Source organism: Panthera uncia, chromosome B4, assembly GCF_023721935.1.
Source record: "Panthera uncia isolate 11264 chromosome B4, Puncia_PCG_1.0, whole genome shotgun sequence".
Classification (NCBI taxonomy): domain Eukaryota; kingdom Metazoa; phylum Chordata; class Mammalia; order Carnivora; family Felidae; genus Panthera; species Panthera uncia.
This window is the reverse complement of record NC_064809.1, coordinates 56539960-56684138: the sequence shown is the minus strand read 5'-3', so window position 1 is coordinate 56684138 and position 144179 is coordinate 56539960. Positions and strand designations below refer to the sequence as shown.

Sequence of the window (144179 nt, the reverse complement as noted above, 5' to 3'; positions counted from 1 at the left end):
TTTTTTTTCCTAGTACTTGCATGACTGAATACATTTAGAATTTATGTTGGTATATAGAGAATATATACATCCTCATTGTTTTTAAAATGGCTACCCAGTTGTTTTTTTTTTTTTCTAGGAATTTAACCTACAGACATATTTGCACATATTTTCAAAGCTAATTAGAAAAATATATTTAGTTTAGTGTTGTTTGGAATGGCAACATATTGAAAACAATCTTTTCATCCTTCAAAAGGAGACTAGTTATATTAAATCACAGTTCAATGGCACACTGGAATAAAATACAGTTGTTTAAAAGAGGTTTTATAAGTACTAATATGGAATCCCAAAATTCTGTGGTCAGGTTGTAAATCAGCCCCAAGATAAAGAATAGTACTAACATCATTTCTGATTAAAAATGAGCCTGGGTGGCTCAGTCAGTTAAGCGTCCAACATTGGATCAGGTCATGATCTCACAGTCTGTGAGTTGGAGCCCCCCATCAGGCCCTGTGCCTACATCTGGGAGCCTGGAGCCTGCTTTAGAGTCTGTGTCTCCCTCTCTCTCTGCTCCTCCCCCGCTCATGCTCTGTCTCAAAAATAAACATTCGAAATATTTTTTAATAATAAAATATTTTTAATAAATATTAAAAAATTAATTTAATAATAAAATAGTTTTTAATAAATAAAAAATTAAATAATATACAGTATAAACAAAGCAAAACACATGTACACATAAATACAAGAAGAAACTAGAGACAATGATAACCTTGAGAAGGAAAACTGGCAGTTTAAGGAACATAGTAGAAGAGAGATTTAATTATTTCTGTATAATTTTTGTTTCATATCTATGTACAGTATCATTTTAAATAAATGCAAAAAAAGGGGAAAAAACAATAGATTTTTAAAACTCAGGTTATTCGGTTTGGGTGGCTGAGCCATTACCATTTAATATAGATTTGTAAGATAATGTCATGTACAGTGTCAAGACCTGCTGATTTTGAAATCAGCAAAACTCATAAACAGAAGTATGAAAATGTGGATCCGTAGCACCCTCTGCTGGTAATGAGTTGAAATTCAAGACACAGAAATCATTAATAAACCTAAATGATTATTATCAAGTACTCAAATAGTATATAGTAAGAATGATAATTTTTATATCACAATTTAAAAAAATCACTGGGAATTTACTAAAGTTAAAAAATTACACATTTTTGGTAGCAGTCCACAATTCTACTGTTTAACTGTTGTCTGAGGGCAGAACTTCACTTTTCATATGGGAATTGAGAAAAAAACAATACTTATTTTTAACAATAGTTATCACCAATGTGCATAAAAGTGAGCATAATTGTACATGTTTATCTTGTCAGTCTGTATAGTTTCCTCATGTTCTCCCCATTCTAATTTCTATGCACTAGGCCATACCCCCAACACACACAAAGTGCTCAATATTTTTCAAATGAATTAATTAGAATTAATTAATTAATTAGAATTAAGAATTCTTTGTGTGTGTTGGGGGTATGGCCTAGTGCATAGAAAAGAGAAGTCCCATAGGGTGCCTGGGTGGCTCAGTCAGTTAAGTGTGGGACTCTTGGTTTAGGCTCAGGTCATGATCTCAAGGTTTATGAGATTGAGCCATGCATCAGGCTCTGCACTGTTAGCCTGGAGCCTGCTTGGGATTCTCTCTCTCTCTCTCTCTCTCTGCCCCCCACCCCAAAATTAATTTAAAAAAAATAGAAGTCGGAGGCATGAGCCCTACTGCACGTCAACTTTTTTTTTTAATGCTTATTTATTTTTGAGAGAAAGAGAGCAGCTGGGGGGAGGTGTAGAGAGAGTAGGAGGCAGTATGTCTACGTGCTGACAGCGGAGAGTCCGATGTGGGACTCAAACTAGCTAACGGGTGAGATCATAACCTGAACCAAAGTGGACACTTAACTGACTGAGCCACCCACGTGCTCCACTGCATGTCTACTTTCAACAGCATGGGTGATGAGATGAGGAGGAACAGCCATAGAGATTGAAAAGGAGCAGCAGAAAGGTAGAAGGCAGAGGATGGAAAATCCAGTGAGTGTGGTGTCCTGGAAGCCAAGTGGGGAAAGGGTTTCAAGAAAGAGAAATGACTAGGAAATTACCTAGGATTATCAGTGAGGGAGGAAGATATTGGTTACTTGACGAGAAATTTCATTATAATGTGTTTCAAATTCTATGGAGCCAGTATTACTTTGATTCCTAAACCAGACAGAGACCCAAAAAAAGAGAACTACAGGTCAATATCCCTGATGAAAATGGATGCAAAAATTCTCAATAAGATACTAGCAAATCGAATTCAACAGCATATATAAAGAATTATGCACCATGATCAAGTGGGATTCATTCCTGGGATGCAGGGCTGGTTCAACATTTGCAAATCAATGTGATACATCACATTAATAAAAGAAAAGATAAGAACCATATGATCCTGTCAATTGATGCAGAAAAAGCCTTTGACAAAATTCAGCATCCTTTCTTTTTCTTTTTTTTTTTTTTTCAGGATCTTTTCTTAATAAAAACCCTCGAGAAAGTCGGGATAGAAGGAACATACTTAAACATCATAAAAGCCATTTATGAAAAGCCCACAGCTAATATCATCCTCAATGGGGAAAAACTGAGAGCTTTTTCCCTGAGATCAGGAACACGACAAGGATGTCCACTCTCACCGCTGTTGTTTAACATAGTGTTGGAAGTGCTAGCATCAGCAATTAGACAAAAAAAGGAAATCAAAGGCATCAAAATTGGCAAAGATGAAGTCAAGCTTTCGCTTTTTGCAAATGACATGATATTATACATGGAAAACCTGATAGACTCCACCAAAAGTCTGCTAGAACTGATACATGAATTCAGCAAAGTCACAGGATACAAAATCAATGTACACAAATCAGTTGCATTCTTATACACTAATAATGAAGCAACAGAAAGACAAAAAAAGAAACTGATCCCATTCACAATTGCACCAAGAAGCATAAAATACCTAGGAATAAATCTAACCAAAGATGTACAAGGTCTGTATGCTGAAAACTATAGAAAGCTTATGAAGGAAATTGAAGAAGATATAAAGAAATGGAAAAACATTCTGTGCTCATGGGTTGGAAGAATAAATATTGTTAAAATGTCAGTACTACCCAAAGCTATCTACACATTCAATGCAAACCCAGTCAAAATTGCACCAGCATTCTTCTCGAAGCTAGAACAAGCAATCCTAAAATTCATATGGAACCACAAAAGGCCCTGAATAGCCAAAGTAATTTTGAAGAAGACCAAAGCAGGAGGCATCACAATCCCAGACATTAGCCTCTACTACAAAGCTGTAATCATCAAGACAGCATGGTATTGGCATAAAAACAGACACATAGACCAATGGAATAGAATAGAAACCCCAGAACTAGACCCACAAAAAGTATGGCCAACTCATCTTTGACAAAGCAGGAAAGAATATCCAATGGAAAAAAGACAGTCTCTTTAACAAATGGTGCTGGGAGAACTGGACAGCAACATGCAGAAGATTGAAACTAGACCACTTTTCTTACACCATTCACAAAAACTAACTCAAAATGGATAAAGGACTTGAATGTGAGACAGGAAACCATCAAAACCTTAGAGGAAAAAGCAGGAAAAGACCTCTCTGACCTCACCCGTAGCAATTTCTTACTTGACACATCCCCAAAGGCAAGGGAATTAAAAGCAAAAATGAACTACTGGGACCTCATGAAGATAAAAAGCTTCTGCACAGCAAGGGAAACAATCAACAAAACTAAAAGGCAACCAACGGAATGGGAAAAGATATTTGCAAATAACGTATCGGACAAAGGGGTAGTACCCAAAATCTATAAAGAGCTCACCAAACTCCACACCCGAAAAACAAATAATCCAGTGAAGAAATGGGCAGAAGACATGAATAGACACTTCTCTAAAGAAGACATCTAGATGGCCAACAGGCACATGAGAAGATGCTCAACATCGCTCCTCATCAGGGAAATACAAATCAAAACCACACTCAGATATCACCTTATGCCAGACAGAGTGGCCCTAATGAACAAATCAGGAGACTATAGATGCTGCAGAGGATGTGGAGAAATGGGAACCCTCTTGCACTGTTGGTGGGAATGCAAACTGGTGCAGCCGCTCTGGAAAACAGTGTGGAGGTTCCTCAAAAAATTAAAAATAGACCTACCCTATGACCCAGCAGTAGCACTGGTGGGAATTTACCCAAGGGATACAGGAGTACTGATGCATAGAGGCTCTTATACCCCAATGTTTATAGCAGCACCTTCAACAATAGCCAAATTTTGGAAAGAGCCTAAATGTCCATCAACTGATGAATGGATAAAGAAATCGTGGTTTATATACACAATGGAGTACTACGTGGCAATGAGAAAAAATGAAATATGGCCCTTTGTAGCAACGTGGATGGAACTGGAGAGTGTTATGCTAAGTGAAATAAGCCATACAAAGAAAGACAGATACCATATGTTTTCACTCTTGTGTGGATCCTGAGAAACTTAACAGGAACCCATGGGGGAGGGGAAGGAAAAAAAAAAAAAAAGAGGTTAGAGTGGGAGAGAGAGCCAAAGCATAAGAGACTGTTAAAAACTGAGAACAAACTGAGGGTTGATGGGGGGGTGGGAGGGAGGGGAGGGTAGGTGATGGGCATTGAAGAGGGCATCTTTTGGGATGAGCACTGGGTGTTGTATGGAAACTAATTTGACAATAAATTTCATATAATAAAAAATTAAAAAAAATAAAAATAAATAAATAAATGAATAATATAGTATAATATAACATAATATGTTTCAAAGTAAATGGCTGGAGAGAAATTAGAGTGTCTAAATATGGACACCACTTTTTTAAAAAGTTTATTTACTTTGAAAGAGAGAGAGGGAGCAAACAGGGAAGGGGCAGAGAGAGAGGGAGGGAGAATACTAAGTAGGCTCTGCACTGTCAACACAAAGCCCAATGTGGGGCTTAAACTCATGAACCATGAGATCATGACCTGAGCCACAATCAAGAGTCAGATGCTCAACCAACTGAACCACCCAGGTGCCCCAAAATCTTACATAGGTAAGCTATCACTGTTTCTTGGGAACTGAACTGTTTCCTCTGAAGCTTTGGATTTGACACTGCATTTGATTTTTTACATAGCAACTGATACGTACCAAGGCAATGATTGATTGGAATCTACCCCAGATTGAAGTATAATCAGTAAATTTTGCTTATATACTTATCACCTATTCCTATTTGACAAGAGTGCCGGATTCATTTAGCTAAAGTGATTCCAAGAAGTAGATGTACATTGATCTCAAGTAATTTCAAGGTGTCTTTTGTTTCTGTGTATGTTAAATACTTCTTACAATTTAAAAAATGATCTATTTTGAAGGTAAAATGAACAAATCTTGAAATTAAAAAGCCAAAATATGTGTAGGAGTGAAAATTATAAATCAAGTATTTGGGAAGTGAAGATTGGAAGCTTGCTTACCTTAAATTCGGAAAAACTTTTAACTCTTCCTGTAAATACTTTTCTTTTTTTAACTCTAAATCAGAATAGCCACATTTGGAACACTTTTTGTTAATAGTTTACATAGTTAGAACCTGGCCTTAAACCTAATGTGAACTTGATTCTGGAAAGCAAATCTTTTCACAACTGCCTGGATGCACAAGAAAACTTTTTAAAAATACACACTGCGAGGTCATTTGTTCACATGGTCACACACCGATGCTTAGATGTCCCAGTATCTAATATGGCCACAGTAGTCTTGATAACCGAAGTCATGTTTTCCCATCTTTAGGAACCGGCACCAGAACAACCATATCCAACAGATGTCAAGCTACTTTGTGCACGAATGAGCGTTCCATTTTGTTTCATACTTGAATGCTATACATCTATTTTGGATTGTATATTGTGTTTGTGTATTTACGCTTTGATTCACAGTAACTTCTCATGTTATGAATTGATTTGCATTGAACACAAACTGTAAATAAAAATAAATAGCTGAAAGAGGAAAAAAATACAGGAGGTAGACTTCATGTTAAATATTCTGATCAAAGAGAGAAAGAAAGAAAGAAAAGAAAGAAAAGAGGGGGCATGCCTGGGTGCATCAGTTGGTTAAGTGTCCGACTCTTGATATCAGCTCAGGTCATGAGCTTTCAGTCGTGGGATCGAGCCCCGTGTCAGGCTGTGCACTGAGTGTGGAGCTTGCTTGGGATTCTTTCTCTCCCTCCCTCTCTGTCCCTTTCCTCCCCTCTCAAAATAAATAAATAAAATAAAATAAGAAATAAAATGGAGATAAGGAAACTTTTGGAGGTAATGTGTGTGTTTATTATCTTGATTATGGTAATAGTATTCATATGTCCAAGTTGTATTCATATGTCCAAGCTCATCAAATGAGTACATGAAATATATGAAGTGTCTGCGTTTCACTATATACCAATAAACAGTAAAACAAAGGGGGAAAAAAGGATTTTGTTGTGAAAGGAAGAAAAGAAATGGATAACACCAGTGGCAGAAGTGAAGTCAAGGGAATTTTGGGTTTTGCTATTTTTTATAGGAGAGAGAACAGTGTATTTGCACATTTGTGGGAATGATCCAATTCAGAGGGGAGAATGAGGCAACAGAAGAGAGACATGAGAATGGTAGCCCCTGTCCCGGAGCATGTGTCAGGGGGTGTGGCCTAGGTCCAGGATAGGGTTCCGGCTTAGCTTGCTGCAGAGGCAGCCCATCCATAGGCCAAGGGAAGGCAGCAGGTATGGGCACAGACACAGATAGATAGATATTGGGGAGACATGGTGAATGTTCTCTTCTGACTGCTTCAATTATCTCAGCAGAGCCAAAAAGGAGGGAGTGTTAGAAGTTTGAGGGGAGACGAGAAGGTATAAAATATAAAATAACCTAGGAGAGAGCATAACAGACTGCATTAGGGAAGCACAGTGAGATTGCTGGACAGCATAAGAGACGACACGAAGACCGGTGGTCCCCAATTTCACGTGAGACCAGCCGGCATGGCTGTGTGTTGTTTAGGTGCATGGGCGCTGGCATAGAACAGGGGTAGCATTGGGTTGTGATTTATCCAACAAGTACGGTGTGACACGTGAGAAGGAGTTAGCAGAGTTGAGAGTGTATGAAAAGCAGTGATTCAACAATGGACTTGGGATTTAACTGGGTAGGGAGAAAACATAGGACCTAAGGATGCAGCAGGAGTAGGATCAGTGGGTAGAAGATCCAGGTAGGGCCAGAGAATGATGAAACTGGGGCACTAGGAGTGAGCTAGAAAGTTAGAAGATGACACCCAAAAAGTAGAGAATGTCAGGGCTGCAGCGATCGGTAATGACGAAGTCAAGGGTACGGCCATGGCAATGAGAGGCTATGGTAGAGGGCTCTAATAACTATGTAAGGCCAAAGCTTATTTTCTTTTTCCAAACAGAGCACTCAGACGGCACCTAGTGACTGAGGTATTTGACATAGGTGATCTGTTTATATATCTGCCTTGGGTACTTCCAAAAAAAGCCCCTTGAGTGGTTCATGTTTCCATATTATGCACTAGAAAATCAAACAGAACACACACCAGTACTTCTTAAATGGAAGAGATATTTCATTCCTTCCAAATGTGCAATCATAAATACTTGAACTAAAGCCCTATTTAAGTTTGCAAGGCAAAAATGCTTTTTTATTTTCCCTGCCTGGCAGTTAAGAATTAGTGTTAGGGTTGTGTTACATAAATATTGCATTCATATTCTTGTTTTTATGTTATACAAAATGGAATCGCTTATTCACCATGACTTTTCCCCCATAAAACTACTCACAAAGTAACTAGCATACAGAGTTGGATAATAAATCACTCTATGCAAAACCTAGGCATTCTGCACACACCTAAATCAACAGATTCAGCTTTGGCATGTTAAACTCTGCCTCCTGTTTCTCAAACAAGAACTATTCTTGAAAATCAGAAACCAGGTGTGAAACTGTTACAAAGATGGAATGTCCTGACCACTATAATATATACAAGCATTGAATAGGTCCTAAAAGGGAGACATCAGTACTTATACAGTAAAACCTTGGTTTGCAAGCATAATTCGTTCCAGAAATGTGCTTGTAATCCAAAGCACTTGTATATCAAAGCAAATTTCAAGAACCTTTGGCTCAGTTGTGATCATATGACATTTGGCATCATGAACTACTCATATTGCAAGACATCGCTTGTTTATCAAGTTAAAATTTATTAGAAATGTTTGCTCATCTTGCAGTATACTCAGAGAACGAGTTACTCACAATCCAAGGTTTTACTGTATCTTTATTAAACTGTTTTCCTCCAATTTGTTTATCCATGATCTACAATATCTTGCTGGGAAACTAAACTGGGCTTAATTTCCTGATATTCAACTAGCGTTTTTTTTTTTTTTTTTCTTTTTAATCAGCAACAACCACAGGATGCTGGGGATTTATTCTTGTCACCAGTCGGGTCAGAAGGTGCTCACAGAACAGACACAGGGGATGACTTGACCTTTGCAGGGACAGGACAAGCCTAAAGTGTATCTGAGGCTCTGCTGAGATCCCCAGGCACCTGCTCCCTTCATGCTTTCCTAAACGCCAGACACAAGTGCATGGAGGGCACTGTGAAAAAAGAAGAAAAAGAAAGCAAAATAACATGTTTGTGAAAAATCACAGTAACATATTTTGTTTTATCCTGGAGTAAGACTACTTGGATCAATCTGTTGATGACTTTTTTTCTTACGAGTGAATCAGTTGGGATGGAAATGTTAATTTATTTGAGCAAAAGACAGCATCACAAAAGACGTTGGTGACAGTATCTATTGTATCTATTGCCTGGGCTTTCTGCCTTTCTTGAAAAATGCCCCACCTGCCAAAACAGGTGGATTTCCTCATAGTCGGCTAGTTGCTTTTAGTAATGAAGGGGGAGATTTCATTCGTGTGGATTATGCTTAATAAAGTCAAATTTAGCCTTTTGCGAACACTTTCAGTTTTTCCTCTTGCTTGTGCTCCCTCCACCCTGCCCTTAAGGGCCTTCTGACTGAATCTGGTGCATTCTCCCTGCGAGAATTAACAAGACCAGGGGCGCCTGGGTGGCGCAGTCGGTTAAGCGTCCGACTTCAGCCAGGTCATGATCTCGCGGTCCGTGAGTTCGAGCCCCGCGTCAGGCTCTGGGCTGATGGCTCGGAGCCTGGAGCCTGTTTCCGATTCTGTGTCTCCCTCTCTCTCTCTGCCCCTCCCCCGTTCGTGCTCTGTCTCTCTCTGTCCCAAAAAATAAATAAAAAACGTTGAAAAAAAAAAAATTTAACAAGACCAGCACCCGGTTAAGAGCACGGACTCAACACCTGGATTGCCCGGGGTCTCCTCTAAACACTGTCTCTTGGTCAAGTGACTTAACCTGATAACAATGGTATCAGAGTGAGGATTATATGAATTGCTATATGTAAAATACATAGAACACTGCTTAGCACCTAGTAGGCATTCTGAGTGTTAGTTATCTCATTGCCAAAAATATCTCAGACACGAGTAGTTTTTCTTAGCTTCTCTATGTCTTAAACATCTTTATCAATTATCTATGGCTAGAAAGCAAGCCTTATTCATCTGAATAAGCATTTTTTAAAGTTGATGAATAAGCATTTTTTAAAGTTTATTTACTTATTTTTGAGAAAGAGAGAGAGCATGGGTGGATGGGTACACGAGAGAGAGAGAGAGAGAGAGAGAGAGAGAGAAAGGGAGGGAGGGAGAAAGACAGAGAGAGAGGGGAGGGGAGACAGGATCTGAAGCGAGCTCTGCAGTGACAGCAGAGAGCCCGACTGAGGGCTTGAACTCACGAACCGTGAGATTGTGTCCTGAGCCAAAGTCATATGCTTAACCTACTGGGTCACCCAGACACCCCACAACAAACATTTATTATCTCACAGTTTCTGAGGGTTAGGATTCTGGGACTGTGTAGCTACGTAGTTTGACTTCCAAGACCCTTCACATGATTATTAGCAAGTCTCAATCCCTCTCCTCATGGGTCTCTCAGTGGGGTTACCTCACAGTTTGGCGGTTGGCTTCCCCCAGAGTGAGCAATCCAAGAGAAAGAGAAGAATCTCTCTCTCTCTCTTTCACACACACACACACACACACACACACACACACACACACTGAGAGGAAGAGAGAGAGAGAGAGAGGTCAAAAATGGTATCAATCTTTTAAACCTAATTTTGGAAGAGATATTCCACCCCTGCCATATTCTATTCATTATAATCAAGTTGCTAAATCTAGCACATACTTAGGGTAAGAGATTTCACAAAGGCAGGAATTACTGGGGATGGCCTACCATACCATTGATTGTGAACAGATTTAGAAAGTGTCCCGGGGCACCTGGGTGGCTCAGTTGGTTAAGTGTCCAACTCTTAGTTTCAGCTCAGGTCACAATCTCACAGTTCATGGGTTTGAGCCCCACATGGGGCTTTGTGCTGACAGTGCAGAGCCTGCTTGGGATTTTGTCTCCCTCCCTCTCTCTGCCCCTCCTGTGCACTCTCTCTCTCTCTCTCTCTCTCTCTCTCAACATAAAGAAAGAAACTTAAAAAAAAGTGTCCCTGGGGCGCCTGGTGGCTCAGTCGGTTGAGCGTCCGACTTCAGCTCAGGTCACGATCTCACACTCTGTGAGTTTGAGCCCCGCGTCGGGCTCTGGGCCCATGGCTCAGAGCCTGGAGCCTGCTTCCGATTCTGTGTCTCCCTCTCTCTCTGCCCCTCCCCCGTTCATGCTCTGTCTCTCTCTGTCTCAAAAATAAATAAACGTTAAAAAAAATTAAAAAAAAAGTGTCCCTAAATTATTTTGCCTATACATATACAAAGAGATTATTTTTACCAATGAGAACCAGTTTCTAATATCTACTGTCTTGATAAACATACAAACACTAGTTTTGCCAATATAAAAACCTTATTTATCGGGGCACCTGGGTAGCTCAGTCGGTTAAACATCCAACTCTTGATTTCTGCTCAGGTCATGATCTCAAGTTCATGAGTTCAAGCCCTGCATCAGGCTCTGCATTGACATGATGGAGCCTGCTTGGGATTCTCTCTCCCCTCTCTCTCTGCCCCTACTTCACTTGTACTGTCTCTGTCTCTGAAAAGAAAAGAAAAGAAAAGAAAAGAAAAAAAAAGAAAAGAGAAAAGAAAAACAAAAAAAAACAAAAACAAAAAAACTTAAAAAAACCAATCCTATTTATCATCCAATTTGCTAATTTGCCAAGACCTGGTTAATGGAGGAGATAGGATAGCAGAGAATCTGGCTTTTTCTGTACAGTGCTGCTGACCACCCTGGAATGCACTAAACAGCACGTCAACTGATCACCCCTGGAGACACAGCTTAAACAAATTGCATGCACATAATATTTTGCCAACTACACTGAAACTTTGAAAAGTAAATTACAGACTTTATAACACCTTCCTGTAAGATTTTCTGTAACTCCTACCAAAGCCCTACATCTATGAAAACCCCTTATTTTAAAAAAATATGGCTACAAGTAAAAGCATAAATAAAGGAAAAAATAAAAAGTAAATGGTACATATTTTTCTAACTTACATGACTCTCAAAATGGAAAATCCAGACAAGTGGAATGTCTATGTTGAATCCCACTGCACAGCAGCTCAAAGCTGAGAAAGTATTTTGTTGACTTAATAAAGCTCCCTTTGGCAGTTCAAAAAGCTGTGGTTGCATTTATGCTTCACAGAGTTGAGGAGTTGGTCTTCCATCAATTCTCAAATACAAGTGAGGAAAAGGGAGGCATCCAAAACTGATAAAATGGGAATGGCATGAAAATAATCTTTAAATTCAAAAACAAAAGTTTTAAGTAAGCAAGAGCTTGTTATACATGCTATAGTCTCATATATATGGAGAGAAAGGGAAAAAGCCTGAGTAATAATCTTTTCTTCAACTTTTATTATTTCCAAAACAAATCTAAAATTGGTAGTACTAACATTGCTGTGTTACCAATGATCATGCTGAAGCACAGAGAGGCTAAGCAACTTGCCCAGGATCACACAGCTAGTAAGTAGCATAGCTGGGATTTGAAACCAGGCAGTCTAGCTCCAGAGTCAGCCCTTTTAGCCACCATGCTCTGCTGCTAAGGAAGAGTGCCACAGAAGAAGTGAAATCAGGGAGCTCTACATGGAAGAAGTAACCTTTAAATATTTCCACAAGAACAAAATCCTGTGTGAGAGTAATTTCTTTACTCTAAAATGGCAGGAAAATGTCTGCATCAACAGAAGTCCCACATCATTAGTGTTTTACACTAGTGTCATAACTGAGAGGGCTTATGGGAAGTTTGGAAAGTCAGTGAAGAGCAAGATAACAGATTACAGTGGGGTGCCTGGGTGGCTCAGTCGGTTAAGCATTTGACTTCATTTCAGGTCGTGATCTCACGGTTTGAGGGTTCAAGCCCCGCATCAGGTTCTGTGATGACAGACAGCTCAGAGCCTGGAGCCTGCTTTGGATTCTGCGTCTCCCTCTCTCTCTCTGCCCCTCCCTCGCTCATGCTCCTTCTCTCTCAAAAATTGAATAAACATTAAAAACATTTTTTAAAAAAGATAGATTACAGCCACTTACCGTGATAGTTCTAAATGTGATATTCTTCTTGAAGGCAGTCCCATTGTCTTAATTAATATAAATTCTTATTTGCATTCTCAGTTTCAGGAGATAAGAACAACTTTCATATCATGTACACATCTGTGTCAGAAATTAAGTAACCAGACTTTCCCAGTACTGAGCAACCTTTTAAAATCAAATGCAACACTGTCAAATAGGCAGTGTTCAAATAGTTCAAATAGAACTTTCTGTGGTGGTGAAAATGTTCTACATTTTGCTCTATTCACTACAGTTGCCATTAGCCACGTGGTTTTGGGACACTTGAAATGTGGGTAGTGTGAGGAACTGAATTTCTTATTTTATTTTAATTAACTTAAATTTCAATTTAAATAGCTACATGTGGGCAGCAAAGATACTTAATTATATGAGTTCAAACTCTTCCCAAACTTCTGGTGTGGTCCCTGAGCATGAGTGGTATATAGACTGGTCAGTTGGGGGTCTCAAGAATTGCAGCTGTGTGGACCAATAGAACAGGCAGGATCTTCTTTGTGACTGGAAGTGGCTGCCATAGCAATTTCCTTCAGTTTGGGAAATATAGAGCTGGAGTGATATACTTGTAACCATACTTAACTCATATTTATTTTTTTTCACTTGGGGAAACATTTTTTAAAGTAAGTAGCATTTTCAGACATTATGATTCCAGGGAAGTGTTAGAAACGAATCCCAAGCCTGGAAAAGATATAGATTCTTAGGGATCTTAGCCGAACTGTGGGTTTTGAGAGAAATTAGATTTCTACACTGTTCTTGAACAGGAGAGGCTACATTTAAAGTGCTATGAAGAAAGTTTCTAGATTTGAATATTAATCTCTTAAAGATAACTGAATTCCAACTTCTGAACTTTCTACAGTAAATTTTAACTGCCTGTTGGCATTGAAAGTCCAACATGGAAAAGCCATACTTAAAGTGTGTGTGTGTGTGTGTGCGTGCACATGCCTGGTTTAATAAACTTTTTTTTTTGAAATGCAATAGCCATATAAATAGAGGACAAATTGGGGGCGCCTGGGTGGCTCATTCGGTTAAGCGGCCGACTTCAGCTCAGGTCATGATCTCAGGGTCTGTGAGTTCGAGCCCCACGTCGGGCTCTGTGCTGACAGCTCAGAGCCTGGAGGCTGTTTCAGATTCTGTGTCTCCCTCTCTCTGACCCTCCCCCATTCATGCTCTGTCTCTCTCTGTCTCAAAAATAAATAAACGTTAAAAAAATTTTTTTAAAAAATAGAGGACAAATTGTACTTTAATCTTGAACTTTAGGGTTTGGAAGAGGTGTTCACTATTGGGAAAAACAGATTATTTACAGGCAACACACTTGGTTGTGAGTGATCAGGCCACACCCAGGATCAGTCTGCATTTGAAGCTATCCTATTCATGCTGATACCACATACAGGTGTAAGCGTTTGGCTCCACTCTGCCTTTCTTTCTTTTTTTTCCTTTAGTTTATTTACTTATTTTGAGAGAGAGGGAGAGAGAGTAAGAGAACAAGGGAAGGGTAGAGAGGGAGGACAGAGAGAATCCCAAGCAGGCTCTGCACTGTCAGCACAGAGCCCGACACAAGGCTCGAACTCATGAACTGTGAGATCATGACCTGAGGTGAAACCAAGAGTCAGACACTTAACTGACTGAGCCACCCAGATGCCCCCCACCCCCCGCTGTGCTTTTCTGAAGGGTCATGGCCATGCATTTACACATGGAAACCTTGATTATTTTGTTATAAATTACTTTTCCTTTGGCTTTCCTTTATAAGTGTGTGTGTTGAAACTATGTGTGTGGGTAGATCATCTCATCTATGAATTTTATTTTAGGATAGTAAATGGAGCATTGTCAAATATTTGCAATAAAAAAGGACACTTTGGGCTTGAAGTCCTGAGAGCCTCTGCTCTGGAGCATGCTGGCCTGCTGCCAGCTGTGCTGGTTCTCATGTCAACCACACCAAGAACGTTGTCATGTTTGGAAACCCTCACTCCCAAGCAGGCACCATTTCCTTGGGGATTTTCATCTACACACAGCTGTTGGTTAATTTTGACCCTCTGTTTCTGCTCAGGGTGCAGGTCCATGGGTGTGTGGGCATTTTCTAATAATATATATATATATCCCCCGCTATCTCCTAAATTTTCTGAAGAGCATCTTGTGGCCAGAAGTGATCATAAATTTCGTTGCCCACATTTGAGCATGTACGTAGTCAAGGATTCACCTGAAGTGACAATGTTTGAAGTTTCAGTAACATATTCCTCACATATTCAGTAACATATTCCTCATATATTCAGTAACATATTCCTCATGCATTCTACGAGTTCAAAGTTTGATAAGCCCTGGTCTGTTCCATATTTGACAGCAATCCTGGTCATCGTTAATAAGAGAGACCTACATAACAGAGACCAGATAAACCTATGAGGAAAAATGGTTAACTATGACTTGATCTTTATTATATCCCAGTCAATATTAACATCATCTTAAACCATTTTTCTCTTTCTCTCTTTTTTCCTTCCTTCCCTCCTTCCTTTCTCTCCTCCTCATCCCCTTCCTTCTTCTCCTCCTTCTTCTCCTCCTCCCCCTTCTTATTTTGGTCTGTGTCAGAATGGATACTTTCCTTCTTTGCTTTCCCAGAGTCCAGTTTGTATCAGACCTGGCCATTGTGCTTCCGCTTTCCATCTTTCACTGACTACAAATACTTCAGTCTTTGCTATACTTCTTTGAATCAGCTTTATTCTTATGCTGGCTCCCTCATCAATGAATTAAATAAATTTTTTAATACATGTTGATTCTATATTTGTATGGGAGTCACGTTGTCAGCTTTTAGCTTTGAAAGTTTGGGAGGTCACTGAGATGTCCAAGTGGACTCACTTGCTAAGACTCGTTAAACTACCTTGGAGTTGTACCTCATGGGCTGCTTAAGTCCAGTCATGTGTCAAAGGAATTTCCCTCTGCTGACTTTCCTCCTATGTTTCCTTCTCTTTTCATTCTGTGTATTTGTTTTCTGTTTTTTTTTTTTTTTTCTTGGCCAAGTCTTCTAATCTTTCCACATCTTGTCTAACTTACATTTGGGGCCATTTATTTTCCCATTACTGGGTCCAGTGAGTAAAGGACAATTGTATGCTGGAAAACGTTCAACAGTTGGTTCTTTGAGGTGGCATAGGGGTTGATTTTTCAGTGTCTACTGATTTCTGTGGTATAAATACTTCCAATATGGCCAATGATAAGCTACCAATGTGATGTCACTGAGGGCAAAGTTAGGAAGAAGTAAGCACAATCCATTCTTGTGAGCCAGTGCAATAAGCTGTAGCACAAAGATGTCATGAACCACTAATCAGGTCTTGGCTTCATTATTGAGAAACATCCTGTACATTCCTGAGTCCTTAGAAAATAGTGGTTGGGCAACATTTTCTTCCACGATATGGTCCAGGAAGTAGTGCATAAATGACTTCCAGGCTGGTCAAGAGAGAACCCTGTGAGTCTGTGACGCACATGGCTGATGATTTATTCTTAATTGTTGGCAGTAATAATTATAATAACTGATCCCTGGTAAGTCTTTATCACCTGATCCCTGGTAAAGTCTCTCATGAAGATGAGGACCAATTTTCTGTTGGTGCAACATGACAGACAGAGAATATGGTCTGCTAGCCTGTTTTATTTCTCTGTTCATCTATTTGTGAGCACAAATCAACTAAGAAAATATTTTGTGCCCACTGGGAAGGAGAACAGCTCTTTGAGACCTGAGCAGAGAGTTTTTATATTTCTGTGATGGATTTTGACCTGTGAATGAGAACTGAAAGTACAAATTCTCTGATGCCTGTATGTCTATTAATGAGGGTAGTCTTTACCTCTTTTTGACAAAAGGTTAAATATTAATAAATTAGATTTAAAACACTAATAAATTAGTTATAATGCCTTCAAAAATGGGATCTGGATCAATTCTTTTTTTTTTTTAATTTTTTTTTTAACGTTTATTTATTTTTGAGACAGAGAGAGACAGAGCGTGAATGCAGGAGGGTCAGAGAGAGAGGGAGACACAGAATCTGAAACAGGCTCCAGGCTCCGAGCTGTCAGCACAGAGCCCGACACGGGGCTTGAACTCACGGACGTGAGATCATGACCTGGGCCGAAGTCGGACGCTCAACCGACTGAGCCACCCAGGCGCCCCTGGATCAATTCCTTAAAATATTCACTTTGCCAAAACTCACCTAGAAGAAATAATGATATGAATAGGCATGTATCTATTAAAGAAATTGAATAAAAAATTAATAACCTTCCAAAACAGAAAAACTACAGGTCCAGATGGGTTCACTGGTGAATTTTAACAAACATTTAATAAATAAATTAAATGAATTCTCTACAATCACTTTTGGAGGATAGCAACGGAGGGAGTACTTCTAACTCATTCTATAAGGCCAGCATTACCCTACTACCAAAACCAGACAAAGACATTACAAGAAACTTCAGACCAATATCTCTTATGAAATAGATGCAAAAATCCTCAACAAAATATTAGCAAATCAAATCCAAAAAAAGTATAAAAAGAATTACATACTACAACCAAGTGGTATTTATCCCAGGTATGCCAGGCTGGGTACAACATTTGAAAATTAATTGATATAATCTATCATATCAATAAACTAAACAAGAGAAACCACATGATCATGTCAATGTACGCATGAAAAATATTTGAAGAAATCTAATACCCATTCATCATCATCATAATCATCATCACCTCTCAGTAAAATAGGAATAGAAGGGAACTTTCTCAACCATCTTACAGATAATATTGTACTTAATGGTGAGAAACTTGAAGCCTTCCCACTAAGGTCAGGTACAAAGCCAGGACGTTGCTTGTCACTACTCTTTTTCCACATTGTACTGGAAGACCTTGATAATACAGTAAGAAAATAAAATAAAAGGTATACAGACTGAGAAAGAAGCTATAAAATTGTCTTTGTTCACAGATGACATGATCATCTTTGTAGAAAATCCAAAAGAATCTACAAAAAGCTCCTGAAACTAATAAGTGATTATAGCAAGGTTTTAGGATGCAAGGTTAATATTAAAAAGTTAATTGCTTTGAACCAACATATACTAAAAATGAACAAGTGGAATTTGAAATTAAAAACATAACATTTATATTAGCACCCAAAATGAAGTACTAAGGTATCAAATTAACAGAATATATGCAAGATATATATAAGGAAAACTACAAAACTCTGATGAATAAAATCAAAGAACTAAAAATAGTAGTCCTCTCTTATCCACAGGGAATACAGTCCAAGTCCCCAGTGGATGTCTGAGACCACAGAAAGTACCAAATCCTACATATACTATGTTTTTTCCTATACATACATACATATGATAAAGCTTATAAATTAGGCACAGTAAAGATTAACAACAATAACTAATAATAAAATAGAAAAATTATAACAATATGCTGTAATAAAAGTTATGTGAATGTACACTCCCTCTCAAAATATCTTATTGTACTATACTTACCCTTCTTCTTGTGATGATGTCAGATGATAACATGCCTATATGATGAGATAAGTGAGATGAATATGGGGCATTGTGATGTAGCATTAGGCCCCTGTTGTGATATTGTGACCTTGTGATGATATGTCAGAAGGAGGATGATCTGTTTCCAGACCACAGTTGATTGCAAGTAACTGAAACTGTGGAAAGCAAAACAGTGGATAAGGGTGGGACTACCATAAATGGAGAGATATTCCATGTTCATCGATAGGAAGACTCATTATTGTTAAAATGTCAGTTCTTCCCAATTTGATTTATTGCCAGTGCAATCCCAATCAAAATCCTAGCAAGTTTTATTTTAGGTATTGACAACTTGATTGTAAAGTTTTATATGAACAGGCAAAGAAACCAGAATGTGCAACATCATCATCATCATCATCATCATCACCTCAATATTGAAAGAGAAGAATAAAGTTAAAAGACTGACACTACCTGACTTTAAGACTGACTGTAAAGCTACAATAATCAAGATAGTGTGATATTGGTGAAAGAAGAGACAAATAGATTAATGAAACAGAATAAAGAACCCATAAATAGTCCCCTCCCCCGCCTCCGGCAAATATTGTCAACTGATCCTTAACAAAGGAGAAAAGACAGTACAATGGAGCAAAAACAGTCTACACAACAAATGCTGGAACAATTGGACATCCACATACAAAAAAGTGAATCCAGACACAGATCTTATACTTTTCACAAAAATTAAGTCAAAATGATACATAGACCTGAATATGAAACATAGAATTACAAAACTCCTGGAAGATAGTTTAGGAGAAAATCTAGATGACCATTTATATTTAGGTATGGTGATGATATATTAAGTACAGCACCAATGCCACAATCCATTAGAGAAATAATCGATAAGCTGGACTCCATTAAGATGAAAATCTTGTGTTCTGTGAAAGACACTATCAAGAGAATGAAAAGGCAAACCAGTCTGGAAGAAAATAGTTGCAAGAGATAATCTGATAAAAGACTATTATCCAAAATATATGAAGAACACTTAAAATTCAACAATAAGAAAATAAACAACTCAATCAAAAGATGGGCTAAAGACCTTACCATACACCTCACCTCAAAATAGACTCCATATGTTATCAGGGAAATGCAAATTAAAATAATAATTAAATAACACTATACACTTATTAGGATGGTCAAAATCCAGAAACTACCACCAAAGTCTGGTAAGGATGTGGAGCAAGCAGAACTCTTATTCACTGCTGGTGAGGAGGTTAAATGGTACAGACCTTTTGGAAGACATTTTGGCAGTTTCTTACAAAACTAAACACACTCTTACCATATGATCAAGCAATCCCTCTCCTTGGTATTTACCCAAAGGAGTTGAAAACTAATGTCTACATAAAAAACAAACAAATCGGGGCACCTGGGTGGCTCAGTCGGTTGAGTGTCCGACTTCGGCCCAGGTCATGATCTCGCGGTCCGTGGGTTCGAGCCCCACATCGGGCTCTGTGCTGACAGCTCGGAGCCTGGAGCCTGTTTCAGATTCTGTGTCTCCCTCTCTCTCTGACCCTCCCCTGTTCATGCACTGTCTCTCTCTGTCTCAAAAATAAACATTAAAAAAAATTAAAAAACAAACAAACAAACAAATCACATGTGGATGTTTATAACATCTTTATTCATGATTGCCCAAACTTGGAAGCAACCAAAATGCCCTTCAGTATGTAAGTGGATAAATAAACTGTGGTACATCTAGATAATAGAATATTTTTCCATGCTGAAAACAAATAAAAAGATATGGAGGAAACTTAAATGCATACTACTAAGCGAAAGAAGACAATGTGAAAAGACGACATACTATATGATTCCAACCATATCACATTTAGGAAAAGGCAAAACTATGGAGATGATTTTCGGGGGTGGGGGCGAGGAAAGGGTGGAGGAGGCAGGAAAAGATGAATGAGCAAAGCACAGAGGATTTTTAGGGCAGTGAACACATTCTGTATGATACTATAATGATGAAAACGTCAGTATTTATTTGCCCAAACCTATAGAATGAGCACCAAGAGTGAATCCTTATTTAAATATGGACTCTGGGTGATCATAATGTGCCATACAATGTGGGTCCATCTTTGGTTTAAAAAAACACATCATCCTTGGTTTAAAAAAATTATGTTGTTGGGGGAGTTTACTCATCTGAGGGGAAGAGGTATATGAGAAATCTCTGTACATTCTTCTCAATTTTATTGTAAACATAAAACTGCTCTAAAAAGATCAGGTCCTTAAAGAATATGAGACTTGTTTTTATTGGTTTACAAGAAATAATAAGTGCTTACATAAATTTAATATCCCTAAGTTTCCTTGAAAATAAAGAAATGGAACTTTCAAGGTAGTGTTCTATAAGTGCCAGTTTAAAAAAACAAAACAAAACAAAACCCCCATAGAAAGTTCTGCTCAGAAGCATTTGATATAAGAAGCCAAATTCAAAATATCATGTGAATCCTTGGACAAATCAGACTAGTTTGATAATTTTGATTTAAAAATAGCAATATCAGGGTGCCTGGGTGGCTCAGTTGGTCAAGCATCCGACTTTGGCTTAGGTCATGATCTCATGGCTTGTGAGTTTGAGCCCTGTGTCAGGTTCTGTGCTGACTGACAGCTCAGAGTCTGGAGCCTGCTTCAGATTCTGTGTTTGTTTCCCTCGTTCTCTGCCCCTCCCCCACTCGTGCTCTGTCTCTGTCTCTCTTTCTCTCAAAATAATAAAATTTTTTTAAAAATTTAAATAAAAAATAAAAATAGCAATATGTCTTTTCCCCAATTTTATCAGTGTGAAGTATAAGTGCATAATTTTTAAAAATAAGATTGAGTTTATTTTTTAAGAAAGAAACTAGTTAATCTGAACTTCCTGAAAGCCTTATAGTATTTACAGATGAGATAAATTAGAAACGTTTAAGAATATTGAAAATATTGGGGTTCCTGCATGACTCAGTTGGTTAATTCTCTGACTCTTGATTTTGGCTCAGGTCATGATCTCGGGGTTTGTGGGATTGAGCCCCACGACAGGCTGTGCATTAGCAGTGCAGAGTCTGCTTGGGATTCTCTCTCTTGCTCTCTCTCTGCCCCTCCCCTGTGCTCTCTCTCAGAATAAATAAATAAACTTAAAAAAAAATACTGAAAATATAAAATAATGTGGTAATGATATTGAGTTATAATTCCAACAAATGTTTTCATATCAACAATTATATTTTCTAATGTGTTGGATTAAATATAATATTCAAAATTCTTAGGTAACAAAACTTTGGACTAATACAAAATTTAGATAATATTATTTGGAAAGTTGGTAATTTGTTTTTTTTTAAATATGCCAATGCATGAGTTAAAAAAATTTTTTTTCATGTTTATTTATTTTGAGAGAGAGCATGCATGCAGGAGATGAGCAGAGAGAGAGAGAGAGAGAGAGAGGGAGACAGACAGAGAGAGAGAGAGAGAGAGAGAGAGAGGAGAGAATCCCAAGTAGCCTCCATGCTGTCAGCCCAGAGCCCAACATGGGGCTTGATCCCATGACTCTGAGATCATGACCTGAACCTAAATCAAGAGTGGGACACTTAACTGGCTGAGCCACCCAGGTGCCCCTGGTAATTTCTAAATAAGATAAAATATTGAAACATTTCCTACCAAATATACCAACATATACTTTTGCATTTTATTTTTATATGAGATAGAGTGGGTATGACTTTGTGTTAATGTGAATGTGCTCAATTTCAGCACTTTATAAAGGTGTAAAAGGAATATGTCTGATGATAGGAGGTCATATTATGTGTGTTCATGAGGTTTGCTGTAGTAACAAAATATTTATTTATGACAAGGCGTTCCACATTACTTAACCTCCTCCCTCCCTGCCCCCACCATCACCTTTCTATAAAGGAACAAGATGGAGTATTAGGATCAGAATGACATTCCTGCCTTACATAATTCTAACACCAGAAAAATATGTATGGCACAATGGTTGTCAGACATTAAACAAGAGAACAGTAATTCCTGAAAGAGAGAAAACAAGTGAATTAAACCCATTGATTAGTTCAGCTTCTTACCTGAAAGTTTTCAGGCTATAGCATAAGGAGGATCTGTCTACTTGGGGTATCAATGAGTTGAAGAGACATTGCTGGGACTACAGGAAAACCAAATCAACTAGAGTTTTCAGGGCAAGAGTCTTGAAGAAAAGAGAATGAGAATGTCACAGAGAGAGGTCTGTGGATCTATAGTGGGTCCCTCCTTTCCTTGGGTGCAGCTCAGCACATGTGTATAAGGAGACTACCCAAGGTTGGGGAAGAAACCACCTGAAAGGAGTAGGCAGAACAAACAAGAGAGTTCCCACAGGGCCTGGAGAAGTTGTCATTTTCACCACCCTGAGTGGAAGACCTTATAATACATTGGACATTGGGTATAATAGTCAGAAGAGTATTGTCTCAGTAGTGGGACAAAATCACCCTTCACTGAAGACTGAACTGATCCCACCAAATAAAATTTAAAAGCAAAACCTAGAAATATAAAACTGGTTCCAATGGACTTAACTGTGTCCCAGAACAAAGCATAGGAATATTGAAACAAAAACAGAATAAGAGGGCCACTTGGGTGGCTCAGTAAGTTAAGCATCCTACTTCGGTTCAGGTCATGATCTCACAGTTTATGAGTTTGAGCCCTGCACTGGGCTTTCTCCTGTAGGCACAAAGCCCACTTTGAATCCTCTATCCCTCTTTCTCTCTGCCCCTCCCCCCACTAGTGTGCTTGTGTGCACACACTCTCTTTCTCTCAAAACTAAATAAACATTAAAGAAGAAGAAGAAGAAAAAGAAGAAGAATATCTCTCACCCAATATGATAAAACTCACAATATATAGTATCCAGTAAATATTTATCAGGCATGCAAATAAATAAGAAAATATGACACAGGCACCTGGGTGGCTCAGTCAGTTAAGCGTCCAACTGATTTCGGCTCAGGTCATGATCTCATGGTTTGTGAGATGGAGCCCTGCGTAGGGCCTTGTGCCGATGGTGTGAAGCCTGCTTGGGATTCTCTGTCTCCACCCCTCCCCTACTCACATTCTCTTTCTCTCCCTCCCTCTCTCTCTCTCTCTCAAAATGAATAAATACACTTAAAAAAAAAAAAAAAAGAAAATATGACCCATAATGAGGGGAATTAGCAAGTATTAGAAATGGATCCAGAAGTGACAGTTTAGAATTCATAGGTGAGTATACTAAAACAGTTATTACAAAGTATATTTGTATTTTAGATTATATCTCATATGCTTGTGAAGGTAGAGGAAAACAGGTGTGTTAAGATATGGAAGTTATAAAAAAGACCCAAATAGAGGCACCGAGGTGACTCAGTTGGCTCAGCATCTGACTCTTGATTTCAGCTCAGGTCATGATCTTGTGGTTCACGAGTTTGTGCCCCACATGGGGCTCTGTGCTGACAGTGTAGAGCCTGTTTGGGATTCTCCTTCTCTCCCTCTCTCTCTGTCCCTCTCCTGCCCATGCTCTCTCTCTGTCTTTCAAAATAAATAAATAAACTTTAAAAAGTAAAAATAAAAAAATAAAATTATAAGACAAATAAAATTATAAGAAAGAAAAATATAATGTCTGAGATGAAATACAGGCTAGATTAATAGCAGATCTGACACTACAAAAAAATACTACACATAAGATATAAAAACTATTGAAAATGACACAAACAAGAAAAGATTGGAAAATTAATGGAGTATCAGTTAGCTGGGGGACAACTTCAAGTGACCTATATTACATAAAATTTGACTTTCTGAAGAATTTAAGAGAGAAAGAATAGAAAAAATTTGAAAAAAAATTTCCAGATTTGATGAAAATTGTAAACCTATAGATCCAAGAAGCTCAAACAACTCCAAGCAAAAGAAACATGAGGAAAACTACATCAAGGCATATCAAAATCAAATTGTTTAAAAATAGTGATAAACACAATGTTAAAGGCAGCAAGACAAAAAGACATTACATATAGAAGGTCAAAAATAAGAATAACAGGAGATTCTCAATGAAAACAATGCAGGCAAGAAGACAATAGGGTAACGTCTATAAAATGTTAAAAGAAAAAAAAAACCTGTCAATCAGAATTCTATATCCAGTGACAATATCTTTAAAAACATAGGCAAAATAAAGACTTTTTCAGACATACAAACCTAAAAGAATTCGTTACCAGCAGACCTGCCGTATAAGAAATGTTAAAAGAAATTCTTTAGGCAGAATTAAAGTAATACTTGGTGGAAAGCTGAATTTACACAGGTAAAGGAATATCACCAGAAATGGTGAATAAATTAGTAATAATTTTTTCTTAATTTAAAAATCATATTAAAAGATAACTGATTGTTTAAAGCCAAAATAACAACATATACAGAAATAGAATGTATGTCAATGATAGCACAAAGGCCAGGAAATTAAAAATGGAAGACTACTTTTGTAAGATTTTTATACCATACATGAAATAGTATAGTACAACTTAAAGATAGACTGTGATTAAAGATGTATACTAAAAATCCTAAAGCAATCAATAAAAAAAAATACTGGGTTCCTGGGTGTCTCAGTCAGTTAAACATCCAACTTTGGCTCAGTTTGTGATCTCACAGTTCATGGGTTCGAGCCCAGCATTAGGCTCTGTGCTGACAGCTTAGCCTGGAGCCTGGAGCCTGCTTCAGATTCTGTGTCTCCTTCTCTCTCTGCCCCTCCCCCACTCACACTTTGTCTCACTCTGTTTCTCAAAAATAATAAATAAATGTAAAAAAAAAAAAAGAAAAGAAAAGCTACCACTAATAAGCAAATATAGGTATCACTAATAAGCAATTATAGGTATCACTAATAAACAATTCTAGGATACAAAATGGAATCATGATAAATATTCATTTAATCCCCCCCCCCCAAAAGCAGCAAAATGAGAGAAAAAGAACTAAGAACAGATGGGACAAATAGAAAATAAATAGCAAGATGGTAGATTTAAACACAACCATATTCATAATCATAATATATAAATGAGCTCATCAACTCACTTAAAGAGCAAATATTATCAGATTGGAGAAAAAGAGAGCCCTAAATGATAGACCAAGGCATAATATCCTAGATATGGAAAAATATGAAGACAAAGGAGAATCCCTAGGCAGGACTAGAGTGTATGTTAAACTTTATTTAACAAATATTTATTGAGGGCTTACTATATATGTCAAAAGGCTAAAAAGGTGGATAAAGTTGAAGAACAGGTTTACTATATGTACCTGAGAAAACTGGAAGGATAGGGGGCTTTGTTTGGAGGATAATGTTTTCATAAAAATTTTAGAGGTATAGTAGTTCTGGGAGATGAGAAAGTCTAGTTCAATTGTGTCAAACATCAGTATGCATATCAGTTGATTCAGGTGCTTTTTCAAATGCAAATGTTGCAGTCTTACCCCTACCCACCCCCCCAGCAGTTCTGATTCAGTAAATCTGGGATGGAGCCTGGGGTGAGCATCTTCAAAAGGAGTCAAGGGTATAACTGTGTCCATGAATGGCTTACTTAGAGTAAAAATAAAGATTTTCTAGATACTTGGGTGTTAGTTCTCATTTGAAGATGGAAGAAAATGACGATTTTAAAAGGAGATGAAAGTTGTGTACCGTATAAGGAAGTCTTCAGGTGTTTTGAAATGGAAGGTCTGAGCAGGCTGTAAATGATATATGTGTTAAGAAGTCATATAAGAGAGTGTCTTGAGCCTAATTTCATGTGTTTTATTTTATTTTATTTTATTTTTAATTTTTAATAATGTTTATCTTTATTTTTGAGACAGAGAGACAGAGCATGAGCGGGGGAGAGGCAGAGAGAGAGAGGGAGACACAGAATCGGAAGCAGACTCCAGGCTCTGAGCTATCAGCACAGAGCTCAACGTGGGGTCGAACTCGTCCATCGTGAGATCATGACCTGAGCTGAAGTCGGATGCTCAACTGACTGAGCCACCCAGGCGCCCCTTGATGTGTTTTAAACAAGATCTTTGGAACTTCCATAAAATGGTTTGGTTAAAGTAGAGAGTATTTGGGCAGTAGTGATTTAGTGAAGGTGCTTTATGGTATAAACATCCTACAGAATAATAAAAAACAAAACAAACATATTAGATGGGAGAAATTGAATGCCATAATAATAACTAATGTTTACTGAGTATTTATTATGTGCTAGGCACATTACTTTACATGTAATAGCTCTTTTGGTCTTCATGAAAACTGCAGGTTTTTTAATTCTCATTTTATAGGTAAGGAAAATAAGGTCAAGATAGATTAATATGTCCAGATGTCACACAGATAATAGTTAAGAGGCTACTGTCCAACCAGGAGATGATGAAGTTTGAAGTAAGGCATTCTAATGAGTGTTAAGAACAAAAGGCAAATTTGAGAAATAGTAAAGAGAAAAGTTTATGGAAATTATAAATGATGAAATTGGTGGAGAGTGAAGGAAAGATAGGATTTGAAGTTGACTGGCAATTGTTCGGGCTACCAGTGAAAGTATACTGTTACTAAGAAACATAGGAAATGCAAGGGGAGCCTACCAAGCATAAAACGTATGGTAGGGGTGTGTGTGTGTGTGTGTGTGTGTGTGTGTGTGTGTGTGTGTGTTTGCTGAGAAAAGGATTTGAGAGTAAATATAAGTTAATTATACATAAGATAAGAATTTCCTACTGAGTTGGAGATGCCTTTGGGTCAAACACATGGGAAAACACATGGGAAATATGAGTAAAGAATTCTTGAAGCAAGTGGCACTGGACTGTAGATGTTATTGAAGCCAAAGAATACTTTCAGTGGTAGTAATAAAATACCTGACCAATAGCAGCAAGGCAATAAAGACATTTAATTATCTCTTAAGACAAATATTTTGAAGGTGGGCAATTCCAGGGTTGGCAAGGTGGCTCAACAGCCCAGGATCTCTCTCTGTCTTGCCATCTTCAATATATTGGTTTTTGATCTTGGGCGTGTCACTCATGGTTGCAGCATGGCTATTGGCAGCTCCCCGAAACATACATTTATAGACAACCTTTAAAATGAAGAAGGGAGGGGCGCCTGGGTGGCTCAGTCGGTTGGGCGTCCGACTTCGGCTCAGGTCATGATCTCACGGTTCATGGGTTCAAGCCCCGCATCGGGCTCTGTGCTGACAGCTCAGAGCCTGGAGCCTGCTTCAGATTCTGTGTCTCCCTCTCTCTCTGACCTTCCCCTGTTCATGCTCTGTCTCTCTCTGTCTCAAAAATAAATAAACATTAACAAAAATTTAAAAAAAATGAAGAAGGGAATGGCACTGACAAGGTCTCCTTGCCTGACTTTTTTGTTGTTTTTCTAATTAGAAGGTATGACCCTTCTTAGAAGCACTTAGATACCTCCCCTTAGGTCTCAGTGATTAGAACTTGATTCCTTGGTCCTCCCTGGCTCAAGAGAGTATGAGAAAATAGGTATAATGAAAAGTAAAATGAGGAGCACCTGGGTGGCTCAGTCAGTTGAGCATCTAACTCTTGATTTTGGCTCAGGTCATGATCACATAGTTTGTGAAATAGAGCCCTGAGTCCAAGTCTGCACTGGCAGGACAGAGCATGCTTGGGATTTTCTCTCTCCCTCTCCCTCTGTCCCTCCCCTGCTTATGTTCAATCTCTCAAAATAAATAAGTAAACTTAAAAAATAATAAAAGTCAAATAAGATTGTCATTACTGCCTTGGATTAATAATCATTCATCCCCCAGGACTAAGCATATTTTGTGCCTCTGCCCGAGGGGGCGGGGGGAGGGGGGAGAATCAGGGTTTTGTTCAAAGAAGAAAAGGAGGAAAATGGTCTTTTGGTAGTTTTGGATGAAGAGTAGATGAACTCACCCACAGAGAGCATTTAAAATTTTTTTAAAATTTATTTATTTTGAAAGAGAGAGAGAGGGAGGGAGAGAAACTGCCAGTGGGGGAGGGGCAGAAAGAGAAGGAGAGAGAAAGAATCTCAAGCAGGCTCCACGCTGGCAGTGCATAGCCTGACATGGGGCTCAAACTCACAAAACCATGAGATCATGACCTAAACTAAAACCAAGAATCGGACACTTAAACATCTGAACCGCTCAGGCGCCCCCCACAGACAGCATTTTCAATGAATGAGAAAAAAATGTTGAGAACAGACGATGAAAACCCAAGAGTGATCAATATGTAAAGAATTATTAAGAGGTAGAAGAGGATATGATGGGATTGAAGAGGAATAGTCTGAAAATGTCCACTCTCAGTTGAGAACCACAGGTCTATAGGGCCAGTCTTCAGGAAAGACTGTAAGAAGACAATACTAGGTGAAATGGATCTTGAAGACTGGATATCATTTGGGCAAGCAAGCTGGAGGGAAAGAAGTTCCAAGTAGTGTTATTTAAAAGCAAGGAGGGAAGATTTCAGATGTGCTTAGGCACACAGCATGTGCTCTAGTCTGGCTCATGTTAAAGCATATGAGTGCAAGTTACATTCTTTTGAGTAGGGGGAAAATCTAATCAGAACTGAGGGCTAGGAAGATTATTGGCCATCTGTGTGTTGGGTGGATTGGGGCAAGGAGAGATTGGAGGCAGGGATAACAATAATCCAGGGGAAAAGCATAATAAATGACTAAAGAAAGTAGGGCAATGAGAAGGGGGACAGAGCAGGAAGGTTATAAGAGATCTTGTGGAGATGGAATTGGGAAGGCCTCGTGATAGTTGGATGTGGGAGGCTCATATCTTTCCCTCCTGCTTTAAAAGCTATCCGTGATGGCATGAACTGTATTCAACTTTGGAGCCTGGATGACTGGAAGGTTGCTGATGGCATCAGCAGAAAGAAGGAAGACAAGACAAGCAGGTTTAAGAGGGAAGATTATGTGCTTGAATTTGGACCAACTGGCTTGAAGTAAAGGTGATGAACCAGATATGGGCCTTTGGAAATAAAGTTCTGGAGATCAGGAAATAGATTAAAATTAGAGGCATAGTTTTGTAAATTATCAGACTAGAAGTAACAGTTGAAATCACCTAGGAACAGAGTATAAAGCAAGGAGATTTAAGGTCAGATTCTGGTGGGATCATTATCTTGTCCACATCTAGAAGGCCTGAGGAAAAAAGAGTCATGATCATAATTGAAAGAAAAGGACATGTCAGTAAGACTGGAGAAAGTCCAGAATAGCACAGTATCATGGAAGGGAAGGTTTTCAAGGAGAGAGTGGTCAGCTTTAAGAGTCAGGGTGGGAGGTGCCCTGAGAGACTGTAGAGAACTAGCAGGAAGATTTACAACATTCTTTCAAGAATTAGCTTATTTTTAAAAATCTGGAAGAGGGGCACCTGGCTGGTTCAGTTGGTAGAGCATACAACTCTCTATCTTGGGGTTGTAGGTTTGAGCCCCACTTGGGTGTAGAGATTATTTAAAAATAAAAATCTTTAAAAAAAAAAAAAAAGAACCTGGAAGAAAGATTCCATAAATTCTCCTCATATTTTTTTAAATTTTTTAAAATTTATGTAAATTCTATGTCACACATGGGGCTGGAACTCATGACCTCAAGATAAAGAGTCACATGTTCCACCAACTGAGCCAGCAAGGCACCCCAGATTTTTTCTTGGCTAATAAGTGATGTGTTTTTAATATTCCCGAATTTCTATTGTTGTACCTTCATTTTATATCCTTCACTTATTAGTCATGGAAAATGAGTAGCTGGTACTTGTTCTAAGGTGATTAGGATTGAAAGATTCATAGGAGATATGTGGGGCATACACAGGAAGCCTCTAATGCTGGGCGCTGTGCATGTATTAACTTGTCTCTCTCTCTTATACTTCCAAATGAACTGCTCCTTTTTTTATATTAGTGATTAGAAAAAAATCAATCTGAGTTTCAGAGAGATTAAATAACCTGTGAAAGTTTGTACATTACAAATCAGTGCAACTGGGTATACAAATTCAGATCTGCATCTAAAGCCGGTGATTTTCCCCAATCTGTGTCATCCCTTTGTTTGATGATTATTTATTAAATAGCTCCTCAGTCTTCTCTTAACTTACTTTGGATATTGCTCTAGGATTAGGCTTGAGTCCGATTTGTTCTTTGAGGGACCTAAATAAAGAATCAAACTAAGGGGCGCCTGGGTGGCGCAGTCGGTTAAGTGTCCGACTTCAGCCAGGTCACGATCTCGCCGTCGGTGAGTTTGAGCCCCGCGTCAGGCTCTGGGCTGATGGCTTGGAGCCTGTTTCCGATTCTGTGTCTCCCTCTCTCTCTGCCCCTCCCCCGTTCATGCTCTGTCTCTCTCTGTCCCAAAAATAAATAAAAAACGTTGAAAAAAAATTAAAAAAAAAGAATCAAACTAAGAAGAAAGTGTGAAGGAGTTGTAAAAACACTAATCTTTTTTTTTCCCCCTTTGGCCAGAAATAGTTTATCCAAAGATTATTGAGGTATTTAGTGGCAGCTGGATGTGAAGGCTGCTACTGCTTCCATGTCCAACAAGAACTCTTTGGATAATTACCTTTTCCTTCCTTGGCTATCACCACTCCTGGGCATAAGGGATCATCCAACTTGGTTTTCCCCTACATTTGATGGGGCAGCCAATGCTCTCTGATAAAGTGAGTCTAATTTTACATGAAGATTAGGTTCTAGAAGATGTACAGTAAGGCTAAAAATAGGTCCAGTGGGTGTAAAATGTCCTGGAAAACTTTATATATTTCCCATAAAGTACAATATAAATGATTTTTGAATATTTAATTTAATTTAATCCTCTTAAATTTACTATTTGCAATTTTAATTTGAATATTTAATTTTTTTGGTGTGTGTGTGTACATGTATGTAATGGGATATATATATATATATATATATATATATATATATATATATATGAAATATAAAAAGATAGAACTTTGTAGTATTTTTCATTTGAGAAATAAAGAGAGGAATGATTTTGTTCCCCTAAATTGGTAGAGTGGAATTTTAGAGTACACTTCCCTCTACTCTTTATGACAGAAAACATCATTGCTTTCTGCTAACTTTTTCCCCAAGTCCCAGGAACTGGGAAAATTTGTGAGTTTCCCTTCCTCTAGATAAGATTTAGTAAGAATCAGAAGAGAAATTCTGCAAGTAGTTGGTATATAATTTTCATAATGATAACAACAATAGACTGTTCAAACAGTGGTGACAAAAAGGAGTTGAGCTCTCTGGGGCTCTGAAATCAATCTCAAAGCTAGTGTGGGTATGTTAGAACTATTTTGTCTCTTCTTCAAGTATAGTTAAAGTCCCTGCCTACAGGTAAAGATATGAAATACATTAAATTTGGAGAATTCAGCTGCCTTTAGTATCTTTTTTTTTTTTAATGTTTATTTTTGAGAGAGAGAGAGAGAGAGAGACAGAGCACAAGTGGGGGAGGGGCAGAGAGAGAGGGAGACACAGAATCCGAAGCAAGCTCCAGGCCTTGAGCTGTCAGCACGGAGCCCGACCCAGGGCTCTAACCCACAAGATGCAAGATCATGACCTGAGACGAAGTCTGATGCTCAACCGACTGAGCCACCCAGGCACCCCTCGTATCTTTTAACTGTGACTTTCTTGAAGTGTAGTGCTGTTGGCAGAGTAACAATCTTGGTTGATGATGACCCTCTTCATTTGAAAAAAAACATTTTGGGTGTCTAGGAGGGAAGCTTTGGGAGAGTTTACATGTAGCAATGCGGGAGAACTGTGGGACCCTCCTCTCAACATTGGAGGGAAATGGGAGGGCAGACATAGCCAGATTGCTCTCATACTCTTCTGGATATGTTCATTCCCTAATTCCTCTTTCACTTCTACCTTCTTTTAAAGCTCTTTATATCACCTTCTCTCTTCCTCTATTGCTAACATCAAAAGAATCCTTAGGTAGTCATTGGATCTAGAAGTCATTGACAGGCATGCTCTAGAATTGACACATTAATTAATTCTGGTCTAATGTCCTATCACGCTTTTTTCCCTTTTCATGCCCTATTTTCTCCTCTTAAATTTACTATTTACAGCTTGATTCTTAAAAGTAGTATGTTTATGGAGATAAAATTCATATATCATACAATTCATCTATTTAAAGTGTATAGTCCACTGGTTTTTAGTGTATTCACAGTTGTGCAATCATTACCACGATCCAATTTTAGAACATTTTAAAATTTATTTATATTTTAAAATGTTTATTTATTAATTTATTTTTAATATTTGTTTCTGAGACAGAGACAGAGCATGAACAGGGGAGGGGCAGAGAGAGAGGGAGACACAGAATCTGAAACAGGCTCCAGGCTCTGAGCTGTCAGCACAGAACCCAATGCAGGGCTCGAACCCACAAACTGTGAGATCATGACCTGAGCCGAAGTCGGATGCTTATCCGACTAAGCCACCCAGGTGCCCCTAAGTGTTTATTTTTGAGAGAAAGATGTAAAGAGAGAGAGAGAGAGAGAGAGCTAGTGAGGGAGGGGCAGAGAGAGAGGGAGACAGAATCTAAAGCAGGCTCCATGCTCTGAGCTGTCAGCACAGAGCCCCACATGGGGTTTGAACTCACGAACCAGTGAGATCATGACCTGAGTTTAAGTCAAGTGCCACCTAACTGCCCCTAATTTTAGAACATTTTAATCACCCCAAGAAGAAATTCTGTACCCATTAGCCATCACTCCCCATTACCATTGGGAACAACCATCCATTTTCTAGACATTTCAGAAAAATGGAAATCATACAATATATGGTTATTTTTGACTGTCTTATTTCATGTCTTATAGTGTTTTCAAGGTTAATTCATGCCCTATGCAAGCATGAATCAGTAATTCATTTATTAACGAACGATATTTCATTGTGTAAATCAGTGCATGAACATTTTGCTACCTGGATTAATGTTTGTTTTCTGTTTCCCACGCTAAAATATGAATTCTATGAGCATGAGAACATTTTTGTTGTTTACTACTTTATGCCTAGTATTTTGCCCAGCATCTGACATGTAATAAGAGATCAATAAATTTGTTGAATGATTGAATCATGCATTCACCTAACCAACATTTGTTAAGCAGCCCCTACACACATTTTTGTTCAACACTGGGATCTGTCTTTACAAATCTCCTAATCTAATGAAGTACTATCTGTGCAAACACATAATTAAAAGAAAATTGAATTTAATAAAGGCTATGGATAAAGCACAGTGCACAGGTTCAAGTTTGCTTGAGAGACTCTGCAAAGACTTCCTAGCAAAGGTTTCATTTGAGATTGACAAAAATAGGACATTGCCATATTGACGGAGAGAACACCTCAACCAGAAGGGCCATTAAGCAAAGGCCAGGAGCCTGACCTGAGCCGCTGGGCATGGAAAAGTAGCAGTGCTGTATCTTTTGTGCTGCGGAGAGGGTCCCACAGAGGATGAACTGGGCCAGCAGGCAAGGCTCACATCAGAAAGAATTCTATATGCTCCCAGGATTAAGGATTATTCTTCCAGATACACAAGAAACTGGCAAAAAAAAAAAAAAAAAAAAAAAATGGTTGTATCTGAGGGTGGGCCGTGGGACTAAAAATCAAGGATAGGAGAAGCCGAGGTTGGTAAACTTTTAAAAACCAGACACATGCTCTTTACATTAAAAACATACGTTTAAAATTTTCTGCTTTCGATGACGGGAATCCACCGTAGAATTCTGAACAGGACTTTCGGGAAAGTTACTTCGGGGATGGTGGGAAGTGAGGCGGGCGCGCAGCCAGCTCAGAGGGAGTGACAATCACGATCTATTCATTTCGTCCTTCTCCTTGGCATCCCCACACGCGGATGCACACTCACAGGCACTAACCGAGCGAGGGGTAACATGTGGAAACGTGTCTGCAACACTGGCACCTCTCAGGAGTGAGGGACGAGGGCGGCTGGGGAGGGCGCTGGGTCTTACTCGCGGTGCTGGGAGTGACTCTACCCTCTGGGGGCGGTCTGGGGGAAACACAGCCTCGAGACTCTTCCTGCTGATGCAATCTGCTAGAGAGAGAGCCGGCGAGCTCCGCTGCGGGCGGACCAGTCAGCAATCTCGCCCGCCACGTGTGGCCGCCGCCGCGCCGGCCCGGTGCCCAGCCATTCATTCCCGCAGCCGCCGCCGCGCGCCCCGGTCGCCCGCGCCCGCGCAGCCCCAGAGCGCCTGGGACGCCCCGGGCTTGCCCTGCGCGCCGTTCCAGCGCTCTTCACGGCCCGCCGAACCATGAAGGTAACTGCTTACGATTCTGCCTGTGTTTTGCAAAAACGTGGGCATGGATTGAGGCTGCGATCCCGCAGAAGCACAGTTGGCAGAAAGGGGGCGGAAGAAAGACGAGCGTGGTTCATTTCCACGCAGACGTTTCGAGTACCTTCTTTGTCAGTGGTGGTTGGTCGACTGAAGTCTGATGCTCAGACCTTCCTTTTCTTTTCGAACTTCCTTCCTTTTCTTTTCGAACTTGCTCACAGGATGTCCCTCCTCAGGCTTTTTCACAGCCGCGTTTGTGAACGGAGGTGGAAGACTGCTCGCCGCTCCCTCCCCTACCTGTTTTGAAGTTTGGGAAGGAAGAGGAAGCTTTTTTCAATCGTTAAGATGCATAGGAGGTGGGGGGTTTGGGGCACGAGGTCTTGGGGTGTCTCTGGCTGTAAACAGGGGTTTCCTGGTGGGTGTATGCAATGAAGGAGGGAGGTGCAGAAGCGGGGCACGAGGGTGGGAGAAGGGGGGAAAACCGTCTCATCGCTGTTAAAAAGCTGAAGGCTAGTCTTTGGCTGGTGGAAATTAAAGCTTCTGCGAGTTACAGATCTTAGAAGCCTAAGGGCATTCTTTTATTAAACTGAGTGAGCGCCTTAATGGTTTTAATTCTTATGCTAATCAAGGGTAATTAGCCTAGCTGCCTATTACTTCTGATGGTTTAGGTGTAGAAAAGAACACTGGTTAAGTGTTTTCCTGGTGTCTTATACGTTGGAAAACTTCCTTGAGGTTAAAAACAGAAGAGCAGCTTTTTAAAAGAGTGTAAAAGATGGGCACATAGCCCTGCCATCTGAATATCTTGAAAGAGCTGTGCGACCTGAACTTTTAGGAGAAAGAAACCCACCTTTGAGCATTTTGAAGGAGGAAGATTGAAGTTACGGTTCTCAACTGCACTTACCCACAACCCGCCCCAATCTACAATTCCACTCTCAAGAAATAATATGTAAATGGTGCCTGTTTGGCCAAAAATTTCTACTGAGATTAAATAGGAACTGAGTGGAAACACTGTTCGGTGTTAAAAGGAGATCAGGCAAATGTGCCACAGTGACAAGATTTAGCAACCTTTTGCTTCCATAGTCAGATACTCTATTTCTGCGGTGCTCATTCCTGTCTCATTTCAACTGAAAAATACACTTTGATCACGTATGGGGTTAGGGATTAAAAGGTGAAAATTATGAGAATAAACACTCTTGCTTTTCTAGCTTTTCCCTGTCCTATGTGGAGCTGTCGTCTATTATGAATTTTTGTAAATTCATGGATATTCTAACATGAGTCCCCAAACTCCTACCTGTCCCTTTTACAAGGTAGTTTTATAACACAGGACACTAGAAGATATCCTCAAGTAGTCTCATATCTGTTTTTCTGATATCTTACTGAAATTGGGAAAGAAAAGATTGCTTTCTAGGCATGAGGTTCCTTCCGGTTTGTTTTTGTTATTTCAAAAATTTTTCACCGAAGTTTTGCTGTCATGATTATTATTATTATTATTATTATTTTTTACTGTTATTTGCCCATGGCACCAAGATAGGCTCTGTCTTTGGCACATTTTCCAGACAGGGCTCCCTTGCCTGGGAGCTTCTATTTTAAGATGGACACATGCAGCATGGGCAACCAAATAATGAAACTAGCATATACATTGAATAGGATGTGTCTAAGAATTGTAAGTACATATTATGATTTGCTGAACTAAGGTGGTGATTTAAGGAGCCACATATCTAAAGGGAAAGAGAGACAAGAGAAGTCATAGTCAGGGATGTGTGGGTAAGTGAAGGAAGTGAGAGGGTAGAGAGGGCTGTTTTGTGTGTGTGCAGGGGGCAGGTCCTGGGGCCTGGAAGGCAGAAGGGTTTACTTTTCAAATTCAGATGTGGCCCCTCAGTCAGAGCTCAGGGATGCGTAACCAGTTAAGCAGGCCTAACAAAAGGGCATTGGTAGCAACTGGTGGTGAGAAAAAAGGGAAAAGGGAGGGGAAAAAAAAAGACAATAATTTGTTTTCGTTAATATTTCATTTAGTGACTTTCCATCACTTCATTTCATTTTAGAACTACAGGGAGAAAGGAAGGAAAATTAAGAAAATTTTCCATTTGTATGGAGGAATTTCTCTTGCTCAATCAGCTCATTGAACTGGGGAAGGTCTAATTATTTGAAGTGGGTTTAAAACCTTATGAAAAAAAGTTGAAAACAGTCATTTGATTATTACAGAGATTTGTGCTGAGACTGAAAACAAGTTAGGAGCTGTGTATTTCCCCCATTGTGCTCATGAGTTTAGATTTTATCCCTCCGTTCAAGTCAGGACTTTTAGATCTGTAGGGAAGAAAAAATAATTTTTCCTCTACACCTTCTTAGGTTGTAAAACACAGATTAACAGGAGAAAAACAAAAAAAGTTTAATCCCATGTGTACTTCCTGTATACATGTGAGATATCCAGGAAAAGTGAGTAACTCCACAAAATGGCCCAAGCTACCACCTTAAAATATCATCCTCAGCTAAAGACCAAGGAAAGATGTTGGGGTGCAGTGAGAGCGGGGGAGCCAGGTTGGGAAATTTTCAGGCAGAGCACAGTAAACAAGAGTAAGATTGCAGATTTAAATCAGTACTTTCTCCATTGGTAAGTTTTTAGAGATTTAGTTATCCTTTTCTTCAGAGAAGAGACACCCTGTACAGGGGAGGAGAGACTCCCTGAAAAATGGAGATTTCCCTCATAAATATGAATTTCTTTCAGAAAAGGGCAACTTCCACTCTGTTTTCTGAAATTGTCCTATGTCTGACACCTCTCAAAAATAACTGGTCCAAAGTAATTGTTATGCCAGAGGCATATTTTTAGCATGGTATATTCCACTTCCCTTGAGTTCTTTATTTCTAATATCAGGTTGTAAACCAGTGAACAGTTGGATAGTAGTGTTATTAACCTGAGAGGTCTGGGCTTATGAGTAGACTATTTCTGTGCATAAATGAAGAGTTGTTTCTAAACTCTGGCCAGCTTGAGTGTTGGGTTGGTTATATCTTTTGGGGTTTCAAATTGTCTGCTTCTTTGAATGGCCTCTTCTCCGTGGGTGTAGGAAGATGGAAATTAAGAGCTTTCTCTTTTTTTCCTTTAGGCTTGGCAACAGCAACTCCTGTAAATAACAGATGCCACCCTGGGGAAACCCAGTGGAATGTTCATCCTTATGCCTAAGGGGATTTTGTTACCATATAATGGAGAGAATCTAGGACCTTCCATGATAGACATCATTATTTCAGTCATCCTCTGCTTTCTAAATGATACTAACATTCTTTCTGAGCACTGGAGGAAACTGGCTGCTCTGCTCACTTTACAGTTGTAAGTGTGGGCAGTCTTTGTGTTGTAACTTTATCCCCTCAACAGCTGTCCAAATGCTCTAAGCATTTAATATAACATATGGTAAACATTCCAACTGATAGGCTTTCCTGAGCCTCTGTAGCCCATTTGGTAATACATGTCATGGCCGTTCAACTAACGCCTCTGAAATTGGATTCTGTATAAATCAACTGAGACACAAATGTGAGGTGCAACTCAGATTTTTAAAATACTTCCAAATTAAGCATTTGGGATGCTCGGATTTATAAATACTACTTTGTCGATATTTGCAATCTTTATAAGATCTAGTCTGAGTCACACCATCAATGGTGAATGCAAAGCCAAAGCAGAATCAAGAACCCCAGCGTTCAAGTGCCAATTGCACCTATGCTTCTAATTAGTTCTCTTAAGTCCACAAGCTGCATAATATTACCTCTGCAAAATGAGCATTTATATGTTAAAAATAACTTAGAGGGGCGCCTGGGTGGCTCAGTCGGTTAAGCGTCCGACTTCGGCTCAGGTCATGATCTGGCGGTATGTGAGTTCCAGCCCCGCGTCGGGCTCTGTGCTGACTGCTCAGAGCCTGGAGCCTGTTTCAGATTCTGTGTCTCCCTCTCTCTCTGACCCTCTCCCGTTCATGCTCTGTCTCTCTCTGTCTTAAAAATAAATAAATTTAGAAAAAAAAATTAAAAAAAAATTAAAAAAAAAATAACTTAGAAATTAGATCACCTTATTAATGCAGCATAGCCCATCACATGAACATTTTTTTTCTCTTGTCATATTGGCTGTGCCTTTTTTTGTGAGAAAAGCTATTTTACACAACACTTCTTTTGTGTTCGGTGGCTAATGGGAGAAAGAAAATCTTAAAGAGATATTCAAGGTGCAAACATATAGAAAAAAGTTGAAAAGAGGGAACAGAGAAGACAAGCTAAGAAAAAACAAAAGAGGAAATTATATTACCACAAACAGTATTCCAGAGAAGTTGTACTGAAAAACACATGATTCTTTGTAATTGAAAAAGTGTAAAATACTTGTGAAATTCAGCTAGTTCCCTTAACACTTGTCTTAGAGTTCATCTGAAAATAATTGATTTCTTAGTTCTTTGTTGTGATATGTAGGTCTAAATATCTGATCGATTGCATTTATAGTCTACCCTAGTCTGAGAAATGTTTTTCCTATTTTAACTGTAAATGGCTATTTGCCTTAGGAAGCCCTAACCAGCCTAGGATGTAATTAGAGCATTCAAATTCTGACTCCTTGTATGTCTAGACAGAAGGGACCACCTGTTGGGGTGTTCTATGCCAAACATTGCCATAGATATCTCTTACGTGACCAACAAAGGTCTCAACAGAGTTTGGGCATGAGGCCAAGGATGTATTTGCACAGGATGATTGCCCAGCAGTTGTTACCATTCGACCACTACATTAAAGGGCGATTTTGCCTAGTACATTTTACTTCATTTTAACTGATTCAGATTCAAAGTTATATTGTTTTGATTTTAGTACTAGATGTTCAAGCATCTGAAATCACAATAAATGTTAGTTTGAGCTTCGAAGATAAAAAGTAGAGTTAAAATGGAGCTATAAAGTTTACAATGGAAGCAGAATGCATTCCTCACGGATTCCATGGTTTTCAGTGCTGTGAATGTTATATATACTTGCAAGGTGAGTGTTGGTGTTTATAGAAGAAATACATTCAAGCTTGAGGAAGGACTTCGTTGCTTAACTAAGATGATGCTTTATATTTCTGAATGCCATATAAATTACATGACATTGAATTGTAACCTCAAAACATTTGTATAAGGAAAGCATTGCAGCTATTATTAACCCTGTTTTAAGGACAAGGAAAATAAAGATCAGAATACTGGTAGTGTTTAAGGTCACAAATTGCAAAGCATAATGAGAAATTAGAGTCCAATGAGCTATCCATTTTACCAGTCATTCTAGCCTCTTTTGGGTCTGATAGCATGTTGTAAATCTTATGGAAAGTACAAACAATCTCTCTAGCAAAATTTACAAACATACTTAGCAATAAAATTGTGTGTCTCAGTTATTTGTTAGTAAAACCAAGATGAGAGACTGATGGGAAATACTGAAATGATCTAGTTATTTAGAGCAGTAGAGAGCTATTGGCTCTTGCCTCTGCAATCAGCTGAGGTGTGAAAATATATAAAAGATCCACACTGTCCTTTGACTGTTGAAAAGTCCCAAGTAATCACCTGCCTTTAGCTCAAACAGAAAGGCAGTTTCCTTATTTTTTATCAGGATGTGAGTTATCAGTTTCTTCTTTATGTTTTATCTCATAAAGATCTAAGGTGTATAGTGTAGGAGAGGAATAAAAACTTTTCTAGTACCTTCTTAGGTTCTGTTGTTGGGGCCGTGCAAATTAGACTGACAAAAGAGAGATTAACAAGAGAAAAAGAAGTTGATTAGCTCATGTAGCATACATGCACAAGAGAGAAATTCAGTGATGAGTAACTCAAAGTTGTGGTCAGAATTTGGGCTTACATAGCATCTTAACAAAGAACGATAAATTTGTAGAAAAATAACAAAGAAAAAGGCACAGGTTTTAGGTTTTCAAGTGCAACAGACTGGGCAGATAAATACATTTGGGGAAACTAATGGGGTAAGGTTTGTGTACGTCCATCTCACTGCTGACTGTCTTAATGCTGTGAAACTTCCTTAGGAGAGGGGATTTCTCAGAAGTGTCTGCTTTTAGTCAGAGAAGGGAATCTCCAGGAAGGCGTCTTTCTCCATCTCATGGATCTCCATTGCCTTTAGCTCAAAGTAATCCTTATGTCGGGGCACCTGGGTGGCTCAGTTGGTCTGCCTTCGGCTCAGGTCATGGTCTCACGGTTCATGAGTTCGAGCCCCACATCAGGCTTGCTGCTGTTAGCCTATTAGTCCAAAGCCCACTTTGGATCCTCTGTCCCTTTCTCTCTACCCCTCCCTTGATTGTGCTCTCCCCAAAACAAAAGCAATCCTTATATCAAAGTGACATATTTTGGGGTGGCACATTTTGATCCCTTATACTATTCATAGACTAGAACTTGATTTACAGAATCTGCACCCTAATATCTTTGATCTCAATGTAGTTTTGAAGGGTGTGCATGGCTGTTTTGTGAAGCAGGGTTAATACACAATTTTTTACTAGAGCTTAATAGTTGGGGTGCCTTGTTTTCCCATTTCTTAGCTATAAATTCCCCACTACAGTGCCTGTCAAAGGGGCAGGCATACAAGGCCATGTCCTACCTGGTGACCGCACCCTAGCCACAGATGATTGTAGCAAGGGTGGATATTTGACCCAATTTCAACCATCGTTTACTTCTTTCTTATTCTCTTGTCCCCCGTGTTCAACGAGATATCGTACCCTGCGGATTCTCTTTTCTCCATATCTATATGCTTTCTCTTTCCCATTGCTAATGTACTGATTTATGCTCTCATTACTTCTTACTTGAATTTTTCTCAGAAGTCTCTCAACTGGTCTCAAGCTTAATTTTCCTAAGGCACTATTTTGATCATATCATTTCTTCACTCAAAATACCTCTATGACTTCCCCATTGTCTACTGAATTTAGCTTAGTGCATAAGGTCTTTTTCTAATCTGTTCTTTCTATAACTTTTCTATCTGTGCACTCCTCCAGTCATAATGGGTAGGTTTGCTCTACCTCAGAATGAGGTCTTATATTTCCACATATTCCCTCCTAACCTCTTTGTCTCCATTTATGCCTCTCCCTGTCTATGCCCTCTGGCACACCCCTCACTATGTGGCTCACTCCCCAGGCACGTTTTGAGAAGAACATTGACTACTTTTAAAGGGAAATGAATATGGGTGGAAGGTGGTGGAAGGAAATAGTAGGGTTACATTTTGAAGTCAGGATATAAGATACTGATCATATCCTATAGTCTCTCTGCGTTCACCTTTCCTCTCCTCTGGCATGAACATCCTACCATCATTGGTGCTTGGTAGATTAGTTGAGCTAAATCATCTACCTGTTTTAGGCTTCATAGATCAGATCAATTAATCATGTTTTATACCTCTTCGTGTTGTGTACCTTTTCAAACAGCAGTTACATCTTAACATCTGGATTTGTTCGGAGTCAAAGCTTTAGTTGACTCCCAAAAGACAAAGGTTTATAAAGACATAGAGAACAGTAAATATTTACATGTTTTAATGCCTAATTGACAGACTCATTTTATTTATTTATTTTTAAATGTTTATTTTTGAGAGACAGAGAGAGAGAGAGCATAAACGGGGGAGGGGTAGAGAGAGACATAGAGGATCCCAAGACTCTGCGTTGACAGCAGAGAGCCAAACGTGGGGCTCGAACGCACAAACCATGAGATCATGACCCGAACCAAAGTCCAACACTCAACTGACTGAGCCACCCAGGTGCCTGGCCAAACTCATTTTATATAGCTGTTATTTTCTGATTGACTTTTTTTTACAGAATGTCAGTGGTGAAACTATGTAGATTGCAAATAAACTGTAAGCATAAACAATTTAAATGTTTCTGGGAAAATTCATAGCAATATGAACTGAATACCATGAAATTCCTAAAAAATAAACCCAGTAATGCCAGTCTGCTAAATCACTACTGTTTTCATATTTAGGCAGGTTGTAAAGGGAAGCTCCCCTGTCATATCCCAAGGAACTGACTTAGAATATTGAACAAAGTCATGTGTCTGGGAATGCTAACCAATTCCAATACTGTTTAACATGTTTTTTTGTTGTTGTTGCGAACAATGCAGTTTTTAAGCAAACTAATTAATGCATACACTGACAAACAAATCCAACAAAAGAGGCACTTAGAGGCAGTGTTCATTGAATACTGGAATTTTGAAAGAAAAAATCTATTAGGTCATTTTAAGCATTTACTTCTGCCAAAGAAGGATTGTCCTTTCAAGTTTATTTTTCTAGCTTTCAATTCTATTCCACTTAAATATCTCAACAACTAAGACTCTTCAATTCTTCTGTGGGCAGTTCTGCCACGTAGTAGTCACTGTTTAAAGTTTTCTGATAATTAACTTCTTTTTCCTTTCAGTTATATACATCAACCATTTTTGCTTGGCTATGCTTATCATTTGCCATGAGTCTATATGCTTTTTAAAAAATATATAACATTATGTATGTCTTCATGACTTGGTTACAAAGTACAGCGTTGTTAACTAAACTGGCATTTTCTTTTGCAGTAACATTAGAGCGAATATTCTACTAGTAATGTCAGTAATTCAGTGAATATATAGATAAAGGATGTCAATGAGGTTTGTGCGTCTTTAATAATTTCATGCATGAGTCTTAACATTAACGTCATCCCTGCTGGTAAACCAGGCACCTTCCTTCCTCTTAACCAATGTTACGAGAACATTATTTACAGTAACCCATCAGCCCGCCACTTGACTTAAAAGGACAACACTTTGAAGCTGGGAATGAGGAGTCATTAGCAGCCATATGAACTTAACTACATAATAGCAGATAGATTTAATGGTTCAACATCATTGTTAAGACTTAGCTTAATTGGAAGTGTCTTGTATTTACTTGTAAATGTGTGAAATGATGTATGAACAAGAGTATTTATTGCAGCATTGTTTGTAAAGACAAAAGATTGAAACACACCCATATATTCATCAGGTGTTAAAAAGAATGAGGTAAAAAAAAATCAGTAGAGGGAAGAATGAGTAAGCTCTTTCTATAGATAAGAGGAAAATCTCCATGAGCCTTTTCACTGTACATGTTTATGTAGTGTTTGATTTTTGACACATGAATTTATTATGTTCACAATTGAAATGAAAAAGGAAATGGAAATGCTGTAGAGTGAAATTAACTTGACTCTAAAGCTATTGTCAAGAAAATCTGAAATACTGGGTAGTTTAGCACAATTTGGTTAAGACCCAGGATATATACCTTGACAAAATATCTAAACGGTTGTATTTAATTTTTACTAACTGAAAATGATCTATTGAGAAGGCAAGTTAAACACAATGTGGACACCAAACTTTACAGTAATTGTTATATTAAGAGTATACAAACTCTTCTTCAAACCTAAAATGTATATATTACAATAATGACCGGCAAACAATGATTAATTCGGGTTTCATTTAATTAAACACTTATGTAGCTCTTACTAAGGCTATCAGGCTTTGTATTAGGTAATAGGCAAATGGAAATAGTTCAAGCATTATCCTCACTCTTGAGAAATAACCACTCGGGGAGAGAAATGTATAAAAAGCAAATGCAGTAAAGTATAACAGTTGCCACAATAGAAGTCTGCACAAGGTACAGGGGAGCATAACAAAGATTAGTCAGAGAAATCAGAAAAGGCTTTATAGTGGAGGTGAAGGTTGAGCAGAACCATGAAAGAAAGCCAGGTGACCAAGGGAGTAAGAGCATCTTAGGCATATACATGTTGTGCTTTTATCCAACCTCAGATTCTGGACCTAGATTCCCTTACCATAGAAGACCATGAAGAAAAGCATATCTGGCTTTCCTTCCAGAACACTGGTAAACACAGACAGCCCCCAGTATCCAGCAAACTCCAGAGAATGAACTATGGGAACTCACAGCATTGGCAACCTGACAAATGTGTTAAATGGGCCCTATTATACTTTTTTTCATGAAGCCCTCATTCACCTTCACTCTCTCTGTGTTTTCTGTCTTGACTCAACCCTCACTAGAACCTCCCACCCAAATTTGTCCATAATACCCTTTGCAACTCAGTATTAGCACATCCCCCTTCACCTTCACTAAATATATATTGATCCTTCTGGCCTTAGGTGAGGTCATTTCCCTACCTTCCACTGGTGCACCTTCTCAGAATTGGAAGGGGCTGATCTCCTTCACTATGTCCAATGCAGTTTCCTGTGAAATCCCTCTGCTAATCATGCCATCAGTCTGTGTACCCTCTCTCCTCCTGTAATGATCATTGAAAGACCTCCTGGTTACTTTGCCCCCATTATCCCCTGAAGATTTTAGCACTTGGCTCCCAATTCTCTCTTCCAACCCAAGTCTTGTTTTCCTGTATTATTTCAAGGTACATGGGTGGCTCATTTCCCTTTTTGGTATCTCAGTCACTTTAATTTCTCATCTCCATTAACTTGCTATATTTCCCAGATGCAACGCACACCTATGGCTATACCCTGGACTTTTGAATGACATTAAATTACAAGTCCTTGGGTTATTTTTGGTCCAAGATATATCTGATATTTGTACAGCTCTCTCCATTTTAACTTCCTTGTGTCCAGTTCAAGTCACTGTCTTCTCTTCACTAAATATACAGTAAAACCTTGGTTGCGACCATACCTCATTCTGGAAACATGCTTATAATCCAAAGTACTTGTATATCAAAGCAAATTTCAAGAACTTTTGGCTCAGTTGTGATCATGTGACACTGGCATCACGTACTACTCCTATTGCAAGACATCGCTCATTTATCAAGTTAAAATGTATTAGAAATATTTGCTCATCTTGCGGAACACTCGCAGAATGAGTTACAATCCAAGGTTTTACTGTGTGTGTATGTTTCTTGCTCACGTCTTGCTCACCTCCACCTCCTACCCCTAATCTGTTCTCCATAGAGCAAAGTAATTATATCATCCATCTGCTTAAAAAAATTCGTGAACCCCTTTCAGTTATGCTTTGAATAAAACCCAAAGTCCCTACCATAGAAGTCCCAGAGGGATCTAGTTCCTCTCACCTTTGCAACCATACCTTGTTACCCCTTAGCCCCCAAACTTTTTCTTCAGGGCTTTTGTACTTGGGAATCCCTCTGCCTGGAAGGGATTGTCTTCCTACTCCTGATCTAGCCAGCGTCTTATCACCCTGCCAGCCTCAGACTGCATGTTGTTACCTCACAAAGACTCTCATGACCCCCTGTGATTCCCAGGCTTTCGGAGCACTAACTGCAATGTGTAATTGTTTATTGGTGTGATTATCATTGTGGTTTTGGGACTGATGTCTGACTCTCCCACTAGATCATACATTTCTTAATGGCAGGCAACATACTGCTTTTTACTACCATGCAACCGTACGTATTCTAATACCTGGCCTGTTATAGATGGTTGATGAGTGTGGTAGGCTCAATAATGGCTCCTCGATGATGTTCATGACCTAATTGTCAGAAACTGTATTATAAAGGAGATTTTGCAGATGTGATTAAGTTACAGATCTTGAGATAGGGAGATTTTCCTTGATTATCTGGGTGGGCCATTGTAATCACAAGGGTCTTTACAAGAGGGAGCAGGATGGTCATGGTCAGAAGAAGATGTGATAATGGAAGCAGAGGGGAGTGTGTGTGTGAGAGAGAGAGAGAGAGAATTAGATTTGCACATGCTTCACTGCTTGCTTTGAAGATGGAGGAGGAAGTGGCCATGAACCAAAGACTGTTAAGCGGCTTCTATGACTTCTAGAAGCTGGAAAAGGCAAGTAAGCAAATTCTCATCCTAGCACCTCCAGAAGGAATGCATTCAGTGTGAACACATTGCCTTAAGACTTGTGACTTCCAAATCTGTAAGATAATAAATTTCTGTTATTTTAAGCCACAAAATTTGCACTAATTTGTTACAGCAGCATTAGGAAATGAATACCAAAATGATTTTGGTACCTGGAAACAGGGTGCTTCTGTAACAAATACCTAAAAATGTAGAAGAGGCTTTGAATTGAGCATTGGCCAGAGAGAATGGAAGAACTCTGAGGACCATAATAGACAAAGCAGAGATTGTCTTGAAATGAATGGACTGCTGGTTAGAATATGGAAACCAAAAGTGCTGCTGGTGAGGACTTAGAAGGAAGTGAGGAATAGGATACAGAAAATGTATAGAATCTTACAGAATATTTAAAAAGTCACAAACTATTGGTAGAAACAGGGATGTTAAAAGCACTACCAATGAGGGCTCAGGAAACATTGAAGAACGTGTTCATGGAAACCTGAGGAAAGGTCATCCTTGTTAAATATGGAAGAAAGCTTAATGGAATTGTGTATTATAGTTATGTGGAAAGCAGAACTTGTAGGTGATGAAGTTGGGTATGTAGTTGAGATTTCCAAGCCAAATACTGGTTTCCAAACAAAATACTTACCTCCTTTCCATTTCCCTCAGGATGATTACCTCAGATACTGTAATGCATTTATTGGACAAATGTTCGTAGAGTACCCACTATGTAAATATCAGGCACTGCTAAAGATCTTGAGGCCATAAGGATGAAGAGTTGGCAAAGTCACTGCCCTCCTGGCCATTGCAGGGAAAGGTCATGTAACATGGTAGTTATGAGCACAAACCGGGGCCAGACTGTAGATGTTTTGAGTCCTGGCTTTGCTTATGATCGACCTCTGGCAAGTTATTTGTGCCTAAGTTTTCTTATTTAAAAAAAAAAAAAAAATTGTGGGGGGGCGCCTGTGTGGCTCGGTCGGTTAAGCGTCCGACTTCAGCTCAGGTCATGATCTCACAGTCCGTGAGTTTGAGCCCCGCGTCGGGCTCTGTGCTGACAGCTCAGAGCCTGGAGCCTGTTTCAGACTCTGTATCTCCCTCTCTCTCTGCTCCTCCCCTGTTCATGCTCTGTCTCTTTCTGTCTCAAAAAAAATTAATTAATTAAAAAAAAATTGTGGTAATAATAGTACCTTACCTCATAGAGATGCTGTGAGGATTACATAAAATAACAAGTGTAAAGCATTTGTAACAGCACATGATCCAAAATAAGTCCTATATAAATAGTAAGTAATATCATAATTTACTCTCATATACTGGTACCAAATATTTCAATTAGTGGTGTAATAGGAAGAAAATAAAATGAAATGATGTTATAGTGACAGAGTTGAGGGGAAGCCAGACTCATTCATACTGGCTGGTCAGGGAAATCTTCAGAGAGAAGGTGAACTTTGAGCCACGACCTGAGCACTGCATACACAGGAAAACACTATAGGGTGATTTGAAAATGAGCATCCCATGCAGAGGGAGGAACAAATGAGATTTCCTGGGGTTTAGTGAGCCAGGGAGAAAGTTATAGGAATGAAAACTCCTTTAAATGGTGCTGAAGAGCACCATTTACATTTTACATTTTACATTTTATTCTAGTGCAGTGAATGCCCCTGGGCAGGGGTAGGGAGAAGGGAATGGAGGGTGGAGGGTTGGGTGAGTGTTGAGCCACAGAAAGATCACATTTTTAAGAGTCATTGGTGAGTCAAGTAGTGTACTATGGTCACATTTTTTTCTTGCACAACATTTGCTTTTCCTGCAGTTATTGCATTATTTTCTTCCATTTATTTACTTTACTATGTATTTATTATGATTCTTCCTGCCTGCCCAGTAGGGTTCCGAACAAAATTTTGCATAGGTCAAATGTCAGTTCCTCTTTTTCTCAACTCTTTTTCCCACTACCCTCCTTATTCTTACCCCAGTCTGTCCTGGTATCTTTCTAAGACTTCCCCTTAACCTCTTTTACCCTCTGTGTTAGGTCTCCAGACTTTTGGATCGTATGGCTTCCTCTTTCTTGGTTTACTTCCTTGTTTGTGTGGAGAATTATGCTCCAATAGTTGTCAAATAAAGAGCACAGGAGAGGTCAGTGTTTTGATCCTTGCATGCCTCAAAATGCTTTTGTTCTACTATCACTACATTGGTATTTGATTGTGAATAACTTTCTAGTTTAAAAATGATTTTCCATAAAATTTTAAAATAATTGCCTTATTGTTTACTAGTGTCCTGTGTCACTAATGAGAACACCAAGGGCACTCTTAAATTTTTTTTTAACTTTTTTTTTAAATTTATTTTTGAGACAGAGAGAGACAGAGCATGAACGAGGGAGGGTCATAGAGAGAGGGAGACACAGAATCTGAAACAGGCTCCAGGCTCTGAGCTGTCAGCACAGAGCCTGACGTGGGCTCAAACTCACAGACTGCAAGATCATGACCTGAGCCGAAGTCGGACGCTTAACCGACTGAGCCACCCAGGTACCCCAACACCAAGGGCACTCTTAGTTAAATACACTTTTTTATGTAACCTATTTTTTGTTCTTCCATGAAGTATACAAGATCTCTTTTTATTGCTTGTGTTTAGAAACTCTATGATGACATGAGTCCTTATCCATCCTAGGAAGTTTTCTGGTCATATGTCTTTGATAGTTTCTTCCCCTCTTCTTTCCCTGTTTTCTTCTTCTTAGACTTATATTAGTTTCATGTTAGACCCCTGTAACTGATCTTCTCATTTTTAAATTTTTTCTCTCCTTGTATCCATTTTTTTGGGTTAGGGGATGATTTTTATCAATGTTTTTCTTCTAACCTTTTTCTTGAAATTCTAAAATTTTAGCCTTCTTATTTCTAAGAGCTTTTAAAATTCTCTATTCCTATTGTTTCGTGAATAAAAGAATCTTCCCTGTATTTCTGAGGAAGTTAATTAAAAAAAAATTTTTTTAATGTTCATTTATTTTGGGGAGAGAGAGAGACAGGCAGACTGCAAGTGAGGGAGGGGCAGAGAGAGAGGGAGACACAGAATCTGAAGCAGGCTCCAGGCACTGAACTGTCACCACAGATTGAACCCACGAACTGCGAGATCATGACCTGAGCCAAAGTCGGCCACTTAACAGACTGAGCCACCCAGGAGGCCCTCTGAGGAAGTTAATTAAAACCTATATTTTTGAGAAAATTAATTAAAATATTTTCTTTTGCTCTCTTCATCGCCCCTCCCTAACACCCATTTTTGTTTCTGGTGTTTTTTTTTTTTTGGTGGAGGAATTTACCTTTCTTTTTGTATTTATTTATTTAAAAAAAATTTTTTTTTTAACGTTTATTTATTTTTGAGACAGAGAGAGACACAGCATGAACGGGGGAGGGGCAGAGAGAGAGGGAGACACAGAATCGGAAGCAGGCTCCAGGCTCTGAGCCATCAGCCCAGAGCCCGGCGCGGGGCTCGAACTCGCGGACCGCGAAATCGTGACCTGAGCTGAAGTCGGACGCTTAACCGACTGAGCCACCCAGGCGCCCCGGAATTTACCTTTCATGTTAGTAGGCTTTCTTGAAATATCTGGTGACTTGTAGCAATCTATCTAGGCATTAAGAAGCCTATAGAGAAGTTCTGCCTGGCTCCTTCTCTGGGTGTTTCGGTTATATGACCACATGGAAGTGACTAGGCTGTTTCACTGGAGCACTCCCAGATAATCTTAACTCTAGGTATGTTCTCAGGATATTATGTAGTTTTTGCAAGAAGAATCATCCAATTTGCAAAGGACTTCCTGCCAGTGTTCTACAGGCCCACCAGGGGTAGGGGACTACGAATTTCATCATTAAGTGGGTTTTCACTTAATCCTCTAAAAACAGTGTTTAGATTCCCTCAGACCTGGATCTTTTGTGCTCATTTCTTCCATTTCCTGCTGGAATCTGGAAGGGGTAGTTACACTGTGGTGCTAGGTGGGTGTAGAGACACAGAGGTAGGCGTGTGTGAACCTTCTATGGGTGAGACAGGATGTCAAATGAGACGGTGGCCTCCACTGAGGCTCTAGTGCTAAGCACAGAGGGAAAAGTACCTCCATGTTCCAAACAGACATGTTTGGTGTACCCAAAGAACTTTCTGAACAACAGCAAAACCAATTCTGCAACCTTGAACTTCTTAACTTATCTCTAATTTATATTTAAGAGAAGGCTAGAGATTGAGCAGGCAAGGCAGAAGAGGCAAATTTGGGGAGAAAAAATTATTGGCCAAGCAAGGTGTGTTTGCCATTTCCCCTTCTTTATTTACCCCAGAGGAGGGAGGGGGTGATATTCTCATCTCTCCAACAGAATACTTACCAAACACTCTGTGAGGAGATTTGTGGGTTCCTTTGCCTTAAGGGTCTGGAGTGGAGCCTAGAGGCTCTTGAGAGCACTTGATGTCTGTTCCCTGGCCTATTGGTGTGGTATATACTGAGATTTGACTCCTGAAACAGTCAAGGCTGGCTGATACTGCCTGTGGTGGGAGAGTCAAGAAAGGGTGTTTGTCAACACCATGAGCTATGTGGACTTTGAGGAAAGGTGCCATATTGGAATCACCTAGACGGAACCCTGCCCAAGAAGGCTGCTTGCTGGGGCAAGGAGAGCCCAGCTATTGGAGGCTCTGTAGGGCATAATGCCAGAGCCAGAGCTGAAGGAGCATCATTAGTGAGGCAGAGCATGTATCTTTGCAGTAGGGAGCTGCAGGGCAGAGGCCTTCTTTGGTGGTGGGGGTAAGGGAAGAAGGGTATGTGAAGAATCCATAAATGCTCTGTGATGCACATATATATATATATATATATATATACGCGCACACACACGCACCACATCTTTATCCATAATTTGGCTATTGTTGATAGTCCTGCTATAAATATTAGGATGTTTTGAAGAGTTCAGGCCAGTTTTTTTGTAGGGTGTCCCACATTCTAGAGTTTGCTTGTTATTGCTTTATTAGATTGAGATTGAACCTCCTGGTAAGAGGTAAGAATACCACCAAGGTAAGATTGTATACTCCTCATTGCCTCACATCAGGAGACACACAGCGTTTGTTGGTACCTCCATTAGTCATGTTAAATTTGGTTATTTGGTGAAAGTGATGCCCAGCATCTCTCTCCCTTGTAAAGGGGCATTCCCCTCCTCCCCTTTTAATTAACATGTAATTAGTGCATGATACTTTGAGACTGTGTAAATACCCCAGTCTGCAACAACTTTTCATTTGATGACCTTAGTATCCTGTAACTGGTCTAATTCTATCATTCTCAGCATCAATCAGCTGATTCTGGTATAAAGAAAAGGTTTCCCTTTCTCTCCCTTCTCTCTCATTATAATTTGTTATTGTTATTTTCTTACAAGTTATTAAGAATTATTCACAATATTTTCAATAAATTGATGGCAATTTATGGTCTTCTCCATCTAGAAAAGAGGAAATGAGAAAGTAAGTTACCAATACACTTGCTTGAAATTGTCTAGTGCTCGAATCATGCCATCATACAGACTAAAAAGCTACCTGTGAAAAATCAACTTGGATTTTGTTTGTTTTGCAATAAGATCTGACAGCAGCTGAGTAAAAATTAAACAAATTGATCAGGATCGTCACTGATTACAGAAATAGATGGGGACTGCCCACACTACTTTCTACTGTAGTATTCATTAAGTGCCCCCATGTAGTCTGAAGGCCTGGGTTCTAGTGTCAGCTCTGCCTCATTCTGGGCCTTTTATTCTGGTCAAGGCAGCCTTCCTGATACCCACTTTGGGTATCTCTAAAGTGAACATAAGAAATATACTTGAATCCTTCATGTCTCCTTCCCTCAAAGACAGCTCCTCTCTTCTGCATCTCCATGGTTAATCAAGGCCTCTCAGTCTATTCCCATGCAGAAGAGAGTTAATGAAGCAGGCCTGAGAATGCCAGTCTTGGAAACGTCTGTTTGCAGGGTTGGCCCTTGGCTGTTGTCTAGGAACTTGGATTTTGAGAGCGTTCCCACAATTCCCCGATACTATTTGTACAAACAATGTGGTTTTTACTGAACATCTACTTTCCTTCCAGGAGTGTGAAATTTTGGTATGTGCTAGGTAGAAGGTGCTTACATGACCAGCCCCCAGTAAAGACCTTGAGCACCGAGTCTCAAATGTGTTTCCCTGGGAGACAGCACTTCACATGTGTTTGTGGTAGAGCCCCTCCCTAAGGAATGCAGTGAAAACCTCAAGACAAGGGAAGGCAACCTGGCTATGTGCGTGTGCACATTTGTCATGACTCCGTAACATAGAGCGCCTCTTCAGATTGTATGTTACCGTAGACTGGAGACAAAGGAGCCAAAACTGTACGAAAGGCCACCAACCCCTGTTGCACTTAGGGCTCAGCCTTTTGGGGTCTTTGCCCACTGAGCCCGTACTGGCACGAATAAAGCTGCTTCATGGAAAGAAAAGCCTCAGTGTCCCCACCCTCTTTGTGTGAGTCGCTGCTGCCCATTGTCTCAACTTGTTGCTGGAGGAATGAGGAGTGTTCTGTGTGATTCCCCTGGAAGAGGACTCTTGGACGGTTGTGCCTGGCTTCCTCTGAAATTTGTCCCACATGCCTTTACCCTTTGCTGATTTTTGCCCTGTGTCCTTTTTTATCCTGTAATAATTCATAGCCGTGAGCACTGGATCCTGTGAGTCATCTTAGCAAATCATCAAACCTCTTCCAATTTTCGCATCTCTAAAATAGGGTTTATAATAATAATAATAATATCTACCTTATAGTGTTGTGAGGATAAAATGTGTGTGGAACTAAGGGCCTGATGAAGGGTGCATCTGATAGAGGGTGGTTGTTATTATGGAGTATGTTCACTGTTCCCATAGAGCACATCTTGTGTTCATGTGTGTATGCTCATATCTTTTCGTCAGGTAGCACTATTATATCTATTCAAGTAAATTAACTCTCAAATCTTTGATGACTCATCTGATGGGAACGCCAGGTTCACATGCCAGTTTATAAGGGCCCCTGGTTCTTTCACTAAAACGTACATGTGTGTTCACCACCTAACAACTATCAAATAAGTAATTTGGGACTTGTTTTGTCGTCTGAATGTGTCCTCCCCAAAATCACAAGTTGAATCTTAACCCCCCAAGGGAATGGCATTAGGAGGTGGGGCCTCTGGGAGGTGACTAATCCTTCAGGACTGGGATTACTGCTGTATCAAAGAGGCTCTAGACCGATCCCTTGCCCCTTTGTCATGTGAGGACAATGAGGAGTCTGTAACTCAAAAGAGGGCCCTCCCCAGCCATGCTGGCACTGCGATTCTGGATTTCCAGATTCTAGAACTGTGAGAAGGAAATTTCTGTCGTTTATAAGCTTCCCAGTCTGCGGTATTCTGTTATAGTAGTCCGAATGGACTAAGACAATTTTCCCTTTTTTCTTCTTTTCTTTTATTCATGCTTTCCTTTGTCGTGTGCCTGGTAATCTGTAAACGCAAACTATATATTCTAATGGCAGAAAGTTACAGAAGTGAGGAAGGGGCATGGAGTGGATTTAGAGAGGAACTTTGAAGTTTCTCAAGTTGTGACTAGTGGGAACTATTAAAAGAAAATGTTCCAAGGATACATCATAAATCCACGTCCTCTACAAACTTCTTACAAAGTTTGTCCGTCGGCTGCCTTGAGATGGAGGGAATGCTGCTGAATGTCTCATTAAATAATACAAAGGTCTCCAAGGTATTTGATATCTCTTAGGATCAAGAAAGCAAAGCACTGAGGATGCCTCCTGACTGGTATGTAACATGCCTCAACACCACAAGCACCACACTATCAAAGCTGACTTTCAGGAAGAGTACAAATCAGGCTCATTAAAGGCAGAATCCCAGAGGATATTGACTTTTGGCTCTGTGGCGCCAGATTTAGAGCAGTCTCACATTCAGAGTCCTGTATCCTGGAGAACTGTCCATTCGTGCTATTTACATATGTAAAACATGATGGGGCGAGACTGGAGGCTTTGGATCCAAATTGGCTGTCCCTCCCTTGTCTGCCATCTGGGCAGTGCACTTTCTGCAGACTGCAGAATTGCTACCGCTCCCTGTCTGCTCCTGTTTTCTGTTCAGGCCCCAAGAAGCTGGAATAACTCCCCAGAGGGCATCCATCTTCCAGTTCCTCTTGCTCCAACCCATTCTATACATTCTTGGGAGACTGATATCACCCGTAGCCTTTTTTTTTTTTTTAATTTATTTTGAGAGAGAGTGTGTGTGCATGTGTGTGTGCCCAAGTGTGGAAAAGGCAGAAAGAGAGGGAGAGAATCCCAAGCATGCTCCTCACTATCAGCACAGAGCCCGACGTGGGGCTGGAACTTACAAGCCGTGAGATCATGACCTGAGCAGATAGCAAGAGTCAGATGCTTAATCGACTAAGCCACCAGGTGCCCTACCTGTAACTTCTTGAATCAAGTGCCTTAAAAATGTTCCCCATTGCCCATAGAATAAACTAGTGGCATACATATTCCTTAATAATCCTTGCCCTGCCTCCCCAAATCATTTCTCGTTAGTCTTCTTTATCTTATACTTCCCCCAACTTCCTGTGACTAAACCTTACTTACTTTTTACTGCTATCTGCTTTAAAGAGTTGTATGGTGATGATGAATTGCAATTTAGACCTGTTATAGGATATTTTATTTGATCTGACATCATTTATGACCAATAGGCTATTTTTCTGATGATTTGAAGTAGCTGGAATCACCACGGCAGAAAACACCATGTAAACATAAAACACACAGGTATGCTAACACTTTTAAAACTGTCTTGTTTTATGGCAGAAGATAGACTGGTTGAGAGAAATGCAGTTATTTGTTGAGCCTATTTTTACCCAGTAGGTGATTGCATTATTTTAAAGTCATAAGATCTGCTTTTATTTTGTAAATGAATCCCATTCAAATGCCCAAAGCGAATTGCTATTTAAAAGCCATTTGTAGGGACTCCTGGGTGGCTCAGTGAGTTAGGCCGTCCCACTTCACCTCAGGTCTTGACCTCCTGAGTTTGAGTCCCTGGTTAGTCTCTGTGCTGACAGCTCAGAGCCTGGAGCCTGCTTCAGATTCTGTGTCTCCCTCTCTCTGCTCAGTCCCCATTTGGACTCTGTTTCTTTCTCTCTCTCAAAAATAAAGAAAACATTAAGAAAAAATAAAAGCCATCTGTGGCAAAACTTTAGCATATCAGAGACCCTATGATACATCTGTTTTGTAAATTGAGACTGTCATCTATTGGGCTTACTTACAGTGGGAAAAAATGTTTGCCACCATCATTGGTGAGAAAGAGCTTCCATACCATTTTTTTTTTTTAAGTAGAGAAATAAGCTAACCAGACTTTTTGAGGAAGCAAGTTTTAACTCACTTGAGGACTGCACCAAATCCAAAGAGTAAAGGATCTCCAGCAGAAAATTGCTCCAGTAATCTGAGGAAAGGCTAAAAAACACTGTGGACCTCCTAGTACAATGGTAGAAGTTCTGGCCACGTGGAGTGGTCTAAGGCCATGTGTTCCTTAGATGCTTAGGGAGCGTCTAAGGCCAAACCACCTTTTCTCAGCCAGGCAGCAGTATTCTAAGGAAGCCACGCAGCAAGGTTCGGTTTTAGAGAAGTGAAGTATCTGTAGATCCTTTCTTCACTCTAAAATGATAAATAATTCCAGTTTCACAGATGCCAAAATTTCTCTAAATACCTTCAGATTCAATGTGAATCTTCACTGTAATAATTATAACCAGCATAAATTGAGAATTCACTGGGTGCCAGCATGGGCTTTTGTGAATGTCTCATTTGGTCCTCATGAAAACTCTGTTACTTAAAGCATTTCACAAATGGGGAAAGTGAGATACAGAGAGATGTGATAACTAGATTAAGCTTGCAAAACTATGAAGTCTGGCAATGTCACTCTACAGTCTATGTGCTTCACTGCTGTATTATAGGGTCTCTTTAGAACCTTGATAACCTTATATTAAAACAAAGAAATGACTGTGACATATTCTGTTCAATGGTTTACAAAATGCTCTCACTTACGTATTTCATTTTTACCTCTATAGGGAAGGTAGCTGAACTTCAGAGATATTAATGTGAGGTTTAGAGACATTAGCTGATATGTCAAGGTCACATATGAACTACAATGAGCTAGAGCTTGAAACAAAATCTTGTAATGGACTCAGAACTCATGTCTTAATAAGATTCAGAAAAAAGTTCCAAAGGGACTATCCAGAAATTAGAGGACATAAGCAAAATACCTTGTAAGTAGATGAAGGCGGTTTTAGTGCGTAAGCTTCAATATATCGATGACACAGAGCTTGAACAAGTGAGCACATTGAAAATCTATTTTTGATTCTTTTATGCCTGACACAATACAGTTTATACAGGTGTCTGTTTTCTTGCTCTCTTGCTCTCCCTCTTTCCCCATTTGTGTGTGTGTGTGAGTGAGAGAGAGAGAGAGAGAGAAACATATCAGCTCGTCTATCAATTTTTTTCTTACCGTAATAAGTTTAGCCAACATCCATCATATTAATTTTTACCTTACACAAAAACATGGTGGATTTATACATTCCAAAAATTTATTCAGAAAATATTTTTTGAGGTTCGTACGTTAGCCTGGATGTGTACTAAGGCCCAGAAATCCAAAAGAAAATGAAGTCACTGCCCGACAGGCAGAGACTGCTGTACAAACAAGCAAGGCAGTAATCAAGTGTCATAACTGCTCTAGTAAACGTAAGGCTAATCCCGTGTCTCCAGCCTGCAGAACTTACACCCCTAGGGATGCAAGATGACTTTCCGCAGCAGTACACGGGACACATGAGTGTTAGGAAGTCAACCAAATTCAAGGCTCCTAACCTTTCTGTAAGTCTTTCCTAAGCCCTGCCAAGGAGGAAGCATCTTGCCAGTTCTCTTTGCCACCTCCCGGTACAAAACGGCCCTTCTCCTGCTCTACAAAAGAAAAGCTTCTCTTTCATTCACTCCAAATTGTCCAGCAAGCCACCAGAGCATAAAGAAATGGATGGCTGGGATTATCACGTCAGCAAAACCTTCTCTAATCAAGTCACCATAAACCCACTGCCAGGCTTCATGTCTGTGTCACTGCTGTTTCTCCCCACTAGGGGTGAAGGGTGGCATCAGAAACCGGAAGTTTGGTGTGTGTTGCCATAGTCCACATTCAGACTATGTTAAAGATGGAAGCAGCAGGAGCAATGACACATTTTGTTTAAAGATCTTGCCTCTTCCATCCCCGAATCATCAGGGCGGGAGAGAAACACTGATGAGGGGCGGGTCCTTGTTTCATCCGGGTGAGGGACACATGGAATGCTTCCCTGCCTTATCTCTCCATATTAAAATCAGAGTATTTGAAGTTTATAAGAAGACCAGGAATGACAAACACGAGGCTTGCCCCTTCTCACCAGGAGAAAGCTTGGTAGACTCACTCTTCCCATCTGTGTCTCTGTTGTGTACTTGGCATCTTCTCAAAGAGAGGGGTTCAGTGTCCTGTTTACTTCTGATAGGGAATGACATGTCTTAGAGCAAGAGGGACATATCCAGAGAAAGTAGGATTTTATACTTTCTTGAGCATGTATTACACTCACAGGAAAGGCATTTTCATTAACATTTTCCAAAAGGCTACTCTCTTCCAAAATTCCACATTTTCCTTTATGTTTATCTTTTGCTCAGTGTCAAGCACCAACCACTTCTCATGTCTTTCCTATTTACCACACAATTAAAACTAGTTTATCTTAGTGGTAATATATTGTGGATTTTACTGTAAATAATGCACTTAACAATCACGAATAAAACTTAATACATCCGGGTTGTGGCCCAGTGCCTTTTCTTTTTGCGGTTAATTTCCTCCAAGTAGATTAACCTGGAATCTTACCAACTTATCTTAGCAACTCCTTAGGTACTAGTGTAAAACAAAATGTTCTCCAACGCAATCAGGATGCAATACTCTGGATTAAAACAAAAACAAAAACAAGGCTCATTTAGTTAGGATTAATTTCTCCCTCCCAGAAGTTGATATATGCTTCTATTTTGGTAAAAAGCAAAATTAGAAACTTACTTGTTTCCAGACATGAAATGAAATTTCTAGTCTAGATTCTATCTGGAATCTTGTCTGTTTCTCTGTCCTGTCGCTTCTCTGTAGAGTACTGCTGGGTGACCTAGAGGTTGGGCGTGCTGAGAGTTTCTTCTGTGGACCAAGGGAAATGGGAAGTGCAAATGAGGGGGAGGGGAAGGTCAGGAAGTGAGAGATTAAAGAAAGAATCCTGAGAGGCAGGTCCACAATGTGCAGAACCCCCGCACACAGACTGAACTCAGGAATCTGCCCTTGGAGCCCCATGGTTTCCAAGCTGTGTGCCCCAGAGACCCCTGGGGTGTCCGAAGCATTGATTGTGTGTGCGTGTTCTTTAATATGCAGAAAAAATTACTCGTATTTAACTTGCAGGGGTCGACATGGGCACCCTCTGCTCAGTCTGTGCACCAGATGATCGTGCTGTCATAAACTTTCCTTGGGGAGAGGGAGTGCGGCCACTGCCCCAAGGGGCCACCTGCATTTGCCCTCTTTCAGCAGGTTGTGATTGTGGCAATTTATGCGAGCCTGGTTAAGGAGATTTACAGATTACGCCAGCCAGTGTTAATTGATAATCCTTGCAAAAGGGACAACAGGCCTTAAAAGATTTCTGCAAACAAAACAAACACAAACAAAAAATTTAAAATCATAGAATCAGAATAAAGAAAATATTGGTAATATAAACACAAGGATATAACAAAAATAAGACAACTAATATTTTGTCAACGCTTATTACAAGCTCTCCATTATCCATATTCCAAGATAAAAATATCAATGATTTAATCAGAACTGACAAGCGATGGGCCACAATATTTTGATATCATCAAGAAGACTTTACAAGGCATTTATGTCTGCTATCATTAATGATTACTTGGGTCTTGTGTATATTGGGGCCTTTAGTCAAGGATGGTATAAGAAAACAACCATAATTCATCAGATATTTTCAAAAAATATGAATTTTTAATGATTATCTCATCTTTTTTTTTTTAACGTTTATTTTTGAGAGAAAGAGATAGAACGTGAGGGGGAGAGAGGGAACAAGAGAGAGGGAGACACAGAATTTGGAAGCAGGCTCCAGGCTCTGAGCTGTCAGCACAGAGCCCAACGCAGGGCTTGAACTCACAGACTGTGAGATCATGACCTGGGCTGAAGTCGGACGCTTAACTGACTGAACCACCCAGGTGCCCTGATTATCTCATCTTTTTTACTCCTATTTGTGTGTATGAGTTATTATGTATTAGATTATTTTCATGATAACTAAATAAACATGTTAGGCTTGCATGCTGCTTTGGTTAAACATATATATTTCTATATAACCAACCCACCCAAAACTTTGTGGCTTAAAACAGCAAGGTACTATTGTCTCTCATGGTCTGTAGGTTGTCTGGACTCAGCAGGGTAGTTTTTTTTTTTTTTTTTTTAAATTTTTTTTTTAATGTTTATTTATTTTTGAGAGATACAGAGACAGAATGGGAGTGGGTTAGGGGCAGAGAGAGAGGGAGACACAGAATCTGAAGCAGGCTCCAGGCTCTGAGCTGTCAGCACAGAGCCCAATGTGGGTCTCGAACTCACAAGCCGCAAGATCATGACCTGAGCCAAAGTTGGACGCTTCACCGACTGAGCCACCCATGCGCCCCTCAGCAGGGTAGTTTTAACGTGGGGTTTCTCCTGGGGTTTCAGTCAGTCTTCTGGGAGCTGTACAGTGTGGATGTACAAGATAGACACTCACAGTTGATACTGGATGTCGGCAGGGAGTTCATCTGGGTTGTTGACAAGTGAGCCTGCACATGGCCTCTCCATGGGCTTTGGGCTTTCTACAGCATGGTGTCTGGGTTCCAAATGGGGGAGACCCCATGCCTTCCAAGAGGAAGGAAGCAGGAGCTTCTGGGCCTGTTAAAGTATGCCCCTAAAATTGGAACAGTGTTACTTATACATTTGTGCCATATTCTATTGGTCAAAATAGTCACAGGGCCTACCCAGATTCAAAAGCGCGGGGAAAATAAACCACCTCGTGATGGGGTTGGAACAGAAGAGCACATTATGGCCATCATTGAAAAATACAGTCGGCCACATATGCTAAAACTTCCTTATGGGGCGTATAGTCAAAAAATTTGAATCCACTGGAAGGACTCAGAATGGTAGGTAAGATCACATACCTTGTCACAGTGACTTGATCTATAGCCTCGATCTTGGGGAATTTAGCTAACATCTCTGACAATGGAGAAGATAGGATCTGTGGGGTGCGGTGGGGCCACTTTCGAGTATTAGATAAGAAGATGTGCACCAAAGTACCCACGGTATCATAACTGGCTGGATCGGTAGCAGATATTCTTATGGTTTTGAGTTGGGGAGGGGCTGGTGTAGACACTTTATAGAGCAAGCACTCTGATGACAGCTTGGGGATGTATCAGAGGAGAAGGTGGAAGATCAAGGATGGGGCCAAGGAGACCAACAGGGGGACTGTCACCAGGTAAGGAGCATCGAGGAAGGAGCGACGCAGGCGGAGAAACGTGCATACAGAAGTCCTAGTGTGAATTGGTGACATACTGAATGGGGTGAGAAAGGAAAGGGAACATCTAGAGGTGTGCTTTTGTGATTGATCTTTTGTACATGGTAAGCAAATTTTGCTAAGAATCCGTCCCCATAAAATCATCAAGTCCTAATGGAGCATTGTGTGAAAGTCCTTTTATTTTGTAAATCAATTCATTTTATTGGTAAAAATATTATTGCTCAAGATAGAAAACATGACATTAAAGGTGTTATGATCATTTAGTTTGCAATAAAGTTAGTTAACTGTTACGAGTTGAATTGAGTCCCCCCCAAAAAGATATGTTGAAATCCTGAACTCCAGTACCTGTGAATGTGATCTTATTTGAAGACGGGGGACTTTGCAGATGTAATCAAGTTAGAATGAGGTGAAACTGAATTAAGAGGGGCCTTAGTCCAATATGAATTGTGTCTTTAGGAGGAAAATAGAGACACCTGTAATCACCCCCTTCGGAGACTCTGTAAGCCAAGGGACACCTGGGGTTACCAGCAGCTGGAAGAGAGGCGAAGGATTTTTCACTGCAGGGTTTTTTTGTTTGTTTGTTTTGTTTTTAATGTTTATTTATTTATTTTTGAGAGTGTGAGAGCACAAGCAGGGGAGGGGTAGAGAGACAGAGAGAGAGAGAGAGAGAGAGAGAGAGAGAGAGAGAGAGAGACATAATCTGAAGCAGGCTCCAGCCTCTGAGCTGTCAGCACGGAGCCCGATGCGGGGCTTGAACTCACAAACTGTGAGTCATGACCTGAGCCAAACAACTGAGCTGCCCAGGCGTCCCTCCACTGCAGGTTTAGCATGTGTCGCCCATACCTAGCCTCTAGAACTGCAAGACAGTTTCTGTGGTTTTAAGCCAGCCAGTTTATGATACTTTGTTACAACAGCCCTAGGAAACAGATATAGTAACTATATATGTACTACAAAGAATTATTCATTTTATTTGATTAAAGGGGTTTGGCATTGAATAAGCCCAACTAATTCTTTTGTCAAGATTTCTTTCTGGTTCACTGAACCAGTTCTCTGGTTTCCAGAGACCGGAGATGGGGCTTTCTCAGGGCGCCTCATCTGTCTGTGCCTTTCCAAAGGCAAGCAGAAAGCATGTAAATAATAGGTATGCAGTTTGTTTTATGAGCCAAACAGCCTTATTTCTAAACTGTTTATTAAAAAAAGAGAAACACTTGAAAAGCTAACTAGATATTTTTAAGGTTTTCGCCCATATAATACTGTTCTGATCATTAATATAGATAATCCAAGGGCAACTACTTAAAGTGAAGAACAATCATTTTTTTAAACTTAAAAAATAAAAACGTAACAATAGCTAACATTTATTGAGCAAGATGCTAAGTGCTGCTGAGTCCTTTGTACATATCTTCATGCTGAATCTCGTCACTGCTTTAATTTTTACTCTGATTTTATTTTTTAATGTTTATTTTATTTTTGAGAGAAAGAGAGAACATGGGAGAGGGACAGAGAGAGAATCCCAAGCAGTCCCTGCACTGTCAGAGCAGAGCCTGATGCGGGGCTTGAACCCTGAATCGTGAGATCATGACCTGAGCCAAAATTAAGAGTCAGGTGCTCAACTGACTGAGCCACCCAGGTGCCGCCCTACTCTGATTTTAAAGGTGAAACTCAAAACAGGCTAGTAATTTGCTAAAGGTCATAGAGCTAATAAGTGATAGAGCCAGGATACCAACCTTCTGCTATGACCAAACATATGACAATGCCCAAACCTGCACTGAGACCAGAGCCACATGGCGTATTAAGATATAAATAAAAATTAGGCAAAATTAAAAATTCATTTCCTTAGGTACACTAACCACATTTGGATGCTCAGTAGTCTCATGTGGCCTGGTGCAGGTACAGAACATTTCCATCCTTGTAGAAAGTTCTATTGGAAAGCACTGGTCCAATCCCTTAATAGAATACATTGAAAACCCCTGTTGTGACTGGTTAAGGGAAGAGAAGGAACAGGAAAGAGGAAAAGGAAAGAGAAAGATTTAGGGTGAGGGAGAGCCTTTTGGTGAAGAAAGAAACCTACATCTAGGGGTAGAGTGGGTTTCTGAGGACATTTTTAGTCTGTTATCTTGTGAACTTTAGCAGTGAAAATTCTGAAGCATGTTAAATATATACTTTTTAAAAATCAGAGAGTTAAAATTTAATGGGTAGTTAAATCTTAGCCTTGTGCCTGGCATTGGGTGAGGGGGAACAAACAGGCACAATTTACCATCACAGAAATTAGAGCAGCATGAATCAAATAATTCCAATAAAGTATGGCAGTTATTTTGAAACGGAAAGAATTCTATGAAAAAAAAAATATCAGAGGGGCCTATGGCAGCCTTGATAGGGTTCAGGGGTGTCTCCCTGAGGACGGAGTGCCCCATAAACTGATAAAGGGGGATGAGAGAGCCAGCCAATGGCAGGGGCGTGTTTCAGGCAGACGGCCAGCTGTGAGAAGGCCTGATGCCCAAAAGAAGGACTGAAATAGTTAAATGTGTGGCTGGAGAGAGGGAGAGTAGGGAACAGACAGCCAGAGAGTCAGGGGCAGGGTTCAGAATTTGGGATGGGTGGGAGAGCTGGCTAAAATATCTTGTCACAGGGGCGCCCGGGTGGTTCAGTCGGTTGAGCCTCTGATTTCAGTTCAGGTCATGATCTCGAGGTTCTTGAGTTTGATCCCCAGATCGGGTTTGCTGCTGTCAGCCCAGAGCCCGCTTCGGATCCTCTCTCCCCCTCTCTCTCTTCCCCTCCCTCATTCACACACACACACTCTCTCTCTCTCTTTCTTAAAAATAAATAAATTAAATAAATAAATAAATAAATATTTTGTCACCAGGATGTTGTAAAGTTTGAGAATTTTATTGGCCTAGAAGAGATATGTTCAGATTTGCATTTTGAGACGATTTCTCTGGTTGCCATGCTAAGAATGGCTTAAGGGGAAGCAAGGCTGAAGATATAGAGGCTACTTGGAAGCTATTTGGTACCAGGATGGCAATAATATGGCTGGAGAAATGGCGACTGTCAGGATATTTGGAGGTAGAATGTATAGACGTTGGTGATCAGTTGGCTGTGCTTGAAGGATGACCCTGATGTTTCTTGGTAGGGCAGCTGCATGGAGTAGGGGTCAGTAGCCTACAGCCCGCAGGCCAAATCCGCTGTGTCCTGTTTTTGAAAATGCAGTTTTATGGGAACCCAGCCTTGACTGTTCTTTTACATATTATCTGTGGCTGCTTTTGCCACACATTGACAGATCGGAGTAATTTAGCAAAGACCACATGGTCCTCAAAACATAAAATATTTACTATCTGGCCCTTTAAGAGAATGTTTGCCAAAGGAGATAAATGATCATTACTTTCATTTATTGAGGAATTAGCACTTACCAGACAAGGTCTTAAGTAATTTACATATGGTACATGTTACGATGGTCCATCCCATTTGGCAAACATGAAGTGTTGCCGTTGCCCCATTTTATTTACAGAGGCACAGATGTGACATTCTCATTCACTCCGGTAGCTTCAGTGACCACCTGCGTGCCACTGACTCCTCAGATGTCTACTTCTAAACCAGACCTCTCGTTTGAGCCTCAGACAGGCATATATCTAACAGCCAGTCTCAGAGACCAAAAACTCAGCATGCCCCAAACCAGACTCCTGCTGGTTCATCTTTCAGTGTTCCATTTTTCTTAGCGAATATCACCAACAAGAAGAGCAAGCCAGAAACCAAGGAGCCCTTCTTGTCACCTGTCTCTCCCTATTCTTTCTCTTGTCCACTCTGTATAAAGATTGCAGAAATCTGGCTGCTTCTCTCCGGCTGTATCACCCACCACCTGCCAGATCCAACTTATTAATAGGTCATCACTTATGTGGGTTCTATAATAGCTTTCTCATAAATCCATTTCTTCAGCCACACCCTCCTCCAGTCTCCAAACTGCAGCCATAGTGCACTTCAGTCCTGTCAACCTCCACCCCTGTTCCCTATCTAATCCTGCCCTTTGGATGGTTTTTCTTGTTCTTAGGATTCCATGAGTTCTTTCACTGTGTTTTTATGTTGTTTCATTGTTTTTGAGTTACTGTCCAGATAACAGGAGTGCAAAATAATTCTTGTCAATGCACATGCAAATAAGTTCTGAAGGTCAGGATTCAATTAATGTATCTCCCCTATTGTGGAAGAAGCTGGTTTTATGTCCATTTGCAAATTCATGTCACTATTCCTGACCCAGAAGTGTGTCTGTTCTTTGAACAAGTTTTAACATCTGCCTGGTAACTTCATTATAGTTACATGGACTATAATATAAATTCATTTTCTATGTATATGACAGTCATACTTTTACCTTTATCAGGGAAATTATCCTTTAACTCTCTTTAAAAGGCACTACGTGGTTGGCTGTCTGCCAGCCCTCCCAGTCTCACCCTCGACCAAGTTCCCTGCTTGTCTCCACTCCAGCCCTGTCTCTCTTGTCTTTTGTAAGTGCCACATTTCTTCCCTTCTCAGAGATGTTTTTTTCCTGGAACTCACTTTCATCCCAGATGTTTTTCATTCTCTCTTATAGTAAATATTTTTATCCCCTAGGTCTCTAGTTAAGGGTCCCTTGCTGGAAAGCCCTTCCGGACATTTCTGGTAAAACACAGGTAGCACTTGTTACTTTTGCTTTTTTACATTTGTAGGATTAGTTGCTGCTTTTTAACACAAGTACCATTTTTCTATGTGGCTAAAGGCAATGCATGATAATGCGATGGAAGTATGCTCACAATACATCCCCAGCACCTAGCCCAGTTCCTTCACGAATGTTACATACACAATAATAAGTATTTTAGACAGATTTTTGGTGTAAGTACTCACTGCTCAGGAGAGAGGTGGACTGAAAAAAATACATATTTGGGAGCCATCAGCATATAGGTTCAGCCACAAAAATGCACAGGAAGCAAACCATTGGGTTAAATGAAATGAAGGCTGTTAGAGGAGCCTTGTTCAGGTGGAATAATAGGACAGGAGTCAAATTGTAGCCACTTGAAGTGGGAGGAAATAGAAGCAGTTAATACAGATTGCCCTTGCACAAATGTTGGCTCTGACAAACCAAAAGGTATAGGTAGCACTGTGATAATTCTTGCAGTATATGTTCTCTTGATGGAAAAGGGAGGGTTTGGGGGCGCCTGGGAGGCTCAGTCCATTAAGTGTCCGACTTCAGCTCAGGTCATGATCTCACGTTCATGATTTTGAGCCCCACGTCGGGCTCTGTGCTTACAGCTCAGAGCCTGGAGTCTGATTCAGATTCTGTGTCTACCTCGCTCTCTGCCCCTCCCCCACTCATGCCCTCTCTGTCTCAAAAATAAATTTTTTAAAAAAGGGAGGGTTTACAAGTAACACTTAAAATAGCCAGAAAATTGGAGCTGTGTAATATCTATCTTTAAAACAATAACAGACTTTTAATGCATGTCTGGTGTAGTCATTTTTTTTTTTAATTTTTTTTAAAATTTATTTATATTTGAGACACAGACAGAGCATGAACAGAGGAAGGGCCAGAGAGAGAGGGACACACAGAATCTGAAACAGGCTCCAGGCTCTGAGCTGTCAGCACAGAGCCTGATGCGGGGCTTGAACTCATGGAGTGCGAGATCATGACCTGAGCCGAAGTCGGACGCTCAAACGACTGAGCCATCCAGGCATCCCTGGTGTAGTCATTTAAACCAAGCTTTTTTTTCCTTAAAGTTCATTTATTTATTTATTTTGAGAGAGAGCACGCAAGTGAGCATGAACAGAACAGGAGCAGAGAGAGAGAGAGAGAGAGAGAGAGAGAGAGAACCCCAAGCAGGTCCCACACTGTCATGCAGAGCCAGGTGTGGGGCTTGAACTCATCAGCCGTGAGATCATGACCTAAGCTGAAGTTGGATGCTTAACCGACTAGCCACCCAGGCGCCCCTAAACCAAGCTTTTGAATGCAAACTGTTAATAGTTCTTCACCTAAGAGTTTCTTATTTTTAGGCAAGGGGACAAGGTTGGAAAATGGCAGCACTAGAGTTTACTTAGTCTATACTTTTTTAAAAATTTTATTTTAAAATTCGATTTTAAATTTCTTCAGGGACTCTGGTTTCCAGCCACATGTGACCTGCCTGGGCTGGAACTTGTCGCTCCACCCAAACCTAAGGAGCTGTTCTATGCCTTTTCTGAAGGGAAGGGAGAAGTGAATGCTGTTTTCTGAGTTGAAAAGATTAGAGCTATATTGTCTTTAGGACTCTGAAATAAATTCTAAAACCAGACCAGATTTAACCGCTCTTACCCAGAATAAACCGTTCTCCCCCCTTTCCAAGAACGAATGAGCTACTTCCTATTAATTTAAAAGCCCAGAAAGGCTCATAACTGAAGCTGACGTCGCCCTGGGAGAACACGTAGAGAAGGCAGTAGCTTCCTTTTTCTTTTCAAAGGTTGCTTTATCAGCTTCCTTAAATATTGCTTCCACGGGTTTACAGCAGCGAACGGTCAGCTCGATTGGGGCTCTTTATTTTGCCTACAACACTGAATGGCTGGGCGGATGCAATAGCGTCGAGGTCTTCCGGCAGAAAGAGCTCTTAGAGGGCGTGAGCCTGGTAACCCTGCAGCACCCCACAACAAATCCCACTTGAGGAGGTGGTGCAAAGAAATCTAAACCCCAGATTCACGTTCTCGCTCATGCGTTTGCACGTGGGGATCGGTGGCAGAAGAGAGCCAGTGCGCAACTGCCAATCCCGGACTGCAGACTCGGGGGCAGAAGCTTTTAGCTTTTCTGTCCACGGAAACTCTTCCCCTAATGTAAATTAATTTCCCCAAGTTTGCCTTCGCCCTGGCCGAGGGGCGTGTCCGGGCCGGTAACCCTGGGGTGGCTCGGTAAATGCTCCTGAAGTGCCTGCCTTTGGAAAGGCGCTCGCTCGTGGCGCGCACGCTCGTGCCCCAGCCGGAGACCAAGTGGCGGAAACTAGGGCTTTGGTTTTACCCACGGAAAAGAGAGAGGGACCAGACGGTTGGAGGCTCCACCCCCGGGGATGCTGGAGGGGCTGCGTTGTTCCCTGCGCCTGGCCCTGGCGCTGGGCCCCAGGCGGCGGCAGCCCGCGCCGCGCAGTCGGTGCGCCGGGACTTGGTCACGCCGCCGGCTTTCGCGTCCAGCCGCGCGCTGCGTGCGGCCACAGCTCTCCGCAGCCCCGCGCCCCCGGGGACTCCCCATGGCCAGCCCAACCCGCGCCGCTGCGGCCTTCGCCCGCCAGGTACCCGAACCCAGACGTTTGCGGAAGGGGGGCGGATTGCACCGGCGTCTCCGAAGCCTGCCGGCCTGGTCGGGCGCATCGCTGTCGTTTCCTGCACTATCCTGCTTTGCCGCACACTGCCGTTCCGTCTCCACCCAGGCGTTTCCTCTCTCCCCAATCCTAACCGAAATCTAGAGCCCCAGCCAGCGAACTCCGCCTTGCAGAGGCCCCCGCCGGCCAGGTCTAATGCCCAGCCGCTGACGTGCTCCGGAGCGCGGCGTGGACAGCCACCGGGGACGTGAGGGTCGCCATGGAAGCTTCTTTGGGGGAGGAGGGGGAAGCGGAATTTCTGGGCTGCCAGAACTGACAACCACATCCTGCGTTCCTTTGCCACCCCAAAATATTTTGACCGCAGCCTTCTGCCTTCTTGGATTCCCCCCCCCCCCCCCCCGACTTTTTTTTTCCCCTCTCCATCTCTTATGTAGCTATTTAGCAGATTGGGGGGAGGGGGGTTGTTTGTTTTGTTTTTAAGGTATGCACCTTTCCCCAACTCGTCCCTCAACCATTGTGCCCTTAAGTATCTTTTGAATTACCCCCTAATTTCCTGAGGTTTTGTCCTTAACCTGTGAGGTTTGGTGTCCGTGCGCCCGCATTGCAGGACCCTGCCCGTGGAGAAAATGGTTCATTCTCGTCCTCATCCCTTTTCCAGCCTTGCTATTGTGCGCCAGTGATTGACAAGACCACGAGGCTGAGCTCGCCCAGGAGATTTTTCTATAAATGGCTTAAAACCCTGGTCTAGACTATTCGCTCCGATGTAAGGGGGACAATCACCTTCTTGTTCTTTGCTGGTGAACCCTGGCTCTGTAGGGCGAACCTGGAATTTAACCAGTCTGCCCTAAGCTAGCGGTGGAGGACGAAAACAGCTGCGTCCTCCTGAAAGGTTGAAAGTGAAGGGCAGCGCTCCCAGGACGCTCTCCTTTGGGGCTGGTGCCCGGGTGCTAGATCTTCCTCCTGTTTGCTTGGGTACCTGAGCGGAGCACGCGGTGTGATGGTGAGTGATACTGATTACCCCAGGCCACAGTTTACCCACCTGGTTTTACTTAATGAATTTAATTCTTCTTTAAGGACTGCAGTAACGGATGCTCCCCAGAATGTACCGGAGCAGCGGGATCAAAAGAGATGGTGGGGACTTTCAAGGTAAGGTTATTTGCTCAAGGTTAAGTCCTACAACAATTAACTGAATAAATCTATTTCTTGTTGAGATTTGGGGCAATTTCACGGTGTGGATTTTACAGTAGTTTAGATATGCTGCCATGCATTTTAGATTCCACTGGGGGGGGGGTCATTTGGGGAGCAGTAATATCTTCATATCTAAAATTACCTAGCAGTTAATTACTTATTTCATGAATCATAACTTTTTCTTGAAAAACAACTAATTTGTAAATATTCATCTAGATAGAGGTTTATCTGATTGTCTAAGTATAACCTTTCACTATGCTTGTGGAAAAAGTTACACTTGTCATTTTTCTCTTTAAACCAACACCTAACATTTTACAGTAAATGTGTTGTATTTTCCTACCTACTCTCTGAATTATGGGGTTTGTATATTAAATAATCTCATAACTTCCCAGGCAAATAGTGAGGAGCAAATGAGGAACAATCTTGTAAAAGCACTTTGAAAATCATAAAAATACAAATATAAGGTGTATTATTATTTTCTTTATAAATTATCATCTCCACTGCACCCCACCAACCATGGAGGTTTTTGCTTCCTCTCTTTATGTCTCCTGCCTATTTCAGTCACTCACTGTCAATTGTCATCCATAGCACAGAGTGTCCTCATGATCTCACATCCTGGCAGGGTTCAGAGAGGGAGTGGAAACTTGACTCATCAATTTAACACGCACCCAGCTCTTACTGTGTGTTAGGCATTGGAAATCTGAAGATAAATTCAAGATAAGGTCTCTGCTGTCAGGATTTAAAAAAAAAAAAATAGAATATCGTAATTTCTTTACAAAAATAAGCTTGTGAATTTTATGTGTCCATAATGCTCCTGGTCCTTTAAAGATCATATCCTCTGTAACCTTATAGCTGATCTAATCTACTCTGCTAATCTATTAAGACTAAGTTCTAATACATTTGGAGACTTAAATATATTGAGATATTGGGTCCTAGGAAAAATGAGATAAAACAGACTCCTATTTGATAATCTCTCAGAGTCCTTTTATATAGTAGGTAAATTCCTCAAAGGGTATATAGATGAATGTGATTTTTTTCCTCAAAATTTCTTTATATTTTTATACATAGAGAATTTTTGCCAAGTTAAAATTAATTCATAATGTAAATCTGTTTGCTGAATTTAGATTTCTATATATTATGTTTTAGTTAAGGGAGAGGTGTGCTGACATTCTACATTTGTATTTATATATTAAAACATGGGTTGTTAATGGTGGTTGTATTCACAGTGCATATGTGATGAGGCAAATGAAAAATGAAATTGATAATTTTGGGAGAAAAAATGGTGGGTTTTATAAGACCATTTTTGCTTTTGACAAAAAGCAAAAATATTTTTCTATCTCTTTTTTATTTACTCCATTTGTATTTTTAAATTGCCTTTTGGATTTCTCATAGGGAGTTTTCATATTGTATCTCCTCCCCTCATTTTGATGCAGTCATTTTATTTATTTTTTATTTTTTTAATGTGAAATTATTGTCAAATTGGTTTCCATACAACACCCTGTGCTCATCCCAAAGGGGGGCCCTCTTCAATGCCCATCACCCATCCTCCCCACTCTCCCACCCCCGATCAACCCTCAGTTTGTTCTCAGGTTTTTTTTTTTGTTTTTTTTTTTAACGTTTATTTATTTTTGAGACAGAGAGAGACAGAGCATGAACGGGGGAGGGGCAGAGAGAGAGGGAGACACAGAATCGGAAGCAGGCTCCAGGCTCTGAGCCATCAGCCCAGAGCCCGACGCGGGGCTCGAACTCGCGGACCGTGAGATTGTGACCTGAGCTGAAGTCGGAGGCTTAACCGACTGAGCCACCCAGGTGCCCCTGTTCTCAGTTTTAAAGTGAGGATCCAGTTTCCCAACAAAGCCCAGAAATAAGGTGCCTTATTACAGAAGCTTTCTATGGACTCCAGAGTAATCTTTGTTTCAAAGAAATCCGCTGTTTCTTCCACTTTCCCCTGCTTTATTCATCTCCACAGAATGTGACACTCGAAATCTGTAATTCTGCTCTTTGTACCTTTCTATTAGGTTTTAAAAGAGGGTCTCTAAAAGATCATGAACATAGCACCTAAAACTTTCGAAGTAGAGTAAGAAAAGTGCACTTTTTGTAGAACAAAGTTGTACAATTTCTGATACACTTGTAAGGCTGAGATAGCTCTTAAACATTACGTGTTGTGTCCAATGCAGAGAACAGCTCCAATACTGAGCAATGAAGGAGAGATGTTGCTAGAATGCTGGCTAATACAGCCCTCAGGTGCAACCAGGTTGCATTTGCCTCTTATGGGCTTCCCCATTTCAGAGCAAATACTTACCCAAGCGTGGCTTTGAGTTAGGAACTCATTGTTTTTTTAATACGCTTTGTTTTTGTCAATATTTGCCATTTCACAGTCCAGTCCTTTTGGCCTTGCCTTTCAAATTCTTCCTCAGGCATAATATGGCCTGAAGTCATCAGAGAACATGGAGCATTGGAAAGGGACAGATTAATTATGCAGGAGAGAGTATCACTTAAATATTGTTCTTTTTTATCCATCTTTGGAAAGTAAATGTAGAAAGTTTCTAAAGAACACTGATAAAAACTGTTTGCAAAATTTCTTTTATGCCAAAAATTTTTTCACCACCTTAGACTTGATTTCATATCTACTCAAAACCAGTCACAAACTTCAGCTAATATTGTTTACTTTAGAATTTCATTCAGTGTCCAATTAGGATATTTAATATTCTTAGGTAATTTCTCTTGGAGCTCAGGTTAAAAGCTGTTAGTTTTAGTTTCCAGAATTGCAGAAAATTTTTTAAAGAAAGGAAAATAGACTTCTTGATGAAATTCTGAAAGCACTAAGTTGTGCATTACTTTGAAAAACTGTATGTTGGGCAATCCTTTACAAATTAGAAAGTTAGAGGGTTGCTGTTCTTATCATTAATAAATCACATCTTATAGGGGCGCCTGGGTGGCTCAGTCGGTTAAGTGTCCGACTTCGGCTCAGGTCATGATCTCGTGGTTCATGGGTTCGAGCATTGCATCGGGCTCCGTGCTGACAGCTCAGAGCCTGGAGCCCCCTTCAGATTCTGTCTCCCTCTCTCTATATACCTCCTCCACTCACACTCTGTTTCTCTCTCTCTCTCTCTCTCTCTCTCTCTCTCAAAAATATTTTTTAAAAATCACATCTTATAAAAGGATGTAGCGGCCTATGAAAATAAGGCTTATAATTTAATCATTTGTATTCAGTTTCCAGAAACTTAATTAGTAGTATCAAGTTATAATTACAGGAGCACTAAGTCGAGCATAAAACCACCTATTCTATATCTTTGCCATTAACTAGCTTGATCTCACAGGGCCAGTGGATCACTATGGGTGGTCCTAGAGATATTTTAAGGAGAGTTCAGAAAAGTAAAAATTATATACTATGCCATGCTCATTCTTTTTTTTTTTTTTTTTTTTAAGAGAGAGATAGAGCATGAGCAGGGGAGGGACAGAGAGAGGGAGACACCAAACTGGAAGTGGGCTCCAGGCTCCACATTGTCAGCACAGAGCCTGATGCGGGGCTCAAACTCACAAACTGTGAGATCGTGACCTGAGCTGAAGTCCAAGGTTTAACCACTGAGCCACCCAGGAGCCCCTAGGTTATGATAATTCTTAAAGTTGGTTCTTTAAGGATCTGTAGTAACAAAAAAGGTCTTTTAGTAAGATTTTTATAAAATCTACAGCAGTCTGTTGTGTTGAAATATACTAAACCATGAAGATCAATCCATATTTAGTGAAATTTACAACAGAATTATTAGTACATATTTGATGTGTATAGTAGTTACTGTGCTAAATGAGAGTCGAACATAATCCAAAGCAATGACTGCCTTTTCCAAATGTTCAAATTGGCTAAAAGATTTTATAGAGCCAAACCAAACATTTTGGGAGCTGGGATGTCTATCTGTGTAGAGGGATTGTGTGAGCAACTGCTAGGCAGTTTGAAAAGCTGAGGATACCCCCAGACTGCTGGGCCAGATGGGGTGCTACAGTTTCCATACTTCCTGCTGGAGTAAAAGAGAAGAGAGTTTGGATAAACTGGCCGCACCACATGTCCAGTGTTACAGATGGAGGAAATGATGGGAAGAAAAAGAGGTAAAGGTGGGAAGACATCTGTAGCCAGGTTTTAGTCCTTCCTGTTAAACTATGGCATATAAACAAGAATGCTTAAGGGCTGGTCAGTTTTCAGGCACTGAGGAGACCCCAAATACAGCCCCCCTGTGTTCCTTGTTAACAGATTGTGTTTGCAGTTCTCCGACCAGCCCTGCTAGGCTCCCTTGGAACTTGATAGATCAGTGTGATACATTTCTGACCAGTAAGGCATATGGAAATTCCTGGAGAAATGTTGCTTTTGTGATCAAAAGGAAGAGACTTGTCTCCTCTTATCCTTTTCCTCCCCTATCTTTGGACCTTGATGAGATCATTAAAGCTGAAGCTACAGCTATAAGCAGCTCTTCTTTGACCCTGAGGAGAAGGCTAAGAAAATCACAGGGCCTTGAGATGATGGGGTTCTGTCGGACCTGGCTCTTTCAGACTTAACGTGAGAAAACCAACTCCTGTTTGTGTTTTACTTACTTGCAGCTGAATGCATTCCTAAATGATAAGTAAAAGGTTAATGCAGGACATTAGTGAGAGGTAGAACTGAAAAAACAAGTTAGTGCCATACTTGGGATACTTAATTTTGCAGCTAAAATATTTGGCCTTAAATCTATAGCCATTTAGGTATTCAGTGCACATTGAAAATTATGATCAAGCATGCGATTATGTTCAGAGAGATTATAAGGAAGAGATACAGAATATTTGCTACTGAGGGGGTAGTAGAAATTGAGGAATCAGACTTCTTAAAGAGATTCTTGAAATTACAAGTGTCTCTATTACTGATAGGGGGAACCGAGGGTTGGGAGAATGTTGTGAGAATGATAAATTACCTCGAAAGGAATGAAGATGTAAAGAAAATACAGGAAAAAATAAACAATGAATTTGTTAATGGAGGTCCTGTCTGGAAAGTGGGAATGTGGTGGCCAGGGTGCTAGTTGGGAATTTGACACTTTTCATTTTTCTTCCCTTTACAGTAGAAATTTAAAGTAGTAAACACGTATTACTCTTACTAAGTGAATTAAGGCTTAAGAAGTAAGGAAGTAGTGGGGCGCCTGGGTGGCGCAGTCGGTTAAGCGTCCGACTTCAGCCAGGTCACGATCTCGCGGTCCGTGAGTTTGAGCCCCGCGTCAGGCTCTGGGCTGATGGCTCGGAGCCTGGAGCCTGTTTCCGATTCTGTGTCTCCCTCTCTCTCTGCCCCTCCCCCGTTCATGCTCTGTCTCTCTCTGTCCCAAAAATAAATAAAAAACGTTGAAAAAAAATTAAAAAAAAAAAAAGAAGTAAGGAAGTAGAACATAATAATATATCAGAAATAGGGACCAACTTTTGGAGGAAATAGGTGTTCCATTTTAGATACGTTCAGTGTGAGATAACCAAGGTCCTGGGATTACAAAATAATGTACAGATTTTGATAAGAATTCACAAATGAGACTTGAATCTCTGAAGTGGTTCTCAGCCCTTCCAGTCTTAGCAGCCAGTGTTGGGAACCCTCACTCCTCAGGTTGCTGAAATCTGTGTGTGTGTGTGTGTGTGTGTGTGTGTGTGTGTGTGTGTGTATACATATACACACACATATATGTACACACTCACACACATATATACATACATATGTTCATACATGTATATATACACTTATATATGCATACATATATATACATACATATTTATACATATATATAAATATATATACATATATATAAATATGTATATATGTATAATATTTATTTTTGAATAAGAGAGCGAGAGAGAATTCCAAGCACGCTTTGTACTGTTGGCACAGAGCCTGACTTGGGCCTAGAACTCATGAACCGTGAGATCATGACCTGAGCTGAAATCAAAAGTCGGACGCTCAGCCAACTGAGCCACCTAAGTGCCACCTAAGATTGCTGAAATCTTCAAGGGAGACGGTGTGGTATGGTTCTGAGCCCAGAGTGCACAGTTAGAATCACTTGGGTAAGTTCAAACAAAGAACACTTCCCCTGCTCTATCCCAAAGATTCTGTTTCAGTTCTGGAATGGAGTGTGGGTTAGTGTTTTTAAAAAGCTCCGTAGTTGAATTCAATGTGTATCCGGGATTGAGGATCCCTGATGCAGAGGAGGAAATGTAGAGGCTTAAAGAAAAAACTCAGTGTTACCCGGATTCTTGTGTTTTACCACTGCCAAACTATCTTTCTCCCCCTTCCTGTTTTGCTCCTTCATACTTTTGGAACAAGAAATAAAAGCATGGAAGCCATGTGTCTAGTATTATCCCTGATGGCTACTTCAGATTGCCCAGAATAAAGAGGTAAACTGGGGTTACTTTAATTGCTAGCAGCCTCTATGGTGAGGATTCTTCGGGATATAAGGAAGATGGCGTACAGTCTTACCTGCACAGAGCCAGAACCCATGCAGAATTGGAATGTTAGTCAGTGTACCGTGAAGTAACTAGTTCTCTCGGCTCACCCCTTCCCCCACTCCAGCAGCCACAGTGCCTCCATGACGTCCTCTGCCACTCCATTTCCCCTACATTTCCTGAATTCCTGCCGCACTGAGTCTTCCCTGTTCCTTGAATATGCCAAGTCTGGTTCCTACCACAGAATCTTGGCCCTTGCTTCCTCTTACTCAAATATTTTGCCTCTGGATATCTACATGGCCTGCTTCCTTCTTCATTCAAGTCTTTGCTTAAAGGATACCTCATCAGGAAGGTCATTCTCAACGCTGCTACCAAAAATAAGCATTTTCTTCCCCCACTCTGTCCTTTTAAGCAGCTTTCATTTTCTTCATAGCACTAATCACCTGCTGACCTCTCTTCACTTATTTCTTTATACTGTTTTTCCTGCTCTAAGACAACAGGATTTTACTTGTTTTATTCCCTGAGATTCCTTTGGGCCTGTAGCAATACAGGTACACAGTAGCTCAACAGATATTAGGCTGAATGAATGCGTAATACTTGCTCACAGTGGCTACTGCCTGTCCATGGCTGACTGTGAGCTTGCCTGAGAAGGAGGGGCTGGGCCACAGGCATCTTTGCATCTGTTGTGCTTGCTTATTTATTTTTGAGAGAGAGAGCAACACAAGCCTGGGAGAGACAGAGAGTGAGGGGGACAGAGGATCCGAAGCGGGCTCTGTGCTGACAGCAGAGAGCCTGACGTGGGGCTTGAACTCGCAAGCTGTGAGATCATGACCTGAGCAGAGTCGGCTGCTCAACACCTGAGCCACCCAGGTGCCCCTCTCTTGTGCTTATTTAGTGTAGTGCCTGAACCATTGTGCTGATTCAGTCAGTGTTCACTGAGTGAATAAAAAAGGCAAAATACTAAGAATAATAAAGCATATAAGGAAGAAAGAGGAACCATGGGAAAGAGAAATAAAAACAACCCTACAGTTGTTTGATATGAGGCCATAGTCTTGTTTTTAAATATTATGTAGATTGTTATTGATATAAAGTATATATTCCATTGCTTATATTGATTTCATGGCAGGTGGGGTTGTTTGTTGGAGAGCTTAGAAATCCTGTAAGGTGTAAGGATCATGTGTAGTTGATATCTTATTGATTAGCTCATTAGACTTGTTTAGCTAATGATAGAAATAACTTGGAATGTGATCTTTATTTTACTTTTGAAGAACCATGCAAAGCACTGGTTCTGTCACTTGGGGTGGGGGAAGCTAAGGTCTGCTGTCTTTACAATGTTGAAGATGTACCCTGAACTTAGCAAGTAGGAAAATCTCTCTCCTACTCACACTCCCATCTCCATTTGTACCTATTCTCCTCTTTCTGTTTTGGGTCTTACTACCCTCTCCTGTTATTAAGAAATTTTTATATGTAGTTTAAATTTTTTTTTTTTTTACATTTTTATTTATTTTTGAGAGACAGAGACAGAGCACAAGTGGGGGAGGGGCAGAGAGAGAATGAGACACAGATCCGAAGCAGGCTCCAGGCTCTGAGCTGTCAGCACAGAGCCTGGTACGGGGCTCGAACTCACAAACTGTGAGATCATGACCTGAGCCGAAGTCGAACGCTTAACCAACTGAGCCACCCAGGCGCCCTTATATGTAGTTTTAATAGGTGAAAATTTGCATTGTTTGTGTTACTATATTGATATGGTTAAAGATTTTTCTTAGTCTAGGACTAAGAAAAGCCACTAAAAAGCTAACTTAAGCAAAGTCATATGTGCTTCATTGTTCAAGAACACTGTGACACCGTTCATGTAATGAAAAGTTTGTGAGAATTTTACTCACTTTAAATCCTGACCATCTTCTGTGAATAAGTCTGACATTCATCAGGGAGTACATCTGAAGTCAGCTAGATGTTATTTTCATTTATTTAAGAAAATTTGTACTGTATTGAGTGTGAAGCACTGAGTTAGGGCTGGAGATTTAACTGGGATGTCTACTCAGAGTTCTTGTCTAAACAGTCTAGAGGGACTGACAAACTTTTTTTGCCCCCCAAAGTTTTATTTACTTATTTTGGGAGAGAATGGGAGAGGGAGAGAGAATCCCAATCAGTCTTTGAATTGTCAGCACAGAGCCTAATGAGGGACTCAGTCTCAGGAACTGTGAGATCATGACCTGAGTCCAAATCAAGAGTTGGGTGCTCAACTGACTGAGCCACCCAGGTGCCCCACTGGCAAACTTTTTTAATGGGTCAGATAATAAATATTTAGGTTTGAGGACCATAAGGTGTCTGTCACTGTTAGTGGACTATGCCATCATTGAAGGTAAAAGGACAGTGTGATTGTGTTGCAATAAAACTTTATTTACAAAGAGGCCAGAAGGCTGAATTTAGCCTGTAGGTGAAATTTGTCCAACATTCTACCTGGTCTAGAGGATAAAGGGAGAGAAATGGGATTCAAGGATCCAAACAATTTAGCTCGATTGTATCTCTTTAAATAAATTCTTTTTTTTTTTTTTTTTTTTTTTTTTTGCACTTAGTAAAGGATTTTAAGTTAATTTACTTGATTAAATGGTGGTAGAAGAAAGTCCATCACCACCACCCCCCAATTTGGCATTTTGTTGGCACCTTCCAAAGTAGCATTCATCACAAGACTAACCTGAAAATTACAATAATGTGTTGTCTTTAGTGCCTTAGGCTTCACTGTAATGTGTGAGCTTTGTGGTTATTTTAGAATAACATTCAGCCTGAATGTTATTCTAAAAATAAAACTGATGATCATTCATAGTCTATCAAATGACTAAGACATGTGTAAGACAGTGAATTAATCAGAAGCAACTGGATCATTTTATTTTATTTTATTTTTTTAACATTTATTCATTATTTTGAGAGACAGAGAGACAGCACAGTCAGGGGAGGGGCAGAGAGAGGGGGAGACACAGAATCCGAAGCAGGCTCCAGGCTCCAAGCTGTCAGCACAGAGCCTGATGCGGGGCTTGAACTCATGAAATACGAGATCATGACCTGAGCCGAAGTCGGACGCCCAACCGACTGAGCCACCCAGGCGCCCCACAACTGGATCATTTTAAATATAAGAATAAGAGGGGTGCCTCAGTCGGAAGAGCATGTGACTCTTGATCTTGGGGTTGTGAGTTCGAGCCCCATGTTGGGTGTAGAGATTACTTAAAAGAATAAATAAATTAAAACTTAAAAAAAAATTTAAAAAATATAAGGATAAGAGCTGATGATCTAAAGGGAAGTTCTATACTTGATTTTGGGAGCAGTGTGTACATTTATGTATTAAGCGAATTTGACCTTTAGGAAGTCAAATCTGTCCCTCGTTTAATATTGTCTTTTAATTGGTCAAAAAGCTCCTTCCCCTGTGGTTTTTGTCAGCAGTCTTCAGCCCTTGCGAAGTTAGCGATGGGACTGCGATTCGGGACTGCGATTCGGGCACGGATGTATTTGGCCATTTGTAATCGGCAAGCTGGCTATGTGCAGATTTAGTAAAATGCTGCTGTGTGAACTTGTTACCTATTACTCCTAATTTATCCTTCTTTCAATAAGAGGTCCTTTGTTCACTGTTTCAGCACAGAATAGAGGATTTATATCTTGGTGTTCATTCTCTACATCTCTGTTTTCAAAGAGGAAAACATTTGCTTCCCTCTGCTCATTTCTTCTATAATGCACCCAGGGGGTTTTGAAGGCTTATGCCAAGAATTCTTGGAGGGAGTTGGAGTACAACCATCGCCAAGAGGTTCAGTTCTTAATGACTTTAATTTTAGTTTAACAAATTGTCATGAGTGTTGCTGTTTTTGTCGTAGAAGACACCCCTTACCTCTTTCCCGAATGCTCAGTATGGTGAGAGTGAAGAAGGGACGTGTTCTCGACTTTTTCCATCCTTTTACACCATCTGCTCTTTTGTCCTCATTTCTAAATATCATTGAATTTGGTTCTGATACTTATTAGGCAGTGTATTGTGCAGAGATTTCAAACAACAAGCCAAATTCTGAATGCAGGCATGATTTATTTGGCTCACATAGTATTGTTAAATTTCTGAGTTAGTTGCCAGCACTTAAATGTCAAATGATTTCACTTTTTAGTGGCCAGTGACTTAAATTTCATTTGTCTTTTGATTTTCTGTATCATCATGCCAGTGGATATTCAATAACTTTTCTTTAATGGTGCTGATTTTTCTTCCCTAGGCTAAAGATCTAATAATCACACCAGCCACCGTTTTAAAGGAAAAACCAGACCCAGCGACTCTGGTTTTTGGAAGTATTTTCACGGATCACATGTTGACCGTGGAGTGGTCCTCAGAGTTTGGATGGGATAAACCACATATCAAGCCGCTTCAGAACCTATCATTGCATCCTGGCTCATCAGCTTTCCACTATGCAGTGGAAGTAAGTACATGGGAATCAACGAGGGTGACTTATTAGATCTTCACTGTGAGTACACGGAAGCTCTTCTTGCTCAAATAGCTTGTGGGCAGTATAGGCTTTATCATATTTACTCAAGGAAGTCATAAATGTCTTTAAAGCTTTCCCAATAGGCAGTTAAATTGAAGGTAAGTCTTAAGGACCAATTTTTCAGATAATTTGGAATTTTCCATAATGTCAATGAAGAAATTATTTACAGCAAATACAAGGACAGTAGGTAAGAGAATTAGCAATAAAAAATCTGGTACTGTTACTGTTTTACTAAGTCATTTCTAAGATCTTTTAATGACTGAGAAGGTGTTATTGAGTATAATATAATGGTTACATTTTAATGCTAACTGCATGTTTTTATGACCGGCATTAATGTGTAGTTATATGTGTTAAGAGACATGTAATTAAATGTCATTCTTCAGGCATGAGTAGAATAATTGTAAGCATAAAATATTAAATATTTGGAGAATGCTTTCTCTGGTCCTTGTTAGGATACACTCTTAGATTCACAATAGACTCCTCATTCCCTTGACCCTCATTTTGTTTTACTCATTTTTACTGTGTTGGACATCTTTCCCAGAATATTAGAATCCTGGAAATAAGCAGTGGCCTACCTATTAAGGGACTAAAAGATGGTAGTAGTAGATATTTATAACAATAATGATAAAATTAGTTTTGTTTATTAAATTCCAGTAATGTGCTCTGAACCTTATATGGGTCATCTCATTTAACAGCGAGAAAACATAGTTAAATATTCAGGTCAGTCATCTGGCTCCGATTCGGTCTCTGTTGTTCCATAGGGAACGCTTTGACTTGGGAAGCTTATTTAAAATCACTTTGTGCTTCCAATTTCTTTACCTATAAAATTGAAGTAGTGATAATACCTACTTCATAGTGCTATTATAAGGTTAAGGTAAGGTAATTTGTTTAAGCATACACACTCATGCCTGGTGCAGAAGGAGAGCCCAGTCCTTACCTACTATTTTTAACCCTTAAATCAGCATTATCACCTATTGTAGAAGCAGGTTCAGAAAAGTTAAGTTTCTTGGCCAAGGTTACACAGTATTAAGGGAAAAGACAGGGTACAAATGCTGACTTCTGCTTTCTGTGATATCACTCCTAAATGCATACACTAAAATTATGAAGAGGCCTGTCCAATTAACTTATTCAAAATTATAAATTTGAACAATTTGGAAACCTGTTCAATGCCCAGTGTATCCACTAGATGTTGAACTTGAGGGTCTTCAGTTTCCATTCCCATCTCTGTGTCTGAACTGTATTAGCTTGGATGAATTCTTTGATTATTTGAACACTCCAAGCCTCCATTTCTTCAAGTATAAAATAAATAAGAATGGTAGCTGCCCTTCCCTGTGTCATAGGGCATCTAAATAGATTTCCAACAAGTTTTCAAATGCCAGTGGCTATCAGAATATTTTTTAGCTTTCAAAAATCACAGTAATCCCTTCTCATGTACTTCCCATAGGCCACTGGTTCTCAAAGTGTGGTCCCTAGAGCAACAGCATTAATGTGGCCTGGGAGTTTGGTAGAAATCAGAAACTCTGAGGGTGGACATGTACTGTGTTTGAGACCACTGCCTTCAGATTTGCCATATTCCTTTCAAATTTTTAAGCATTCCCTTTATTTGCTCTTTATTATGACCTCTGTCATGTATGTATGGGTCTGCTTCTGGATCTCATTTTTCATTGCACTGTCTTATCTATTCTATTCTGTTCTTTTGTTTTGTTTGTCTGTCTGCATAAATGCCACACTGTCTTGATGTCTGCCTGGGAAAAGTCCTTCTATTTTGCCTTTCAAGAGTGTCTTGGATGTTCTTGGCCCTTTGCTTTTCCATATAACTTTTTTTTTTAATTAATTTATTTATTTTTGAGAGGCAGAGAGAGAGACCAAGAGTGAATGGGGGAGGGGCAGAGAGAGAGGGAGACACAGAATCCAAAGCAGGCTCCAGGCTCTGAGCTGTCAGCACAGAGCCTGAGTGGGGCTCGAACCCATGAACTATGAGATCATGACCTGAGCTGAAGTCAGATGCTCAACCGACTGAGCCACCCAGGCGCCCCTTCCCTATAACTTTTAAATTTAGTTTATCAAGTCAATCAACTTTTATAGCTTAGTTTGTTAAAAAGAAAATAAAACTCCCTGACATGATGTTCATTTGGGTTACACTGGATATAGAAATTGATTTGGGAGAATCAACATCTTTATAATATTCAGTCTTTGGATCCATGAGTGTGAGATTGCTTTCTGCATTTAGTTAGGTCTCTAATGACTTGATAAAGTTTTATATTGTCTTTATGGGTCTTTGCTTCTTTTGGGCACGCCCCCCCCCCCCATAGTCCTCTCTTAATTCTATCATAAATAGTGTTTTTATTTTCTAACTGCTGCTGTTACATAAGAATATAATTTTGTATTTGGTTACCTCATCTAAGGAAATACATTTCAAAAGAATATGTTGATTTGTGCTGGTTTTCTACATATTTATTCTTACCTTTGTTTCATGATCTATGAGAGTATGTATTTATTTATTTATTTATGAGAGACAGAGCACAAGTCGGGGAGGGGCAGAGAGAGAATGAGACACAGAATCCAAAGCAGGCTCTAGGCTCTGAGCTGTCAGCACAGAGCCCGGCACGGGGCTTGAACCCACAGACCATGAGATCATGACCTGAGCCAAAGTCGGATGCTTAACCGACTGAGCCACCCAAGCACTCCTTTTTTCTATTCAGTCTAATGCTTTTTATTTATTTTTGCTTTATTGTAGTTGCATATAATTGCATAGTATTGAATTAAAGTAGTTACAGTGGGCAATTTGTGATGTCCCCACTCTGAAAAGAAAAGCTTTGGATTTTATCAATATGATGTTTGGTTCAAGTTCATTGTAGATATTTTTTTTTTTAATTTTTTTAGTTCATTTATTTATTTTGAGAGAGAGTGTGGGAGGGTCAGAGAGAGACAGAGAGAATCCCAAGCAGGCTCTGCACCATCAGCACAGAGCCTGATGTGGGGCTTGAACTCACAAACTGTAAGATCATGACCTGAGCTGAAACCAAGTCAGACACTTAACCAACTGAGCCACCCAGGCACCCACATTATAGATATTCTTTATCACTTAACAAAGTTTCCTTCTTAGTTACTTGGGAGGCTTTTTTTAAAGAGTCTCAAATGAGGGGTGCATGGGTGGTTCAGTAGGTTAAGCATCCCACTTTGGCTCAGGTCATGATCTCATAGTTCTGTGGTTTTGAGTCTGAGCTATCAGCTCAGAGCCTAGAGCCTGCTTTGGATTTGGTGTCTCCCTCTCTCTGCCCCTCCCCTGCTCATGCTCTGTCTCTCTCTCAAAAATAAATAAATGTTAAAAAGAAAATTAAAAAATAAAAGCCTCAAATGAATGTTTAATTTTGTCAGATACATTTACTATATCTAATGAGATGATTATATAGTTTTTTTTTCTACCTAAGCTATTAATATAATGAATCTCATGTTTTCTTATGTTACATCAACTTCTGTTCCTGGGATAAATCCAACTTTTTCATGCTATGTTATCCTTTTGTATATTTTACATCTGTTACTTTTAATGAGATTATCATATAATCTTTATATATATTTGAACCTATATCAGGTGCAAACAATTTTAATTTTTAAGTTTATTTATTTTGAGATAGAAAGTGCAAGCAGGAGAGGGGCAGAGAGAGAGAGAGAGAGAGAGAGAGAGAGAGAGAATCCCAAGCAGGCTCTGCACCCTCAGTGCAGAGCCCGATGTGGAGCTCGAATGCCCGAACCGTGAGATCATGACCTGAGCTGAAATCCAGAGTCGGATACTTAACCAACTGAGCCACCCAGGCACCTCAGGTGCATACAATTTTTAAATTGTAAGGTAAATGGAATCCTGTGACATTACCTTTGAATTAAAGTTTATTTTGTTCTGCATTGACTAATGTAACCTCACCAGCTTTACTTAAAAAAAAATTTTTTTTTCACATTTATTTATTTTTAATAGAGAGAGACAGAGCACAAGTTGGAGAGGGGCAGAGAGGAGACACGGAATCTGAAGCAGGCTCCAGGCTCTGAGCTGTCAGCACAGAGCCTGACGCAGGGCTCGAACTCACAAACTGGGATCATGACCTGAGCCGAAGTCGGACACTTAACCGACTGAGCCACCAGGTGCCCTAGACCACCAGCTTTACTTTATTTATTTAATTAAAAAAAATTTTTTTTAATGTTTTTTATTTATTTTTGAGACAGAGAGAGACAGAGTATGAGCAGGAGAGGGGCAGAGAGAGAGGGAGACACAGAATGGAAGCAGGCTCCAGGCTCTGAGCTGTCAGCACAGAGCCCGACCCAGGGCTCGAACTCACAAACCAAGAGATCATGACCTGAGCCAAAGTTGGATACTTAACTGACTGAGCCACCCAGGCGCCTCCACCAACTTTAGCCAGAATTTGTATGACATAATTCTTTTTATGTCTTTTTGTCTCATGTGTGTTTCAGATGTTATCAGCTGAGACCAATCTGACAACTTTATCTTTTAACTGAAGCTTTAGTCCTATTACATTTAATAAGTTACTCACATATTTGTACCTAAATCTCATCTAGTGCTTTTACATTGTGCTGCATGATGTAGACTTCTTTTCTCTTGTAAGCTCTAAGGCTATAAGCTTCTAAAGGCCCAACTATCATTCAGTTCGAATTTTCTAATTTCCATAATTTTTCTTCCTTGACTCATACTTTAGTAAATGAGTTTCTTCTTTTCAAAATGTTGACATTTTGTGGCTGTATTTCTGATACTGGTTTCTGATGTAAGGTTGGGAAATATGTGAAAAGAACATGCATTCTGCAGGTGGTGTGTGCAGGGCTCTGTGTATCCACTAGGCTAGTTTATTTTTCCTGTTTTTCAAATCTTCCATATCTTTACCGAATTTCAGCCTGTTTGTTCTGTCAGTTATTTAGAGAACCAGTGTTAAAATTTCCCAGTAAAATTATTGATTTTTCTCTTTTCTGTGTGTATCAGTATACACCTACTCTTTAAATTATTATTAAGTATAATTTATTGTCAAATTGGTTTCCATACAACACCCAGTGCTCATCCTAACAGGTGCCCTCCTCAATGCCCGTCACCCACTTTCCCCTCTCCCCCACCCCCATCAACCCTCAGTTCTCAGTATTTAAGAGCCTCTTATGGTTAGTATGCACCTACTTCAAAGGTTTTTAACATCCTTGCCCAGTGGTTTGTCTGGGGCTCCATTTTGAGAAAGGTGCCATGGCCCTAACACAGGATGGTCTTGAGCTGCTTGGGTTCTATGATTTGGGAGACTAAACCAACCCTGGTCACATCTAGATTATTTACTATCCAGAGTTTGAATGAGCCCGATTAAATGAAAGGATGCATGGGTGTTTAGGGCAGCAGGGTACCATGGGTTCTTTGCCTCCATTTTTATTGTCTGGGTAGTTTGCCATGTTTTGTGATTGGAGATGTTTTCTTCCCACCTACATTGAGGTGTTATTTAGTAATATGGCTCCTAGGTAGGGGATACCTTTGACTTCCTACCAGATTTTTGGTACTCAAAGAGTTCTTTTTCTTTTTTTTCTTTTTTTTTTTTTTTTTTTTTCCTTAAAGAAGTTCTTTTTAGCCCAGCTACTCTAACCAGCCTGTCAACTGCTGGCTTTTTCTAGATTTAGAGATCTTTGGTCTAAGTCAACAACTTTACATGATGAAGAAGATGAGCGCCAATGGAAAAGTCAGTCTTTTAAACACAGATTATTTTCATTAATGATTCCCTAAGATTTATTTCTCTTTTATCTTTAGTTATTCGAAGGACTGAAGGCATTTCGAGGAGTAGATAATAAAATTCGACTCTTTCGGCCAAACCTCAACATGGATAGAATGTACCGATCTGCTGTGAGGGCCACTTTGCCGGTATGTGAGTGGATTTAGGAGTTTCTTGTATGTTTCTTTCTTTTAATGTAATGGGTCATTGTGAATTTACCATGGAACAAATCATTTCTGAATGTAGTTGACCCTTGAGCAATGCAGGGGTCAGGGGAACTGGCCCCCACATGGTTGAAAATCTGTTTGTAACTTTGACTCTCCAAAAACTTGACCAAGAGCCTACTGTTGACTGGAAACCTTACCAAAACATAAACACTTGATTAACACATATTTTTTATGTTGTGTGTATTATATACTTAATTCTTGTAATAAAGTAAGCTAGAGAAAAGGAAATGTTACTAAGAAAATCATAAGGAAGAGAAAATACATTTACAGTACTGAATTATATTTATTAAAAAAAAATCAATCTACATGCAAGTGCACCCGTGCGATTTAAACCCATGTTTTTCAAGAGTCAACTGTACTTAGATTGATATACAGTACAAACATGTGAACACTGAAGTTACTTCTGATCTACTTTGTAATCAGTGAGGTAAAAATTAGCAATTCCAGAGCCTATTTTTTGTGAGTGTCTGTGGGGGATTAATATGTATGTAGGAGATAATAGGATAAGGACGAAAAATGTACCTCAAACTAAAATAAATAAAATTTGAAGACCTTATGAATTTATAATATGTGAAATGGAAAATATGGTGTGCCACACAGATATTTTGGGAGTATCTTGCCTAATTGCTTTGGGCAATAGCAAGTTTGCAGTGACTTATTTTGATATTTTACCCCAAGCTTTATTATTTTTTTTAAATGATATCAAAATGGTTTGTCATAGCCATTGGTTCCTGTCTAGAACATTGTTTGTTAAAGAGCAGAATTCATTATACAGTGGGTTGGATTTAGATTATAAGGCTCATATCAAGGTAGGAGGTGTCTTAGATTACTTCCCTTGCCTGAGACGTGACCAGGCTGCCTTTCTGAGCTGAAGAAGTTGTTTTCTTCTTTTACATATTCTGTGTATCTAACTTTCAGGAACCTAGCCCAAGCTGTACTTTTGAAGAAGCCCAAGTAACTACTCCTTTTTAGCCAGGTTCTTCCTTTTCCTTCCTACTTTTGTAACCCATGCTTCACCTACCTCCTTCAGAGGCCATAATATAGTACCAGAAGGGAAATTACAGTGAATTCTTTGAACTTGTTTAATTCTTGTGCCATTACAAATTACCAGGAAATACTTTAAAGTGGGGACAGGAGGAAAGGGACGTAACATCTCTTGGACCTCAGCTCTACCACAAACTGTGTCTGATGGTTTTACATTCTTTGCCTGTTGAATCATAACAGTAAGCCATTTCCAAGAAGGTGTATGTTGTACATTTTAGTAGCACCTTTGTACTAGAAGAAAATTCGAGCCCTAAGAGGTTAAATGACTTGCCGTAAGTCACAGAGTAAAGGGACATGGCAAGAAACTGGGTGCAAGTCTATTTAATTCCTGGTCAAGTTCTCTTTCCACTAAATCTTATCGCTAGACAACAGTACCAGAGATGCCTACAGGTGATGCAGGGTGATGCTATGTCCTATATGATGGACAATCCTGATTTCTATAATACTGTGCTATGATTCCTGGTTCTAAGTTCCCATTTAAATAGCCAGTTCTTGATGTCATGAGTTTTGTTCACATGCGTGTTTCTGACTCATTTCAGTCTTGGATGACCCATCACATACATCTCTGACAGTATGTTTCTCTGTCCTGTTGAGCGAGTAGAAATTACTTATTTTACATACTGTCACCTATCTAGTACATGAAAACCTTTTTCTCCTTAGAAATAAACTGCCCTTTGCCTTTGCCCATTTTCCTGTTGGGTCATCTGTGTCTTTCTTACTGATTTTCAGAATATCTTAACATATTCAAGTTATGATCCTTGGTTAGTTATGTGTTATGAATAACTTTACCCAATTTGTTGCTTCTTACATCTTCTAAAGAACAGAAATCATTAAGTTTTAAATAGCCAAATTTTACCCATTTTTTTCCTTTATGATTTGTGCTTTATGTCTCTGATTTAGGAATTCTTGTCTACCTTTAGGAGACACAGGTATTTTAAAATGTTTACTCCATAAAAGTCTTAATGTCTTATCGTATTTAAGTATATAATCCAACTCTAGTTGATATTAGCTACAGTAAGAGGTAGGGATCCAACATTTTATCTCCTCCATATGGATAATCCATCATGCCATCACAATTTTGGTGGAAAAAAAAAACACAGAAAAAAAATTCTTGTCTGGTTTTATTATTACTGCTTTTTTTTTTTTTTTTTTTTTTTTTAAACAGTCTAAAGCTTTCGTGAGGATCATTTCTTATTGCTCCAGTGGAAGACAATCCCATTATTCATTATGCTTTACGTTCCTTCAGGTATTTGACAAGGAAGAACTTTTAGAGTGCATTCAACAGCTTGTGAAACTGGATCAAGAATGGGTCCCCTATTCAACAACTGCTAGTCTCTATATTCGTCCTACATTCATTGGAACTGAGGTACAAACCAACTCCTGTTTTGGGGTACTTTGGTAGACAAGTTATCATTGTTTATTCTTGTGTGAAACTTCTAGCATATAGTTTGAAAGGGCCGCCAGCAACATCATAAATGACTCCTTTCTCCTGATTATCAAGATTAGGTGTTGGCAAACATTTCTTTAAAGGACCGGATGGTAAATATATGAGGCTTTGTGGGCCATTTGGTTTCTGTCACAACTACTTGATTCCACCATTGTGGCACAGAAGCAGCAGCCACAGTTACCAATGTAGATGAGCAATGAGCAAGGCTGTTTGTCTTCCTTTAATCAAGATTAACCAAATACTGATTTCCTCAATATTTTTCTGAGTTTCCTCAGAGGCATTCCTCAGTGTAATGTCTCGTCTTGGCAGTAGTTCTCCAAGGTCAAAGTGGTAATGGTTTTGAAATTTGGAGAAGGAAGAGCTGCTGCTTCTTATTTTCATTTTCCTGAAGTCTTGGGATTACTAAGGATTGGGAGTGGAAGGCCCTCTTCCCTCACAGGAAATGTTGAAAATAAAGTTCACAATGGGAGGGTTAGAACTTGAGAGTAGTAGCTTTAAACAGCATGGCTGTAAGATCTGCTGGTGAGCCACACTCTACTGGCTGAGGCCCTTGCAAAAGGACATGCCTGGAAAGGCTAAGGCCATTTGTGTGGGTTGAGTATGTTCTATAAAGACCCTCTCACTTGTCTCCTTCCTCTTAGAGTGAGTGATACGAAGGGATAATTGATGGGTGGGGGAGATTGAGTGTGGGTAGCATATGGAGATCTTTAGGAATAGAGAGGAAACATAACGCTTTTACTATAGTCTAGCCATTCTGTTCTCTACTAAGTAATTGTAAGCTTACCAAGTTCTCTACTATGCCATCTGGATGCAAGAAGTAGGGAAATAGAAGGCCATAGAATAAATACCTAAATGGTCTTTTGACACCCTCTTGATGCCTTTGAAAGACTATTAAGAATCTAGATAATGAACTTCATGAACTGTAGTCTCCCTAGCAAACTTGAAAGAATTGGGACAATTTAAAAAATGATCTGCTCCTTATGTCTCTGGCATTTTAATATTAATGAACTTTTAATCTATTTTACATTTTTATTTATATAATTTTATTTTTTTATTTTTTTATATTATGTAACTTTAGGATAGGAAGAAGCAATTTTTAATGTTTGTTGAAACATTTTTACTAATCTGGAAGCACTGTCTTCCTGTTATCCCGAAGTAGTTTCCCACTGTAAGATCTAATTCTTCTATTCTGAGTTTGTTGAGAATTTTTGTCACGAATGGATGTTGGATTTTGTTGAATGATTTTTCTATATGTCTTGACATGATTGTGATCTTGTTCTTCATTCTATAATTATAGTGTATTCATTTTTTGGTTTTAAAACAACCTTGCATTCCTGGACTAAATCCTACTTGGTTATGGTGAATAATTAGTATTATATCTTGTATTCAGTTTGCAAGTATTTTGTTAAGAATGTATGTCAATGCTCCTAAAAGGTATTGGTCTGTAGTTTTCTAGCGTAATTAGTTCTGTGATTTAGCAAATTGTTTAGAGTCCCGGAATCCTATAATCTAGAGTTAGACCACCTTTTAAATCTGATTTTATAGTCTAGCCTGTTGTCGCAATAATCCCCTCTATTGGCAGTCTTCAACTTTTTGTATTTGAATTACCCAAGTATTTTTTAAAATATATGTGTTGACTCCCATCCCCAGAGATTTTCATTGAGTAAATCAGAATGGTAATTCTGATGCCTGCTCATATTTAAGACTCTTGGTGACAAAAGCCATGCCAAGTAGTTCTCTTCCACTCTGCCAGCTTACATATTTGATCATGCCTTGGGCCTCAGAGTCAAGAATTTTTAAAAATCTGCTTTATAAGCAATAGGGTAAGAATTGAAGGAAATAATTGATATCATTTGATGTGTCAACATTATTTATATTTGGTTGGTATATTTATATCAACTAGAATTTTTCTAATTAATGGTGTAGGCAGAAAAAAAATCACCTATAATTCAGAAATGAGCATAATACAAATAATGTTCAATAAAACATGGATTTAGGCATTTGTACTCTACACAGATGTTATATAATCTAGTCTGGTAATTATCATGCACTGTCTTTTCATGGTGGTTGCATTAATAAGTGAAGTATTGGCTGGAGTATTGGCTTAGTCTCAATGACTTCTGGTTCACTGGGATTACTTCATCAGGGATGACTAACTTTTGCTGCCCTTTTTACGTTACTTGGTTTTGTGAGGGTTCTGTCTTGTCACTGGCTTCACAGAATAATTGTGGGCTCAACCTCCATATCAGTTATCTGATGTTTTGGTCTTATCTACTGTGGCTGAAATCCATTTTTTTTTTTCATGTTCTTTACATGAGTAGATTAACTGATTAAGGCAGTCTTCGATCAAAGAGGTATTTTGATTTCTTTGAATGAGCAAATATATGTTGGGGTCATTTATTAAGTGATATCACCCCCTAGTCGATCTCTATTCCCAGGTATGATATTCCCTTATGTGTATAGAATATTCAGTGTTGAACAACAAATTTATTTGTATTGAGCTCCAGCCCAGATCCAAATAATCTAAATCTGTGGAGCCAGGATCAGAGACTCTGCATTTAAACAAACTCTCCAGGGATTTCTTAACTACTTTCAAGAGTATCACCATCTCAAACCTTGTGAAAGAATTAAGCGTATGTCTAGCAGTCTTGAATGCTTTATTTGCTCCAGGGATTGTAAACTGGCACCAGGTAGAAATATTTATATCTTTGAAAGCTCAGTGTCATCCCAAGGGCAGGGTGTTGTTATCACTTTCAGGGGCCATGATATAACATTCAAATATTAATCATTCCTTCTCATGCCTAGTACAATTTGGTAGCTGCCATGTACTGAGACAGTGACTCTAATACCAACTTCTGAATTTCATTATATTTGCAATATGATGCTTCTTTACATGTTTTATAATTAACTGACCCTTCATTTTTACCAATTTTCATAGGTAATACCTATGTATGAATGTATTTGTACAGTTTGTCATATGTCTTCTGGCCTTTGATAATAATTGGATCCATTATTAAAATCCTTTTAGGTCTAAGATTGTAATAAACAGGAAAGTATTTTATTGGAACATTTATAATCAGCTAGTAGTATGTAACCAGTGAGTAGAGATTGCCGATAAAAAAATACCAGGCTGCCAGTGGGTAGAAATTAAAAAAATATTTTTTTTCTATAAGGTTCATATTATTAAACAAAATACTAAACATGAATACATAAACCTTTTGTAACAGGCTTAAATTAGAGAGTAAAATCATTCATGTTACCAAAAGATTTTTCAGGGGTGCCTGGGTAGCTCAGGTGGTTGAGTGTCCAATTCTCAATCTCAGCTCAGGTCTTGATCTCGGGGTCGTGAGTTGAAGCCCATCATTGGGCTCCATGCTGCACCTGAAGCCTACTGTACTTATTTATTTCTTAAGTGTTTGATTGTTTATATATTTACAGAGGGAGAATGTGACCAGGGGAGGGGCAGAGAGAGAATCCCACGCAGGTTCCACACTGTCAGCACAGAGCCCAGTGCAGGGCTCGATCTCACCAACCATGAGATCATGACCTCAGCGGAAATCAAGTCAGACACTCAACCAACTGAACCACCTAGGTGTCCCCTGAAGCCTACTTAAAAAAAAAAAAAAATTTCAGCATCCCTTTAATATCTTCTGAGTATTTGTAGGTAATTAAAGAGAAGCTAAAAGCTGTAGAATGCTTCAGACCACAGCTGATTATGTGTCAATTAGAATTTAAGATAAAATCTGAAATTGTAATATTTAAATAAAGAACATTTACATGAACAGTTTCTAAATTTTCACTTTACCAGACAAGAAGCAAAAATTATATGACTGTCAGGTTCAGTACCGGATACTGAACATTACATCTAAAAAAGCTGAGTTTCGCTGATTTTAACATGTTTTATCAAACTTCACTCTCTTTGGTAGCTCCAGGCAGGTGCAGCTATATGAACGTACAAACAGACACAGGCTTTATTTTGTCAGTGATTCTAAGTGTACAGGTGATTTGACCATCGTCTGTAGCAAAATACGCACAGCCATGAACTCTGGAATCCTCTTGTATGGTCATGGCTCTCAGCCTTTCACTTTCCAGTTTCTCTCAGTGCCATCTCATCTCACTGGAGGCAGCACTGCATAATAGCAGGGCTGAGAAGCAGTGTCACAGGAAGGGTCGGGTCTGATGGTTAAGAGTCAGCTCACCCAGCCCCTTTGACGAGGTCCCAGGCTGACTGCCACAGATGTGTAAGCTACCAGTAGATTGGACTTTTTTTCAGCTGTACTCCAAGATCGACTGACCTTCGCTCATGTGGAGGTTGATGAATTCCTCATATTCAGTTAACTCCTACTTCTGCATTCAGAGTGCCCCTAAATAAATTTGTGCGCTTGAGCTCAACTAGAGAGGCAGTCTGCTTTTGGTCAATTCCAGCCTCAGATGCACAGAATACAATCTGAACAGTGCAGAGCATTTTCAGTCACTTCACATAAAACACTCTCCCCGTTCACATCTTCTGGAAATCTGTCAGTATGACATTCTCATTAGAGCTCACATTTACAAAACTCCTGCTGCCAAATGGTCCACTCCTTGATTTCTGGTTCACTGCGTAGGGAGCTTAAGGACATAAATTTCGTAGACATGTCTTTCTTTTCCTTTTATCACCTTGTAAAATCTTCATATCACCCATATAATGTAACCTATAATCATAACAGTTCCCATGAAAATAATTCCCTTTATTCACTGCCTTTATTTATGCTTATACATCTTATATCTTCCCATCTTTTCTCTTCATTCTGTAGCCTCTATAGATGAAAGAATCTGAACAGATTTGACAACTAGTTACAGCAGCAATTAGTGATCGTTAACTTGGGTTTTGTCTACACTTTAATTTTTGTAATGTTTATTTATTTTTGAGAGAAGGAGGGGCGAGCGAGCAAGCGGGGGATAGGCAGAGAGAGACAGAGTCACAGAATCTGATGCAGGCTCCAGGCTCTGAGCTCCAGGCTCTGTGTCACAGAGCATGACACAGGGGTTCGAACTCATGGACCATGAGATAGTGACCTGAGCCGAAGTTGGTCGCTCAATTGACTGAGCCACCCAGGCGTCCCAACAATTTAATTTTTTTTTTAATGTTTATTTATTTTTGAGAGCAAGAATTCCAAGCAGGCTCTGTGCTGTCAGCACAGAGCTGGACACAGGGTTCGATCTCCTGAACCATGAGATCAGGCCTGAGCCGAAACCAAGAGTTCAACATGTTCAACTGACTGAGCCACCCAGGTGCTCCTCGTCCACACTTTTAATGTGCTCTTTTGCGATCCTATTTGAGATATTTATTCACTACACTGGTTACAAACAGTATTAAATTCTCATTTGCATAACTTAACAAGTTTCGCATTAATGGCCCCGTCTAAGTATCTTCAAATTTTGGTTGGTTTTCCGAGATCCAGCTTATTTGCATTGATTGCAGCTTGTGATGATCAGCTTGTTCTCATCAGTCTACTCATACCAGTGGACAGCCCCTTCCACTGCATCATTATCACAGGGGATGCTTCTTGTGGTCATCTTCATTTCTACCCTTGGAGTGTGGTGCAGCCAGTTAATAATTCTACCTCTCAGTTCAGGGCACCTTCCCATCATGGGCGCTGAGGTCTTTCTCTTGGTTTCTTGATTCCCTTCCATCTTCATTCCCCAGTCTCATCTCATCTCCTTCTCCCCCATTGGAAATCATTATCATGTATTGAATGAATATTCTTTTGGTTTGTATGTGTTTTTAAGTATTTCTCATTACTTTGTATGCCTGGCATTTTCGTTTATGTAAATGGTTTTGTTCTACAGATCTCATTGTGTTTCTTAACATTTTCCCAAGGCACATTGTTTTTCATTTCTGTCCAGGTTACTGTGTGTATATCCAGTCCATCACTTCTTTCATTCTTTCATTCTTTCGTTCTTTCAACAATTTTTTTGATGATTAATTTTTATTTCTGAGGAGTATAGTGTGCATGTGAGTTGGCGAGGGGCAGAGAGGGAGACACAGAATCCGAAGCAGGGTCCAGGCTCTGAGCTGTCAGCACAGAGCCCGACACGGGGCTTGAACCCACAGACCGTGAGATCATGACCTGAGCCAACGTCGGACGCTTAACTGACTGAGCCACCCAGGTGCCCCTCCAGTCCATCACTTCTAACCGCTGCAGCGTTGTTCCTGCCAGACACCTGCCACACCTGTCCCAGTTGTCTTACTAGGATTCCATTTCCCTGTTGCCTTATATGGTCCTGCACTGAGCAGTTTGAAAATGTACAACCAAGGGAATTCTTTAAAGAGTGTTTCCCAACCAGATGCCCTTGGCCCATCTTACTTTCCCAATCTAGGAAGGTTCTGCTTTTCAGGAAAGTCCTGGTTTTCTTTGATGAAATACAGTCATTGGTCTGACACTGTCACTGTCCCCTGGCATTATGAAGCTCTCCTAAGTGTCAGCCATAGTGCTTGCTGCCTCCATTGTGCTGAAACAACCCTGTGTGTAGGAGCTTATGGTGTCATTTTAGAGATAAGGAAACCGAGGCTCAAAGACATGAAATAAGAACCCCTGTGCTCTTAGCCTCTCTGTCGTGGGGTTGGGTCTAGGGATATAGTGCTGAGCAAAAGCCACAGTTTTGCTCTCAAGGAACTCAGTGTCTAGGGCAGGAGTCCCTAATAAAACCCATGAAATGAACGTGTACTGATAGGTAGAGGTCAGTGCTGTGAAGAAATGTGGTGTGGCTCAATCACAGTGGTTAGTGTGGAAATAACAGACGGGGCTACTCAGATCTTTCCCATATTGTTCTGTTATCAGTCAACCTTTGTGTCTATTTCCTTCCTTTCTCTGAGCTAACTGCTTTTTTGCTCCCAATTATATTTGACATAATCACTCCAGGTTTTATAATATGTTATATATTATGCATTACATAACACATAATCACACAATGCACACATGTGTTATATAACACACATATACACATATTCAGTTACAATACTTCCAAATTTAGGAATATCAGTTTTCACATGCCAACTTGCCAATCTATTTCTGGGATTTTATTTTTTTTTAAAGGAATTTTTAAAAATAATTTTTAAATTTTTAAAAATGTTTATTTATTTTAGAGAGAGAGAGAGAGCAGGGGAGGGCAGAGAGAGAGGGAGACACAGAATCTGAAGCAGGCTCCAGGCTCTGAGCTGTGAGTGCAAAGCCCGATGAGGGGCTCAAACTCACAAACCATGAGATCATGATCTGAACTGAAATCGGACGCTCAACTGACTGAGCCATCCAGGTGTCACCCCCCAATTTTTTTTTTAATTCAGGTATAACTATCAGATATAGAACATAATGACCCAATACTTGCATATATTGCAAATTGATCACCACAATAAGTCTAGTTAACTTCCATCACCATACATAGTTACAAAATACTTTTTCTTATGATGAGAACTTGAAAGATTTACTCTTTTAGGAACTTTCAAATGTTCGCGATATGGTATTATTAACTGTAGTCGCCATGCTGTAAGTTACCTCCCCAGGACTTACTTACTATGTATCTGGAAGTTTGTACATTTTGATCCCCTTCACCCATTTCTTCTACCCCCTGCCTCTGGCAACCACCAATCTGTTCTCTGTATCTATGAGCTCGTTTTGTGTGTGTTTTCATTTTTGTTTTAGGTTCCAAGCATAAGTGAGATCATCCAGTAGTCTGACTTATTTCACTTAGCATGATGTCCTCAAGTTCCATCCATGTTGTTGCAAGGCTGGATTCCTTCTTTTTTTCATGGCTGGGTAATACTCCGTTGTATATGTATACCACATCTTTATTCATCCATCAGTGGATACTTAGGTTGTTTTTGTGTCTTGGCTGTTATAAATAATGTGCAGAAAGCACAGAGGTACATATATCTTTTTGAGTTCATGTTTTCATTTTTTTTTTGGATAAGTACTCAGAAGTGGAATCAGTGGATCGTATGGTATTTCAATTTTTAATGTTTCTGGGAATCTCCATACTGTTTCCATGGTGACTGTACCACTTTACATTCCCTCCAACAGTGCACAAGGGTATTTTTCTGGGATTTTAAAGGTGAGATTGGGGGAGGGAAAAACATCTGGTAACAAACTCAGTACGAAAGGTAAACAAAGATAAAGAAGCTTCCTTCCCACTATCATTCTGATCCAGAGTTCCACAGTTTTCCTCCTTCCACAATTCCTGTTGTCAGCTTTTCTTAGATTCTTCTAGTGGTACATATTCATACCTCTGCCTGCCTACATGTGTTTGTCATTGAAACATACATTGTGTGTTTCTTTTTACAAAACTAGAAGTAATTTTTTTTTGCTTTGTATTTTTTACTTTAAATAACAGAATAAGTGTAACACAAATTCAGAATGGTTTCTTTTGCTTCCTTCTACATTGAGCAGGGTTTGGAAAGACAAGAAACTGCTTTAGCTGTATATAAATTAACTGTGAGTTTAATTGCATACCTTGGTTATGGTCACTTGGCACACATTGTTTAAAAAAAAAGATTTAAATTACTCCTACTTCACTTTATTTTAAAGGGAGTGATAGAAGGAATTGGAATAGACTCAAAAGCTAGAATTCAGGGCATTTATACTTGAGCTTAGTCTGTGAGTAGAACTTAACACTCTTAAAATGTCTTCCTATAGTCTGTAAACATTTATATTTACATTTTTCCCCTGGGTTTTGTTTTGTTAAAAAAAATAGAGGAGAAAATAGAAAATATTTTAATAGTCCACAATTCTCACTCCCAAGTGGTCAGAAATGAGGAAGAATACAATATTTATTAAGACTAACCTTATGCTACACAATGTGCCTCATAATTTTATAGATACTATGATACTTACACCTCACAAGAGCCCTATGGATTAACTATTACTATCTCCATTTGGTAGAAGATGGAATAGAGATACAGAAAGGGAGATGTCTTGCTAAATAACTTATAAATGATAGAACAGAACAGAAATTAGAACACCAAAATGATTACCTTCCAAATTTATCACCTCTTGCCTCTCTCTTCCCATAGATATGGTGAGAGCAAAAAACTTCAAATTGCTAAGATTGCAAGGATTTTCAAAATCTTCAAAAATTTTCAAAATGTTTTGATCACAAACCTATATTTGCACTTTGGTTGCATTTTAGAAGACTTAAAACACTCATAAATGGAGAGAGATGAAAGATGTTAAAGAATATTAATCCAATTCAAAATGCATTTGTTGAGCCTTAGCTATGTGTAAGATATCTTCTCAAAATTCCTCTTGGGAGAACAGAAAAAAAAAAAATAGGAAAATATTCCATCTACCTCACCCCTAGCCTGCTACAGAGAGCTTTAAGTGTTTAATCTGCTTTCATACAATGCTATTAATCATAACATACTTTTGATAATCCAAAACTAGAGGTAATTCTTTGTGCAAGTTTTGCCAAAACTCAAAGATTTTTACACACGTTCTCACACACACATAGAGTTTAAAGAGAATTAGAATGAAAATCTGTGCACATAATGCCCAGTGAAGATTAGAACATGACAGTACAACTGGGGTCAGAACATGACGAGTACAGTTGAAACCCTGTGTGTACCCTTCTCTGTTGATTCCCCTTCCCTCCCCAGAGTCAAGTAACCATGTGGCATGTACTTAATTCTTTATTCTCTCCTCCTTTTTACCTCCTGCCCCCAAATATGGGGTTGTTTTACTATAGATGGACATCTGGGTTGTTTCTGACTTTTGACTATTATAGATAAAGCTGCTGTGCACATCCTTATACACATCTTAGGGTGAACATTTGTACCACTTTTCTTTGGTATTTACCTAAGAGTTAGATGTGTTTTTGCTTTACTAGATACTGCCAAATGGTGTTCCAAAATGCTTATACCAGTTTATTCTCCCACCAGCAATGTATGAAAATTCTATTTGCTTCTTATCCTTGCTAACACTGGTAGTGTCTTGTTAATTTTACCCATTCTGATATATGTAGTCTTATCTCCTTGTGGTTTTAATTTTTATTTCTCTGAGATAGATTACATTGAGTACCTTTTTATATTTATTGGCTATTAGAAATCCTTTTTGGAAGTATCTTTGCAAATCTTTTGCCATTAAAAAAATTGATTTGTCTTTTTAATTTTTTTAGAGTCTTTATATGTTCTAGATATAAATTCTTTGTCAGAGGTACATTTGTTTCATAAGTAAGTTTCCATTCTGTGACACAATTCTTTGTCAGATAAAGTATTACAAATAGTGTTCCAATCTGTGTCTTGCTTTTGTGTCTGTGTTTTGCTTTTTCACACTCTTACTGGTTTTATTTATTTATTTATTTATTTATTTATTTTTAAGTTTATTTATCTTGAGGCAGGAAGCAGTGTGAGAGGGGCAGAGAGAGAGGGAGAAAGAATCCCAAGCAGGCTCAGCACTGATTACATGGAGCTCGTTCCCATGAACTGTGAGATCATGACCTGAGCCAAAACCAAGAGTCAGACTCTCAACTGACTGAGCCACCCAGGCACCCCACTTACTGGTATCTTTTAGAAAACAGAAGTACTTATTTTTAATGTAATTAAATTATTTTTTCAGTATGTTTTGTGGCTTTTATGTGTTTTAAAGAAATTCTTCCTTACTCCAAGGTCATACTTGTGCTTTTCCATTTAAATGAAATCCATTTGGAAGTGAACTTTTTGTGAAGGACTCCATTTTATTTTTCTCCATATGGATGACAAGTTATTCCATTACTATTTATTGAGTGGTCTGTCTTTTCTTGCCTGATTTACAATGCCAGCTGTTGATGTGTTAAGTTTCCCATAGATGAAGTTTGTTTGGCTCCTCAGCTGTACCTTCTCTCTCTCTCTCTCTCTCTCTCTCTCTCTCCCTCTCTCCCCCTCTCCCCCTCTCCCTCTCCCCTTGTTTGTTTCTCTCTCATTTCTACATAAATGGCAGCCATACTATGAACACTCTGGTTTGTATTCTTGTTTTTGTATTCACTATTTGTCTTAGAGATTCTTCCACATTAGTACATATGGATCTACCTCTATTTTATCCACTTTCTTAGCTGCAAGGCATTCCATCGTACATATATATTACTTAATTGAATACAGGATGCCATAAATTATATGTCACCCTGTTATTTATGCACTGAAATGGAAAACATTGCTAAACTATGATGCAGTACCTTCCTGAGTCATGAATTAATCATACCAGCCTTTTATTTATTTTTTAAATGTGTGTTTTCAGAGAACATCTGCAATTCTTCCGGCCATCAGTTGTGCTGCTTGGCTTATGATAGGCATTTTTTTATTTTTGCATATATCTTAATAACAAAAGCTAACACAGATTTATCTTCATATGGATGTCTTCCTACTGCGGGTCCCATGAGAAGACTGGTTGTTGCTTTGTAGGAAAATATTGAATTGCAGGTGTTTGATATTAATACAGATATTTGTTTCACTAATATCAAATACATGCCCTGCGTGTATTTGCACCTTTCTCTGCGATAATTTTTCTTTCAGGGCCAAGTCATACCATAACTTTTTAAAGACATTTTAAATGACAATTAACACATATGACATCACCAATGCCCATAAGCCATTGGAAGTACCATCAGTATGAACAGCTAATTCCAAGTCTGGTAATGCCGGCTTTACCATGAGTATACTGAGCCAAAAGCAATTGTAAAATGCCGAGCCTGGATTTCAGACATGTTAATGTGAGGAAAAATTAACATCTTAGGATCTATGAAATATGGCAGAATAATTTATGCAGCTAGTGTCCTGTTGATCAGGACAAACATAAGACTATTATTAGTAAATTGAATAAAATGAGATAGTTAAATTTGGGAATCTTAAGAGTGCAGGCTTTCTTCAAGGAATTTATGCTGTAGACATATCCCCTAGTTCACATGAAGGCATATCTTCAAGGATATTTATTGTAGCTCACAAAATTTTCTGACAGAGTGGATGTGAATATGAGAGGAGAAAGGTCAAATTTTCCTTTGGGTCAGAGCAACTGGGTAGTGACCATTTGTTGGGATGGGGAAGAGTGAGGGAAAAGGTTTTTCATGCATATTTGTTGGAGGTGATGATGGTTAGAATCTAGAGTTCAGGTTTGGACATGGTAACTTAAGCTCAAGTTACCAAGTGGTAGGTAGATCTACAAGTCTGAAATTCAGGGGAGTGTTTGGAATTTAAGTCATACATTCTAGTGTTTAACATAAAACGCCTTTAAAGTTAAGGGTTGGAATGAAGTTATTAAGAGAAGAAATGTAGACACTGATGAAAAGAAGGTGAGGACTAAGTCCTGGGCAAGCCACAGCATTTAGAAGAAAGGGAGATAAAAAGGAATCAGCTAAGAAGTCTGAGAAGTAGCAGCCTGCTAGGTAGAAAGAAAAACAAGAGGGCTTGGTGAACTGGAAGGCAAGTGAAGGACATGGAAGCAGTGATCAGTTCTGGCAAATCCTGCCCACGGGACCAGAGAAGTGAGGTCCAAGGACTGATTCTTGGATTTGGCAACACAAAGGTCCTTGCTGAAATGGATGTCCTGGAGGGGGACATGTGGTAAAGGGAATGTGTTTGTTTTAGATGGGAGATACAATGGCATATTTCTAAGCTGATGGAATTATCCAGAGAAAAGGGAAAATTGATTGTTAAAATATTCAGAAGATTTCCCAAGCTCTACCTTTGTCATGGTTCTACTTCTGAGGGTGACAGTACTGACAGGCAGTGATACGTGACCATATAAAGGTGACAGAGGTAGAGTACATCCGTTTCTTTGCTCCACTGTGTCACAGAATGCCCCACAAGACTTGTACATAGTCCCCTTCATAACCTCCTCTCCCTTGTTCTCTCTCGAATCCATGACATTCAGCCTTTCAGCCCCCTGAACCCCCACTGAAATATGCTTGTCAAGATCACCAAGGACCTCCATTTGCCATATCTAATAGTCCATTCTTGGGGCTCCCTTCAGTGTAACATCCTTTCCCGTGCACCAGCCAACTCAGGATCCTCTTTCTCATTTGGTCAGCTGGGTTTGGACTTGCCTATTTGGGGAGCATCTCAGGGTAGTTGTCAGCTCCCTGTGTTGGTCTAAACTGTCTCTCTATTCCGGGCCCATTGTGTGCTTGGCCCAGACAATAGAACCAAATTGGATGGAATCACAAAGTCAAAGTCTGAGTGCTTGAGGCTAGGTCAGTGAGGAGACCTTGGTTTTGAGGCCATTCTTGGTACAAGGAAAATGTACGTGTAGCATTTTCCTATCCTCTGGAGAAGGGGCCAGCAAACTTTGCCTGTGAAGCCAGATAGCTTCTTGTCTCTGCCTTTGTAGCACAAAAACTTCAGTAGGCAGCACATAAATGCATGAATGCATGTATTCCAATAAAACTTTTTAGAAAACAGGAAGCAGCCTGAAGTTTGACAACCCCCCCCTCCCCCCGCATCAAGTCATTTCACAAAGGGAAATGAAGTGTGGTTTTTCTAAAGAGGGACTCATTCTGGCTCCTCCTGGGTACTTCTCTATTGAATTTTCTGGACCATTTGTTTAATAATCCATGCTGAAATTTCTCTTTAGGATTGATTTTGAATATAACCAAGCTGTATTCCCCAAGATATTGGTATAATGATCCTTTTTCCTAAGTGTTCATTCACCACAATTCCAACATTGAGCATTGAATGTAGTTCCATGGTCCCATCTATAGTCATCTTAATGTCACCTTCATGCCCTGCGTGTTGGTACATATTGAATTTATTTACCAGTTATAAATGATTATTTATAAAAGCAATAACAATCGCTATTTGTTGGATGCTTGAACAAAATGAGGTTATGGGTGCTTTCCACAGGTTATCTAATTCTTACACTGACCCTGTGAGCAGGAACTATCATTGTGTTTAACTTTAGACATGACAGGTAGGTGTTCTTTTGGTTGTTTTCTCCTTATCTTTAGGTTTTTTTTTTAAACTGTGTGTTTTTTAAAGTTTAAGATCTTTTTTTTTAATGTTTATTTTTGAGAGAGAGAGAGAGACAGAGCACAAGCAGGGGAGGGGCAGAGAGAGAGGGAGACACAGAATCCAAAGCAGGTTCCAGGCTCTGAGCTGTCAGCACAGAGCCCGACGTGGGGCTCGAACTCACAGACCGTGAGATCATGACCTGAGCTGAAGTCCAACGCTCAACTGACTGAGCCGCCCGGGCACCCCAAAGTTTAAGATCATTCTTATTTAAAAACTAAAAAAAGAATGAAGTGCTAACCTTCTTTTTGTCAAGTGTTCAATATATATTGTCTTTCTATTTGACCAGGACTGATATCCTCTACCCATTTTAGAGCAAGCCTCAGAAAAATTCTGGACTTTAGCTTCTTCCCATGGTATTCTTTGAATGTCTACATATAAATTCTGTTAGTTTAGAGGCCAGCACTAAAGGAAATCAGGGGACAAAGGAACAATTTCTCTGTGGTGTCAGCGTAACATACAAGGATTAGCATCAGATTTTTTTTTAATCAAAATAATTCAAATATGGCAAATAAGTCCCCTAGGTTGTTTTCACAACCCCTTTCTATAAACAACATCTTATTAATATGGAGAGTCATTGAACAAAAACGTAGTGAACCTGGTATAACAATGTACAATGCTCTGTGTAGGGGACAAAGATGGTCTTCATGGGGTGTACAGATTTGTAAGAGGTAGGGAATTAAAGAAGCATTTGTAAGAAGGTGTGATGGACATTTTATCTAAATGTACGGAAGTACACGGTGCTGTAATAGCATGTAACACAAGCACCTAACCTTGTGAAGAAGGCTCATTTTCTGAAATCACAGTAAAAATTGAGATTGAAGGATTTATATTACTTCAGAAAGAGAGGGCATGTCTTAGTCTGCTGTGGCCGCCATATCAGAATCCCACAGACTAGGCATCTCAAATACCAGAATTTATTTCCTCACAGTTTTGGAGGCTGGAAGTTCAAGATCAAAGTGCCAGCAGGGTTGGTTTCTGGTAAGGTCTCCCCATAGACGTCCACTTCACTGTGTCCTCCCAGAGCCTTCTGTGTGTGCAGAGGGAGTGGAGAGCTCATGCTCTAATGTCTCTTCGTCTCATAAGGGCACTAGTCCTGTTGGATTAGGGCCTAATCTTTTGACCTCATTTGACCTTAATTACCTCCTTAAAAACTTTAGCTCAAAAAGTAGTCACACTGAGGGTTAGGGCTTCAATATATAAGTGTTGGGGGCAGACACATTTCAGTCCATAACAGGGGAGCAGAGAGCATTCTGGGTAGGTAGAATAGTTCAGGAAACCATGTAGAGGCAGAAAAGTGAGGAACTGAAAGGGGCCAGTGTGGTTTGAGCATGGGGTGCCTAGAGTGTGAGGGCCCTGCTGAAGGCTGAGGTGAAAGGAAGTGAGGCCCCAGTTTGAACCCTCTCTAGGGTAAGAAATCTTGGGTCCTTCACTTATTGTTTTAAGTTTCAACACTACAAAAAGAGCTCTGGACTAAGAGCAGAAGATCTAGAGCTTAATAACTGACCTTGGGCAAATCATTTGTTTGGAGCCTATGTAAAAATCAGGAATTATAACCCTTAACTTTTAGGACTGTTTGATCATATAAGGTAAAACCTGTGAAATGTCTTAGAAACCAAAAACTGTGTAATTACTGAGGTGTTTTTTGTTTTGTTTTTTTTAATCTTTCACCAGACCAACTAGTTTTTCCTGCCAAAAGGTCATGAATTTGTGACTCACATGCTCAAAGCTTTGCATGAACCACTGGCCCTCTCTGTATCTCTTATAGAACCCCTCAATCCAATATTCTTTACCATTTTCCCCTCTAAAATAAATTAGGATCCTTTGGGGATTAAAAAAAGTCATGCCACTCTGTTTGAAAAATGTCCCTGTTATTCCCAATTATCTTATTTCTTCTGTCCCGTATTTGTCTTGCTTAACCAGAATTTTTCAGGGTGCCTGGGTGGCTCAGTCAGTTAAGCATCCAACTTCAGCTCAGGTCATGATCTCACACTTCGTGGGTTTGAGCCCCGCAGGCTCTGTGCTGACAGCTCAGAGCCTGGAGCCTGCTTCAGATTCTAGGTCTACCTCTCCCTACCCCTACCCCACCCACGATCTATCTCTCAAAAATAAATGAATGTTAAACAACAACAACAATTTTTCTGAAGTTTCCACACTGCTACTGTGTTTCTCTGCCTTCCACGCCACAAGGACTAATAGTACCTTTCTCAGCTCTCAAAGCACTTCCTGCCATCATTCACATAACCTCTGAAATCCTGTCTTTTTATGCACTAATTTTCTGACTGACTCAGAAGTGGTAATTTTCACTGGAACGTGTCACTTTATTTTCCATCACACCCGAGTGTCTTGTTATTTTGTGCAAAATAATACATGCATTGAATACCTTTATGTGTTTGTGAGGTATAATATAAAGTAAGATGAGTATTTTTGGTACACATCAGAATATCAAGCTAAGTCAGTGTGGTCCCTTGAGAAGTTACATACTTTACCTCTATGAGATTTTATATTCTCCATTTCCCCTGGTCTTTTTTTTTTAAAGCCATTTTTCAATTCCTTATATATTAAAATAATCCAGGAAACTAGCAAAAAGAATTTAAAAAAACCAACAATGTTCATAAGGAAATGAAACTTAATGAAACTGATTTACATTACTTATCAGATGTGGTCTTTCATAACTTCTCTTTATTTGTGTGGTTTTTGCTTTATTTGAATAGAAGACTGACCTTGTCATCATAGAAGTGTGTTTACTGCCATTTAATTAATATTATAAAAGAACTTACTCTTAATTGCAGCAATAGCACAGAATTTAAATTGCTTTCCAGGATAGAAGGGAGAATTCAGAGAAAACAAATAAAGGTTCCTGAGGGTAGAAGCAAACCCAGTCCCAAAGCTCCCTTCCTGATGCAGTTAACTTTTATTTATTTTCACCCTTGAAGCAGTGTGACCATTTGCAGTAAAGTCGCAGAGTTCTTTTCATGAGAAGACGATCGATATAAGTAATCATTTAAGGATGAGGGTGACTAAGCTGTGCTCAACACTAGTACTTGAAGTACTTGTAAAAAACATGAATTGACTTTGCTTAAATTTCAGAAAATAAAATGTTAGTACACATAACCACATTTTCTCAACATTGGAAAATTCTAGTCTATAATTTACCTGCTTGCTAAGAATAAAAGTGTTCCTTAAAGGTTTATTGATTTTTTTTTTTTCCCCCAGAAATAGATTTAACTCATAGGATTATTCCATTTCCATCTGTGCTCTCTATACCACCACCTAGTGGAATAAATGCAAGTTTACCCATCATTTCAAGTCAGGGGAAGGAAATGAGGAAGATGAAAATTAACTCACACCAGTATTTCCGTGATAAGGAGTTATTGCTTTTAGTATAACGCAGGTTGCGAAAAATACATGAGTTTAGAGTGAAAAAAGCCCATTCATGTGTTCTCTAATAAAATGCTTATCTGTTTGCCCACAAATAAGCCATTTCATTCAGAAACGTAGAAGATAGATAAATGACTGAAGATGCGTCCTGCAGATTGTATTTCTAAGTTCTGTTGGGGAGCTTCTCTTCATTACTCAATACGAGGGTTCATTAAAAAAATATATTAATCTTCACAGTTCCTCTGAGATGAAAATATCATTGCATTTACTTAACTGATAGGTAAATGAAAGTGTGGAGATAAGATAGTCAGTTTTTATCCAAGCTGAGAAGAAAGGCAGGTTTGTATTATTATTCTGAACTTTTCTGTCCCAAACATTGAAATAAAAAAGGCAAATGAAGTTTTAAGGCTCTTCACTCTTTATTGGTAGGTGAGTCCTGCTCAGCCCCAACTAAGAACAAATCCAAACAGGTAAAAAACCAAAACCTGTTGTTGCTTGCTGACTCTGGTCATCCAAGCCTTTCTTGGTCTCATGTTCACATGGAGTGCAAATGGAATCATGTTCCCGTTTTCTGAGGGTTGCATGCCTTTTAGATGGCATCAGTGTGCACATATAGAGACACATTTTTTTAATGTCTGTGACTATTTTACCTACCTGATTTTTAAAAAAAAAATTTTTTTAATGTTTTATTTATTTCTGAGACAGAGAGAGACAGAGCATGAGCAAGGGAGGGGTAGAGAGAGAGGGAGACACAGAATCTGAAGCAGGCTCCAGGCTCTGAGCTGTCAGCACAGAGCCCGATGCGGGGCTCGAACTCACGGACTGTGAGATCATGACCTGAGCCGAAGTCGGATGCTCAACCGACTGAGCCACCCAGGCGCCCCTTTACCTACCTGATTTTTGATGACCTGGCCATAAGTAGTGAGTGAGGGGCCTTGGGCCAGTAGGTAATAGAAGGGAGATGTAATGAAATTCAGAAGAAAATACCCCCAAATCCACTTTTAGCTAGTTCATCAAAACAAAAGCCACAAAATCAGCTTTTTTGTGTGGAATTGAGTCTCTTCTTATTCTGTCCATGACAGACTCTTACCACCGTCTAGTCAGACCAGAGTCTAGTGAAGACTGGACACAAGTGTTTTATATCCCAAGACTGTAATAATCCTGGACTTGTTTTCTTATTTCCAGTGGTCTTGAATTGCATAGAATAGCCCAGTAGCCTTTTTTTTTTTTTTTTTTGCCTTTATAATACATAGCCCTTAAGGCTTTCAGTCTTTCAGTTTTCCTCCTTAGTAAACAACTGACAGTAATTACTTATGAAAACTGTTTTATGCTGGAGATATTTATATGGTTTTGCATTGCTAGCTTATGATTTTCCAGTGTTTGTGGGAAAGACCATTTTCTATCTTTGTCATTCACGTTATAAATTCCTGAATCCTTCACTCTCTGGCTTTTAGGGGGATATTTATCTCCTCTGGTATCTTTGTCTCTAAGGAGGCTACACTCTTGCTGTCTGCTTCCTGTGATAGTTGTAGAAATGGCACACTCACCTGTGCCCGCCACCTGCTGGAGGCCCTGGCATGTCCTGAAGTAGCAGTAGTCAGTGAACATAGAAGGGGAAACTAAAAAAGCAAATATTACATTTCCTGTCCACAGACTAAAGTCATGTCTGGGTTCTTCCCTTTTTCATTTCCCAATCAGTGCAACATTGCAAGGTGTTATATAGCTAGTTGTCAAAAAGGTACCTCTCCTCTTAAAACCCTACTCACGCACCAAAAAAAAAAAAAAAAAAAAAAAAAATTGACAAATTGGCTTTTTTCCCTAAAATCCTGACTCAGAAGGCAAAGCAACATGAAACTTCAGCACTCCATTCTTTGTGTTTTCTTCTTAAAAGACCATCTGGCTTTGTGTAACTCAACTTTAGAAGGAACAGCTCCTGTGCCTAGACAGCCCCTCTGGGAGGTAGTTACAGATCTATTCTAGACTTTACGACTGTTGTCTACATTTAAATTAACAGTCATGTGTACTTTTATTTTATTTTAGCCTTCCCTTGGAGTCAAGAAGCCTACCAAAGCCCTGCTCTTTGTAATCTTGAGCCCAGTGGGACCTTATTTTTCAAGTGGAACCTTTAAGCCTGTGTCCCTGTGGGCCAATCCAAAGTATGTCAGAGCCTGGAAAGGTGGGACTGGGGACTGCAAAATGGGAGGGTAAGTAAATCTGTGTCTCTATCTAAAGGAAAGAGCCCCTCACTACCACTGAGTTATGTTCATCCCACATCAATCCAAGTACATATATTAATATTCAAGTTGAAATGCTCTTTTTTGCTTTGTGTTTACTCTCCAGTATTGAATTGTGCTAGTTTAAAGGATAAACCCGTGACCCTTTGTAAGGGAGAACCAAAGGCAAGAACTGGAAGAAGGGACTAGAACAGGAACAGTATGCATGCTCTGAACGAACTGTCCCTGGAGGCTGTGTCTCTGGCTGCAGGCGGACAGGTGGCCTTAAAGAGCATCTGGTGCTGGGGCAGAGGCTCTCAGTTGGCTCCAAGGAGTCCTGTCTGGGGAAGGTGCCCGCTTCACTCAAGTGCTGTCTTCATTGCTACAGATTGTAGCCCTACCTGCTGCCAGCTGGCCGAGGGACAGCCCTGCTTTGGCTCTGTCAGGCCGGTCTCATTGGCCATATGTAGCTGGCTGGAAATAAAAGAGCATTTAAAAAGTGTTAGACAATTTCAGGGGTGGACTTGGCCGTGACATGAGAATGCCCCCCTGGGTGAACAAGAATAGCCGGATTAACCAGTGTGGGCTCTTCCTTTGTGTGCGTCAAGTGCTGATGTGTATCACAGACACAGGCAGCAGCAGTCCTGGGAGGCCACTCGGTGGCAACTTCTGGGCTGTGGGAAAACATGTAGATTCTGGGAGCCCTGGGAGCGTTCAGTGACATGCTGCTGGGATGTGAGAGAGGTGTTGACAGCTGGCTTTGAACCCTCTATAGTCTTTCTGTATTTTTATTTTTAAGAGAGAGCATGAGTGGGGGCGGAGCACAGGGAGAGAGAGAATCCTAAGCAAGCTCCACACCCGGGCAGAGCCCGACTCAGGGCTTGACCCCATGAACCTGGGGTCATAAACTGAGCGAAAATCAAGTTGGATGCTTAACTGACTGAGCCACCCAGGTGCCCGTTTTTTTCTTTCCTACAAAAAAAAAAAAAAAAAAAAATTCTCTCTCTCTGTCTCTCTCTCTCAAAAATAAATAAATATTATAAAAATAATAATAAAAGAGAAATGGCAAGTGGGAGGCAGTAACTTACATCTGTCTGTTGTTTCCAAGAGGTTCTAAAGCTCCTATGCTCTCCACCCGGAGAAGTGCAAGGAAAACACAGGATTTTGCATTTAGTATTAACCTATTTGGTTGGCAGACATTTGGCAGCAGCCTTAGATTTATATGTTATTGCTTCTTCTCTAAGCCAATTAATTCAATAATTACCTTCCAAGATTTTTAGGACCTCTATAGTTAACTGGAATTTATTAAATTGCTGTGGATTCTCCTAAGCTGAAGGACTTTCTGCTTCCTAAGTGAATCTGAGGAAAAGAGAGAAGGATTTTTTAACTTCTAAGATTACTCCACCTGTTTTGAAGCCACCAGCGATAGTAATATTATTTTATATCTAAATATACATAAGTGAGGGAAGTAATACAATGGCACACAGCTGCGGGAGAGTTGTAGCACAGTGCTCACCTGTGGTTAGTGTGGAAATCAGCTGTACCAACTACTACTCTCTGGGTCCCCTGACTAGAGATTCTGGTTTGTTTGGTCTGCTCTGTAGCCTCGCATCAGAATATATTAATGTGTAGCCAAAGTTGAGAAGCCCTGAGCTAGAAGAAGGTCCTCCATCGTAGGAATGTCTTATTCCTAATTTCTTAGTTTCTTAACCTGGAAAGAATGGGGCCTGCTGCCTTCCTTCTACTCTATCTTAATTTTTCCTCTTTCTTTTTTGTTGTCTTGTACTCTCATTTGGCACTTAACTACAAGCTTTGAAGTCAGCTAGACCTGGCTTAACCTAACTGCCTTGGGATGTTACTTAACTGCTTTAAGCTTCACTTTCCTCATTTATAAAGTTAGGACAGTGATACCCACCTTACCTGTGAGAATTACTTGGGATAATATAAAGTGCCTACTACCATGTGGTCAACCTATAGAAAGCTCCCAATTAATGTGTTATAACCTAGCAGTTAACAACATGGGCTTGGTAGTCAGAGATATGGGAGTCATATGCTTGTAATCTGTGTGATCTTACATAATTAAGTACCCTCTTCCTCTAAGTCCTCAAAAGTATAATCAAGTCTAGTGTTGTTGTAAGATGATTCAGTGAAATAATGGGCTTAAGTACCTAGTTCCCTGCCTGGCAGGTACTAAGCATCCTGTCAATAGACAATAGTTGATATTCTGAGGCTTGCTTTCTTGTTTCATCTCCTGGACCGTGTCTTTTTTTTTTTTTTTTTTTTTTTTAACGTTTATTTATTTTTGAGACAGAGAGAGACAGAGCATGAATGGAGGAGGGTCAGAGAGAGGGAGACACAGAATCTGAAACAGGCTCCAGGCTCTGAGCTGTCAGCACAGAGCCTGACTCGGGGCTCGAACTCACGGACCGCGAAATCATGACCTGAGCTGAAGTCGGCCGCTTAACCGACTGAGACACCCAGGCGCCCCTCCTGGACCCTGTCTTAAGAGCAATCTGTTGGATTTCACACAAGAGAATTTACTCTTTTGGAGAGATATATTTAATATCTCTTCTCCTAGATATTTATTCCACTTAAAAATTTTCTGTGTAGACAGTTTTCCAACTTTTTCATTTTTCTCTTTTTCCAAAGACATGTGTTTCTTTTCTGAATATTGGCAGCACATGAGAGGGAATCCAAATATATTATCAAAGTATTCATGACCCGTGGATATTAATAATACAGTTTACACCTGAGGGAGAATTTTGGGGAAAAACACTACCTATATAAGATAGTAATCAGTCAATCAGTCAATCAAATAAGCACCAAACAAGTAAAACCCCCTTTTCTTTCAGTATACTGAAACACTTGAGGTTTTTAAATTCTCTTTCTTGCCCAAGTAGCTTCATGATGCCAAAGAATCATGGTTTTAGTTCAACCAACACCCTCAAAAGTGTGTGTGTGTGTGTGTGTGGGTGTGTGTTTAGAAGGTTCTTGGAAAGGCTAGTTATTCATGCTGTGAAAATTCTGTTAATGTTAATAAAGAGCATTTTATGAGAGAAATCAATTATTTTTAGATTTGGAAAATCTCACTGGTTGTGTCTATGAACTAGAGAGAAGTTAATTAAAATAGAAGTCATTTTTTAAAAAAAAAAACTTAATTTCATTAGGATATAAGAGGCTCACATAAACTGTTTCTTAGTTTTTATTGTTACTGTTTCATTTTGTTCTGCATAACTCTATGCAGTATACAAAGAAAGTATTTGCACTTGCCAGAAGAATTTAAGGCAAAAATTTCAACTGACTTGCTTAAGTTCACACATAGCCAAATAGTAGAAGTACAAGAGCTGTATGTAAGCCTCCTGGCCCCAAACCTGTGCTCTTTCTATTGGACTCCCCTCTGAAGCCTTGTTTGTTGTTATTAAAAAGTATTCGTAACTTTAACTCCACTTATTGCTTATTTACCACTAATTCTGAATATGGATGGCCTAAATTTTATGCTCATTAAATAAAATCCTCCTATGTATAAGTGTGGTATCATCTCCAGGTGCACCAATAAATTTACATTTTATTATCTGCATTTTGAAGGTCTTTTAATGAATCTTGTATTACTTTGATGTGAGTAAACCTCATGACTCAGGTTGCTATACCTATATAGTATAATGCCCATTTTTCATCGTTTTTCTAGGATGTTTTAGTTATTAGTCAATACTCTTTGAGTTGCAAGTGAGAAAACCAACTCAAGGTGTGCCTGGCTGGCTCAGTCCAGTGTCTGCATTAATAGGAATGAGTGAATAAGAAGGGCTTATGTGAGCAGCCTAGGTTACATGTCCATCCATTAATTCAGTTGTGCAGGGTGAGGTACTGTGACTGTCACCCCAAGCAGAATGACTTGGCTCCAAAGGAAGGGCCAAAGAGAATATTAATGGGAAGGCAAGCCGTGTAGTTGAAAATGGCAGATAGCCGCCATGAATATGGTTCTTGTGTTTAAATTATACTTCCTTTTTTTTTAATGTTTGTTTATTTTTGAGAGAGAGAGACAGAGCATGAGTGGGGGAGGGGCAGAGAGAGAGGGAGACACAGAATCTGAAGCAGGCTCCAGGCTCCGAGCTGTCAGCACAGAGCCTGGTGCGGGGCTCAAACTCACAAACCGTGAGATCATGACCTGAGCCAAAGTCAGACACCTAACCGACTGAGCCATCCAGGCGCCCCTAACTTATACTTCTAATTAGACATTTTGATCTTGACCAGATATAAAAGAGATAATTTAAAAGGCCTAGGTGGGTATTTTGTGGGAGATGACATTCATGCTTTGTAGTCGTTATTGTTGTATGTTTGGTTGTTTCTGCTTGTTTGTTTGGGAGCAGCATAATCGAAGGATGGGTTTAGGGTTTATTTCCAAGCCCTGCTTGTCATATGGTAGTGCTTTCCCAACTTGTTTGCTAATGTCCTGTGAAAGCCCAGGAAAGTGAATTAAACAACCAGGGGCTTAGGGAGGCAAGCAAACATCACATTTATTTGAGGACTCTTATGTTTTATTGAAAACATTCATCCATATTTTGTAATATACTCCATAATTTTCTTATTTAAGTTTAATAAAAGATAATACATTTAAAATACTAAACTAAACTGCTATCCTAGGAAGATGTGCTGTCTTCCTTTGATTTTGAATAAATAGTGCAGGGTGAGAAAAATGGGCTTTTGGAATACTTTTGGCTAAAATCAGGGTTTTTAACATTTTGTCCCACCCTTTGGAGAATTTAGGCATTGGGCATTAGCTGTTCCTTGGGTACATTGAAAGGTCTCAACTAAGAGCACAGCTTGGTGCTCTACTACTTAACGTTATTTGATACAAGTTTGGCTAACTCATAGTACTGGTGTGAGATTTAAATGAAATAATTCATGGACAATTGCTTGGAATGTGAAAAATACTTTTAATTGTTACCATTAACTTAGCTATTTACCTCTTTTCATTATCTCTACTTTTCAAGTTTGTATTTTGCTGTGTTCTTTCTCAAATGAGTGCAATTAGATCATTTAGCTTCTCTAATGAGTTTCCTTTAACGTTAGGCAGTTAACTAGAGAATATATGTGCATACATACATGTGTGTGTGTGCGCGCACACATAAAGGAGATGTGCATTGATCACATGCACATGCAGATTGGTACCAAAGATGAGGGAGTGGTATATTCATTATCAATACATTTTCTCTTTCTTAAAAGGAATTATGGCTCATCCCTTTTTGCCCAATGTGAAGCAGTGGAAAACAGCTGTCAGCAGGTTCTGTGGCTGTATGGAGAGGATAATCAGATAACTGAAGTTGGAACCATGAATCTTTTTCTTTACTGGATAAATGAAGATGGAGGTAATTCACTCAGATTTCAGCTCTTTGTTCTTTGTCAGTCATATTCAATAGGCCTGGAAGGAAAAGAACTAGGACCTTGGAACAAGGAATAAGTAGCACAAGTCCAAAGGCTAAGGACCACTGTGCTTTGTTGTTCAAGTAGAAATGAGTTTAAATTTACAGAATTTATAAAGGTTTTGGTTTCGGTTTTTGGCTCTAGATGTGCTTATCATTGAGATGCCAACTTAAGGAATTTAAATCCCCATGATTTGAAGATTCGTAGCCTTATCCCCTCTGCCATCTTCGTAACAGCTTTTCTATCTGAAATCCCCTGCATTTGGAGATAGGTCTCAGATCAATTCACCATATACTATATGTATAAAATGTAATAACAGGCATCGTCTACTGATTCTACTGATATGAGATTTAGTGTATTCTCTTGCTAGAAGTCTTTTAACAACTGATGCCTTTCTACATATTTCGATAATATATCAGGAGCCTTCCAGATTTACTCTGGAGCTCAATTTGATTAAAACACACTATTTTTATGGACAAATTTGTCCCTTTTAGGATTGTACTTAGATTCTGGTTCATTCAAGACTGTTAATAGGTATCTACTATAAAAACCAGTTATTTCTATATATCTAAATATCCTAAATGCTCATCTTTCTTTTCTATTTTTTTTTAATTAGTTGGCAGAAACCATATAGGTTTAGTGAAGCATTGGCAATGTCGATGGTATTGGATTAAATGGCCAATCATGGGGAAAAATACAGATAAATGCATTTATTTCCGAATTTTAATAGTCACAAAAAATTTTAACTATCTTTTTAGGCTTGTTTATGTTCTTATGCTGTTCATTTCACAGTACTGAGTATAGAGACTAGAAAAAGTTCCCAAACACTTATAAAGTCTGAGTGTTCATTTCAATTAAAATTTTAAGTAAAATTTTTATTTTGAAGTAGCTACAGTAACTTCTCTTGCTCTTTTGTTTTTTGGCTACTAATGTTGGAAAATGGTGATTCACATGTGGCTGACTTCAGAGCTATGCACTAATTTGAGCATTAGTTGTAGAAACTAGTAAGATGAGCCTTATATTCCAGTCAGAGGTAGAATAAATAGAAGGTGTGGTGAGTACACCTTGTCCTGGGGTTGACCATTGGTAATCCTTGGCATCTGAAAAGCCAGATACAGGTCATGCTGATTCTTCCATTCCTGTTGTTTATACTTGGCACTATTTAAAAATACAATTTATACTGGAATATTCGTGATTTCCAAATTTGAGTCATTGCCTATGACTACCTCAAAAGCTATGCTTGAAAGATGACAGCCAATGTTGCACTCTGCATTTAGGAGATAATAGGTTGATTCAACTCATTCTTTGCATCGCCTGCCCACTCCAACGCACTTGCCCCCCCACCCCCCCAAAAAAACCACACAACTCTAAACAAAAACAGTTACATCATACAGAAGTGGTACCATCATTATTTATGGATGGGAGATGTCAAGATTTAAGTACAGTTTGAATCAGAGCTCCATGATTTAACCAAGAACACAAGAAACTTGTCCTGGTGAAAAATTACTTCTTATCCAAACAATAATCATGAACCATTTCCGCCATGGCTTTTAAAGGTCAGAACGGAAATGAGTGAATTTGTCTTCTGACTCTTACAAAATATACAAGACCTTAAGAGTTGCTATTCACATTATGGTTGCCTGAGATAGCTTTAGTCCATCTTGAGGGTGTTCACCTAACATATCAAATAAAATTTGAAGTAAGGGGACAAGAGATGGAATAAATGTTTGGACAGTACCATGAGAGAAGTCAGTAGAATGTAAGGAATAACCTTTAGGCTAAAAACAAAAGAAGACGTCGAAAGAACTCTACTGTAACTTCACCATGTGGCTTTAGGAAAATACAAAGAATAATGAGTTGAAAATCAACAAAATACTGATTTTCACAAACTTTGCCTATTGGAGGTATGAGTAGAACTCTTTTAGTAAAAACCTACCTTCTTTCTATGAGCCCCCACACTCACTGCCCCTTTGGGACATGATGGCTGCTGCAGAAAGGTATATAAAATAGATAATCTGTGTTCACAGCACACTGCTGTGCACAATAACTATCTGTGGCAGTTGGCCTATAACCCATGTGGTTTTGGCTCTAGTAACAGCAACCCTGGTGTTAAGATCACACAGCAGCGATTCTCTGTTTTACTGTGTTGGTGAGTAATTTAACATGCACATTTGCTATTCACTGTTGGGACAAACAGTTTTATCTCGCACTGGACTTTGGAACTATCCTGAGAATAAGACCCAGTTGTGTGGTTGAGTTTAGAGTTAGTCTGGGAGAATGATCATGACAGTGAATGTTGATGTGGCTCAGTCTGCTCAGGCCCCATAAGCCTTCTCAGACATCAGGCATTTACAGACTTTGGAACATTCTTCCCTGGGATGTGGGTGTGGCTTGCTCTGTCACTGCTTTCAAGTCTTTGCCCACTTACCCCATTCTCAGTTAAGGCTTTCCTCGAGCATCATAATAAATTGCAAACTCCCTCCCCCCTGACCCCTAGCATTCCTCATTATCTTCCCTCTTTTTTTTTTTTCCTTTTTTTCTCCATAGTCTAACATACTATTTAACATAATAATTGTTCTCTACCTGTCAGAAAGTAAACAGGAATTATATCAGTTTTGTTCACTGCTTTATTCATAGTGCATAGATAAGCCAACTGCACACAGTGCCTACCTCGATAATGTATATTTGTTGAGTAGATAATAATTGTGTGTGCTTGGGCACTCATACAAACCCACATTCCCAGTTTTTATTAGAGATTGACTTTGGGATGTCACAGATGACTCCTGCCGTTATTGCTTCTAAATTCTTCAACTCCTAAAAATGATTTCTTTGTCAAAAACAAGTTGTGTTTGTAGGCTCTGTTTTCCTCATGTTGGGCAATCTGGAGCTAGTTCTGGCTCTTGTAAGCATGTTTGTGGTTGCAGAGGAAAATGAATATTTCTCACCCAAATGTTGTCATGTCATCATCTCTGTCTGGCAACCCGAGAAACAGATGTTCTGTGTCTTGACCTTAGGCTAGTGGTTACAGTTTTGGGTGTTAAGTATATTTCACAGAACTACACTTGCACATGCGAGGCCGCTGTTTTTATTTAACTTGATGTAGCCTTAGAGCTCAGCAAGCTTTAGGGAAGGTCCAGTTTGGAGGCACTGGAAGTATGTTTGTCTATATGTGTGGGGTATGTGTGTGCACATACACACACACACACACACACACACACACACACACACACACAGAAATCCCTACATTTATGTATCCAGCCAGCTAGCTATTGCAAAGCACAGGTTTATTTTGAGATCAACACTTCTAAACATGACAAAGAGTAGCCCTAAGAACATTGCCAAGAACAAATTTTCTTCTTTCCAGAAAGCGGTTTTCAGCAGATGATTTTTAGAAACAAACTTCAAAAAAATCATACTGCTGTCTCCTAGCAAAGAAGATTATTCATTTATTTATTTTTTTTATTCAGAAACACTTATTACATACCACCCTAGGCCAGGCACAATGCCAAGTTTTAGGGACACAGGAATGCATATAGAGTTTTGGTCTTCCAGACAGCTTGCTTTCTGGGGATGTCTGATGTAACCACAGTGGAGCAAGTGAACCCAGACCACAGTATATGAAAAGAAAGGACAGTGGTCTCAGTGTGGGGCCACTTAAGTTGTGATCCTGACTGTCCCCCAGTGTCACCAATCTTCAAGTCATTTATGTTTACAGAGCCTCTGTTTTTTTGTTTTTTGTTTTTCTGTAAAATAAGGATTGTATGAGGTGACTTTTGAAGTTCTTCTTCAGAAGGTTCGAGCCCCACGTTGGGTGTAGAGATTAAAAATAAAATCTTTAAAGAAAATAAAAATAAAAAATAAAATGGTTGGGAGGGAGCTTAAAGATACCAGTGTGATTTCTATAGTTTTTGCTACCTGGTGATCCTTTGAAGCATACCTGGAATATTTCTCTGCAAACACATAAGTAACACATCTGCTACAAGGTTCAGCATCTTTATAAAGTGATTTAAGGTTTAAGTTTCTTACTAGATTTAGATTTTTGGGTGCCAGACGTGGGGAGGAGAAGGGAATGTTGGGTACCAGAGATTTTTTGTAAGGAGAGCTTGTGTGGTTGTCGGATCACACAGACCATTATAGACAGATCACCATGCCAGCCCTCGTGTCAGTTAGGAATGCATGTGATCACTCTCAAAGATGACCAGTGTCTCACCTTGGCTCTCTGTGAATCACCCATGGAGTTTTGTTTTGGGTTTTGGATTTCTTTTTCTCTTCTTTTTTCTTTATTAGCCACATACATACTCGAGCCCATCCTGAGTCCATTAACATTTGGATCTCAAAGGGTGAAGTCAATATCTCCATATTTGATGTGGATATGCCTCCAGGTTTGAAAATCACTATAAGTAGACTTGTCTATGAAGGGTAGTCTGGAAGCAGTGACCAACCTAAATAAGCATACACACTTCTTGAGGATGGGTTTTCCTCCACAGTATTCTTACATGCTTTGGTAATGACCAGTGTTCCTGAGTAAGATCTATCTACATGATTCTAATTAGTAGCCAGTGTTAATCCTCTAAGGTAAATTTTAGCTTCAGAACTTTCCTCTTAGTATTTGTTAGTAGAACATCATCTCAGTTTTTCCTAGTTAAGGATAAATTGAAGATGATTAGATGAGTGACCTGCTTCCTTCTCCTTCTCCTTCTTCCTCTCCTTCTTTGTCTCCTTCTTCCTCTCCTCTTCCTCCTCTTCTTCTTCTTCCTCCTCTTCCTCTTCTTCTTCTTTTATTTTTTTAATGAAGATCTACCTGAAGTGTGAATCAATTTGGGAAGGTAGACAAGGCAGAACAGTAACATCATCTTCATGTTTATTACTAGCAAAGTTGCCAGAAACAGTTTTTAAAAAATGGTTGTTGATATAAGGCTAATGTAGTTAAAGTTTGAAAATATTCCAATTTCTACTTGACAGAAGAAGAACTGGCAACTCCTCCGCTAGATGGCATCATTCTTCCAGGAGTGACGAGGCAGAGCATTCTGGACCTGGCACGCAAGTGGGTGGGTGCCTTTCACGTGAACCACTTTAGAAGCATGAAACAGAAAGTCATCAAAATGAGCCCGGCTTCGTTCCATCCAGTGTTCTCTAATCTTTAAATCTTAACTTGAGTGGAAAGAACTCTTCTAGAAGGACTGTCTCACTAAGGCCAATATAGAAGTATTGTTTATAGGAAGGGCAGAGAGAAAACAGTTTGGCAAGTTATCCTAGTGAAGCAGTATTCTAGTGCTAATCACAAGCTCTGTAGCAGGTGTCTCCTGCCAACTCACCTGGTTTTTATACTTCATGTGCTTCCATTTCACCAGTCCTGAACTTTTCCAATCTCAGTGTGTTGTTTCCCATTCCAATAATTTGTAGTTCTTCCCTTCCTCTGTTTATTCCAGTGTAACCATGCTAGTCACAGAAATTAAAGAATTTTACTGACATAAATGTTTACTAACATAACTTTATTAGGTTGGCTGCCTTTTTTCTCCCTCCTTCCTGCCCCCTGTCCTCCCAAATTCACATACATGCTTATTTTAAAGTCAAAACACTCAAGCAAATGTAGTTGTTTTCAGTAGAGTTTCTGATCTGTGTGACACAGGCAAGCATGTTAAACCATTTGGTATTGAAATGACATTTATAACATACTCAAGATGAATATTCAATGAGTTGGTTATCTGGCAAAGGTTCTTGGATGGAACTTTTGACCCATGTGTTAAAACGGTCTCCACGGGACATGAAAAGACTTTGAGCATACTGTGGTCAAACAGTATTAATAGGACAAATGTTTAGAAACGCACATATTACCTAGGAGAGTACTAGCATACTTTCTCTGGAAAAAGCTTTGGAAATAAAGGAAATGTGCTATAAATAATTCTACAAAACCCTGAAGTAGACAAGACCCAACTGCCACATGCTGGCTGGCACATTGGGCATGACATTTACAAACTGTTGGTATAATTTCAAACAGCTTGCCCTGTCCTAAATATGTTTGCAGTTGGAAAGATGTATTTTCGAAGCTCAGTAATTTTTGTTTTATTAAAGAAAAAAATCAACCAAGTACAGAAGGTTTGATGACAAGTTGCAAGTGGAAATGCTTTCCCACACTAATGATTTGCTAGCATGAAATTAGTTATTATGGAGGAAGTTTTTCCTTGACTCCTTAGCTGTAATTTATTTTAAAAGCTATTTTAAAACAGTGAGACATAAATGCCAAGAGGCATGTGGGGGGTTACCATTACTTGCCAGACAGGGGAAATTGTCCAAAGATAAGTAAGGGTGAGCAGAGGAAAAACAATTCTGTTTATTTACAAGAGATTTTTTTTTTTTTTTTTCCAGAACACAGAGCTCATCTCATTTTCAGTTAACTTGGCTGATTTTCTGGAATTTATTTATTTATTTATTTACCTTTGAACAACATAATTGAAATTCCAGACTGAGATAAACTGAAACTTGCAAAGAGCCATATTTCTGTTGTAGACATATTTTCCTACTCTCCCAAATCATACTTACAGCATGATGCCTTCTTCTAATATTTTGAATCTTGCCAAGGGCTCTGAATTTCGTTTTTATCTATTGTGGATCTGTAAGTTTTAAAAAATACTCTTCTTAAAAAAAATTAAGGTCAACAAAGGATGGATAAATATTTTTTTAATAAGTTTGAGACAAACTTTGAACCTTAACCACTAACATAAAAGAATGAGAATTAATACAGATTAAAGAATGAGTTTCAAAAGATCATTTATTTAAGCAGATAGTTTAAAAGCATCAGCTTTTTTTCCCCCAATTTCCTATCTTTGAGCAAATAAAATGTTGAAATAGTTCAGCAGAGTCGATGAGGTTATGCCAGTAATTCTGTGATGAAACTCAACCCAATAAGATACTAAAGAGGAGCAAGGGGATTTCTGCTGTAAAGACAACTGAATCAGTGAATTGAGGAAAAAAAGGAATATCCCATGCAATTTCTCAAAGTCCAAATATACTTTCAGTGTTTTAAAATAATGAAATAGTTCAGGTAGTTAAACTCAGTCTATGTTTTCACTCCATAGAAGACCTAGTAGAGAGTGGAGGAAATTTAGAGCCAGTCAGATCACACCTGAGTTCAAATTCAGTTTCTGCTGTTTACTAGCTATGTGGATTTAGACATGTCGCTTAGCCTCCCTTTGAACCTTAATTTCTTCATCCGTATAATGGGGATGATAATACCCACCTTAAAAATGAGAGTAGGAGGCATGCAATGGGTGCTGAATAAATCATTATTAATATTATCTAAGAATATGTTCTCTTTTGTGGTAAATAGGGTTCAAGACACTGTTAACATAGAACACACATTAAGTAGCATGGGAAGTGCCTTATCTTGTGAGACTTTAGGCATGGCAACAAATAAAAGGCCAAAAAAGCTGGCATGCATTAAAATATACCCCGTATTTTATAGTGATGGTGTTACGTTATACTCTGATCGTCTTACTCTGATCATCTCGTTTAGCGATGCTGTGACCTTGGAGTAGATTGCTTAACACCTCAGCATGTTTACCAGTAAGGTAGTGGTGCTCTCTTCAGCTTTCCCTCAGAGGATGATTCTCACATGATTTGAATTCAGAGTGTCAGGTTGAAAGGTTAAGTACGACAGGGCTTTTTTTGCATGCCTTTTCCTTGCAAATGTTAATATTTCTATTTTTTATATTCCATACAGGGTGAATTTAAGGTGTCAGAGAGGTACCTCACCATGGGTGATTTGACAACAGCCCTGGAGGGGAACCGAGTGAGAGAGATGTTTGGCTCGGGTACAGCCTGCGTTGTTTGCCCAGTTTCTGATATACTGTACAAGGGTGAGGTAAGAGACAATCTCTTCACCTCCTGTCATTTCCAAGCATTTGCCTATAATTTATTTAATTCTTTAAATGTGTAAATGAAATGGTAGTTGGACCCAAGATGCAAAGGATTTTTTTCTTTAATAACTTGGCAGTTTGTCCCAATGAACCTGTATTACCAAATTACTTACTCTCATCTTTCCAGCAATTTTGTGCAAGCTCCAGTGTGGGAGGGAGTCAGTTTTGTCCTTGGAAATGTATCACATCTGTTTTATGTCAATTTAGGGATTGGAGATGTGCCAATAAGCGTCCGTTCTTATTTCTTCCTTTTAGCTTGCTAAGAAGGTTCTACAGGTAATTAGATTTCCGTTTCTGGTTTCCAAAAGTACTCCCAAACTATTAGAGTAGTAATGGCAAACAGTTATGGAAAATTCATTTGAATGATTAACTCCTACGTTTATTATTATTATTGCTTCTGTTGTTGTTATTACTATTTAAACCACTTTATGAAAAATTTTCATTTGGCTAAGTTGGTACATCAACTAAAATCCTCCAAAAAGAATTCAATCATTTAGTTGGAAGAAGTGTTCTCCTCCCAGTGAATTAGTCTGATTTTATATGTGGTATATTTCCACTCTTTGTTAGTTTTGTTGTTGGTGGTAGTGGTTTTTTTTTGTTTTTGTTTTTTTGCTTTGCCCTTTATCACAAAGCTTGGATATTTAACATCGTCGTCTAACTTTATAGCTTAAAGGCATGTGGGTATTATTCTTAGGATGTGAATTGGCTTGACTTAATCATATTAAATACAAACTTGATTGGTTTTTAAATTGAAAATAGATAAATAAAATAATTATTTTTCCTCCATTATTTTCCTTTTCTGATTTTAATGGTGGCTACTTCATTGCTTGAGATTTTCGAACTTGCTTGTAAGGAGTGGCTTTTAACATGATTCCATCTACAGATTGATTGTTTCAAGGGAGAATTATTTTACTATGTATCAATACTTTTACTGAGTATAAAGCTACTGTTTTGTGTTTCATTATTGTAGTATCTAGGTAAATGCATTATTGGTCCACTTTTTTAATGAACTAAAGTTGTCATGAAGTCACATTTTTTAAGTACAATCATTTCACCTCTAGAAATAAGTTTATAAAGCTCAACGTTTTGATATTGGTCTTGTCTCACAGGGCATGCAGAGCTAAAGGTACATCTAATTACCCTATTATCCTAAAGAGCATAAGAAGAAAAGAGTGACAGCATGGGCTATCTACTAAAATCAGACTATCAAAAGCCTGCAAGCCAGCCAGGCAGGAATGGACATGACTCAAGTGTAAATTAGGGGCAGGAAATCTCTCAGCCCCCAGTGTAATGATGCTGTCCAGCACTGTGGAGGTTTGACTTGGAACAGACATAGGTTTAGAAGCCTATTTTGTGAAGGCATAGACTTGCTTTCATATACGTCCCTGCAATGACTTGCTTTAATTTGTGGCAAAAGGTTTTCGAGTTCTCATTCCCTGCCAGAAGAATTAGGTAAGGAGGCCAATCATTCATCCTATAGATTCTCAGAATCCTGAAAGAGGTAGGATTCTTTATGTTTGGCCACTGTTTTAGGTATCCCTAGCTCTTTGGTCTCTTTGGTTCCTCATATCAGCCTGAAGACCAACATATAAACCAGTTGTGCCTTAAAATCAGTTGGTAGGCAAGAAACAAACTATCATCGGCTACTTTGTTTTTATTCAAATTCAGAATAGAAAAAGAGTCTTTGGCATAAGGGGTTGGCATACGTGATCAGGTTATCATAGTACCATTCCTTATTTCATTGGGATTGTCTTAATACAGTAGAATTGCTGAGTGTCTTGCTTATTGCATACATGGATATCCTCCAATTATCATGCCTGTGATATTCTTTCATAGACTGTACACATCCCAACTATGGAGAATGGTCCTAAACTTGCAAGTCGGATCTTGGAAAAATTGACTGATATTCAGGTAAGGGCTTCTTTTTTAAAAAAAAGGTCATCTTATTTCAGATGATTTCAATCAGAACTAAAACCAAATCATATTTCAGTGGAGAGAAGAGAGTAAACACTGCCATTTGGGGTTAACAAATTAAATTTGTAGAATAAAGCACAAAAGAAAAATATTACCTGTGATTCCAACACTGAAATATAACCACTGTTAATTTTTGATATCTCAAAAATATTTTCTGTTAATATACTTCTTGAAGTATTTTTCTAACAAAATAGTCATATGTGATTTGTTATCTGCTTTTTTTTCATCTAGCAAATCATTTGCTTTTTCGTATCAATAAATTTCTCCATTCCATGTATAAAATTTAATTGAATTCTGTGATATTGATGTACTATAACTTTTAAAGAATCATTATTATTGAACATTTATGTTGTTGGCAGTTTTTTTTTTGTTTGTTTTTGTTTTTTTTTACCTGTTACAAACAGTGCAATCTTTGATTATTTCCTTAGGATAAGTTCCTGAGATTGTAACTGTTGGGTCAAAAACAGTGCATACCTATTTTTTTTCTACTGCTAACCTTGTTCTGCCTGTTTTTTCCTGAGCAGCAGTTTACAGTGGTGTCTCATCAGACAGTTAAGCATATCTCTAGGCAGGCTTATCAAGTACCACGTAATGCCAGGTCATCAATAAAAGGACTATTCTATAACTTGCAAGCCCCTCACACGTTGTTGGACGATTTTGTTGAGCCCACATATCATCATTGCCAGTCAGTGAACGTACCCAAGGGGAGCTGAGATTCATACTGAAATGTGAAATGAAGTTTGATAGTTTGAGTGACACCAGATGGTTTAGGTCTTAAAACTATACAAAAAAAAAAAAAAAAAGTTGACAAAACAGCAGGCCCCTCCAGAGCAACTGAGGTCCTGGGATAGTAATAAGAATGGTATTTTTGGAAGACTTACTCAGCAACTTTTATGCAAAATTAATAACATTAAAAGGTAAGAATGATTGTGGTTTTTGAATCGATGAAATGTTGCTCTTTTCCTCTTCAGTAAAGGCTTTCTATAGAAATCTTTCAACTGGGGCCCCTGGGTGGCTCAGCCAGTTAAGGGTTTGACTCTTGATTTTGGCTCAAGTCATGATCTCATGGTTTGTGAGATTGAACCCCACATCAGGCTCTGTGCTGACAGCATGGAGCCTACTTGGGATTCTCTATTCCCCTTTCTCTGCCTCTCTCTCTCTCTCAGAATAAACATTTTAAAAAATTCTGCAAACTAAATAAAAGAATATCTTAATATTAGAAGACATATAATTTGTTGAGTCTTCTACTTTTATACATGGAAACAATTAAAAGTCATTGGAAAAAATTAAATTAATAAGAATAGTTGGATGTTTTGGTAATCTAAATTTTTTTACAGTTGAGTAAATCTGATGAAGGTAATAAGTTATTAGTGTTTTGCACAAATAAGAAACATAAATAGAATAAAAATATATAATTGGCCAAATTATGAAAGCCTTTATCCAAAACAGAAATTGAAAGATTTTTAAGAGGGAGGCAGTATTTGCAACAACATGGATTGAACTATAGTGTATTATGCTAAGCAAAATAAGTAACAGAAAGACAAATGTCGTATGATATCACCCATAAGATAAAAACAGATGGGAGACAGACTATAAGAGATTCTTTTTTTTTTTTTTTTTTTTTTTTTTTTAAGAATTTTAAAGTTTATTTATTTTTGATAGAGCACAAGCAGGGGAGGGGCAGAGAGAGAGGGAGACACAGAATCTGAAGCAGGCTCCAGGCTCTGAGCTGTCAGCACAGAGCCTGACGCGAGGCTCAAACCCACGAACTGTAAGATCGTGACCTGAGCCAAAGTCGGATGAGCCACTGACTGAGCCACCCAGGTGCCCCAAGATTCTTAAATACAGAGAACAAACTGAGGGTTGCTAGAGACATGTTGGATGGGGGGATGGGCTAAATGAGTGATGGGCATTAAGGAAGGCACTTGTTGGGATGAGCACTGAGTGTCATATATAAGTTATGAATCACTAAATTCTATTCCTGAAATCATTATTACACTATATGTTAACTAACTTGGATTTAAACAAAAAATAAAGAATAATAAAAAATAAATAAAACTTAAAAATTGGAAGGAAAAGGGGGGAGGTCGTGTTGCTATGGTAATAAGAAAATACCACTTTGGAACCTTTTCTTGAATACATACAGAGGGGAATCCTTCATTGTATCGGACTTAATACACAAAATGAGATTTCAGTATCTCTTGGAGATTATATGAAATAAGAAAATTACCCTTAATTTGATTTGGTTGTAAAGGATTAAAAGAAAAGAAAAAGTCAACTGTATTTGAAAGGGAAAATCAAACTGTATTAAATTTGAATTGGAAGAAAGATCTAAGTAGAGGTGTTTGATGGACATAATCATGAAGCTTTGCCTAAGGCAGGCAAAAGCAGAAATTTCCTCTCTCTTGAGATAGTGCCAAAGTATATGCATCAGAACTCTAAGTAAAAGAGAAGCCCAAAGACATATTCTGGGGGCAAAAGGACACGCCATTACAAAAGTTCTCAGCATTTTTACGGTAAGATTATGGATGTAAGATTAGTGAATAAGTGAATGTTTTTGATTAATTCATTCAATAGATATATGTCTTGAGCACAAACAGTGTGCAAGAGACTATTCCAGGTGCTGGTGATTTAATAGTAGTAGAAGGGATAAAAAAAATTGGAGAAGTCAAAGCTGTAGAGAAACAAAATACTCAATTTAAATGTGAGGCCACATGAATACTTTTAAGAATAAAAGATCCATATGAAGCAGAGAATGAGAAGAAACAACATTTTCCTTTTACCTGTATATATTCTCTATATAACTTAGTGCCTGTGGCTAAGAAGAAATTAATTTCTCTTTTTACCCTAGGTAGTAAAATGTAATGGTGGTAACACTGAAAATTAATGATACATTCAAAGCTTCCCTAGGAATAAGGAAACAAAAAGGGTGGAGACACAGGATACGTGAGATAATATAATGATTCTGAATTAAACCACAAACCAGAAGGACCAACTCTGCTCCAAATTGTTAAGTAACAGAGGACTATCTATTCAGAATCTAAGACCACATCCTTCTTTTTCAATTATTTTATGCCTGTGGGCATGGAACCTAAAGTTTCAAAATTATTCTCTTATAAGATAGCAAATTGGTGCTGTCACCCAAGCTACAGGTGCCTGTTTCTGTCCACGAAAAATAATTTAAGTAATTATTGAGGAAAAAGCATAGAATTGCATCATGTTTTACATTTGATCTCTTTGACATTACATGAAAAACATGGATATTTCGTAAGAAGTGCTCTGGTAAATTGAAGAGAGCAACAACAACCAATAAACCCAGAAGATTCTTGCCACTGTGACGTGGGGGGTGGAAATCCTTCTTAACCACAGATGTGATTGTCATTTAACTTGTGTGTTTCTGTATATGAGTAAGAACCTCTGAGGTTAAGTATTCATTCCCCTTGGCGAATTTTCCATAAAATTCCATGGATTTTAGATTGCCCTAAAAATACCTCTTAGGAGGGGAGTGTTTCAGTCTTTTTTTTTTTTTTTCCCTCTTTCTTTTTTCAAGTGACAAAGAAAAACACTTTTGTGTTACTTAACTAGACTTCAGCATGGAGAACATTAGCCATATTGCCTATGTTTCTTTTCTCTTGCATCGCTCTTTGTCAATCTGATTACTCACTATCGTATTCACCAATATGCCTGCTATTGGGATAATCTCTGTTCTCCAATTGACTCTGCTGTCTACTTCTTCCTGCCTTTCTGTACCTTCTACAGTTTGCCTACTTGAGAAGGTATTGGTTGTCTGTCAAGACACATCTCCTTGAGGAACTTTTAAAGTCTGTCTTGAGCAACATCCCTGTCCCCGGTACAAACACGTATTCATCCCCTCAAATATAACTTCTTCTTCCAGCTTCCAAAGTACCTGGGTTCCATATCGCATATGGCCTTTAAGTTGTATTCTAATTAGTCACACACTTGTCTTTGTTCTAAGGTTGTTTGAATGTAGGAATTGTTTTACTCCCTTCTTATAACCCCAGTATTCAGTACAAGGCCTGGGCTATCATACACACTCAGTAATGTTTCTTGAATAAATGAATAAAGGAACAAATAAGTGAGTGATATACCAGACAGATACTGAAGGACAAAAACATGTTGCTCTTATATATTAACACATTCTGAGGAGAAGTGGGAGGAAGGCCTTAAATAATATCAAATGACTTTTTTTTTTTAATTTTTTTAAACATTTATTTATTTTTGAGAGAGAGAGAGAGAGTGTGAGTGGGGGAGAAGCAGAGAGAGAGGGAGACATAGAATTTGAAGCAGATTCCAGGCTCTGAGCTGTCAGCACAGAGCTCTACACGGGGCTCGAACCCATGAACTGTGAGATCATGTCCTGAGCCGACTAAGCCACCCAGGCGCCCCACGTATTACTTTTCGAGAAAACTTTGAGAGAACCTGATTTTAGACATTTTTAAAGTGAAATGCACATACCAAGACTGCTGTCAGAATCAAATAAAAACCTGGAATCCAGGCCTTAAATATCAGGGCAGCATGTTTGTGTAACTAACAGGGCTGCTGTTGAGGTTTTAGAAAGTGGGAAGTAGTGATTGCAAAGACCTGAGAGGTGGAAGTCCTTTCCTGTTTTTTTTTTTTAATTGATTTATTTTATTTTTTAAATTTGCATCCAAGTTATTTAGCATATAGTATAATAGTGATTTCAGGAGTAGAATCCAGTGATTCATCCCCTACATATAACATCCAGTGCTCATCCCAACAAGTGTCCTCCTTACTGCCCCTTGCCCATTTAGCCCATCCCCCCTCCCACAACCCCTCCAGCAACCCTCAGTTCTCTATATTTAAGATTCTCTTATGTTTGTCCCCCTCCATATTTTTATATTATTTTTGCTTCCCTTCCCTTATATTCGTCTGTTTTGTATCTTAAATTCCACATATGACTGAAGTCGTATATTCGTCTTTCTCTAATTGCATTTAGCATAATACACTAGTTCCATCCATGTTGTTGCAAACGACAAGATTTCATTCTTTTTGATTGCTGAGTAATACTCCATTGTATCTCTCTGTCTCTCTCTCTCTCTCTCTCTCTCTCTTTCTCTCTACACACACGCACGCATACACACACCACATTTTCTTTATCCATTCATCTGTCAATGGACATTTGGGCTCTTTCCATACTTTGGCTATTGTCAATAATGCTGCTATAAACATTGGGGTGAATGTGCCTCTTCAAAACAGCATACCTGTATCCTTTGGATAAGTACCTAGTAGTGCATTTGCTGGGTCATAAGGTAGTTGTATTTTTAATTTTTTGAGGAATCTCCATAGTGTTTTCCAGAGTGGCTGCGCCAGTTTGCATTCCCACCAACAGTGCAAAAGGATTCTTTCACTGCGTCCTCGCCAACATCTATTGTTGCCTGAGTTGTTAATGTTAGCCATTCTGACAGGTGTAAGGTGGTATCTCATTGTGGTTTTGATTCATACTTCCCTGATGACGAGTGATGTTGAGCATTTTTTCATGGGTCTATTGGCCACCTGGATGTCCTTTTTGGAAAAGTGTCTATTGATGTCTTTTGCCTGTTTCTTCACTGGATTATTTGTTTTTTGGGTGTTGAGTTTGATAAGTTCTTTATAAGATTTCAGATACTAACCCTTTATCTAATATGTCATTTACAAGTATCTTTTCCCATTCTGTCGGTTGACTTTTAGTTTTGCTGATTGTTTCCTTCACCATGCAGAAGGTTTTTATCTTGAAGAGATTCCAATAGTTCGTTTTTGCTTTTGTTTCCCTTGCTTCTGGAGACATGTTGAATAAGAAGTTGTTGCAGCCAAGGTCAAAGAGGTGTTGTTGTTTTTTTAAATTTTTTTTTAATGTTTTATTTATTTTTGAGACAGAGACAGAGCATAAGCAGGGGAGGAGCAGAGAGAGAGGGAGACACAGAATCCGAAGCAGGCTTCAGGCTCTGAGCTGTCAGCACAGAGCCTGACACGGGGCTCGAACTCGCAAACTGCAAGATCATGACCTGAGCCGAAGTCGGACGCTTAACCGACTGAGCCACCCAAGTGCCCCAGTCAAAGAGGTTTTTGCCTGCTTTCTCCTCTAGGATTTTGATGGCTTCCTGTCTTACATTTAGGTCTTTCATCCATTTTGAGTTTATTTTTGTGTATCATGTAAGAAACTGGTCCAGGTTCATTTTTCTGCATGTTGCTGTCCAGTTTTCCCAACACAATTTGCTGGAGAGACTGTCTTTATTCCATTGGATATTCTTTCCTGCTTTGTCAAAGATTAGTTGGTCATATGTTTGTTGGTCCATTTCTGCATTCTGTATTCTGTTCCATTGATCTAAGTGTCTGTTTCTGTGCCAGTGCCATACTGTCTTCATGATTACAGCTTTGTGATGCATCTTGAAGTCCAGAATTGTGATGCCTCCAGCTTTGTTTTTCATTTTTAGGATTGCTTTGGCTATTTGGGGTCTTTTCTGGTTCCATACACATTTTAGGATTGTTTGCTCTAGCTCTGTGCAGAATGCTGGTGTTATTTTGATACAGATTGCATTGAATATGTAGATTGCTTTGGATAGTATCAACATTTTAACAATATTTTTCCAATCCATGAGCATGAAATATTTTTCCATTTTTTTGTGTGTGTGTCTTCTTCAATTTCTTTTCTAAGCTTTCTATAGTTTTCAGTGTATAGATTTTTCACCTCTTTGGTTAAGTTTAGAGAGGTAGGTGTCTTAAATAGTTTAGGAAAAGGAAAGCCCAGTGAGATAGGTGCAGGATCTGTATTGACTGTAGGCCACCAGATGGAATTTCTTTTAAAATTCTGTTTTCCCCACTAGTGGCTACAGTTTTGTAAGAATAAATGACCATTAGTGGTTATTGCATTTTTTTGTTTTCAGTGGAACAGCTTGATGGTTTTTAGTTACATAAGAGCCCTACTCCTTTTCCCTGCTGATGTCCCGAGTTATCCTTCTCTTTGTGTGCATACTAAGTGAACATTTCCAGATTGCCTTGATGACTCAGCCCCTTGACCAGCTTCCCAGCTGTACTTGTTCCCTAATACACACTTCTCCACGTTACAGGATTACAGAGCTTTGCCCATTGAATAGGATTTAGAACAAGAATGACAAATTGTCACCTGGTGGGCAGCACTGATTATAATTTTATTGGCATCACAGAGAATAAGTGCATGACATGTACATTGTCCTTTTGTGTTGCTAAGAACTTTCCTGCCTAATGTAAAAGGCATTTAACAAAGGCCATGTAAAATTATTTGCCATATGTATGTTGGATGTGAAGCAATGAACTTGTCATTAGTTGTATTTTGGTTTAGTGTTCTTCCTGGAATTCATGAAAGATGAAAATTCTGCATACCTCATTGATAATCTTCCACATGGGCTGAGTACCACCCCATGTGCTCAGTTGGATTTCCCATGTTGCTTTAACCTCATCTTAGATTCCAGTGAACAACATCAAGTCATTGTGACTTACAGCAGACCTGCCAAATGCTGAAGGAGTAAGCCTACTGCTGTGGTTCTGTAATGACCCTGATAATGATAGCCTTGCCCATGCAGACATGTGTTCTTTCCCCTCCTTCTCTAGGTACCTACTCCTGAGGAAAGAATATAATTTCTCTCTCTGCTAACATCTGTCATCTCTACTCTTGAATTATTTTGCCTTGAAAAATTGAATCAAGTTATTTATCATCTAAATGGAAAGTTTGATCGCTTACTGCTTAGGTCTAGATAGTTTGAATTACCTGTATTATCACATTTCTTAGATACATCTCAGAATGCTATAATTTTTACATAAAAGCATAAATTATAGGATGAGGAGGCCAATCTTAATATATATTATGAAGGTTCTTAGAGTGATATGGCCTATGACTGTCATTGTAACCCAAATAGATTTTTGACGGTTTATAAAACTGAAACAACTAATCGAAAGCGAATTCACTTTAATTGATGAGATTCAAGATGGAATTATGGCGGTCACGAATCACAATAATGTAGATCTGCTAAAATGTCAATATGATGACACTCAATTATTAATGGCATGAGTATCTAATGTATTAATGGGAATCCAAGTAAGAGAAACAAAACACGTATTTTGATCTTACCTTAAGTCATGTTGTACCATACATAAATCAAGCAGAATTTGGGAATTTTTATCTAGCATTTATCATGAATCAACAATTAATAGTGGGAAGCCACACTCTTGAAACAACTCTTTCTGATATAGATTCAGCAAGTCACTTATAGTCATTGGGCTTCCTTCATTCTCTTTTTTATGTAAACCAAAAGGTTGTAAGTAGACCCATTCTTGGCTCCCAATATTTTTACCGATTTGATAGATTCTGCTGCCAGAGGTCTTTAAAGCTCTTTAAGAGGAACCCAGCACATGGACAATATAACATAGGAGAAATAGCATCAGATAGAGGCAGGAGCCCTGGGCTTCAGATTAAGAGTTTCTAGAACCTTAATGTCCTTAGATGTAAAATAAGAAGCTTGGCTTTAAGAGTACATTGCTCTTCATACGTGATTTTTAAGCAGCAGAAATTTTCTACAAAGGAAATCTTTCCTAGAATCCCAACATACAAAACTGATTAAAGTGGAATTGTTCTAAAGTCCAGAGCTCCACTTATTTGACTCATCCTTGCATTTAATTAATTAATTTATTTTTTAAAGGTTTTATTTTTAAGTAATCTCTACACCCAACACGGGGCTCGAACTTATGACCCCGAGATCAAGAGTCACGTGCTCTATCGACTGAGCCGGCCAGGCTCCCCAAAGCCCCTACATTTTAGATGATCATTAAAGTTCTTTCCCATTTGGAACTGCTAATGTTTTATCTGAATTTCAACTGAAGTTATATTGGGAATGAAAAGCCGATTGATGTGAAAAGGGGACATCATCGCAGGAATTTAGGCAAGCACATGGTGGCAGACTCACTGGCATGGTGGGGGAAGGGAAGATATGTTCCAAGTCCATCTCCACAGACACAGCTATGTGAACATGTGGAGGGAACTCCAAATGGTAGTCAAGAACATGTCATTGGTGCGAGAGAGACCTTTGGCTAGGGTCTGGGCTCGGCTCTACCCTTTACGAATTACCTGAGTAAGTTGTTTAATCTCCCTAACACAGTTTTTCTCATCCATAAAATGAGATCGATAACGGTGCCTACTCTCTGGGGTTACTGTGAGGATAAATTTCGTAGTAAGTCTGTCAAGCTCCTGGCACGATAGCATTAGCACTGTGAGAGCTCATTTGAACACAGATATGTTTGATGAATGAATGAATGAATGCACGCATACATGAATGAATGAATAAAAGAACAAATTGATCAAAACTAGCTTTCTACTTTGGACATCTTGAATGTCTTTGTGTCAGTTAATTCAATTTTAAGTATTAAAATTCAGGTTTGTGAAAGCAAATTATTTGGAGATGCGAATAATCAAATTCTGATTGTGATGTAGTTCCATAACTTTTGAAGTAATAAGAAAAATTGAGATGCTAACATAACCTGAATGACTTTCATTTAGAGAACAGAGCGTTTGTCAATTTAATATTTTGTCCATGAACATAAAACCCTCTTGAGAAAGGGGGCTTTCAGAGCGGTGATTCTCAAACTTCACTGTCATTAGAATCCCCCGAAAGTGCTGGCTGAAGCATGGTTGCTGGGACCCATCCCCAGTAAAGTCTGAGGTATGGCTTGAGAATTTGCATTTCAGACATGCTGCCTGGTGATGCCGATGCTCCAGGTCTGGAGCACACACTCTGAGCATCGCTTCTTTAGAATAAAGATGATTGTAATTAAATTTAACTCAGTTACTTTATTTGGGGAGCAGAAACTAAATACAGAATGGTGATGAAAAGGCATTACTTAGAGACTTATTTCAGCTATAAATTTGAATTCAACCATAATTATAAAACTTGTGATTCTCTCCAGGTATTTGATTTATTTCTCTCTAATCCTATTTTTAACACGAATATGCTTTTACTGTTCAAAATAGGAACAGACCTTTTTGTATAACATTGGTTGTATCGCTGAACTTATTTGTAAGTGATTCTTGCACTGGTAGTGTTTACACTTAAACATGTTTTCTTGCTTTTGTTGTAGTACGGAAGAGAAGAGAGCAACTGGACAATCATAGTATCCTGAATGGAAAATACAGAATATCATCTGTGTGCTATGGAGACAAACTGTCGCAGTTGAATTACAATAGATTTCTTTGGCTACCTGTTTTTAGTTGTGCCTAATGTAGTTTGTGTTATCAGTTGTTACCAGGTGATTGTTTCCTCATGCCAGAGAAAATGAATTGCAATCATCAAGTGGTATTTTGTAAACTCAGTGTTAAAAGCTTACTTCACCTTCTCTTCGAAAGATGATAATGTAAGCCATACGGCATAGACTTTTCCTCAATAATCTTAGTGCCTCCCTTATTAGTTTCCTCAGATACAAAAATATTTTCTTCCTTAGTGTAAATTACGTTCTGCTCCTCAACCAAATGAGTTTCTTTGTGTTTAAAAACTGATCTGAGTAAATTTCATAGGTAATGTTTCCTGTGACATTATCTTCATCTTCAGAAAATGGTTGTGGGTTTTTTTTTTGTTTTGTTTTGTTTTTTGTTTAATAATCAAGACTGAAAAACTGGTATTTCTGCTTTCACATTTTTCTTTGCAGGCCCCTTAAATCCATCTTAAAGAGTAAATCTCCTTTCTTCCTGATGTCACAGTCTCCTCCAGGCTCTCCTTGTGCATCAGCAGGACCTGTGCACATCTCCACCATTGTCCTTTCCACATTGTATTGTAATTGGCTGTTTGTCAGCCTCCAACACAAGACGGAGGCTCTTGTGCCTTTGAGATCTTTGTATCCCCCTGCCTGGCACATAATAGGTACTCATTAAATAATGAATGAATGAACATTTAGCTTCTATAGAAGTGTACCTTCTTTGTTTCTATATTATGAAACCTCTTTATTAGAATTTGTGGTTGATTCTGACATTGTGTCCATTTACCTCACGTTGTCTTTATTTTCCAGGGACTGCTAAGTCATTAGAGATACTCAGAGGCATAGTTTGTTGGAGGGATTATTTCATATTTGAAGACTGCCTTGGAATTGAAATAGCAGCTCTAGAGAGGTCATGATATCATACCAACCAAATGGAAATGACCTTTGTGAAGTGTTAAATACATATATGTTACATGTTAAATACAAAATAAAGAATCATATTTAGCTTTTGGTAGAAAGCAAAGGGGTATACTTTGATATAGCTCATTTCTGTTGAATGGGGCTGGGAGGATCACATGGTTAGAGTACAGGAGAGCGATTCTAGATGATCTTTTCCTCATTTAGGAGCTGTGAGTTAAAATTGAATCCTGGTTTATAATTTAGGGGAAAGTCAGTCAAACCTTGCTAGAAAACGTTTACCCTTGGAAGGTCAACTCTCAGACATATTTTGGTTTCCCTCAGTTCTAGTAACTTTCATCTTGCTGATCATATTTCATTCTCTTTTCAGAGCAAGGGGAAAAAAGACCTTCTAAAAGTTTGATGTGTTAGAAAAATTTCCTTAAGGCATTTAGCAGCACATAGCAAATGGGGCTTTGATTCTTTTCCAAGACTTTTGGCCATAGGGTTCTTTTAGATAGGAATGGTAAAATGAAAATTAGGGAAGTATATAAGATGAAAAGGAATAGTAAAAATATCTTTTAGGGGGCTTTTAATTGGTGATCTGAAGTCTTGGAAGTCTGTTCTTTTCAGGCCTCAGGTGCTTTAACTGTCCTCTGCACACTTCACCAAGTAGTGTTCTAAGGGTATGCATTTACCTTGGCTAAATCCTGTGACCTTCTTTTTAAAGCAGTAGTCTAGAAAAGACTTGCAGGTAATTCTAACCTGTCAAGTAGCAGTTAATAACTAGACCTACATTTCTATGAGAAATGGAAGTCATTTGTTTGCCATAAATACATTTCACACTTTGCATCTCTAAATTTAGTATGGCAACACATGTCCGTTATAAAAGTTAGAGAACAACATGTCTTGACATTATGTCTCTATGATTTCTTTCATCAAACCTTAAGAGCATTTTAAGCCCTTTCTACCAGATGGAGTGAAAACTAAGGATATATATTTTAAAAAACTGGAGGTCTCCTAAAACTGAGAGAGCGCAATCTGCCATTTTCTTAAGTAATAAGACAGAAAATTGACCTTGACACTAACTTGTTAAATAGATTTAAAAGGAACATCTGCACATCTTTTTTCCTTGTGCACTATTTGTTTAATTGCAGTGGATTAATACAGCAAGAGTGACACATTATAACTAGGCAATTATCCATTCTTCAAGACTTAGTTATCCTAACACTAATTGATCATTTATGGTGTAAGATAGTCTAGCATTAGGAACATGTGAGGCTAATCTGCTCAAAAAGATCAACAAATTAATATTGTTGCTGATATTTGCATAATTGGCTGCAATTATTTAATGTTTAATTGGGTTGATCAAATGAGATTCAACAATTCACATGTGCATGAATATAAACAGAACTGGTGGCACTTAGAATGATAATGATTAACTTATTTTTCATGTTCTCTTCCTCCCACTTTTTTCATGTTTTACATTTCAGACCAAGTTTGTAAGCTTTTTCCTAAACACACTGGTAGAAACCGGGATTTTTTAAATTATTTTTTTAATGTTTATTTTTGAGACAGTATGAGCAGGGGAGGGGCAGAGAGAGATAGAGACAGAATCTGAAGCAGGCTCCAGGCTTTGAGTTGTCAGCACAGAGCCCAACGTGGTGCTTGAACTCACAGACTGTGAGATCATGACCTGAGCCGAAGTCGGATGCCCAACTGACTGAGCCACCCAGGTGCCCCGGTAGAAACCGGGATTTTAAAATGAAGTGTTCAGATATAAACAAAACTTGGGCATTTCCTAAAGATATTTGCTATTAGAATTTTTTTTATTGTTACAGTCATTTATTAAGGATTCAAATCATGGATACCCCAAAAGAAGCATCAACTGCAGGGGTGTGTACCATGCTCTGAAGGACCTGCAGCTGGCAGAAGTGAAATTAATAATACCTGTTTTAACCTTTGCTTTCAAAAGTGCAAAGTAAAAGTAAAAGGGAAAGAAATAAGCGAATGAGAAAACTTGTTAGGAATCATGTTTTTTTTTTTTCCCTCCCTGGTAAACACCCTCTATTCTTTTCTCAAAATGTTGCCATAAGGTAAAGGAAAAAAAAAAAAAAAGATGACAGACGATAGCAGCAGGAAAGTACAGTGAACACCACTTACATGCCGTGCAGCGTCAGCACTCCTGAAGTTTGGGGAAGCCTACGTGAGATGCCCTAGGATCAGGTTTATTGCTCGATGTTATTGTACCTAAACGAGTGGTCTTGCTTCCTTCAAATCGGCACTCTTGAACACTTGAGGCAATTAATGAGTATGTTTTGGTCAAAAGAATTATAGGAGCCTCTTATTAAAGCAGTAGATTCAACTCCATGTTAGGGGGTTTTTGCTATAAAATCAGCTTCCAGAATAAGCTTATTTATTCTCCCTATTCCCACACAGTGCTCAGTTACTGTATTCTTTTTCCTTAAAAAGTTCCTTTTTAAGAGCATACATTGAGTTTACCATTACGATTGGGAAAAATGTATTTTAGGCAGAAAATAACAATACTTGTTCACTTGTTTATATTTTCTAAAATATTTAGGGCAATCAATATTCATCAGATGGACTAAAGCAAAGGGCTTAGGGGTCAGAGAAACATTGTAAGGCTCACTTATTTTATATTCAGATGCTAAATGTGATCAAAGAATTCTTCCTTGTAATGTGGATTTCTTATGTGTATATTCAGAAACTTAAGTTACCAATAGTAATGCTCATGAATAATTAGTGGATAATTCATAATACCTGTCACTTTGTGTTTTTACAAGTAGAATTTGTTCACCTGTTTTCCAGATGTCTGCTCCCAACAGAGAGTACCAGCTTTTCAGTAAGGATTACCTATTAATTGACAAAGATCATAGAGATTATAGTTAATTTGATAAATGTTGGTTGAGTACCCACAAATTTGCGTCTAACACAGCTAGTGGTAGGGATTAGGAAGTTAGTTTTAGAAAATAGTATATAGACATTATCCTCGTGGAGTTTATACTCTACTAAAATTTTTAGATAAAAAAAGTTATTTAATGCAGTTAGATAATAGGAGATGATGGCTAGAACACATGTCTTATCAAGAAATCACAATGAACATTTCCATCTCATTTTTTAAGGAAATTCGTCCCTTTTTCCATTCCTTTCTTCTACTGCACAACTACTCGGTAGGATTAGTATTTAGAGGGTTATTCAACCACCGTCTACCTGGTGTGATTCCCTGTTGGTTTACCACTTACTTCCAACCTGCCTAGTACATTTGATAACTACATTCTCTGGAGCAATGTTAAATTGTCATGGTTCATCTAACAAAAGATCATCTGAAATTATAGCATCCTTGCTGATCTTAAACTCAAAGCCAGATATTATTGAAATAAAATGTTCCTAGAATGAGTTTTTCTGGAAAATGTCTATTATGAATCAAACTCTTTAGAGCTTTAGCTTGAAAATGATGGATCCAGCTACTCAGAAAATCACAAGTAGAGGACTAATATAACAATGACTTTTCATGGTTTGAGATTTTAAAAGAAAGGCCATTTAACGTATTGCAAAGAGATTCATGTTCATCATGGCCAAAACACGCTTTAAAAAAATTCAGAGGTAGAAGAAAGTGATTTTTCATCCTTAGTGTACATACCACATCAAAAGACTTCAGATATTAATTTGGGGAGCTTGATAAAAAAACATATCAACATGATGTAATAGTGTTTGTGGGTAAATAATTCTGTGGGATCAGATAGAAGTACATACATTTGCTTTCGTGAATGATTTGAATGAATGCTTCAAATGTGAATGATGAAGGCATGAAATTTGGTGTTAGAAAATGAAGCGGTCTTTAAAATCTGCTGGATGCAGTTGAAGTCTTAAGTAAGCCTTTTTCTGTCTGGAAGTATATGTTTCATACCTCTGTAGACCCTATGAATAAGGCTTAAAACTTAAGTTGTATAATGTTCCAATTTACAGAATCCACTGTTGGGATGTAAGACTTGACTGCAAGCTGTGGTATGAGAATGAATTAAGATGTAGTTTCAATGACAGATTTCTCTGCACATCCACTTTTATAATGGCTACGTTCTACTATTAAATTATGGGGCAAGAAACTTTTAATTAGAGAAGATGTCAGAAGAAGAACAACTGAAGGTAGAGGAAGAAACACAGGAAAAAAGTCAAACTTGCTTCTGTGTTGTCCAGAGAAGCCTTGTCCTTATTTGGCCAACCATAGGGGTCTTTAGCGTTCAACGTAGGTGCCAAATACCAATAGTGCCGAGGAGGAAGTGGCTAAGTATAAGGGCCAGTTCATTAGGTATTAGAATTAGGCCATGATCTCGAGATAATAACCTGACGGTCGTGTTATATGGAAACCACTGTACTACAAATTTAGAGAAGACTGTATAATTCCTTCAACTACTTAAGATTCGTGAAGCTTCTTGAGGCTGAAAAAATAAGTGACAAGGAGTACATTGTGACTTTTGCACAGCGCCCCCCCCCCCCCCGCGCGCGCCTTAGAAATACAGTTTACCGCCATCCCCTTTTCCTTGGTGAAGGCTACCTGATTTGGAAATTAGTTGAATATTGTCATTTAGTTTTTAACTAAAATGTGCAACATGCTGCAATTTCCCCAGGTTAATTTCACAACAGTCATTCTCAGGGTTAACAAAGGAATGCATATATCTGCCTCAATTTTTACGTCTTTGGTAAGTTTCTAAAAAGTGCAGGAATTCTCTCAAGAGTATGGCTATAAGATTTCGAATGAAGTCTTAAAAATAAGCTAGCTAATCTGTATGCATCTGTAAATTCTGCAGATGTTTCCCTGGTGACTTATGAGAATGAATGATTCTGACATGGACTCAAGTGGCTAATAAACAGAGCCTATGTCACTGCTGAAGAGTTTGCACTTGCTTAATAACGGTGACTGAGAGAAAATAAGTAGTTTGAGGAAGTAGTTTTTAAATTGGAGTTTATAGATAGAAACAGGAGAATATCAGCTTAGCTCTGGAATTTTTAGAATATGTGCTGTTACACCTAAATCTAATTGCAATGAAAAATCCCAACCATTGATTGTCTCAAAGTTCTCTAGTTGTGTAGTCATTCTTGAAATTCTCTTTAAGAAAAATCAAGTGCAGAGAAATACACTTTGTAAATAAGGCTTGGCTTTCATGAAAAAATTGTTTAAAGGTTACGTTAAAAGATTTAAACTCACTGAAAGTGTAATCAAAATGTGGAGAATAACGTGGGTAAAGGAAACTACCTCATTCTTTGAAGGTTTTGTAGAAGCACAATTAAACATCCTAAAATGGCTTTGTCACTTATGAACCATCTGGTGTGAAAGAACTCTATATTTGTAATGTCTAAAGGACCTGGAATAATTGTATTTTTGCTGGCAATAGACACATTCTTTATTGTTTGCAGGTCTCATGAAATCTTTAATTACGCACTTGTTCCTGTCATCAATAAAACAACTTAAAGGAATCCTGTTTGTGTAGTCTCTTGAAATTAACATTTGTTGGATGCATGAAAGTAATGCTTAATTACCATTTTCATGATGTTCTAAGGCTTTTGGTCATGGGAAGTAAATGTAGTGTGGTATTTTTAAACCAAAATGACACTGGGAGCATGAAAAGAATTGAGCACACCCAAAAAACCTATTAACTATTCACCTGGGTAGAATCTAAATCTATTTTCAAACATTTGGCTAGAAATACAGTGGGCTTTTCAGAATTGTCCTTTCCCCTGGGTATGGATCTGTCTTTAGTAAAATTTAGCTTTGTCTTTTAAAGTTTGCACAAAATAAGGGGAATAGATTACTTCTTTCCATTCACTGTCACAGTGAATCTATCTCACTGATACAACACACCCATATGTGGCTAAATAGCTGCAGAATTAAAGACACTGTATAAAATGAAAGGCATTCCATCTAAACTCAGAGAACATCAGCGATGTGTCCTTTTAGTCAAACCAGACTTTGTATAAACTGCCCTCATGTGCACATGTCTGAGAGAATAAAGCCAAATGCATTATATCTGAGGGTCACATATTTCATACTCATTTTCTTATGATTTGTCCCAATGATTGCCAAGTACAGCAAAACCTAAGGTTTTTTTCAAGGAGTTACTATAAACTGAAAAGTGTTGAAGTGCTCCGTGGCCCTCTTCTCCCAATGCTGTCAACCTGTGACAATATTAGCCTTTACCAAGATCTTTATCAAGGAGTTACATGCAGACTTTGAAAGGTCCACGTGAAGGTTATTAGTCAAATTCTCTCACGGCATCACTGCTCAGATCCCACAAGAGTGACAAAGACCTGTCATTCCTGAGGTTGAGGACATACATTCATTGGAGCTTATATGATTTATCAGTTGAGACAGCAGTCTCCTTCAGGGGAACAAGTGTCTCCTACATCAGTTTACTAACAAACAAAATAAAAGGCTTGGAGGAACAGGGAATTTTCAATCTTTGTAATTATTTTTCTGCTAAGCTGATTCAATTTGATTGTCAACATATTTTTAAAATCAAGAATCTGATTCCACAACAGTTGCCTTCTATCATGATAACTTTTGATGAAATGTTCTATTATAGCCTGACTTTATTTATAGTGCTGATGACTTACAGGATCACATTCTTGTAATCAAAATACCCACAGCCAAGATGTAGACACTTCTTATGTGTATGTAAGACAATCACTGGGTTTATTCTCCAGTCATGTCTGTATGCAACAGGGACAGTGCTGACTGAAACCCATGGTCATTCTCTCCAAAGGTTTTGTCACTAAGTCAAGAGGATTTTTGAAAAATCTGTGAGAATAACTCCTGAAAAAAGTTTAGTTACAAGACTCAGGCTGAAAGTATCCCAAACACAGTGTAGCTATATATATATCTTTTTTTTCTTTCTTTTTCTTTTTTTCTTTTTTCTTTTCTTTTTCTTTTGGAGAGAGCACAAGTGGGGAAGGGGCAGAAAGAGGGGAACAGAGGATCTGAAGCAGGCTCTGAGCAGATAGCAGAAAGCCCGATGTGGGGCTGGAACTCAAACCATGAGATCATGACCTGAGCTGAAGGCAGACTCTTAACCACCTGAGTGAGACAGCTAGGCGCCTCTAAGGTGTAGCTATTTTTAAACTGAACTGATTTAACTAAAAGGAAGCAAATAAACTGCTTTTGTTTTAAAGATAAGTATAATAATCTAGTAAACATTTCTCAATATTCATGATAATGATAAACAGATAATAGATACTTTTCATCTCTGGGTTCTTTTCAAGTTATGGCTGGAGGTAAAAAAAAAAACCTCTTTCTTAATATGCACGTTGCTTAATAATTAAGAGAATGGTTAAGGGCCATCACTGACCCTGAGACTTTAAGCCAATTATTTAAATTCATGGAAAAAATGGAGATCATAGCAGTACCAGCCTCATGGGTTATAAGGATTAATGAATTAATATTGTAAAAAGTTTACAATATTCATGAGTAAAGTATGAGCTAATGGAATTTTATTAAAAACAAATAATGAACCCAAAGACAGAGAGGGGCTAGTAAATACTTTAGAAAAATGTACAAAGAAGCTATGATGATCAGTTCTTCCTTCTATGCCTGGTGGAAGTGGTGAATGCTTCTAATTCAGACCAGTGGCACAGGACAAGAGGCATAATCCAGCTTCCCCAGGTTGCTTAGGGTGAATTAGAAATGTGTGATCTAGTCAAGCCTGGAGGTGAAATTCAGTGCTAGGCCAAGCAATGATTGATAAAAAAAATTATTAAGAAGGGTTTAGATGGTTTTAGTTTTTAGAAATACAAGTTAAGCTTCAAGTTCTACACGAATACAACTATGATGGTTAATTTTATGTGTCAACTTGACTAGGCTATAGAGCTCGGTTATTTGGCTAAACACCAGTCTAGATGTTGCTGTGCAGAAGGTATTTTTAAAGTTGTGATTAACATTTAAATTGGCAAAATTTGAGTAAAGCAGATTACCCTCCACAATGTGGGTGGGCCTCATCCAGTTGAAGAAGGCCTTACAAGTAAACATAGGTTTCCCATAGAAAAAGGAATTCATTCTTAAGACTGCAGCATAAAAACCCTGCCTGAGTCACCAGCCTGACTGGCCTGCCATGCTGATTTCAGACTCAAGACTGAAACATTGACTCGTACCGAGTTTTCTGCCTGTCAGCTTGCCCCACAGAGTTTGGACTTGCCAGACTCCACAACTGCATGAGCCAATTCCTTAAAAAAAATTTGCGCTCTCTCTGCATGTGTGTGTATTTTATATGTGTGTGTGTGTGTATATATGTGTGTATATATATATATGATACATATAAATGTTACATATTATATACTGTATATTGTATAAGTTCTATATATATGCATATATTGGTTCTGATTCCCTATAGAATCCTGAGTAATACAAAAACAAATAACATTCTTAACATTCCAAACTTAGTTTCCTCTTCTAAGGAAGAAAATCACATGTTTTATTATGTCCTTTTGACTCAGGTATCTAACCTAAGGCACGCCTTCATTCAGAAACTTGTTAATCATGTAAGGTGTCAATAGTCTGCTCTAATTGCAAACAGTACTTATGAGAAGGTAAGAATTTCAGGACAAGCGATGTCGTACAACCTAAAGAAACTAAATGAAGGCAGATTATCACAAGTGAAATTGCAGGCACCTGTGAGGGAAATATTTGAGGGTTGGGCCTTCATCAAATGCCCATATAATATTGTTAGTTCAGTGTTTCTGGCCCAAATCTATGCCCTGAGAATGTAATATGGCCAAAAAGTAGATGGAAAGAACCCCTTTCTGGTATAATTGAGGGATGGGCTTGTTTTGACGGGTAAACGGCCTTCTGATGATAAAAATCGGTTTCATACGTTTACTAGATGTATGGCTGCAATGATCATCGCAGGAGTCACCTAGATCCTGCTGACTTCACACAGCACGGCAAACAGTTTCAACCCCATATTTACTGATGCTTTCACTACCACGTTTAATTTAAGAATCATCTTTTATCGTCATTTGGACTTTTATTTACCTATCTTCCCAGTATATTAAACTTGTATTTGCAAGACAGTTTCTGTAAATTCCTGAATAAAGATAATAAATTGGTCTGCTTCTCCAATGAGATTTGAGAAGGCAATTTAAAAGGCAATAGGAAGCCAAATGAGGTTAAGTGATGGACACAGAGATCATCCAACATGATCTCCATCCTCACGACTTTGGTTGTTCTCTCAGAGGAGAGGAGGACTTCAAATTTCATATGAGAACGAACAGTATTTTTCTAGGGCTTGCTTTTGTCATAATCGTGAGGTTAATATTTGCATTTTTGCAAGAACATCCCCACCCTCCAACCTCCCCCACACGGCCAAGTCTAATGCAAACTTTCTTTAATGGCAATAATCCTCCTCCTCCTGATACTTTCTAACAATTATTTTGCTAATCGCTTGAATGGCTAGCTTTTAGTCAAATGTGTGGAGGGCACAATTTTACATTGGAGCTCCCTCTTTCATGTAGGTGACTATGAGAACTTGTAATTATGCCAATGTTTGCCTTTTCCACTTGCCGAGTAACTCTTCAAAGGATTACAACTTACTGGTTCTCCTGTCTTCCCAGAGGAAAAAAATCTTTACTAATTTGTAGACAGTATATACTA

The 144179-nt window shown here is 39.0% G+C and overlaps 1 protein-coding gene across 3 annotated transcripts; it reads left to right on the top strand.

Annotated features, from left to right (window-relative positions):
- Positions 1 to 34072: 34072 nt before the first annotated feature.
- On the top strand, positions 34073 to 134001 carry BCAT1 (branched chain amino acid transaminase 1). Of its 3 annotated transcripts, XM_049625190.1 has the most exons (11): positions 34073 to 34288; positions 68978 to 69049; positions 79765 to 79965; positions 85808 to 85918; positions 88287 to 88406; positions 107911 to 108074; positions 113304 to 113446; positions 118464 to 118549; positions 121222 to 121362; positions 123254 to 123328; positions 133514 to 134001. In XM_049625190.1, the coding sequence occupies exons 1-11, from the start codon at positions 34283 to 34285 to the stop codon at positions 133553 to 133555; spliced, it is 1161 nt and encodes a 386-aa protein (XP_049481147.1). In that variant the 5' UTR covers positions 34073 to 34282; the 3' UTR covers positions 133556 to 134001. The 3 variants fall into 3 exon arrangements, with proteins under 3 accessions (XP_049481147.1, XP_049481146.1, XP_049481148.1); XM_049625189.1 differs by lacking the exon at positions 133514 to 134001 and having other exon boundaries at positions 123254 to 124967; XM_049625191.1 differs by lacking the exons at positions 34073 to 34288; positions 133514 to 134001 and adding an exon at positions 67566 to 67873 and having other exon boundaries at positions 123254 to 124968.
- The last annotated feature ends 10178 nt before the right edge of the window (positions 134002 to 144179 follow it).

Excerpts from the sequence above, each read along its gene's own strand:
- BCAT1 (XM_049625191.1), top strand. The coding sequence starts at position 67,655 with ATGCTGGAGGGGCTGCGTTGTTCCCTGCGCCTGGCCCTGGCGCTGGGC. Across the intron at positions 69,050-79,764 it reads AGATGGTGGGGACTTTCAAG|GCTAAAGATCTAATAATCAC; the intron begins GTAAGGTTATTT and ends TTTCTTCCCTAG. Across the intron at positions 121,363-123,253 it reads ATATACTGTACAAGGGTGAG|ACTGTACACATCCCAACTAT; the intron begins GTAAGAGACAAT and ends ATTCTTTCATAG.